We start from the raw sequence: 144,179 nt of genomic DNA, 5'->3' as shown, positions 1-144,179 counted from the left end.
ACAGCAGACTTAACTTTATTCTGTTTTAACAGATTGAACTAAAGAGACAAGATCTGGAAGATATGATTTAGATCTGGTTTAGATCTGGTTTAAACTTACTAAGAACAGAAATTAGTTCCAGTTATATGGGAGAAGTTCCAAGACTGCAGTAGACTGTTAAGGACACATGGGAAAAACTGTGAAATTCATATAATACTACATTGTTGGAACCAATATGATTTTTTTTTTGTACTAGGAATTGAATTCAAGACATTGCACTTGCCAGGCAGGTCCTATGCCCAGGCTTCTATGAAGCCAATATGATTTTGTTTTGCTGTGATCCTTTGTATCCTGGGATTACTAGCTTCTAGGGAGATCATAATGACACAACGCAAAGTACAAGCTTTAAGGAATCAATGACTTGTTCATTTCTTTATAGCTATACGATCTCTGATAGGTTTGTTAACCTCTCTGAATCTCATTTTCCTTAACTTTACCATGAAGAAAATATTGTCTACTTCAATGGATCATATCTATTGTGATGTTTTAAAACATTTGGTTCAGTACATGATAAACAATAACAATCAAGTAACATTGGTGAGGATATTCAACCAAGTACTTAACATGACAAAAATCATGTTTGATTGTGAGATCTCCATGGGAATCCATCAGGATTGAACTTGATGCTCAGAGCTTTGTCTAAACAGACTACCCCTCCAGAGGAAATAGAAGTGGGGAGCATTATCCTCCTTTTCTGAAAATCATAAGTACCTTAAATGCAGAAACTTTTTTTATTAAGTACAGAATTTCCACAAAGATGTTGGAAATTCCACTATTTCTTTAAAAAAAAGGAAAATTCAATAAGCAGTATGATAACCTCACACAGTAAAAATTTAGTACATATTTAAAACGAATAAATGATTACTTGTCAATTTGAATTTTGGTTACTTAGCATAACAGCCTGAATTTTAGGAAGTAAGTTGTCTTTCTGTGATTAACATTCCACATGCTGAAGAGATGCTTTGACTCTTATTCAAAGAGAGAGAGTTGAGATCTCTGTGGGAAAATGCAAGGCAATTTTCTTTAAAATAAAACAGAACAACTATAGTGTTTGCATGAAAGTGCAAGATAAAAGTACTCTTTCAGAGTCAAGAAGATGCTTAGATCTAAGTACTGTTACCTAAGAACCAGGATAGAAGAACAAATGTTTTAAGAATAGATGAGACTAAAGTACAAATCAAAATATTGCATAATTTCCTGCACACACAAGCCAAGTATGAAGACTATTGATGGCTCTTACAAGAAAAAGGCGAAGCCACTAAATTTGAAAAATAAATGTTTTCACTTCGGAATTGTTTCATACATTTTTTTTTTGTTTTGCTTTAACTGTAATCAGAAATTTAATCTGCTCAAATTCCTAACTCAATTTTATTTCTAGGTCATTATACTGTGCCAAGTCTATAAAAATCCTCAGACTCAGTTAGAGGTGTCCTCTGAGCATTCCGCTGCTTAACTGGGCAGATGGCATTGTTTGCCCTCCTTCTCCTTTCCTGGGTATGTTTTTAACTATGCTGTCTAGCATAAAGATTTCATGTTGTAAAAAGAGAATAAACTAATCTGGAATTCTGTCTTTCTAATAGAAAACAAAAATGAAAAATGCATATATTAATAAGACAATTTTATTATGAATTTTACCACTATTCGTTTATTTATTTTCATTGTTAGCATTCTTTTTTGTTAGCATTCTTAAGAACATAAATTTTAGATCAATAGTGTTTTCAACTAAATATAAAAAGCATGCTATCGTTAATGTATTTATTGTACAGCATCAAAAGATGTCTATTTGATTTCACTATTTATTTCATGATCTAATAAGTAATGCAATTGTAACATTCCCAAAATTCCTAAAGTTGTTTCTCTAATTCAACTCTGTAACTTTACTAATGAAGAAAAAGACCTAGAGAATAACAATTAGTTGCTTCCTACTATATGGTAGCCCACATCTTCTAATGTTTAGAGGAAACTTTACAAAATATTCACAAAGTGAAACTTGCATTTTTTAGAATTATAACTTCAGAGAACTATAATTCCATGCAATATTGGACTATATTTATCACTTTCCCACACCAAGGACAAAATGTCTGACAGCCACCATTTAAAGAAAAAGAAATTCACTTGCTCATGGTTCTCAGATGTTTCTGTCCATGGTTGAGTGATTCCTCTGCACCTTTAAGGCTTACCAAAGTCAACAGTTTAAATATGATTGAAAAGTCCAAGTCTGAAAGTCTCCTCTGAATCTCAAGGCAAACTATTAGCTCTTAGCCTTTGTAAAAGAAGAAAAAAAGAGAACAAAAAGGAGAAGGAGGAGGAGGATTTAAATATTTCCAACATACAAGGGCATAGATTAAACACATCCATTTTAAAAGGGAGAAAAAGAGAGTGTGATCATTAATCCTGATTTATCAAGTTCACTGGCTTAAGAAACACCTAGAAAATTAGTAAAACATACTCCTGGGTGTGTTTGAATGAATCACGGAGCTATGACATGGGTGCTGTATGAGTTTCTAGCTCTTGCCCCTCTGGCACTCTTCCCCCACTCTGCTTTCTGGCTACAGTGAACTGAGAACATTTTTTGCCTTGGAGCCAGTCAACCCTTGATTGAATCCCCTGATCATGAGTATAAATAAAAATCTTCACCTATAAGCTGTGTGTCTCAGGTATTGTATCCCAGCAATAGGAAAGCTGATAATCTGGGGGATTAAAAAGGAATTGGACAAAAACTAGTGGAATAAGCATTAAATTCTATAGCTTCTGTTTCAGCACTCAGGGTAAGTTGGGGTGAGATGTGATCCCTAAGTAGCTTGGTCAGCACCTCCCTTATGATCATGTCAGTTACAGCCTACAAGGCCTTTCCCTTAGGCTGGCTCTAATTCACTGCCTGTGCTTTCCTAGGCAGATGACCCACATTTCTGATATCTTCCGTTCCTTGAGTTCTTCACTGCACCTTCAGCTTCGCTCTCAGAGCTGCACACTTTACAGGGAACATTTCCTGGCCTCCCAAACATTCCTTTTAAATCTAGACTGAAGCCTCCATGACCGTGTGACTCTTGTATTTTGAATGCCTGAAAATCTAACATCATGTGGATCACACAAAGTGTGTTACAAGTTTGAGGAGCAGCCATGCCTCTTTTGTTCATGGTTGCAGCTGCCTCTGAGTACCTAGAGGGCTGAATTCGGGGCTATTTTCCCTAGGCAACCCTAAATGAGAAGGACATCTTAGGTCTATCATCTTAAAGAAAAGTCATCCAAAGAAGTTCTCTCTTTTATATTCTTGATCCTCAGATGAATGGGTCAGGCAATTTCCTGCAAGCTGTGTGATGAGAAAATACTCAAGATATCTTTCCTATTGTGCTAATGAAAAATACTTGATTTACTTTTAATACTAATCTTTTCAGCAATCATGTTTTCTCATCTACAACTTTGTGGGTACTTCTTTACATTCAAAACTGCGAACTTTTCATCTTTTGGATGTACTTTTTGCTCCTCATTTTCACTGTAAATCTAGCTGAAAGCAACCAGTAGTAGTATCTATGCTGCAGCTTGGATGTTGTTGAACTGCCTTGAAATTTGCTGCACAAGATCATTTAGTCTACTACCTTAAAATTCAACCCCACACAATTGTTGGACAAAATACAGACAGATTTGCTGCCAGACCTGTAATACATTTGCCAATGGTGTCTTTATTCCCAGCTAAAACTTACTAAACCTGACTTTTACTCTCTGCATTTCTGTCAGCATTTTGGTGTTCTGAGATCTGACAAGCAGCTCCCATCAAGCTCCTATGTATCACATTCTAGGGCTTCTGTAGCCTACATCTTCAAAACTTTCCAAACGCCCCTCACAAGCCAATTGTAAAGCTTCTAAACCACATTATCAGGGTTATAATCACAGCAATGACTGCACTTGTATCAGTTTTCTGTATATTGACTTTCCTGTCACTGGGACATAATACCTGAGGCCCACAACTTAAAGAAGGAGAGGTTTATTTGACTCCTAGCTTTCAGAGCAATCAGCCCATGGTTGTTGGTATCCAAAGGAGAAGCATCATGGCAGATGGTGATGCAGGGGAAAACTGCAAAACTGCTCATCTCATGACAGCCAGGAAGGGGAGGGGAAAGGGAAGGGGAAAGGTAATAAAGGAAGGGAAAGGAACATGAAAAAAGAGGGCAGGAGAGAAGAGGAGAAGAGAGGACAGGAAAGGAGAGGGGAAAGGAGGGGAGGGGAGGGAGAGGAGAAGGATAAGGGGAAGGAAACAGAGTGGAGGGGAGAGGAGAAGAGAGGAGCCAAGGACAAGAATACATGCATCCAGGACTTGTCCTCAACAGCTTCTTCTGACCAGACAACTCCAAACACAAGAGACCTTGGGGAGCATTGTAAATCTCCAAGATTGTAAATGTCTTTCGAAGTTATTAAGCTGAATTTCATTTATTTATACCTTTTCATAGTTCATTTTAATACATCTTCTCATTCCCATCCCAAACAGAAATCAACTATATAAACTTTCTTTTTCCAATTTCGAGAAAGAGAATTGATAATAAGGAGACAAGTAGGGATGAATGATTACAGGTCATTAAAAACTTCCCTAAGATGGCTCTCAGGCTAGCAGCAGAGACCAATCAAATCACACACTAAAAAGAAAAATATGGAGCATATCAATACAAGGAGAGAAAAAACTTTATGAAAACTAGAGTGGCAGATCAATCTCCTGGAAATTATATAGAAATGGTTCTTAACATATTTATTCTGAACCATTACATTCTTTTTTCCTCTACTGAGAATATTCACCTCTTATGGCTTATGTCTAGATGTCCCCCCAAAGCTTCATACAGTCACAGTGGGAGTTTTCCAAAGGTGGCTAGATCTGGAGCAGGTGACACTGGGATTAAAAGGTGCGATCCCTAAATGTGTCCACTGATCGATCTGGCATAATTCTGGATAGAATTAAGTGTGTGAGTGCTATCCATACTAAAGGCAAGTAGCCTAGATATAACACGAGGTACAAAGAGAAGGTCCCTGCTTGTGGTTTGTCACTTGGCTTCTGTCTTCTGCCAGCCATAAACTGTTTCTCCTCTGAGATATCCTTCTTCCATGCCACCTTACCTTGGAGCCAGCTAACTATGAATTGAAACCTCCATAACCTGTGAGCTCAATAAACCTTTTCACTTTTACCTTGGTGTGTTGGGTATTTTGTATCAGAATGAGAAGAGTTAGAAGACATTTCCTGACACAGTTTAGTATCATCATTTCTCTAGGCAAACCACGGGGATGAACAACAGAAGCAGCTCCAAGGGTCACAGCAAGGTTTTGGAGATGAAGTGGAGTGGAAGCCCGCTCCCTCCAGTGGATTCCTCCTGGGAGTTGGGGAAGATCAAAATAGTTTGTGCTAGCTCAGCCGCTCTCTGTTATCTTTGGGGGAAACTGAGACAGCAGACAGGACGGGGGGACTTTCCCCTCCAAAACACAACTTCAGGTCAAGAACCAAATATGCTGAACCCTACGATTTCTTCAAGGACTTCCTATTAAAAAGGAAATGCAGGAAGAGATTGATACATAGACCAAAATGTGGGCTTTTTAATAGTGCAATCTGAGACACTGTAATAATTGCATTGGGCAAAGTGAGAAGAGGAAGAGTCTGTGGTTCTGAAAATAGTGAGTGTGGTATTCACACTGTCTTCACATTCATTATTTCTTCCCATCTGCTCTTCTTTCACTATATTATTCCCTCTGAGGCTTAGTATTCTGTCCTTCCAGTGCCTCGTGCTTTTTGCAGAATCACTGCAGCATCCATAAAGCTTTAGTTTTCTGTTTTTTGAAAAGCTATTAAATGCCATTAGTTTGTGACTTTTTCCTGAAAACTCAAATCTTAAATAAAGGCTCAAGTATGTTTTTACCATGTGAGTGTCCAAGTGTTCCATCCTCTGTTGTTTCCTCTTTGAGGATCAGGGTGACAAACCATTCGTGAATCCAGGCTGGTGAAGACAAGGTCAAGGTGTTTTGTTTGAAATGAAAGCTGTCACAAAATAATAAGTAACCCTAACTGAGGTTCTCAAACATTAAGGCACATTCTTGTAAATAGAGTTATGAAAGGCATCTCTTGGATGCCGCTCTTCAGTATTAACATAAACTTACAGTGTATCACATCTTCTTATAACAGTGATGTAAAAAAAAAAAACAGTGATGTATCCCAAAATTTGAATATTTCACTTTCATATCCATTTCCTCTCTCATTTATACAATAGTCCCCTGAAGTCTGTGTTCTAGTGTCCTTTATTTATTTTAAAATGTATTCATTCTTTCAGGTTTATTGAAATATAATTGGAAAATTAATGTAACATTTAAATTATTCCATATGTGATCTGATCTGTGTGCACACTGTGAAATGAATTCCACAATTAATTAGCTAACACATCCATCACCATCCATAGTTACCGATCTGGCTGTGTGTGTGTGTGTGTATTTTGTGAGGACACTTCAGATCTACTCCCTCAGCAACTTTCACACCCTGTAGGTAAATGAAGCAGCTGAAGCAAAGCAATTTGAATAAACAAGTGACTGAACCACAATTTAAGTGAACTTCAGCATCACTGAGCAGAACACAGATGTGGGAGTCAGACAGTTACATTTAAAATATTATTATTTATTTTAACATTATTTGTCTCCATTCTCTGTTAGTTGGCAGCTGGCAATTTTTTAACCATGCTGTGCTTGTTGGTGGGAATGTAAATTAGTACAACCACTATGGAAATTAGCGTGGGCATTGCTAAAAAATACAAGCAATAGAAATTCCATTTGACTCAGCTGTTCCCTTCTAGGGGTATCTTCCCCAGAGAGTTAAAGGCATCATCTTGCAGTGATGTACGCATAGTCATATTTATGGTAGCACAGCTTATAACAGCTAAGTATTGAAAGCAGGCTATATGTCTTTCAACATGACTGAATGAAGAGTGTGCTATTTACTCACAATGAAGTCCTGCTTTGCCATAAAGAAAAATAAACTTGAACTATTTGTAGGAAAATAGATGCACTTTGAGATCATAATAGTAAGTGAAATAAATCAGACACACAAGATTAAATATCTTACATAAAAACCTGAAATATAAATAAAAAGCAATTAAAATACAGAAAATAAAAAATGGGAAGGAGATCACAGATGGAGAAAGGGGAAGGAAGGAGAAAGAAAAGGAATGAAAAAAATTAAGATGTGTTATATGCATGTGCCAACCATTATATACTGTAAACACATACTAATAAAAGAATTAAAAACAAAGTTAATTTCTATACCTATTTTAAAGGCATACATGTGTCATTTTCTATTGTGTTAGTCAGCTTTGAGTTACCACATAGTGAACACCTGATGCAATCAACTTATTTTTAAAATAGATTGTTTGGCTTACAGTGTTGGATATTTCAGCCCATGATCAATTGTCCCCATTGATTTAGAACATCGTGGCATGAGTGTGTGACATTTAAAAAAAAAAAAGTTCATTTCATGGCCATGATACAAAAGAGCAAAAAGGACAGGGCTAGAGTTTCACTACCTTTGAAGATCATATCCACAAGGACCCATCCCACTTACCAAGCCCCACCACTTCCCAGTAAGTCCACTCCAGAGAAAAAGTCTTTAATACTTGAGCTTCTGGGAGACATTCAACTTCCAAGTTATAACCCCATGGAGAGAATTAATTTTTATTACTAGCCATTCTTCAGGTTGATCATTTTTCTAGTTTATTTCAGCTGTAAGCAAACAGTCCTACAGAAAAAATAATAGCTTCAATCCAGCTGCTAGCAAGAAAGTATATCACCATCTCCCAGGGTATCTCATACAGACATCTTTAGTGTTGCAGCAAATCATGCTGATGAGAAACAACACTCCCTTTAACTGCATCTCAAAGTAAGGATGATATGTAGTTCTATATTTAAGCTTATGTCAATCTGGACACAATTTCCAATTTTGTTCATTGTAAAAGGAAGTATCACATGCTCCCTGCCTTCAAAGAAAATGTATTCCTTAAGTGTGCAAGGTCTGTTGTATATGTAGTTTCTTAAAAATTCTTATAAACATTCTCTTCCAAAAAAGTAAATATTCAACCACAGATAATTGTGGTTCCTGGGTGTGCAGGGAAAGGAAGCTCAGCTTCTTGATAAAATTTACCCTGAATAACAAGAAATGATGTTCACAGGGTGAGCAGTTGGCGGTGGTCAGAGCTGAGGCTGTGTCTGGAACTGTGGTAGAACTGGGAGGAGCTTGGATGTGGAGGGTCTGTTGGAAGCCCTGGGAAGAAATAAGAAGCCATTTTTAAAGCAATGCACCCAGGTAAGGGAAGAAGTAGTATTAGGATTCAAAAGGAGAGATACATCAGGGTGGTGGTGAAATGCCTTAGCCATTCACGATGCTACAACAAAATGCCTTACGGCCTGTAGTTTGTAAGCAACAGAAACGTATTTCTCACAGTTCTGGAGAAAACTAAAAGCAAGGCCTTGGCAGTTGCATTGTCTTAATGGCCAATTCTTTGGTTCATAGGTGGTAGTGCCCTGTTATGGATTAAAAACTGGTGGTCAACTTAACACCAGCTGGGTTAAGTCACCATGCTGCTGAGCATAGATGTTTCACCTGAGGAAAGTTGCCAGCATAAATAGAGATGTGGAGAAGGCAAAGGAAGGGCGTTGAGGCGTGGAGGCATTTTGAGTTCTCCTACGTGTTGCTGTTTGAGCCATTGGTTCTCCTGGAAGAGCTCTGGTCCTCACATTGAGCATTGCTTCCTGGCTCTGGAGGAGAGAATGTGTGTTGCTTGGTCTCCAGAATGAACTCGCCATGCTAGCTTCCTGGCATGTACTTGACTGAGCTTATCATTGGAGGAGCTGGGAGCTCCATGTTGCTGAGGATGGCTGTGATGCCTTTCAGGATAGCCCTGGTCTTTGTTGTAAGTCTGGCTTCTTGGCTGCAGCTTAGGACCCTCATCCCACCAGCACAGCTCCTTCACCCTGAGTGGACTTTCTGGCTTCCACTGCTGATCTTTGGGCCTTCCCGGCTTGGATCCATAAAAGAGACTGGTGTAAGTCCTTCTTGTGGGTTCTGGACCTCCAGTTGAACTCATGGGAGGCATTGTCACGAGCTCTGGGTTTTCATCTGGACTCATATGGGACATTGCTGTGAGATTTGGGCCCTTAGGTCTTTGGTGTTGCAGATAGTTTTCCTGCATTTTCTTGTGTTAATTCTGGGTGACCATCATAAAACAATATTATAAACTCCATGTTCTGATTCTAATTGTTCTGTGCATAACCCCAGACTACAACATGCCCTCAGATGGTATAAAAGGGAAGGGAGCTCTCCTGGGACCACTTATATAAAGGTACCCATCTCAATTATTATTTTTATTATCATTATTTTGACACAGGGCCTCATTGTATAGTTCAGGCTAGGCTTGAAATTGCAGCAGTTTCCTGCCCCAACCTGCCAAGTTCTGAGACTACAGGTGTGTGCCACAATGCCCGGCCTACTTATCTGAGTTAGGAAAACTCTGCCTCAGGTGCTGATTACCTCCTAAGTGCTACATCTCCTACTGTTGTTGCCTTAGGGTGAGGATTTCCACATATGCATTTTGAAGGAACACACACATTCGAGTCCATACCACAGAAAGTCAAAGCCTGCAAAGCTCAGTGACACTGGTACAGGAATGTGTAGCTCCATTTCAGCTTATTTATAGCTCCTATCTAAAACATAATCTCAAAAACTTCTCAAACTACCAGAGAAGTCCTAGAGTGGTAAGATTTCCAGAACCCCATGTGGGCTGCTTCCAAAACTGGGAGGAATGCAACAGCTTGCCAAGGGATGAGCTGCCCCTGCTCAAAAGGAAGGGAGAGCAGCTCTTGATTCTTTCTTTCTCTCACAGTGAAACGAAATTATGCCCAAAGCCATGGAGACCTGTTCTCCAGGACGCCTTGACCCTTTACATTCCATTTGGGGCTAGGAAACGGGGCAGAATCTTTCACTGAGCTTTACATATGGTTTATGAAACTGTTTTGGTTTCAGGGTTTGAGAATATGCTGTTGAAAACTTGTATTTTTAAAATTCTCCTTGTTTAAGCTTTGATTAGTGCAGACATTTGGCTACAAGATGAAAAGATTTTGAAAGATAAAATTTAAAGGATAATATTTCTTTGTTTAATAATTCAATATCTTCTGCAATGATGTGTCAACAATCATATGTCCAATCAGAGTCATTCCTCTTCGTAATTTCATTAATTTTTAAATTTTATCAGTACATGTTTGCAGTCCATGCAGATTATAATAATCTTGGAGAGTGGTCTGTAGTTTCATTTTTATGTCAAAATCAAAACAAAACGTGGCTAAAACATTTTGGAAGATGCAACATATTTAGGTTCCTGTCACAGTTTGTCAAATGTTGTCTTTGGTGACAAGAGATTGTCGCAGCAGGAATTATACCACAACAATGCCTGCGTAAATCATAGTGAGTAAATAAAAAAACAGGCTATGATTCTATTTCTTGTAAATGGTAATGAGTTAATAAGTGACGTGAGGGACATCCCTGCTTCTCTTTCACTCTGCGTCACCAACAGTGTTCTCCCAGCTAAATGCTAACCAGGCCTGACCCTGCTTAGATTCTGAGATCGAACACATTCAGGGTGATACGGCCATAGACCATCAACAGTGTTCTGCGTTGAAATTTAACACTAGAATTCTCCCTTTGGAAATTATTTTAAAGATGAAGATTATCATGATGGTTTTACATTATTTCTTTTGTTTGAAGCTTCACATGTTACTAAAAGAAGTGAATGCAGGCATTGTGAGCTCTATTTAGCAAAGTATTTCCATCACCAATGGAAATGCTCCTTGCTACCTGTGAGGGTTTACCTAGGTGCTCTGATGACATCTGTCACTTCTTCATGGGGTTATTGTTGCACCAATGACACAAGCTGTCTAAGAAAGACACCAAAGATAGACCTAGGAATATCAGAGTTTGAGAACCACCATGAAGGCCAAAACAAACACCAAATATTTTGTATTGCCAGTTACTTTTGCTAAAATTATATACCTTCCTGAAGTTGTCCTATATCAGCTTTTAGATTCAACAACTGTCCCCAGGATGTGGTATGTGCTAAGAAATATGTCAAAGATGCTTGCATGTTTTATCACAGGAAGTTCCTCCCATGATCATTTATAATAGGCTTTATTCAAATTGTAAACTAACCCACGATTGGGTCTGATTCTCTCACTTTTGAGCCACGGAACTTCGTACATGATGATTGAGTGTTTTAAAGAAAGGTTTCATTTTGTTTTCCTTACTACTTTGTACTATAAAATTCCAGGCAGATATGTGCAGTATTTCTCAATCTACAGCAGATTTACCCCCACAAGGAACACTTGGCAATATCTGGAGACATTTTTATTGTCACAGTCAGGAGGGTGTTGCCACCATCTAGTGGGTAGAGGCCTGGGTGTTTCTACACATTTTATAATGAAAAGACAATATACCTCAAAGCCAACAACCACTAGTCCCTATGTTACATTACCAAGATCTAGGAAAAACCTTGGATAAATAAACTATCAAATGAAAAATAAAGTGGATAAATCATCAAAGATAAGCCTTAAATAGGCAACAAACATGAACTGAACTAAAATAAGAAAAGCATATTTAAACTTTGTATCAATTTAACTCATTCATTTTTTTGATGTTGTAAAAGAAATTTTTTCTGTCTTCTGGAGCACTAAGCACAGAGTTCCATTTTAAAAACAGTAATGTGTGTCAAATATCATGTCTGAGACATAGAAATAAGTAAAACATGGTTGTTAACCTTACAAAGTTCAAACTCAAATGAGAGGAGGCTGACCAAAATGCCAATCACTTTTATGTGCTGTGTAATTGCTGTGATAGACTCATATGGAAGGGTCACAAACTCTGCTTGGTCAGAGAAATCTTGCATTTATAAAATAGTTTATAAAAACATCCGAATATTTAGAAAGTTTGACAACAATTTGACATTCATGGTTTGCTTATAGAATCTCAACCTACTGGATTTTTAACATGCTTAGTCAATGCATAATTTCTCATACGCTTTTAAAATCCTAGAATTTATTCATTCACAAAGGCTAGTGCTTTTATCGATATGGACAAGCAAAAGGACGTACTCTACAGTCCTACAAAATAAGGCCGAAAGTCTGAATTAACAGTTTTATTCTGAGGAATATAGCCATTCAGTGTTACAACATGCAGTACTAAGAGCTCCACTATTTATCCACCATGTCTTGTTGATGAGAATCAAGCCATGGTGTGGTTATATAAATGTTATCATCTGCTTAGCAAATGCTTGATTGACATAATGTTTATGAGTTTTACTAGCTGATAGTAATATTCAGGAAGTAAATCAACATTTCTTCAGTGTCATTTGGAAATAAAGACGTGTTAAGTAAACTGACAAACAGTTCACAAAACACCCATGAAGGTAACAGAACCCTTACTACACACTGAAGCTTAAAAGTAAGGCAGAGAGAAAAGGAAGAAAGGGTGTGTCTGTTCACAGTGTGCGAGCCCCTTTCCATCCTCCGCTGGGCCACCAGGCACCGACTCTGCTCAACATCTACCTGCAGGGCCAGAGCCCTAATCGAAGTCACCAACATGCTCTCTGTACATGTCTTGCGATATCTTCCTAAATGGTCTCCCAACTCTGACCTTGTCTACAAGAGAAGGTGTGGCATGGAGGGTGGGGAAGGGTGCTCCAGAGTTCAGGGCTGATCGCTTTACTCTCAGCTTAACATCGATGAATGTATACTTAGTTAAGTCCTAGAAAAGGTAAATGGATCAAAAGCTTTTTAGGAAATTAAAAAGCTATGAAAATGACAAGCTAATTCATACTTGTGAATCCATTTATCTCATCCAGCTATCCAAATTCTTTTGTGTATTTGGCAAAGTAACAATATCTAATAGAGTCCATTTCGTCTTTTAGTGCTCATCTTTTGTCTTTTGTCTTTGTCCCTTGTCCCTTTTCTCTTGACTAATTGGCCGTTGTCTCTGCTATTTTAATGGGCTACTTTAAAACACATTGCACATGTTTTTCCTAACTCATTTCTAATATGCTATTATCTTTTTGGTACTGGGAATTGAAGCTAGGCCCTTTGCACTGACCTACATTCCCAACCCTTTTGTGTTTATTTACTTGTTTTTAATTTTGAGAGAAGGTCACACTCAAGTCACGAAGTTGCTCAACCTAGGCTCAAAATTGCAGTGCTCTGGCTGCAGGCTCCCAGAGTGCTGACATTGGAGATGTTCGCCCCCAGGCCTGGCTTCTTTCCTTTCATTGTTTTTCTTTCATTGTGTTCATCTGGCTTCTCTCCTTAAATTGAACACTTGACATTACTACAAAAATTGATTTATTGAAAATTATGTGAACACTAAAACTCAAGCTGTGAATTTTTTTTCTGTCCTCAGAATTAATCATATTCAGTTGATTTTTAAGCATCTAATACCCAGTATTAATGTTTCTTAATTGTTGTCTTTTCTCTCTTTCAAACAGTTACTTAGAATTTTAAAAATTATGATGAGAATTTTTTTGTTTTTCCTCTGGAATTATTCTCTATATGTATTACATTTTTGTCAGATGATTTCTAATTTGATATATTTATTTTCACTTTCTTGATTTTTTTCAGTTTCTTGTCTCTTAAACTTCAACAGCATTTAAATGTCTCCTGGTTTAAAAACAAAATTGCTCTCTAAAATAATAATCCTTCAGTGACTGTTTTATGGTTTTCCACACATATATCATTACTTCTGCACCTTCCCCCCACAGCTGATGATTAAATTGGCCTTCTTTTCTCTGATCAGGCATGATTCTTTATAAGATTTTGAGGAGGTCCCTTAATCCAGGTATTTTTGTCTGTTCAAAGTCTATGAAGTTTAACATATAAATCCCTCATTTAGAATTAATCCAGCCTCCTGTGCTATTTCTCTTGTCAGTCGAATGGGTGGAGATGGAAAAGGAGGTCTCAGCCTCTCTTAAAGTTCTAACTCTCTCAGGCTGCACCAGGACAGGGAAGGGGCAGCACTCGTCTCTCCCTAAACTGTGGTGATGGTTTTCATATTCTTCCCCGTGTCAGCTGTTGCTGCTCCTCTGGTGACATTGACCCTCTGAGCCCTTGATCCTGCAGATATTTCAGAGCTAAAAGGAAGGTTGTGGTGTGGCCCTAAGGTGGGTGAAGTAGGCATTACTGATGTGAAAGGTCCAGCTGGTCCTGGTCCAGCTTCCTGAGGAAGAAGGTCGACTTCCTTCTTCCTCACTCTCACCTCCAATGATCACGCTCAGCAACTTCTCTCTACTAGATTTTCTTACTAAACACTTGTGGATGGACTACCTGAAAAGAAGGGAAATATACACTGCAATACCACACAAAAGGATAGGGTTGTGACAGCCCTTTCTCTAACATTCCCCTCTAATTTATTTTTTCCTATTAGGTAGGAGCAGGGGAAATTCACACATGGTCTCTTTACACAGATGTCCTGCTAGGGCCAAATCATTTTCATGATGCTATTCAACTTGTAGGTCTCATTTTCTATGTCACTTCCTTCACACTATCTTTCCAAAATTCCACATAACATCAGTGTGGCCCATTTAACTAGATGAAGTATGACGATAACCTTCACAGAGATTTATCTCACCAACAGCTGCTTAGACCACAGAGATGGCCTGATTCCTCTTTCGTTCCTGGTTTAGGGGAAGGCTCATCTGCCTTTTGCCTTTCTGTCTGAAGCTCTATGCCATCAACATATTCTTTTTATTCACTTTTTGATTGCATCATCTTCTCCTGCCCACATTTTTGAAAATAAAAACTGTCAAATCTTTTCTGAATATGAATGAAGTCAAAGTTCCTAGAACACACAATTCTAAGTATCTTTTTGGAGGGAAGAGCAAAAGAAAGCATCCTTCGTTTTCCAGTGATACCTTATAGTTGAGAAACAAAGCATTGGTATTTTAATTGGGGCTTTCTTCCACATATTTTCTGTAAATTATTTGCTGGCAGTGATTGGAGAAGAAACTCCCATGTGACTGAAAAGGAATTAAGTGCTGACAAAGGGTACGGGAAGGGTCAGACAAGCAGCAGCTATCGCCAGGGAGAAGGAAGGGCAAAGGCAGAGGCAGGTTCCTGTCATCCTTAGGTCCATGCTCAGTCCTACAAGGAAGTGACCCTTCCACTCTTTATTTTAGGTTGTACGATGGTTGTCATTCCTTTTCATTTGCTGGCTGCTGTTTTATTTTCAGATTTTCATTTTTAAAGATAAGTGATTTTGTTCTACCCTTCCATGTTGTTGGGAGGTTTTCTTCTATCACTTAATCTTGCCCTCTCCTGCCTCCTCCCATAATGCAGGCTACTTTTGGAGAAACACAGGAATCCCTCAGCAGGTGACTTTACTTGAGAACTTCCTTTTGACTGAAACTTTCTTTGAACAGTCATGTGCTCTAAGATGCTTACTACTCAATCCTTTTTAACTTCTTCCTTTGGAAGCTCCAAAGAATGTTTTGAAAGTGTTGAGAAAACGTAGCACCGTAAAAAGTGCTATGGATGCATCTAAATGATGTCCTGTGGATGTTGGCTCTGCAAACAAACCCAGCTACCACCAATGTTCATCGCCTCCAGCTGTTAGCTGTCCTTCCCTAGTAAGAGCTAATATTACCCCAAAGCTGGAAGACACAACAAAGCAGATTGTGCTCAATAGCTGCTGCTACTCTCTGCTGGATATCAGTTTGATAGCCAACAGAATATATGCTGGGTTTCATAAAGGGAATAAGAAATTATAAGCCAGAGAAGCTTAAAAGTACATAAACTATACTGTTTAAGATTTTAAACATATTGGCTTAAGATTGCTAGAATGTCAGGGGTAAGCAAGAACTCATTGGATTGAAAGAACTTTCTCAAGACCTGAATTAACATTGGCAAAGACTACAGTAAACAAAGCAAACTTGTGGCCAGACTAACCATTAGAAGCCTATACAAAGCAATGGCCCAGTTTGAGTTAAACATAAATACTTGAGTAATCCTGGAATAAAATTCATCAAGGGGACTTGGGGGCATGGCAACATGGACTTACTATTTGAGCTCAAAAGAAACTGTAAAGGGTTTTGTCTCCCAAAAAAGGCCAGGGGACACATTAAGGCCATCAACAAAGTTCTATAACAGTGAAATTTTATGGGGGGGGGGAGTCTTCTCTGTAAGCAGTGCTGAGAATGGGAGAGACTGTCACAGACCCAACAAAGCTGGGTTTATGAATATCCAACAGGGTTGATAAGTCTTGAAGTGTTAGAATTTAGATGGTGGCACCAAGCTGTCAGAGACCAGAAGACCAGAATGACTGTAGTCATTGTGAGGGTTAGAGATCATCCAGGGAGCTTGAGCTTCAGTGGGTAACAAAGATGATTAATTGAGCACCTGGTTTCTAGGAGCAAAATAGATGGGAGCCAAAAGAAAATGCTATGAAAATCCAAAGACAGAAAAAGATGGAGGAGGACATGGTGAGGAGGGTTGCTCCTTGATAATTTCCCACACTTAAGTCAAATTTCACATGGAATTGATCGCACATCTCATATTGGGAGAAATGAGACCCCTTTAAATGCAGGAGTGATAGCTCTATTACATTTCCATTGAATTCCCCAGCTTTGCAGAGTACTTCTTGAGCAGTTCAGAGTAGCTCCAACCACAGCTCTGTGCCAGGCGCACTATCATTACCACCATAAATTTACAAGGTCTTGGTTCGGCAGGATGAAGTTGCTTATTTAGTGAACAAATTGTGGCTATTTCAGTTAGAAAAAAAAAGCCTACAGACTGTTCAGATTCATATTATAGAAGGGATAATTTTCACTTTCAATTTCATTTCAGAGCTATGTTAATTCCCCAATCACCGTTATAGTAAGTACAAAGAAATATGAGCCACTGAGACATCCCACAGAACACCACACTGATCCATGATGACGGTGGCAACAGGATGATCACACAGCACACGAGGGAGGTAGGCAATGCACTGAAGGTGCTTCAAGAGAAGAGAAATCCTATGGAGAATCAGTGACATTTTTAGGACTCCAGTAGTCATAGGCAGGCCGTGTTATTCCTTCCAAAGTGTAAGACAAACGACTGCATCTTCCACTTCCTTCCACAAAGAAGTGAACATAGAACACTGGAGAACTTTAGGGGCTTAAGGGCAACAGCACCTACCCGTAGAGTGCTGACTTAGCTCATATGCCAAGGCTGCCAACTCTGAGAGGGGCCTAGAGCAGGAAAGAGCTCTGCGGCAGATCTAGGTCAGTGTGAAAGCAGCCCTGTCTGTTGGGCAATACAAGCCGACTTTATGGGCCATGCATTCCGGACAATGATGGGGAAAGGCTCAGGGCAGAGCTTATGGGAAGCCCCATAGGAGAATCACAGCCCAGGCCCTAAGCATTCCGAAACCAGGCTGACTTCACAGCAGAGAATTAAATACACAGCTTTTTAGAAATAGGCCCCTCTATAAAACACTTGACCACGAGGCACCACGACCATCCTCCACAGAACTTCCCATCAATGGAGAGGGAAGGTACCAGTAGGCCTGCCAAATAATGAAGTTGAATAGGCCGTGCTTTCTCAGCAAAAGACTGAGCTGGATGGGGTAAATTGCAAACCCATTCATATAAGAAACAGAGGTTTGGGGTGGAGTACTTCAGTGGGGTGCTTTGGTTGGCGTACTCATCACCCGCCTGCTGAACACTCCCTTAGGACTACACCACCACAGTTTAGGGTATGTTGAGGGTCCTCCCACCAAACTGTCCTTTCCCATCCCTTTCCCTCACAGGGACCTGCCTCTGCACACCCTCATAATTCCCTCTCTCTTATCCTTAAAGGGATTTAATAAATTTCTTGCACATAAAATCCTGTCTTGATGTCCACAAAGGTTCCAAACTAACACAGGGAAGACTTCAGATATTAACCCATTAGGAAAATGCCACAAAGAGTAAAAAATTCCATTAAGGACTTGTTTTGTTTACATAATTTTGGCTTTGAATTATCTTTTTCCTAAGTTTCTGGTAAACAATTCAAGTAATGATTTATTGCCTCCCACACTGCCTCTATATTCACGGAATTAGGAGTCCATTTCCCAGAGCTCATCTCCTCTGCAGCAGAACATCAATGCTGAAGCCCGCGTGGCGTGGCGGGGTTGAAGAACTGAGTTCCTATGTATTTACGCTCTCCAGCCCAGATGACTCCCTCCATACTCAGGGCTCCATTCTAAAGCACTTTCATAATCAGCTGGTGACTGAGAACAAAGGAAAGCTTGCTGATCATAGTCCTGTGTGGTCCCTCTGCTCCAAAAGTGTTTCCTCCCTCTCTTTAATTTCAATCTTATTAGTGTTGTAAATGACCCATTAGGGAGCCATAGACTGTTCCCAAATACAGCCCACCCTGGGTGAATGCCTGTGTGGCTCTGATAAGATTTCAAGGTCCACACCCTGCCCTTAGCTTTTACGATTGGATATGAAGAACTGCTTTGGATTTGATGGACTATCTAGAAATGAAATCCTCACTGTACCAATGGCTATCCATTTGAGCTGGAATTAGCAATCACTTTTAGGAAACACTTTAAGATTTTGAGCAAGAAATCACCTGATTGAAATTTTTTTAAAGTTGATAAACAAAATTGTATGTATTTGTCATCTATCGCATGATGCCTTGGAGCACATGTGCAAGAAAATATTTCCTGTTTGACTTTGACTGCTTTTTCAGCATTTTCTTGAGGTTTGTATATCATGGCTTTATACAAATACATATTTTTTCATATCCCTCCTCATGCGGAGGTTGTATACCATCTTAATCTGGGGCGTGAGTTGCATATTACAGGGAACTCTGATTCCTTGTGATATTAATTGTTCTGCAAAAATTATTTCATGACACAATCAATCTAGAAAAGTCTAGCTTAACACACACACATATAAATATTTTGATTTCAGGATTTCTTAGGGTCTTTAAGATGACTAAGAGTATTGTGAAACTATTGGATTTAACGTTTCCCAAAATTATTTAAGACAATTCATGGAATCCATCCGATTTCTGCAGAAGTGATACCTCCAGGGCAGGCACCCGCAGAATTCAAGGCTGATGGTTAAGAAGTGGGAGAACCCTCTTTTTTGTCTGAAAACACTGATCCCTGTTACCTTTCCATGAAGCTTTCTGCAGTCAAAGTTCTCAAAATTGGGGGTAGTTGATTTTAAAGACCTGGTGCTTCTATGGAAGGTAAGTGTGTTTAGTTCTTGTCCTCACCTTTAGATGTTGCCATATCAAGGCAGAGAAGGTATACAGTTATTTTCATTCTTCTTCTTCCCCAGGTGCAGTTGAGTCCTATCAATAACAAAGCTCAAATTGGCTGAGAAAACAGGTCACAGTTTGAATTCATTTGGAAGTGAGGGTAATGGATTATGCTCCCCACCCCCACACTGAGGGTCTCCTTCTGCAACACTAAGACTTCCCAGCTCTTGCTCAGTAGACTCTTCCTGTTTGTGACTCACTACACACCATGAGTCCAGATGGCCCTTCTGTTTGAAGGCCTCCTAAGTCATAGTTTATCTTCAAATCTATTGCACATCACCAACCAGTATTTAGTAACTCTCTCCAAGACACAAATACATGGAGGCTTCCTGGTGTGCACTGTGGTCTAAACATGACCTGGGTGGCATTAGAGGGAATGTCCCTTCCTATTATTCTCTCAAGTTAGGGGCTCATTTCCATGAAGATCAGCATGACAGACCTTACCAAGAAAAACAGCTTAAATCAATTGAAAGGATTAAGTTCTTAGCTGATGCCGCAAATCCTGGATATTAGGGATTCAGAGGAATTACCCTTGCTGTTGGTTTTCTTACCTTCTTGTGGCTCAGTCTGACAGCTGGCCATAATTCAGTCTTTAAACATTCAGCACAGCTAGCCGCAGCAGGGGATAGCTGGGAATGTACAAGAAACCGCTGTCACACTGTGGAATAGTCAGTGCTTAGACAGTTTCCCTAAAAGTGTTCACAAATCTCCACATAGCACTGAGGATTTATTTAAATACTTATAATATTTTTGTATTTATTGCTTACTTCCTTCTGCAGATCTAGGACATGGATTTATCCCAAGAATATGAAATGCTACTAAACATACAGAACTCATTTCTCTCCATGTGCTGATCATTCTGCATCAGTTTTCAGAAGCTGAACCGTGGTGCTGCTCCTATAGGACTAACACAACTGATTTTCCTTTCTGCTTTGTCAATTTTTCCTACCGAAGCAAGCCAGAAGGTCTGAAGAGGACTGCTAGCTATGGTATAACAGGAAGGGGGAGATGAGATATATGTTCTGTAATATATATATTTTTTCCTACACTTATTTTCTATATATTTTTCCTATATATATAAACCTATGAGATGAGTTAAACTAGCATTAAAAAGGGATGAGGCTGTGGGGACAGAATTGGTGAGCATATTAAGAACTAGAACATGTTAGGAAACCCTTCTCTGACTTTGTAAAGTACGCAGTTTTACTACCTGAAATCACTTCGTGGCTTAATTATATGTAGTTTTAACATCGTCCATTTCCTAAGAAAAGCATTTGTACTTCTGGCCTACAAAGAGAGGAACACAACTGAATTTCCTAGGCTTCTCTTTATTTTTAAAGAAATCTGATGAAAATGACAGAAAATGTTTTAGATAAAAAGTAATGAATTGGAATGAAGGCCTAATCAGGCAGATGCTGCCCTACGGTAGGCATGAATCGGTCAGCCTGAGGGAGATATCTGCGCAGGAAAGCTTTTCTCTTGGCATAGGAGCCGGGAGGCACACTGGGCACACTTTGGAAGGAATTTCTTCCGCTGCAGGTGGCACAGTCCTTTCACCCATCAATACTTTTAAAGTCAACTCGCAGGAGGACAAAATCAGGGTTAGATACTGGTAACTCATTTACATGCCTTAAATGGTGTTGGTGTTTGTCTCAATTGAAAATAATTTTCTCTAATTCTTTAGTGAGGGAGTGGAAAAGCTCCCTTATTCATGCATTTGTATAGCGTTTGTGCATAGGTCTGTTATTACCAACCCCTCTCAACGACTTCGGTCTTCTCTATTAAGCTAATTGTGAAGGGACAGGAGCCTGGTGCGTTCCTCCTCGGTGCCTAGCACAGAGCTAGGTGTTTAATAAGAACTCAAGTGATTTTTGTCACATGTAATTGAATTGAAGGCTGTCACAGTAGGTGTGGAGAGAGAGAGGTGTAAAACATCCTTTCCTTTCATACTCTGAGGAAAATTCAGGATATAGTTCTTACACTTGTCAAGCTTGATTTTCCCACCTGCAACCAGAAACCTATTAATTGCAGTTGCGTTTGCACAGAGATACAAACTTGTCTATAACTCAGACTGAAAAGCCAAGGCTGTTGCCCTGCAGTTCACAGCTTGAACAAGCCAATCTGAATTTGTACCAGCCACTAGCTGCCTCTTGTCCTTGTCAGACAGAAAAAATAGATACATGACCTATAGCTGTCACAAATTACAGTGCTCATGCTACCCAGAATAATACAAACTGTTCTTTCTTTTCTCAATGGTGAACCTAGATATGGAAAACCCATTAGCGCATCTTGGCTGTGCTTTCCTTTGCCTCCATCCTCTCCCTGCATCTCTGCAGGAAGGATGTTAGGCCTATTTCTTTTTCTGAATTAATTATGGAAGGGGAGAGATACTGCAATTGATAGGAGGTGATTATACACACGAGCAGATTTCATAAGTAAAGTCTCTCCCTTAAGTTTCCATATTCAGCTTTCCATGGCTCAGCTTCATCTATTACTTCAAATCAACGCTGATTCCTATTTAATTTATTAATACTTATAAAGCATTGAGCACTTTATCTCCAACCACCGGCAGTAAAACAGAAAATATCTATGCTTTATCTCTTCAGTGTGCTCCTTATTTTTTTATTATATTTTTTATTTTTAAAATTTTATTTTAAGGAGAGAAAAATTAAAATTTCACAACAAAATAATTAGAAGGTACCAATGGTTAAAAATACACTGCATATTGTTATCTTTAAGTTACTCAGAGTATAAGATATCTGCATTTAGTTGTCTAAACAGCATCAATGTGCTCCTTATTGATATGCACGAGCAGAGGTGCTTGAGACCAGGGCAGGGTAGCACAGGAAAATCACCTTTCTGCTATTTAGGGCTGTGTAGCCAGAGATTTCACACTGATTCATTCTTTCCTTCACCCACCATTTCCTAAATGCTCCCTGTGGACAGAAGACCTTGTATTGCAACTGTTGACTTCCACTGTCACTGAAGTGGTTGGATAAAACTCAGAATTGGTAGTGGTGGTGGTGGTTAGAGGTTGGGATAGACATCATTTTATATCAGCTTACATGTTTGATTCTTCAGGCAAAACTCCATAAAGCTGATGATTTACAAAGTTCTCTTATCTTCTGAAAGAGGAAAATTAAATCTATTCTAAGAAATATAGCTTGAACTATTGTTTTCCCTCCTGGGCCTTATTTAATCATTTTAAAATCGCTTTCTAGGAGCTTAAAAATACTTCAAGATTCCAAGATAGCATATTATCTATAACTATAGAATACAGCTTGATAAGCCCTGTTTTCTTGTAGGAAAATTTTCTCCCAGATTTATTGGAAAGTAGATACAAGAACTTTAGGATTTTAGAAATCTTGAGTCCTCTTAGCAGACACGTTTTCCTTTAAGCAAGAGGCAATCATGGCAAGACATTCCTCTCCAAAGAGGGGCAATAGCACCCTCTAGTGGCTCACTTTTGTCAAGATGCTGCTTGTCTCTACCCTTGCATGGTAAATTGAAAGACAGTTTGTTCTTTCCTAACTTCAGCGCTGATAGGCAGGAGCAACTTGACCTGAGTCTGAGGATTACTTCAACACCCTTTCCTCTTGGAAAGAGTGTCTTCTTTGGTCATTACATTCTTGTGTGCAAAAGTACAGGCCTTTGCTTTAAGAGAACTGAAATTTTAATTCTGATCTTAAAGAAGAACAATGCTTGCCATTTTTCCCCCCTTAAACCTCAATATGAGGATGGTTGGGAGGATGAAATAAACAAATGTGCTAAGATATAATATGAAGCAGTCAGAGATAAAAATGCACATTAACAAACGTTCAGTGGAGGGCTTGCTCATCTATTTTTTTTTCCTAATCTAGGTATGAGACGTGCAAATTTAATAGCTAAATGAGATCCACATGTACAAACATAATGAGGGGGGCATAGTGATTCTTAAGGAGCCTTTTTGTCTTCTTTATGAAGCACTGAATAAAATTCTCTGCAGAGATATTAAACAAAAGTTATGCTCTGCACTTACCAGAACTTCTGCATGCATCTGTTGGTCAGCTGTAAAGTTCAGTCTCTTAGTTCTTTTCACTAAAGAGATGATGTTCATTTTAACACATCGTATGAAGGAATAGGTTCAGAATAGACCACAGCACACCTAAGAATTTCAGCTGAACAGACCATTTTTTTATATGATAGCCACGTGTTTTTTAGATAATTGGATTCAACCAAAATAAATATGCTGTCTTTCTTCACTCTGTACATGGCAATGCTCTCTCCATGGCCGGGGCTCTGGGGATTTCTGTGACAACAGCTCCTCTGAGTGACCAGATTTCTCCTTGAGCTGTGACGATAGGTAGGGTGAGAATCATGCTGGGAACTGAATTGGGAGCTGAAAACATATGTTACTTTTTTTTGATGGTATGACCGATCTGATTCAGCACCATTAAACATGTACAACTTGCTCTACACCCACAAAAGCAGCCACTGTCATATGATAAAGGGATCTGAACTCAGGACCTGCAGTCCTTCTGCTTCACTCTTAGATTTTTTTAACAATCCTGATTCTATGTATAACATCTGAATGCTGCTATACTGATAGAACATTATATCAACATCATAAGGGTTTCATGAAGATTTGATGAAATAATGCAAGTAGAGACCCAGCCAAGACTCTAGCATTTGTGTGTGTTCAGTAGATGACATCGATTGTTGACTGATAATACAATCTCTTAAAAACGATAACGAGTTTAAGAGTAAAACTTAAAAATGACACACCACTTTAGAATCTTACATTTTTAGATAAGCTTTATGTTACATTTGACCGCACTAGCTTGCAAAGTCCAAATATTACGGTGTCATCCAACTCATCACTGTGGGAAATAATGGATGGAAGGATTTCTACACGGCGGTTGTGCAAGTCAAGCCATAATTGCATACACTTTTCAGTCTCCAGGGCCTCATCTCAAACTCCGTGGTTATGAGCAGGAGAGTCGGCAGTGACCTCATAAAACCATAGACCAGTCTGTGTCACAGTGCTCCAGGCCGGCTGGCAGGCTGCTCCAGAGCACATGCTGCTCCTAGCTGGCTGGTCCCAGCCTCTGTCCCCGCCTTGGAACTTCGCCAGCCCGAGCGGCACCCCGCGTGCCTTTGTACACCACAGGGTGGCGCTAGAGAGTGACTCGGAGTGTGGCTCATAGGTGTGGCTTTGGCTTGCTTCTGAGACAAACCATGACAGGTTTGCTTTGAAAAGCTGGCTTCACTCAGTCAACTTTCTAGAACTAAAAAGAACAGTGTAAAACAAATTTTTCCATTCAGGTTCACTTTAAACAAATTTTAAGATATATACTTATTAGTGCATATTAATGTTTACAAACTATTGAGTTCCACTTGGCATTTTCATAAATGCACGTAACATACACTGATCACAGCTGTCTCCCCATAAATCTCCCTTACTCTTCTCCTCCTGTTTATTATCTTCCTCTGCCTAATAAAAATCTCTCAAAAAGAGATTTTTCAAATTTGTTTTTTAAAATCAATTTTTTTCTTGGCTTATAATTCCTGAGACAAATACCATGCTGAGTATATTATTATTTATTGACAGAAACAGACAAGAGGATGAAGTATGGAAGCTCCAATTAAGTGCCAAGCAGCCAGGTAGCTGCATGAGCCCTCGCTTTGAACAGGTACAGTGTGTACTTAGAAAGCCCTGAATTTGGCTTCAGTATTGAGCAAGTGAGGGCTGGAAAGGCCCGTGCCACAGAAATTCCCAAGAAAGGATAGGGAAAGAGGTCTGATGGCGTGTGGAAGGGGACAGGCTCAGAGACACTCGGTGGCAGAGCCGGGTCTATAAAGAATGCCACCTGTGGCTCTTTGCCCACGGTTCTGATGCTCCCAGTGTTGCCCAAACTGACACTCGGGACAGTGGCAATGGAAGATGAGGAAAGCCAGGGCTTGGCCCCCAGAGTGAGATGAGGAAACAAACTGGCCTCCCGCAGTGTTGCTTTTGCTCCCATCAGAATCCTGCCTTTACAGCTTATTCTTGTCAATGAGAGCCACATCCTTCTGGGGACCTTCCTGGTGCTCCACGGCCGGCCATGCTCATCTCTTCCCTGATCTTTCTCTTTCTGCCGTCTCATTGCATCCCCTGCTCTGATCTCACCTCTCATGTTCCGTCTCTTGTCTCAGATTCACTGTTTTCAGGCTTTCTCTGCCTAGAATATTCTTCCTCTGCCTAATCCTCGGTCTCCTTCAGATATTTTTTCACAATTTTTTTTCAATCATTCTATTTAAACTGCAACTCCCTTATTTCTTCTTAACTTTTCTCCATAGTACCTAGGACCTTCTACTACGTTATATATTTTACTAATTTATTTTGCTTACATATGTTTTCACCCTCCTGCCTGCCATTTCCTCAAGCTAGTCATCCTGAATAGCACTGAGCACTTAGTACTAGGAGCATATCTGTTGTATAAGAAATGAGTCTTGGACATGCTAGTCTCAAAACTATGTCTTTGATGGAGGTACAGTTGCTCCAAAGAGCTCTAAGTCCTGAGCACAAGAAGATCACACCTGGATAACAAGGTAGGGGCTCTAATCTGCAAGACTTAGAAGTGTCTGTGTGTTTAAGACCCGGCAATAGCATGGTGGCACATGTTCCTAATACCAGCACTCAGGAGGCTGAAGCAGGAGGATCACTGTGACTTTAAGGCTACTCTGGGCTACAAAATGAGTTTAAGGTCAGCCCAAACTACATAGTGAAACCCTGTCTCAAAAAAAAGATTCAGCAGTAGAGCTCTGTAGGATTGCGGTAAGGTAATCTAGTTGACTTTGAGGACTAGGCGTAAGATTGAGGCCCACAGTGACTAAGTCCCTGCTACCAAGATTCACAGGATTGTCAAAAAAATAAAGCCAAGGTCGAGCTGTGTCTCCAACAGAGGCAGCAGTCAGATATGGAAAGAAAGACCAGTATAAAATTAGGAAGTAAAACTTAGGTAGTACCTGTATTAACCAATGCCACAGATGAGAGCAGGTGTATTGCCTTGTCTGGCTTTGGACCAGAACTCTCCAGGATCCTAACTTGCTATCTTCCCCTGCCATCTCCCCAGAAGGAGTCTATTCATGTCTCAGTTTGGTCTTTATTAACTTAAATGCATACCCAAGTATTGCTCTGGGGCTACTTAATTGGTACAAACAGCACCTCAAAGTCAGACAGATAGTAGGAGACTGAGGCATTGGGAAGACAATATCCTCACACAAACGATTAGATATAAGAATCTCGGAGACCAAGCACTTTGTGTACATCTTATTTAGCCCTCACTTTAATACCATGAGCAACACCGTTAGCAGAGAACAGTGGGCCTCAGGAGGGTGTGTCCTTGCTCTCCAGGGACTAAGTCAGTGACCCAGGGGGTTTCCCTGCAGATCCATCCCTGACACTGTGTGGGATTCTCTGGAGCACATTTCCATATGACATCAGCACAACAGACCTAACCACTTCCCGCCTGGTTCCTCTCAGGCCTTGTCACCAGCTTGCCCGAACTGTGTCATTGTGACCCAGTCTGGATAGAAAATAATGTGGTGTGGCCAGCAGCCAGGTATAAAGGAAACAAGGAGAGCCCGAGTCTGGCCAGCTTTATGTTTTCTTCCTTCCCTCATGATCTGTAGGTGGAATCCTCCTGCAGACAGAGCCAGCTTGCAGGCAGTAGAGACGCACGTTCATCTCTAAGCCTTAAGGCTGCCTGAATGTGGAGAAGACTACAAAAATTTTGGCCTGCAAGTCTTAGGATGGTCTCCCTCTGAATTCTCTCCGTCTGGTGCCTGTTCCCCGTTTCCCCTCTCAGCCTGTAGCTGCCAGCCCTACCGAGGTTGCAAGTGGTAACAAAGATTCATTTAACAAATATATTCATTCCCTGAAACGTTTTTTTGAGATCTGATGTGTGCCAGTACCTCCGGCAGTAACTGTGTGATAACTCTTGGGATGTAGGTCTTCAAGGTTTGTACAAAGTCTTTTTATGGCAGTGAGAACCCAAATGCTATGAACAAGGCCCATAAGGGAGGCTTGGTCACTCTTCCTATTGCTGCGTTCTTTTAAGGCTTCTCTTTGGGCGCACATGTTCGTGGAGCTATCCAAAGCATTCTTGCTGCCCCTCAGGCCAAGACCCAGCTATATTTTTCCGTCTTTCTGTACAAGAAATTAAACCCAGGGCCTTCATACTGAGCTACATCCCCAGTACTTTTAGACTTTTTTAGTTTTTATTTTGAGACAGTGTCTCACTATGTTGCTAGGTTGCCCAGCCTGGGCTAGAACATGTAACCTTCCTGCCTCAGTCTCCAAGCGTGCAGATCTGCCATGACACCCAGCTAGATGATACTCTTAAAATCTAACAAGCTGACCCCCTTTTCTGGATCTTTTCTTAGATATACTCGCATCTCAAGTTACCTCATGTGGGTCTCACTCTTTGGTGGTACTTATAGGTCCATTCAGATTACTGTTGATAACTGGTTAAGATACAGTTCTAATTAAACTGCATTATAAAACTTTTATAACTGCACTTAAAGTAATAGCAACTGGGAGGTGACTGAAAGGGCCAAGCTGCTTGATGAGAAGGTGTGCAGGGCCAGGATATTCCTGTAACTTTCAGATTACACCATTTCACTTAACGGAGTGTGTGACCCTCTGTGGGAAGAGCCATGTCCTGGAGCATGCACATGTCACCTGGTTAACTCAAAATAAGGAAAATGTTCTTTGATTTCACCATGACCCGCAAGTCTCCTCTGCAGGCTCAAAACAGGTAGCATTTCTCAAATTTACAGAGTTCCATGGGAAACTATATAGAATTGGGATATTCTGGTGCATCTTGGGAGTATCTTATAAGGAGCACGGTCTTCTGGTACCTGAGGGTAGAGGGCTCTGTGTTTGTTTCTGTGTGCTGCCCTGGCACTCTCTCGTGCTGTGCTCGGGTCACTGGAGACTTTGCTGAAAGGACCTGGGAGTTTAAGGCTACTCAGGGCAGCCCTTGGCCAGTGACTCTTCAGAATTCCTCTGGAGCCAGAGACTGAAGTTACCCTTAGGAGCGTTTTGCCTGAATTATAGAATTGCTTGCCTTTCCCCTTCCCTGTCCGGTAGTCCTCACCTGTTTATCACCTTGTCCTGGGAGCATTTCCTCACGCATCACTGCATGCGAATTCTCATCCCAGGGTCTCCTCCTAGGGAACTCTAAGACAGGGTCCATGAATGCCAATAATAAAATGCCAAGTAACAGATACATTTGTAGCACTATCATCCCCAAGGAATGGAAGTCGCCTTGCTTTAGTCTAAGCACAAATCTCTCTAAAATATATATTATCCCCCACCCTGAAGCCTCTCTGACCTGCAATGACAATGCACATTCCCCTCCTCCTACACACGTCTAGAGTCTCATTCCTGGGGATCACACAACGTTTACCAGGCTGCCTGTCTGACCCACAACTTTTGGGGGCAGAAACTGTGTCTTAGCTAGTATCTGAATTTTAATTGAAATTACTGAATAAACCATGCGTTGCTGATTTATTCAGTCAAACCCCAGCAGCACTGCTGTGCATGGAGATACATGAATGTCTCTGGAATGAATGTAACAGTGGACCCTGTGGTTGCCAAGCCCAATACAAGATGCACTGAGTACCATGGTATATTCATTTTCTAATAGTATATTTCTTCTGGATTGTTTTTGCAATTCTTATGAAATACTGTAAAATATCATAAGAATAAAATTCTGATGTCTGCTAGGAGGAGGAACTGGGAATAACAATCAGCTGCAGATAGTTTGTAATTAATGACTAGAGTCTAACTCTAGTCATAAATGAATTGCTGGGAGGAGTCATCGTATCCTCTTAATGTCACAACCTAAGGCCAGACTGCTTAGGGGATAACGTTTCTCATCTAAAAAAATTAATGACTTTGTAATACAGTAAACGCTCTTACCAACCATAAACATTGCCTGATTTGTTCTCATTAATGACTATTCAAAAGGCTTAGGAGGGCCTTAACTGCTGCTCATGCTGGTTTTATTTATGAAACTTCACTGAATTTCTAAACAAGCAGTGAGACATCGATGGCTTAAGAGAGAAAAGTTTACATGTATCCTGAGGTCACACCTAACAGTGTTAGGTATTCGTAAGAAAAGATAATTAGGTCCCAGAATGGACAGAACCAGGCATAAGTGGCAAACTGAGATAGACAGCCTGTGTCTTGCTCGTTAGTGAGGTTGGATGTCAAAAGAAATGACACAAGACAAGGCTAAATGGACCCTATTAGTGGATCATGCAGGATGGTGCACTGGCCAGGAGCAACCAAATATACTGGAACAATCAGTGAGCTAACAAGAAACAGCTGGCAGGTGATTAATTTATTGTTTCCTTCTTCTTGATCTAAAGATAATTTTCTTGTTAAATAAGTATGAAGTAAATGGGTCAAGTTGTCACCCCCCAAAACAGACACAGAACTCATTGAAGAACCACTCAGTGAATGAGTAGACTATGTCAATTTTTTTAAAGTAAGGATTTGGTATTTCCTCCTCAAGAAATAAAGCAAACTACAAATCACTGCAGTAAACTAGCTGTTATCACAATTTAGTGATAGTGATTTAGAAGTACAGGCTTCATTTTCTATTTTGAAAATTTTGAAGAACTTCTCAGGCATTGGCTGTTCAGCTTTCTAGGATAAAATGAACTTCACAAAACTACTGTGTATTTACTAAGCCTGTCACATACAAATGAACTGCTTGTGTTCTGTTTCTATTACTGCTACTGGAAATAGCATCCGGAACATTGCAATAAATACCATAAGTTTCAAATAAAAGTTTTATGAACATGATCTAATATGGTCCTTGGACTAAACAAATTTTGATGCGTAATAAAAAGATACAACATTGTTATGATGGAAAGTAATAAACTGTTTTGAAATTTTTCCAAAAATCGTCCAAGTGTGATTCATCTTTTTCAAGAATAGCAAGTATGTGGCAGCAGCACTAATTCCCTACATCAAGAGCAAGGAGTGTAATCATCTCTAGGTCACTGTTCTCTAGTGGTTACTACAGGGGCTTCTGAATCTTTCTTAGCTCAGTACTCCAGAAACTAGTACCAATTGTATCAGAGAAATATGAGTCAAAACCCAAATGCCATTAGGTTTTAAAATGGAGTCGTTCAACACAGCATGGAAAAAAGAAAATTTTGGAGCCATTCTGCTCTGAATCCAAAATGTATTAACTCGTGTCATCCTCACAAAAACTCAGGGCAGGAGGAGACGTTAGTTTGTCATCTGTAGAACTGTGATAACAAGGTCCAGGAAGGTTAAGAAACTGATTGAACAATATGCAGCCAGTTATCATTAGAGCTGAGTCAAGTCCATGCAGTGTGGCTCCATGTCCTGTACTCTGAACTACCAAGTTGGAGATAACATACGTAGATCAGATAAAGTAAGATCATTGGATGAAGAAAAGATGAAAAGACAGGTAGAACAGAAAAAAAGTCCATGTTTATAATTTTTCTAGTATACTAGCTATTCTTCAAAAGTGTTTTGATCAGACAAACTCACACAAATTTTTACGCAAGGTATGATAGAAAAATATGGTCAATGTTTAAAAATATGATCAATAATCTTTTAAAATGAAAGATGCATTGCTAATAAATAATAATCCTCAGAAGATTCTCAGTGCTTCACATACACTTATCTCGTAGTTTTTGCTACTGTCTGAATCAGTTTTGGAAGTCCTCTTTCATGAGTGTCTTTAGGTATGCTGTCCTGGTTGTTTGATGTCCTGAATCAATTCAAAACTTTTACCTTTCACAGTCATTTTAACTTTAGGGATTAGTGAGCAGTCATTCACCGCCACATGAGTGAATAAGGTAGATGAGGACACACCATCAGGTCTTTTCAAGCCGGACTTTCCATTGGATGACTCTCGGCATCAGAATTCACCACAGGTTTTATCACAGCTCATACCTTTTCACAAAAGAGGACTTCCAGAACTGCTTAAGGGGGCGGGAAGAACAGTGGAATACAAGGTTGTCCACAGTAAGAGGGAGTCTGTAGGAGGGGCGCACAGCAATGTGCCTTTTACTGCAATCTTTTTTAAACTTAAACATTCACTCTATAGCTTGACCACTCCGTGTGCCTCTGTGTGTGTGTGTGTGTGTGTGTGTGTGTGCTCATGTATACATTGCTATGTATATGTCATGGTAGACTACACATATGTATATGTGTATATATTCTTTCACAGTTTAAAAAATTGTAGCAACAAAATAAGAGGCAAACATTTTTAAATACAAGAAGCATTCTACAAATTGACTTTTTTCAATTATTTTGTTGGAAGTCTATTTTCTGAAGAGTAGAGGCTAAATGTCATATGCTGAATCACAGACCACTGAGAAGGTTAAGGCAAAAGCAAAGCATTGCCCGAGACATGGTAATAAGTAAACTTAATTTATTCTGAACAAAATTGTTCTCACAGTGATAAGAGTCTGTTTTCATGGACAATAATTAGGACAAAAATGCAGAGCAGTAAAGTTCAAAATTCACTTCCTGAATGTCAGCCCCAAGGTTTTCTCTCACGAGCTAGAAGAAGAATCACGATGTTCTGTGCATTTCCTAGAAGACGTGCCTGCCCCTCTGCCTGCAGACACTGTTCCTGCTGTTTGCTGCTATTGGTGAACAATAATGAAAGCTTTATGACCCTCCAGGTGGGCATTAGAAAAAAGAAGGATGAAATATCTTAGATCCTGTACATACCTACTGCTAACGTCTGAATGTCATGGCCTCTGCTCCTTCCCAATACACATGAAATCCTAACTCCTAAGGCAGTGGTGTTTGAAGATGGAGGTAAGTGGTAAAGGTCTCCTGAAGGGGATTAGTGCCCTGCTAAACAGACGGCAGGGCCCCCTTCCACCCTGTGTGAACACAGGCCTTCTGGGAATCAGCCCTCCCCAGACTCGAAATCTGCTGAGGGACTTTCTAATCTCCAGAACAATGAGAAACAAGTTTCAATGTTTGCAATCCACCAGATATTGCTTTTTTTTCCTTTAGATAGCAATCCAAATAGGCTGATACTCATCTTCAGTATCCTAGGTAACACTGTACCTTCCTAGGAAGTATTACAGTCATTAGGAATATATACACTCCTTAGTAAATATAACCATCATTAGACAAGATGACCTCAATATGTCATTTTCAAGAGCATTTGAGAAATTAGTTCCTATTCATATAATTCACTTATTCTCAATAAATTGATTATCCATAAATCGACATAAGTATATTTTAAAAATTGTCCCACTAACCTGTTTTGTAACTCTATTTCAATGTTCATTTATCTTTTTCTTCTCCTTAAAAAAACTATAATACAGTGGCTAGTGTAAACAAGGCTAAACAGAAATCTACAAAAACTGGCTCCAACATGGAAGGTTTTTGATAACTATTATCATCGAATTCATCCTGGGTGTTTTAGAAAATGTCTCCAAAAATTTCATAGCCATAGCTCATGACATAGAGTAAGGGAGAAAATTCAAGCAATCTTTCTAATGATTCATGAAAAGAAAAATGTATTTGTCTTGTTGTACAAATCTTTCAGAAAAATCAGTTCATGATGCTTACCTCACCTCAGCTCACCACAAATAAAAATAAAGACTCAGACCATGAGTCTTGCGCCATAATAGACGTTTAGCTGAATCTTCAACTTCATTCCATTTTAGGACACTGGGCTGTTTCTGCACAAACTTTGGTCAGCTTGCTCTCTTGGAAAACTGTGCCCTCTATATCGAATGACAGAGACTGTAACATGTACACACACATGTTTATCATCATTGAAGAGAGCTGCTGGGATTACTGGAATGACCTCAAAAACATGTGCGGTACTTGCTAGTGAGGGGACAAAAGTGGGAGAGGCAGTTTTCATATTAGGAGCCACACTGATGCAGGTCACACTTGGAATGTGTCTGAAGCTGCTGATAAGTTCTCGCTGATGGTTCAATTAGTGCACTGACCAGGGAACTTGGTTGCCTTTTACTGGGGGGTGTGTATGTGTGTGATCCCCAAGTAACTAAAAGTTTTTGTTCTCTTTTTTTTTTCATTATTCACATGCATATAACATTGTTTCATGTGGAAATCATCCCAGACGTGTGGGATAGGCTGTCCAAAGCCCAAACATTTGCTCCTGAGTCCATCCATACATTTTCCTCCCTGACGTATTCTCCATTGAACCTGCTGTTGCTCTCTGAAGAATTTCCTCAATATTCCACGCTCATGTGGAACTCTTCTGCCCACTCACACGGTCCCCTATCCTTAAATAAATATCTGCATTTTTATTCTCTTTTATAATGATGATGAGGTCCAGGACATGTTGCCCTAAAATACTGCACCTTAGCATATTGAATATTTTAAACTGAAAAAAAGAGTAATAAATGTCAGAGCAGAAAGGTCACTCTCACCTTTCCCTTACACGTTTCCTCCAAAGTGGGTCATTAAACCTGGGAAGGGTGTTCTGACCTCTCCCTGAAGCAGACCAGAAAGTGCCTGCATTAGAGAGGTGCCCTCCTTGTACCCAGAGAAAAGGAACATTCTTATCTCTGAGGACCTGAAGAATCTGAGGGCAGGAAGAATCTAAAGAAGCAGATCTCCAATGCATCACCACCAGGTCAGCTATCTCCCTTGTATAGTTACATTTCACGATTGTCATCATCAAACTCAGCATAAAATATGTAACTTATTTATTTCTTTGAATCGGCATTTCTGAAAGTTCCCATGTCACATAAACTAACATTAAATTTGTACACTTCTTTCTTGTTAACTTGCTTCTTGTTACAGGGGTTTCAGCCAGGAACCTAAGACAGATTTTAAAAAAAACTAAAGGTATTTTCCTCTCTTATATTTAAAATCCATTTGAAGTCAAATCTCTTGAGCTATATCTTTTCTCACTTACCACTGCTGTCTGCCACTGGGCTAGACATATAAGGTGAGTCGTGACTCTCAGGTACAGCTTTTTTTTTTTTTCCTTACCTTGATAATTCCAAATACGTTGCACCATCCAAACACCTTCAGTAGGATGGACCAAGACCAGTAAGTACCTTAGTTGTCTCATCCCCAAAATGAGGATAATGACAATATTTACTTCATAAGGTAATGGAAATGTAAGTAGAGTAAATTAACACACGAACAACATTTATCACAGTGCCTGGCACACAGCAGATAATAGTTTTCGTTATTGTCTTAAATTCTTATTTCTCCACTCAGATTGACACTTCTTTTGTATTCCTTTCATTCTCTTGTGGTTTTAAGTAGACAATGGGTTCTTGAGATCTATTGTGTATGTCTAATAAAATCACATTGAATCTGGGCTATTTCTCGGTTTCACAGTAATGAGAGCAGAGATTAGGTGAAACCAGAAATTCTCTACAAAACCAGAATTTTGTTCTGCTCTTTGATGATGAGTCAGCCATGTGGAGTAGCAAAGCCCAGCAGAGGAGGAGCAGCTGTGTGCTCAGGATGGCGAGTACCTCTGTCCTGCCCTTATTCTGCGTGAAACTCCAGAAAGCATCAACTCACACCTTTCAACTTATAGCCGCCTTACTTTAAAAGTAGAGCTACAACATGCATATAAAGGAATATTTTAATTTTTTCTTAACATACTTTGGTAGCTCTTTTTGTGTGCCACTTTAAGAGAAATTAAAAGAGGTTCCAATTTACCTGCCCAATGAGGAAAATCCTCTGACTTCAGGATATTAATTTTGAATAAAAACAAGAGCAATTTGGAAAGTAATCCTTCTTACTGAGGAGCTATGTTTCTTATATTTCCCCAGACTTATATGTTATCTTGTCAATACAACTAAAAGGATGCTGAAAAATCTGAATATCTGTTCAGAGTCTTCAGGGATCTAGGCGCTGTCATACCATAGTCTTTGGCATGGAGGCCAATCTCTTGCACCATTACACATAAAACATTATGGATTTTGGGTGGTTTTAATTTGATGATAGAGCATGTTGTATGAGATTGATTTTTTTCATGACTGCTGATTCTAAAATTGTCACCCAACATTTGAAGATGGACCTTTGTATCACTAAATACCTTTTTAAAAAGTAGCATCCATCAATACAAACTGCATATAAACTTTCAATTGTATTTTCTAATCTGGTTACCTAAGAGTTCTTTGATTTAAATTAAGCCAAAGCTGGAACTAAACGTATTTTCTGCAAGTGTTTCATTTTTGAAATGAAGTTAAAGATTTGCATTTAGGGCTTCACTTTCCTGAACATAAAGCATCATTTTTGGCTGATGCTTGGACTGAATCTTGATAGTTTTGGGATAAACAGATGGACTTTCATTCCCTTATTTAGCTGTTTAAGATATTGTCCAACAGCATCAGTAAATAGTAGCAACAACTTCTTGATGAATGTATGTGAATGGAAATTCCTGTTTTATATATTTGGGGAGGAGAGGAGAACATACTGGGATAACAGGTATGTGCAAATCCCCACACCAGTTTTCCACCATTACATTCAATGACCAAATATGAAAAATCTCTTTAAATGCCCTCAAAAGTAGCACAAAATTGTGCTATAACTGAAGTAAATAGCTGCATTATTTGTGACTTTGATACTTTTCCTATAAAAGTTTTTTATTTGGGCATTAATTTTTCAGCCACAAAAATATCTTATAATAAAGAGCTTTTGAGTGTTTATATTAGCTACAAAAGAAACAGAGTAAGCATTTTATGTGTATGTATGCACACAGCCACACACACACACACACACACACACACACACACACACATATGCAATATATCACAACTGTAGGATATTTCCAGGGTTAAGTGGAGGAAACATCTTTTCTTGGTTAAGTGTAATGTTTTCAAAGACATAAATGAAAAAGTTTAATATGGATGTAAGCCAATTTTGCACAAATAATATCAGTCTTATTCTTTGGGGCTGAACAGCTTTCTTTAAATGACCACAGATTATTTCCCCCGTATCCCAGGGCTGGAAGTTACCCTCAGCGGATGCACCAAGTAGGCAGAAAGATGCCTGAAGCCACCTTTGGAGGAAAAACACACAAGAAATAATGCAGATCCACAGATCCTTGCCATCTGAGACCCATTCGAGGCAGATATCATCTGGCAACCATATAATCACTATATGACATCCAAAAAAGCAGCTTATAAAACAAGTACTAAATAACTACACAAAATTTTCATCAGAATTCACAATTTTTAGACTAAATAGCGAAATTTAATCACCAAAATATTAGATGCGAGGGCTCCAGATGACAGGGTAACCCAAGTTATCATGTAACCTTTTCTTTTTTCATCTTCAGTTTAAAAAGTCAGAAAACAATATGGCTTCAAGTGAACAAATAAATACGAATTTCCAAGAAAATCTTTTCATTATCTATTGTTTTCTTCTTGCTTTGGTTCTGAGGACAATTTCTCTCCAAGTTTTCTAATCAGTTCTGCGAGATCTTCTGTGTTCTGAGATTTTTCTTCTAGGAGTTCATAGCGGAGACTTGAAATGTCCTGCTTAATTTCCTTTAGTTCCCCTATGAAAAGTAAAAGTGTCGAGAACTCAATTGTAAACATGCAATACAGAGACAACTGATTCCACAAGGATTAAATCAAACATATTGGCATTGGGAGCAGATTTCTAATTTCTCAGGGAAAGGTCTGGTGAGTGAAAAGACAACAGCAAGTGTGCACCAAAGGTCTCCTAGAGTATGTTTAAAAAACAATGGTGAGTGCTGCACAGTTGGAGTAGCAGAACCTCGTGTTTCCCTCCATCTCCTCCAAGCCCCGGTGCCTTTTATCTAGCAGGTGACAGCTGGGAGATACAGCCTGCTTCCTCCTGTTTCGCAGAATTGATTACTGTCAACAGCCTGTTCTGCCTTCCCGGAAGCTCGCCTTTGCCATCCCCAGCCTTCCTGCTCTGCTCTGCTCCAGCTCCACCTCAGGACCCCTGTCGTGGCTCACTTCAGGGCTGGGTTATCCCACCGTTCAACTCACCTTCATTCACCTCATCGCTCTCTTTATCTATCTGGGCTTGCAGCACGTATCTTTTAATGAGCCTCTTCATTATTTTCTAGACAGAGATAAAAGTGATTTCAGTAGTATGTTTACAACAGATCTCTCATTTAAAATCAGGTTTGAGCCTCTACCCTTTAGTAAGTACTCTGGAAATAACGGCTATCAAAGACAAAAGGGATTTTTGGTTGTTTCTTTTTAAAGAAATGTTCATATCACCTGAGCTAATGGCTCAAAACTTAATTCCTGGGAAAGGAGTAGATAGAAAAAAACACCTAACTGTATATACCCACTGTTTGCATTTTATTTGAAAAGTGTTAGAGTAAGGCCCAGTCTTTCCATTAGGCAGATTAAAGATGTGCAGTACTACATGTGGAAGTAGGGAGCTGAGCAGGTGTTTATACCCAGCTCTCACTGCTTCAAGGAATGTAGTTACTTTGGATTTCATAGGAATCGCTGGTTTCACTATAATAAAGCATCTCTAGGTGGGCTTGTGTCCTATGGATGCTACTTTTACTGTATACTTTTTATAAAAATCAGGAGACTCGGCAGGTGTGCAGAATAAACCAATCTTACCACCTAAGCTGGAAATTAAATGCCAATAAAACTTTACATTCAAATATTTACTCTAAAGAAATAATTTGGTGCATAGATAAGCATTTTCATAGTACTATTTGTAATCACAGAAAATAACCCTGAAATGTCCTTCAGTAGTGAATTATTATAATTATCATATACTTATAGAAAAGAATACCATATATCCACAAAAACAATATGAATTTATGTTTCATAGAGTGAAAACTATTACTTATTCTATAAGCAATATTAACTTATTTGCATAATAGAGTATTCACCATGAGTATATAATCTTTATTTCTCAGAGGTAAGATTTGAGGCAAATTTTTCTGTCTTTATTCTTCTGTAAGGTTAGCCTTTTGGAATGAACATACAGACTGTAAGCTACCTGAGTCCAAGATTTTGTCTATTTTTTTATGTCTTCAGCATGTCGAAAGCATTTCACAGATGGTAGTTACTTAGTAAATATTTGTTGAATGAATATATTATTTTGATATTGATAAAAATATTCAATAATTTCATTTTCACTTAGTGAATCACGTAGTTTGAGAATCTAAGTGTTATAAGTAACTAGCCTTACTTTATTTAAATGTTAATACCTACCTGATATTGTCTGGGAGGATTATTGAAACTATTTAAATGGAAATCTTCTGAACTTCTTATGCTTGATTGTTTGTTTTGTCCAAGCTGTAATTTGAAAAGAATCAGAAATTGATTATTTAATTTTTAAATTGTTAATAATGGTGAGATTTTATTAGTTACATACATGAACTAATAAATTATCTTATATATATATATATATATATATATAAATAATCTTGTCCATGCATATAGTGCCATTTCTACTAATTTGCTTAATATCGTGTCTTCCAAGACCAATCAATGACACTTTATGTATCTTCTGACCCTCCATGACTGTAAGAGGATGAGAGAACTCTTAGACTTTATGGGTCTCAATCGTGTTGCTCTAACAGTCAAGCTATAACCTTTCCACAGGTACGACTATAGTTAGCAGAGGTAAGTAAGTTGGAGAAATAATGGCAGTCACCTCAGAAATCCCTTAATGAAGGACCAACAGGCAGCCTGATTAGAACATGTGTCCTAGAGTCTCAGGAAGATCCTGAAGAAACTGCAAGGCAAGACTATTGTGGGACAGAATTCAGCTGCTGAGAAAGCACTAACTAACCATTTTGAACTGGGTCTGTGTAAAAGCACTAAATAAGCCACTTGAATTTAGGCATCTATAGAGCATTCCCATTTTGGAAATACTTTTCAAGTAAAATATCATTATGGCAGCATTTTCCAACAAAGAATTAAAGCAATATACAATCAGCATGATATCACACCATATTAAATGTCGAGGATAACAAAAAATTCATTAATGATTTTCTGGAGAGAAAATAAGAGAAACTGAGAAACACAAGGTAGCTCTAAACCTGTAAGTTTTGAATACAAATTGCCTTCCAGAAGAGAAACTCTTCAAAGACCAAAGATATTCATTGTTTATATTTTCCAATGACATCTTAGTTGCTATAGGTAAAGCTCAGTGAAACTCCATTAAAATCCTTGCTTCAACATCAATGTTTTGATGCTTTTAGTAGGTGGAGTCTAGGGTTTCTCCATCATTACATTATTAACCGCTGGAGCTGGAAAATGCTTTGGTACAAGGCGTCTTCTGTGCACTGTGGTATGATTAGCACATTGTATATCTCTACAAGGTGCCAAATAGTAGAGATAGTGGATCCCTCCCTTGTTGTGACATACAAAAATGCTCCCAATCATATATACTCTTGGGGTTGGGGAGGAAGGCACATCATCTTTCATTGAGAACCACTAACATAAATAAGTGGTTTATGACTAAATATTTATCAATTCATCTATATCATTTTTGTGAATAGTTCTGCTGTAAGTGTGAAATATTGAGATTTTGATGCAAATATATAGCATTTATTCACCAAAAAATCTTTTGACCAGTTTCTAATATATCACAGAAATTTAACAAGTACTTATTCAAAAACTGACCAACACAGAAATGTTAAGGGGGAATTACCTAAATGTGCAAAGATGCATTATTACCACTTGGTGGCAGAAAATCCTAATATATAATTATTTCCATGTCTAGTGACTAATATTGAAAATTTGACAAGTTCGTTGTTAACACTTTTGCACATACAAGGGAAATCAACTTGAAATACAGGCGGCATCTGCACCTTAGCGGCGTGTTTACAGAGTGTGCTGCCAGGTGGCATCAGGAGTGGGAAATGAAGCTGACCGAGCGGATCCCTGTAAACATACTCGTACTCTCCAGCTCTGCAGGCAGCACTATTTCCTTATATATACTTTTCACTACATATTCTGCATATTTTATGCTTTTGCTTTCTGAATTCCCAATAATGAGTTTAATATTAGAAAGAAATGCTTATTTCATCTTGTAGAATCAGAGTGAGGATCCTTCACTTGAAGAACAATTATGCTCCTGTCATTGTGATTTCTTACAGGACTAGGTATAGAAATAGTCCTGGAAGTCTCTGAATTCTCAACAGTATTAAATGCCTAAATCCAGGAACAAGGCAATGAACTTGAAGGTGTAGACACTATATTTAGTCATCAGGAGACGCAGACACAAAAGAAAACTGTTACACTGTGCCTGTTAACTTCATGCTTTGGGGTCAACTAGATGTGTGTTTGAATTCTGCCTTTGTCTCTTATCTGAAATAGGACTTTGGACAAGTCATTTGTCCTCTAACTGCTCAAGTGTCATTACTGTAGAGAAAGAAAAGTATCTATTACATGGCGTTAGGTCTATTTTACCACCAGCTATAACCTAGTCAATGTGTTCTCCAGAAACTGCCAAACATTGCTTTTACTGATGTGCCCAGCCCATCCAGGGAATAAAATATTCAGTGATCTTTACAGCTAAATGAGCATTATAACCTCCAAGGTCTTATTTATTAAAATATACATTTCTAAGACATAGTGCCAGATTTGGACTTGAGAGCCAGAGAAGAGCATTAGGAATTTGCACAAAAACACACGAAGATGTAGCCCTGGTAAAATAGACACAGTTGAAATCACTAGTTTTTGTGATCATATCACCTGATTTTTAATAGCCTCTGCCTTAGACATAGCTAAAAATGATAATTCCTGGCTATATAGTTAATACAAAAGTTCTTACTCAATCCAGTGCAGAACAGACCAACTCAATAGGGCATAAAAACCTTTATAAAAATCCTCAAAACTGAAGTAATTTTTACCAAAACAGTTCAGTTATTCTGAAAGTTATTTAGTGTTTTTGAGTCTATGTGCACTTCAGGATATGACAGAGACCAACTTTTATTTGTTGAACAGGGAGCTGTTCATAGTGTACATCTGAAGATCTAATGCTAGCAATCACCAATGCCAGTGAGCATTCAAGGTGAAAGAAGCTATGAAAGATAATGTAGAGAACTGCTCACCTTTTTTAGAAAATATTTTCTATGACTCATGCTCCTGATTTTTGTGGTGTACCTGGAGCAAATATGAAGGCAGTGTTTGTGTAGCTAAAGGCGTCAACATTCAGAGAGACATTTTGAGTAAAAGAGAAACTTTGTTGTCTTAGATGTCAGGCTTATGAAAAATAATGAGTAAAAACCATGTGAATTCTGTAAGGAAGAATGAGCCATGAGAACTTTTCTAAGTACAAGTCAGGGCCAAAATGTTCTAGTAAGAGCTGATCTCAGTGACACTGGCAAACATGTTTGAAATATACATAGTTGCTTTTAAAAGCATTATTTTTTCTGCCTGGAATACAGTTAATATATCAAGTGTAACCAAGCTTTAGGAAATAACATCTCAAGTTGATCACAAGATCGCATGGCAAGGGAAAATAGACACCTGTGTTGATATGAGCTTCCAGGAATCACACTCCAAGACCGAGAAGTGTGGAATGTGCTCAGATTTATACCTATGGAAGACAAGGGGGGCTGTGAGCAGAAGGCAGAGAGCCTTCAGGCTGTACCCAGCTCCCATGTGAAAGAGGAAGGTAGGAAATGATCTGAGAAATCAGTCTGCCCCAGTGAGGAGCTCTAGAGTAGCACAGAGAGGAGTTCTGTCTGAAAAGAAGTGTCCAGGATGCACAGAGCCTACACAGCCTTGGCAAGAAAACTTCAGGGACCCCAGAGGTTCAGAATCTGGGACAAGAACTGAAAGCAGCGGAGTCTTTAAAGAAGATATGAACAGTGTACCCACATACTCCCACCACATATGACTTCACAAAAGGATCTTTAGACTGTTCAGCTGTCATTGGAATCAACTGGGCCAGATACCACAGCTTCTTACAGTTCCAAAAGTTTATTTTCACCTAGGATTAAAATATGTGATACTGGAAAATATAGTCATCCAAGACTCATTTAAAAGATTCACATTTTTAAATGATTAAAACAAATTTTAAATTTTAAAGCTTTAGGAGAAACTAAAAGGAATATAAAATTATTTGATTTTTATAGATACTGTAGTTTCTATCAAGGAGAAGGCACTTTGATCCTCTTTGAATTTTCTCATATTTGTCTCATGATTTGTTATCATGAGTCCACAATATTTTAAGCATAATTTCTTACTTTAAAATTATATTGTATAAACTGCACTGACCTACATTTGTAAAAACTTTGTGTTATTTGTAACAAAGTAAAAAGAGTCACTTCCGTATAAAGTCGTTTATTATACTTGTATAGTATTCATAATTGAAAGTACCAGTTAGATCTTCTTAACAATTTTGTGTGGTAGACTGTACATTCCAATCAACTCTGTTTTTCAGATGAGAAAACTGAAGTTCAAAGAAGTTAAATGAATTGCTGAAGGTGCAGACATGACACAATACCCCAATCTTCAAAGCATTCACTTCAACACTCTTAGCACATCAATTTCCAAAATAAGAAATGCAGTGAACAGCAAAAGTTTGCCAAACAGACAGAACTTCATGTTTATATGAATTGGTTATATGTAATATTATATATTGCCGACATATTACAGATAGCCAATGCATAATATACACAGTCCATTGAAATGCCTTCCACAAAATTATAGAACTTATTTTTTCCCTTAGACATTTTGGGGATCATGAATGGAAAGTAGGTGGAAAGGCAAAAAACACTTTCTTGAATTGCTCAATAAAGAATCCATTTCATCACTGCAAATGATCTTCATAATACTGAATTATATATGAAAAAATTTAAAGTGTTAGATATTAACTATTTTTTCTGCAACAAAAATAAATCTTAAAAAATCAGTTGTCTACATCCATCCACTTCTTAGTTACTTAGGCTATCATGAATAAGACTAATACTCATAACTTGTTATCCAGAAGAAAACACGGTGGCCATACTGTCAATTGTAACACAATTCTCATGGGTATAAAAAGGACTAACAACATAATACCAAAAGTTCCACATTTTCTTTTTTCTTTCTGTATCACAATATTTAAATATATGAATTAAGTTAAGATTGTAAGATGTCTCATTCACAAGGTTTATCTTTTTTAAATTATTATTAATTATATTACTTGGCACACCTGTCACAAGCAATTTGGAACAACTGATATGTCAAAAAAGGATGCAATTGCAAATATATCTACTACCTAAAGACACTTTTGAAAAATTGTTATGTCATTTTGCCTTGATCAATTTTCTCATGTAACATATGCAACTAATTTAACTCATATAAATAACATAAATGATTAAAGGGATAAATTAGAGTATAAATGTTTTGAGTTGAATATCCTTTTGCAGATAAGCTATTCACCTACTCTTGCTAACATTTTTTCTTTTTTCCTCCTATCTATCTATAGTTCCTAAGCACCCACATAGACAGTGGGTGTCTTTCCACAGACACTTGGTATCAACAATATGAAAATACTAAGAATCAGAGGTGAATAAGACATGGATATCAAGAAGGTCACATTTTCATCAGTTAGCTTGTCTCTTCTTTGTCTAGGGACTGGCTAACATACTACGACCAATATGATTCCACAAAAGAAGTGGAAAGAAAGATACCGACATGTAAGGAGAAGAACATACTTCCCATCATGTACTTTGGTAAGTTTTTTTTCATTTACTTTAATTATTCTTTGAGACTGTAGTAACTACAAGTGAAAAAATCCAAGCCTGAGAAGGCCATAAAATTCATCCAAGTCTATAGCTGGAAAGTAATGGGAAATAAAGATGACTCTGTGAATGTGTGTTTGTGTGTGTGTGTGTGTGTGTGTGTGTGTGTGTGTGTGTATGTATGTATGTATGTGTGCAATACCTATCCTCAAAATACTAATTATCAAAAAAATACTAATTATCTATTTTGCAATTAATGTATTCTAACTTCCAAAATCACTCTGAAATTACAATTTGCCATTATTGTTTCTGTTTATTCCACTCATGAATTCATTTATTTCATATTAGTTTTTCAGGTCCAAACACTTAAATGTTTTAATTTGACTCTTCATTTTCTATCTGTTGTCTTTTTCTAGGACTTTTAGGCCTATTTTAGATCTTGTATCTGTGTCTTCACATCATTTTTAAACTGTTTTGTTTTATTTGATTTTCCTGCTCTTGGTGTTGAAAGAACTTTATAGGTATTAACAGTTTAATATTATAAACAATCCTTTCCTGCTAACACGATTATGCCTGCATCCCACAAATGATTGACAGCCTTAGCGAGGCAGCATTCAAAGTAGAACACATATATAGGTGCATTATAATGATATAAATCACTGATAAAATATTTGAGCTTAATTGTCTGTGTTACTCAAGTGTTCTCCTCAAGATTACCATCGTTAGGACACCAACTGAAAATAGCAGGGTTTTTTCTGTAAAGAGCTATGTAAGAAATATTTTAGGCTTCATTGTTCACATGCAATTTGTTACACTTTCTTTTTTATTTTTCTATAACCTTTTTAAATGCAAACACAAACAAAACACACATCTCAGAGAGAAAAGAAAAAACACAAAAAATTCTTTAACTTGCAATCTGGTCCAAAATAGGCTGACTGACCAAATGTGTCTTGAGGGCTGCTGTTAATTGAAGCTCTGCACTACCCTCCTAACCACTATGTTGTACTCTTCCTTTTGAGTAAAATGATGTTGTAGCTTTATTGTATGTATTGTTTGCCATTTCATAATCTTCCACATCTGTACTAATTTTAAATGCATTCCATATTCAACCATATCTCACAGGCAACCTAAAGAAAACTTCTCTGAATGGCAAGATGCTTCCAATTTTCCACAACCTCGAATGGTGATTGTTTTGGAAAACCAGAGATTATTTTCGTGTTGCCTTCAAGTGGTTTCATTCTCAGCCCAGTGGTATGGTACAGTTCCAGGCTCTGATGTCTAGCAGCAGAAGCTGCTGGGAGGTGTTTGTCGGGATGCAGCAGAGCCAGCTAGCATGCCCACCTGTCCTTCATCCTCATTCTTTCTTCAAGTCCTGACAGTAAGCATAAAGGCATCTGACTGCAAAAAAAAACCTAAGAGAAGCACTGATAATCACTCCTAATGACAGTCTCCCGGTAACTAACTGGAGAAGTAAATGGGAGGGGCTAAAACTACAAGTGTCTTGTCTGAACCATTGTGGTCTGGGTTTTTAATTATATGCAACCAAACACAGTTCTTACCTAACACATTGGGCTTCTGATTCATTCATTTCTAATTTCCCTTTAGGGTTTAGAGTACATCTACTGGGCATGTGCAACAAAAAGGAAGCAATGCTCCCCTCATTGAGGATTTGCTTCTCCAAATTAGCCGACTAATCGGTCTCTAGGACACAAGGTTCATTGTGAACTGTGCTGACCATTAAAATTCCCACAGTGTCTCTTTCAACAGTTCTGACTACTGACAAATAAGGAAGTACTGACCTTTGCTTGCATGTCCTCTTTACCCAAGCTTCAGTGTTCAGTTCATCATATCCACTTTCAGGTCCCTGAAGGATTCCTCTCCTAATTTTTCCTTCTTCAAAACACTAGTCCTGTATCTCATCACCAATAAGTAACTTAACATGTCTTAAATACACACATAATTCTCTTTTATGAATTGGACTAAGGCTTATTTCTATTTTCACTGATAGATTCTTTGAAAGTTGCTAACTTTTTAATCGCTTCTGAACATTGATCCCTCTTCTGAGATCACCCTGATAATATGCATGACTGTTATTTTCAAATACAATCTTACCTGTTTCTTGTCAACTGATAATTTTGAAAGGTCTTCATGGCTTCCCAAAATTCCAAATTTCTTTTCTTCATTTCTCTTTTTAAGAGAGACAATAAGATGAATACAATCACATAGCAATCTTTTCACTTTTTATTCCATATTTTAAAAGCCATCTGTTCTAATTTCTCCACAGGTTTTAATGACAGAATCATTTTCATTAGGTTCTTCATTTTGGCAAGTACCCTTGGACATTTCCTTTGGATACTGAATTCTTTTAGGTCACAATTCAAATCAGACCTAAAAACTGCACACTAAAATATAGTAAGTAAAGTAAGAGAATTTTTTTTTTCACTTAACACAATGACTTCTGTAAGTCAGAAATCTGGAAGAATGAAATAGATGGCATATTTTTAAAAAATTCTTATAATTATAATACTATTAACCATTATAAACAGGCCTATAAAATTCTCAACATATTTTTACATATGTATTTGATGTGATCTTCATTATATAGCTATAATTTTATTCCTATGCTAAGTTAAGGAAGCTAGAAGCCAACTCAGTGCTTTCTTGAGAACCCCAAATACTGTCAAAAAGGAGTAACTGGGATATGTTTCCCCTTTATTCAATGATAGAATCTTATTCCTGTAAGATTAATTCATAATCACTTGGTTCGATTGCCCAAACAGTATAGGAGAGAGGACCATCTATAAATTTCTAATGTCAGTCATCTGGCATTTATGGATTACCTAGTTATAGGTAATTCATTATTTCTACAGAAAGTTCACTGCTCCACTGAGCAGAGCTTATTGTTGCAAGTTTGTTCTTACCAAAACCTAAAATTGAACTATTTATAAATTTTATTCACTGACACTTTTCCTATTTTTGAAGAAACAAAAAATAAGTGCACTCCCTAATCAAAAGTGGGTATTTTATTCTTTTAGCTTAATTTACTTTTATTTTTTATTACTAAATGTTTATAGTGTACAATGATTACGTTTCTTGTGGGGAGTTTGTACATGTATGTAGCATATTTGAATTCTTTTTTTAAAAACTTCTTTCCCTTTCCTTCCCTCCTCACTCCTCCATCTCTTGATCCCTTTCCCATTTGCAAAAGATCAATCTCCCTACTTCCTATTATCTATCTTTTATTTTGATCTTTATTATACTTTTAGACTTCCCATAAAGTGACTGCTTTAAAGATATTACTGTTCTCTTTCAATCTTCCTTTTTCAAAAGAAATGACCAGCTGCTCCATCCCACATCATGTGATATACATCGAAACCTGTTGCCACCCTGAGCCTCCTCCTCTGACACAGCTAGCGCCTCAGTGTTCCTCCTGGGTATAGTGTTCTGCGCCCAGCAGAAACGCTCAAACAGGGAAATCAACCGCCTCCAGCCCTCAGTTATACACAGCAGTCCACATGTGTCCTAAACAAATCTGACCGTGCTGCAAGCATCTTAACTTTCATCTCTCACCGCTGCTCTATCATGGTTTCTGAGCTGGCATTTTCTCATGGTATTACTTTTTACAATTAGTACTCTTAGGCCTTTTTAATCTCAAGCTACACGTGGATAGGTGGCTTCTGAATTTTGCAAGGTAGAAACTGGGTTGGCCAGCTTCCCACCAGCCATAAATAATGACTGATGTTTTATCTACCTCTATAAACTGATGGTGAAATGAGGAACGTGTAGCCTTAAGAGCAAAAAAAAAAAAAAAAAAAAAAGAATAGCTTTCCTTTTTAGTACATACTCAGATAGGTAATGCATAATTTCAGTTTGGTGTCATGAATGTTTCTTATACTGTATTAAATAGTGAGGTAGAATAGAACACACAAAACCAGGCAAAAAGAGACAAGGAAATTGAGCCTTTAAGTTGCACTTTAAAAACTTCAAGATACCAAAGTTACTCAAGCCTTTTTCCTTTCCAGAAAACTCACTCCAAAAATTTCTAAAGGTCTTAAAGAAACAATAAGCCTGTAAAGAAGGTTCTAGATCTGTCCTTCGCACCTGTAAATTAGGTTTCCTATGCCCTCAAAGAAGCAGCAGCACTAGTGAACAATATATGTCAACTTCTAACACATGTAAATGTCCTGCACTGCAAAAGAATCTGCAGATAGGTGGGCTGACAGACAGTCACAATACACATCCTGGATCATCCATCTGGAAAGCACCCTGAGGACCTCATAAATATACCCAGCTCTAGCTCACAATGTGTTTCCTTTCTCTAAACTCCCATACTTCACTCTTGAGGACCTCCTAAAATCTCTGTTTAATGAGCTCTTCTTGTGCTTCTTACTGACAGGTCCTGAAAATTCTTTTCCTCCATCTAGGGACTTAGCAAACCTGCAAACTTATTCTGCAAAAGGGTGGCATAAGAGATGCTTTATTTCAGCCTCAGGGACCTCTCATAGCCGGCCTGGTGACATGCACTACAGTGATCACAATATTTAAGAAGACACTTAAATTACCAAACTAAATTACCTTATTCATCTCTGCATCCTCTTGGAAAGCTTTTTTATGACCCTGGAACAGCTCAAAACCCCATTTTTTAAATTTCAGTAAAAGATACAACAGAGACTTGGGGCTTGGTACCAGGTTGAAGGGAACAGGAAGTGTTCTCCCCTCCTCGAAGTAAGAAAACCAGAGTTTGGCCCTTGCAAATTTCCATTCCACATCAGCATCATCCTGTACAAAACACAATACCAAGGAAGGAAATGCATAAGCAGAATTAATGAGATGCTGCTAACACTCTGTGGCTAACAATGACTGACTAACAACGCTTCCAAACTTTCACGGATGCCTCTGCTCCAAGTACCTTCAAGGTTCTATTCACCCATTCTTTCCCACAACTGCTTAAATTTTTACCAGAGTTACTAAACTAAACAGATCTGAAAACTTGCTGATTTTTTATATATGTAATTAAAATATTAATGTACTTTCCTACATTCTAAAAACATTGCAAAATTATTATTTTTTTGTTCTGCAATACATCACTCATTCATTCAAATACAGACTAAGATTTCTATAGTAAAAATTTATTTATCAGTCTGTACTTGAGAAATGGTCAGTTTTGAACATTACTTAGTGAAGATTTGGACTTAGAGTTATTTTTAAACATTATTTTTTAAAAGAGTTTTAAACAATAGTTAAACATTTGTGCTCCTTATACCTTAGTGTTCCATTTTCTCAATTTGTGGTTAAAAGGAAACAGTTAAATTTTTCCAGAATTATTGATCAAGCAAGTACATATATAAAAGGAGAAAGAACAGAGGAGAGAGAGCAGTCCATATTCATTCCATTGTTTACCTCGGAATAGTTACAACATATAAGCACAGACTATAAAAATGGATAATGATTATACCTCAATCTCCTGGAATGAACTGTTGATCATTGCAATTAACATATTTAACAAAACAATGACCATTGTAACGTTGTAGACTCCATAAAGAACATAACCAATGTTTTCAATGAATTTATGATTATAGTTGATGACCACTGATTTCACTTCAGAAAGTCCAAAAATGGCCCAGAACAGTGTCTTAAAGCTCTCTTCAACTCTAGGCAAAAATAAAAGAAATAAGAAAGTGTTTAAATATGTAAAAATAGTACCATAGTACAAGTTCATTTGATTTAGTATCTTGCAAATTATTAAGTGTTGATGACAAAATTCTTTACTTGTCTGAACCTTCATTTTCTTTTCTATAAAATGGGTATAGTAGCACCTTTAGTACTGTTTCAAGGATAAGATAACTAATATTGTGCATATGAAGCACTTAGCTCAGAATATGGCCTGAAATAAACACTAGATAAATGCTATGACATAACTTCATAATCACAGGCACTAACATTTAAATAATCCATGGCTTTAGCAACAGAAATGTTAAATTTATTACTTAATAAAACAATAATACAATATGGGGAAGTATTTTTACATTTTATGCTCATCTGTACATCTTCTCACATTTAAATAGGAAAAACTAATTATGTATTTTAAGGGTGAAAATGACAACATAAAATAGATAGTGTTAACCAAATCACTGACATGCCTTAGACAAGAATTGCAAAGCTTTGGGCATAAGTATTGAACAGAGCTAAATGTATCTGCTTACTCCAGGTTGTTTCATTTCTCAGAAAAACAACACTTACAAAGAACAAAGAAAATAATAGACTATACTACAGTTGATGCTACTCTTAACACCGAATATCTAACATTTGAGTCATCTATTCCAAGCACAATTTATTAAATACGCATGTGTTTGTGGTGAGCATTAAGTCAAAATTCTTGTCATTGTAGATAATTCAAATATTTTCAGTAATAAATTTCTGATAAACTGAAATAGGAAAGCATTCTCTCAGTGTTCCAGAAGTCTCTAAAAGAAGAAAGGCATGGATTTTAGGACAGTAGATGCTCGTCAGTAAACAACAGATTGTATCCTGGCTTTTGCACAAACTAACATCTATGGAACATTTGCCAAATTATTTGACTTTTGTGAATTTCTGCTTCCTCCTTTGATAAAATGTAATTAATAAAGTTATTCATGAAAGGTACTATGAATTGTCTAGCTTTAAAAATATTTGCTATTATTATTTAATATTAAGAAAATTCCTATGTTTTAGAATTCTCCCAACTCACTTTAATATCCTGAAAAGGAACTAGAAAGTTTTTACCAAAAGCATGAACTTATATGAACAATGTTCAATGAATACTTGTTTAATCTGCAATCTCCATTGTCAAAACGTCTGAGATCACATACGTTGTGAAGGCTTCATTTTGTTTTGCACCAATGTAGTAGGAGTAGAGGTTGAACATTCCAATCATGAAGGCCACAAACACCATGATAAATATGACCATGAACTTGAAGATATCTTTCACTGTTCTTCCAAGTGATATCTGCAGAGGTCCAAAGCTTTCATTTGCTGGCAAAATATAAGCTATTCTGGAGAAACTTAAAACTACAGCAATTGCATAAAGACCTTCAGAGATAATCTGAGGATCAGAAGGGTCCCACTTTATCCTGGCTAGGAAAAAAATCAAAGACAAGAGCTATGGTAAGTTTATTGGAATTTTTTAGTTGGGCAACTTCTTTTCTAATACAAATGTGTATAATTACGTTGGTAATTCAGTTGGCAAGTGGAAGTAGATCTAAAGTCCTTTTTTACTGTCAGCTCTATTTGAATTTATGAATGCTTATGAATTTATTGAAAAGATTACCTTTCCAGTTTGTAACAATTTTCTATACAGATATAGCATAATATTAAAAACTCACACTATAAACTATAAGCTACAAAACTTTCAGTAGGTTGTTTCATGAACTACTATATATATATATATATATATATATATATGAACTGAAATAACTTGTGCAAATTACTTCTGTTAGTTTTATTTCCCTATCTTTAAAAATGAGATAATACAGTCTCCATCTTTCTTTTTTTGTGAGAATTAGAATTTTTACATAATCAGTGTTTAGAAAATCTCTTGTACTTAATAATTATAGCATTTATTGTTTAAACTTAAACTATAATTACACTGTAATGAAACATGGGGCTTTTGGAGTATTTGTTGTTACTTAAATTTATTGAAGTAATTTCTATCAGTCACTCAAACAAGTCTATTTTACTACAAAAATGTTGCAATAACTCACTTGTGAGTTTTTCTGGCATTCTTTGTCAGCTCACCAAAACCCCATGTACGTGTACCTACCCGCAAGATTAAGAAAACTTTATAAAGAAAATGCAAAAAAACACGTAAGAGTGATTATAGATAATTATAAATTTGTACTTGTTTACTTGCTCAGTAGAATTAGAAAAGGAAAAAATCTAACAACTGCATGTTTTAATTCAGTTTTAGTCCAGAAAGAATGGTTAGTATCAATAAATCCAGTGATGACAAATGTACTTTCCTTTTTATAGCACTTCAAAGACTAATACTATATATCAACAAATATCCTTGACTTTAAAAAGTTCTCTGTATTTAAAAACTATTTAAGAAAAATAAAAATAAATACTAACATTGAGTAATGAGGTGTCTCATTTGAGTAAGGCAGAGTGCAAATAAGGAAAATAATCAAGGATGGGTAGAAGGAAACAAGGATCTCTTGCTGATGTGAAGGCATCCAAGAGACCAAAGATGAGAAAAAGCTTGAGAGGAAAGAAGTATGAAATCCTGCCATGCATAGATACCGATCCACAATGAATGAAACATTACATGTCAGAAACATGAGCTAATACTAAGAATGACAACAAGAAGGAACCTGGGAAAAGCGACTTTAGAGGCAGAGGAAGGAGGTGGATGGGAAGGGGACTTTTAAAAAGAAGCTGTGTTATGCATGTGTACCTACCCGCAAGAGGAATGTAAGTGACATACTGCAAACATGTGCTAATAAATAATAGCCACAGAGATGTCATTTGAATGTAAACTGATTTCTCATCAGAAAGTTTGAGATAAATATTCACAGGGATTATATTTACACCAAACCAAGTTTCTACTGGAGATATTTTTCTTTCTGTTTTGTTTTGCTTTTTGAAGTCGGGTCTCACTATGTAGTATAGGCTGTTCTCAAACTCATGACAATTGTTTTGCCTCAGCCTCCCAAGTACTGGAATTAAAGGGTGTGTCACCACACTAGGCTTGGAGGTATTTTCTCTAAGCAAATGCCTGAATCTATGTATTCCTTATTTGCTAGGGGAGGTGAAAGAGTTAGAAGACTTATCTAGTAACTAAACTGAGATGAATAACTGCGTGTACTTGCTTCAGAATTAGCCTCTTCCTCTTTCAGACTCCATAGATTCGTCTCGTGTGTTTGGGCACTAATGCCCAGACCCTTGTTGTGGGGAGGACTGCTCTTAGGAAATTGGAGAATAAGTCTCCGTAATTCTGAGATTCAGTATTACTGATACCATTGGCTAACAGACCCAGATCTATGCTAGTCAACTTGCTTTCATCAGTATTAGAGGTGAAGGTTTTGTTTCCATATTAATTTTTTTGTTTCTCAATTAGCTCAAAGCCTAGTTGGCAGATAGTGACGTTTATAGTAGAAGTCTTTATGGAAACCTCAAAATCTCCCTTGTTTTCTAATGTCTTATATGGAAGTGGTGCTCTGATATGGACTTTTAAAATTGTACATATTTATGGAATAAAATGTGATATTTACAATGACTGAGATAAGCTCCTCAACGCAGCCATGACCTCACATACATGTTTTGGGGTATGGTGAGAACACTCAGAATCTACATTCCTGGCAGTTTTTCAAGATGTGATACATTATGATTAATCATAGTCACCATGTTGTCCAACAGAACAGCAGAGCTTACTGCTAAGTGAAACCTTATAGGCCTGAACAACATCTCCGTTCAGCCTGCCAACCTCCTGGCTACTACCGTCACTCTGGACTTCCATGAGTTTGTTTCTGGATTACATACATAAATGGGCTCATGTAGCTTTTTTAGGCCTGTCTTGATTCACTCAGCAGAATGTCCTTACAGGTTGTTCCATCATAATTATACATTTCTTTCTTTTGTAAAAATTGGGTAATATTCTATTCCGTATAAATGACTGAAATGTGAACTATTTTAATGGACAAGAGAAAAACAAATAAATCTAAGATATAAAACAGGAATTCTCAATAGAGCTTCATAATTAGATAATTGATCCAAGAGAAACATACTTCTCATGATTAAGAGAGGTTTCTAGCCAGCAGATAAATCAAAATAAGAAGCAAAAAACAGGATCCTTCAGACAAGATACTCATTCTTCAAATAAAATCATTGGAAATGTAAAAATTCTGTGAGAATTGGACCATAACTAAACTCCTATTTACAAATCTTGTACAAGAAAATTCTGTGTTTTTAAAAATTTGTTTAAACTGTGTCATGTAAACTCACCCAAATTGTAGTATTTCACATCCTCTCCCAGTGTAACTTTTGTCAAGTCTTTCAGAGTATCATTTGCATCAATAATGCTCTGAGCTTTAGATGCATGCCAAAACGCCATGAATCTTGCAATGAATGATGCTGCAAAGATCGCTAACATGCCAAAATCAAGCATGTTCCAAAGCTCAAATAAGTATTCTTTAGGGCCTTGAGCCCAAATTTCTTTACATTCAGCCCATATCATGCCTGCGTCAGAAAAGAGTTAGAATATCAATTCAATTTCATTCTAGCCTTAGCTCTTCCATGAAACAGATAAATTTGAAACATCCCATCCTGACATTCAAAATTTGGGCTCAACTTTCCTGCTCACCTATAATCCCCACCTCCCCACAAATCGCACAGTCCATCGAGGTCAGTGCACTGTTTGAATGCAGTTTGACAATCTTTGGCAGGAGCCTCAAAGCAAGCTGTTCTGTTGATCTACTGTTGGGATGTGGGATTGCTAGTTCTGAAGGTTGACTTTGTCATCATCAAGCTGTCAGGGACATCCCTTCAAAGTGAGCCCTCTGGTTCTGCTTCTCTCCTCCAGAGTATAGAGAATGAGTCAGCTCCCTCTGCCTTTAAATCTCTTTAAAAACAACCCACTTGTGTGCTCATTAAATCTGTTCTTCTCCAAGAAAGGCAGGTTGGTTGTGAAGCTAACGAGACTTAGACTTCAAGACGTCATACTTGCCTTCACTCCTGATTAGTTTTGTCTCCTTTTTTCTAAATGATACCTCTGCAAGTGGGGCTCTCCAAATAAATCAGCTTTAGGACCCACAGTGCTTGGATCCTACCCTACTCCTCTCCCTCCAGGGTGAGCTTCTTTGATGGATAGGCCATTCATTCTCAGGGCTGCTGTTTAAGGATAGTGCCTTTGTTTGCCAATTGGCTGCACATGGAGCCAAGCAAAAGCTTGTCCATGTGGTCTGACTGGTGTGAAGATTACAACCCTGACTACAATGCTTTTGAAGAGTCAACTCTATTTGCTTCCTTTAAGCACTTGCTTGGGCCCATTATCACAAGTGCTCCCCAGGACCTTCGAGTGTGAAGTGTCATGGATCACATCTTGTGCCCTGTGCTCCCACTGTCCCTGGTCTTATTGATTTGAACTCCACTGCTTGGCCATGGCACAGTCTCCTGAAATAGAGCTTCTTTTCTTTAAGCTTTTCAATTTTTAATCACTGAAAATTAGATGAATTTGTTTTCTGGACCATTAATGAATCCTTTCCCTCAAGACAATATAATATGCCCAGCCTCTGACCTAAATGGCTGACTTCTTAGTAATTTTTTCAGGTTTTGTAACTTTCCTTTAGTAATGAAAATGAAGCAAAAAGAAAAAGAAAAATACCAGTGTAAAGGCATAGCTGTCTTTTTTGAGTTATTCCTTGTTTAAATAAATTCTGTACAAAATCTCTAAAGTAAAATACAAATATGAGCAGGACAATAATTCCAAGGAAAATGATTATTACTTATAAATATTTTTGACTTAGATTTCTAAGAAGCAAAAATTTAGTTTATAATAAATATCAACATAAGAATGAGCTATGATAAAGAATGAAATGAAAATTTATTTCTATTTCCTTTATATAAAATTTAATGTTTTCAGAGTTTTATTTTGTACTAAAAAAGCTATATCATGTCTTCAGTAGAAAACGTTAATTTAGAAAAAAACTTACAAAATTTTAGGGGAAAATTTAACTTAATTAAAGTTGTCTGAAATTAATTGAATATTTTGCATATACCAAATAGTGTGTTATATATTTTATATATACTAACATTTTTTAAAAATAGTGGCACATAGGGTGTTAGACTACTAAGACAAAGGCAATATTCTAATAGTTGATTCTTACATTAAGTCAGATAGTAGAGATGAAATACATCTGTCCAGTTCCATCAATTAAACTAGAAAAGAAGTACTAAAATTTCCATTTTTTTTTCTTGGCCTGAGGTTTATTTTTACTCTGTTGATGTGATTCACATTTTAAGACACTATCTATATTTTTTGAAATGTAGCCAGAAAATAGAATGATTCAAAAGTTCTGAATAACTCTCAATTGCTATTGAAGTACTTCACCTGACTGAAATCGTCATATGGTAATTTGTATAATACTTCCTAATATTTCAGTTCTTCATTCCATTAGGCTCTGCTATGAAGAAGCCAAGAAGTCATATGACTGGCTGTAGATGCTTCTGCAGGTAAATAAGGAGAGTTGGGCAGAGGAGCAGGGGTGGGAAATTTATGGACCATCAAAGATCTTGTATGAAGATTTCTTGAGCCTTCCTTTTTTTACACCACACATATTTCCACTCTAGATAGTTTCATGCGTAGTCAGGAGCTTACGTACCACCTGGGAATTGAGGATTTCTGCAACTTTATCCATAGCTCAGACTTTTTCCAGAAGTCATACCTTCTAGTAGTTAATGAATGTTTCCACTTGGAAATTCCGTAGGCATTTCAGAGTCAATCACACAACCTTATTTATCAGCATTACCTTCTCCCAGTACCAAGCATGGCCTTCTATATTTTCCCTCTTAGTGTATTATAGTCACCACCTACTAATTCAAGGCAGAATCCATGATCTCCTCTCTCATATATAAAAATTAATTTATCATCAAACTAACTTTCAAGTCTTTTCCCTTCATTCCCTGAATTTCAGCCTCACCGACCTCATCATGGTCAACTCAACTGGGTCTCATCCTCACTCTGGACCACACCTCCTTTAAACTACCTTCTCTGCCTCAGAGCCATTGTGATCTTTCTGAAAGGTTATCTGACCACATTGCCAACCACTTAAAATGAATAACATTCACTTGAACCATTCTTTGTTTGCATTATTCTAATGACAAGACATATGCATGATTTTAATAATAAATAATTTAACAATTAAGGCTAAATCCTTTTTTATCTGCCACTTGGACATCTAATCAAGCTAGCTAATCTCATGAATCCTATAACATAGGTGTTGTATCAGAAAACTGAGGTATATATGCCATGTACATAGAGAGAGGGAAAGAGAGTCTGCTTTGAACAATTCCTGACAGGCAATGTTCAATAATGTGAGTGGATATTAACTTCATTTTACATTAAATCTCAACCAAAAATCATGTGGTTGTTTTCACAGCTCTCCCAAAATATGAATGGCAGTTTTACATCACTAGTGGGGTTTGATTAATACCATCCTGCCACTTTTCTTCCTGGGCTTTTCTTGGAAATGCAAAAAGCACAAGGCGTATAAGAAGACTATGACACCAATAATGAACCCAAGGCGAATTTCTCTGTGTGCTTTAAAAACACAAAGAAAATCATGGTGTGCACAGCCATTGTATCATGCTGCATTCATTTGTATAGCTGATGTGTAAAAGAATCAGTATCATTCAGTTCAACTGCTAAGGCTGCAAAAAGAATGACAGAAAATCAGTCTTTACCTATTACCCAGGATATAATGAGCATCTCCATCCATGAGAAGCAGGATGTTTTCATCCTGAACAGCTGTTTTGCATTATCTGTGCTGGTTTCATTAGGACGGAGTTTAGTGCCTTCAAATCTGTCAGCTGCATTCATGACTAGAAGTCCCAGAAAAATGGTGAAGGAGGCTGCGTGTGCTACAAACTTCATGAATGGTCCACGCATTATCTTTCCCATCTGCCACAATGCACATCAAATAAAAACTTTAACTTTATTTGTACGCTTTGCAAAAATAAAAAACATACATACATGCATACATATAAAAATGAACATCTGCATATTTAAATATTCTAAGAGAGCTGTGTTAATTTGTATAATTAGTGATAGAATAATAATTTTATGTTGTTATGAATTTCAATTGCATTCTTAACTACATGTGATGTTTTTAATTAATAATTGAATATATCAACTTTTCTGTCAAGAATAAATTCTTAAAATATTATAATGAAAAATGCAGAGCAAAATATCAGCCTTTTTTGTTGAAAGCAAACTAACTTAGGGGGCCTAAAGTGTGGATGTAGCTGCAATGACATTATTAAACTGAATAGTCAGTGTAGACTCTTGGGTGCTGGAGTGCAACAAATTTATAAAAGTAACTGTAAATAGGAAGACTGTTGAATAGCTTTAATAAATGGTGGCCTGGAAAATAATAAGAATAATTTAGAATAATAGTATTACTAGAACTAGCTGTTTTGCAGGATGGGATTGAACACAGTTCTTCACACTGAAATTTTTTAAAAAATATTTATTATTATTATTATTAATCCCAGTACTTTTTAAAATATTTTTATTCTGAAACAAACTGAGCTCAAACTTATGACCCTCCTTTCTGAGGGCCTTCCAGAGTTCTGGGTTTACAAAGTGGGCACCACCATGCTGGCTGACCTCGAAGGCTATTAATAATAAGCATAAATAATACTTCCCTTTAAATATTATATATCATGCTCTTTTTAGGTATTTATCTATGATATAATACTTACCTGTTCTGTAAACATAGAAATAAAAGATCTTAATGTTAGCCTAAACTAAAATAATGTAAGTTTCCAGTATTATCTATTTTTGTTGTAATAAGCATGCAACAAATGATGTTTGGGTGATAACAGTAGAATAAGAACAAGGACAGACAAAAAAATTTCAGGAAAAGGAAGAGAAAAAGCTTGAAAACTAACTTCAAGCAAAATAGGAACTTGCTGAAGATGTATAAGTTTTAAATTGGATCTGGGCTAATTTTCACAGATATAACAGAAATTCTAAAAAATTTTAAATACATTTCAGTAAAAGCATCCATGTAGGTACAGCTATGTCCCCCTATAAAAAAGTCCTCTGACTTGCAAATAATGTTTACATCCAATATTAATGGGAAAGACTGTGGATTTCATCAGCATACTTCACAGGATAAATAATCATTGGCCAACAGATTCTCAGTATGAGAAAACATTTTGGACAGTGTCTATTTAATTTGATCATTTGCCTTAAATGAAGATGGAAAACAGATGCCAGAAAAAAAACATGACCAGAGAAGAAGGAATAGCAGGACATCAGGCTAATCAGGATTCAATCAAAATTTATGCACTGTGTGATGCTAAGGAATGCCACAAATAGCCTGTGTCAAAGCACCAGGTGCTGCAGGAGGGAGCATGATTTTGAACTCACTGATCATATGAAAGAGAAGTTATTCAGTTTAGAAAGGAGATTATAATGGAACTGGCCACAGCATGGTAACAGGTAATTTGGCAAGCATCCCCCTTTTTAACAAGTTTAAATTTCTGAAGATTCAAAAAATATGAATGGAACAGACCACACACATAGATGTGGCTTATGCTCAGATGAAGACTATTTAGAAATTCTCTTTTTTTCTGCACAGTAATTTTGTTACTTCTATGAAAAGGAAAAATATAATTTTCTATAAAAATTTGTGTTACTTTAATAGATCTTGTAAATTTATATTCCTCATTTATACTTGACTTATATGACACCGACTTTTAATATTACACATTTCAGGTGAAAAAAATCTATGATGATCAGTTTCCTTTTCATTACAAAAGCCCAATTTTCACAGTTCCTGTCATCATCACTGGAGATGATCATGAGGTCTCCTTGAATAAAAGGCTTTGGGCCAACTTTGTAGCATGAGTCATCTTGAGAGGTCCCTAAGAGGCTAAAACGCCAACTACCAGACTAAGCAATGAGAGTACAGTGTGTTGGTAGTGGTGGTGTGCTTGCTCCCATGTGTTACTGATGTCTGAAAATGAGATTTGCCAATATTTAGGAATAGCACATGAACAGCTAGTGTGTTTCAATATGACCCATAAATAGACGGTCCAAAAGACATATAGCTTTAAAATCATTTCAGTCTGCCTCTCAAATCTGAAACACAAATAGATCGAGACATGTGACATAGAAATTATGACCACTAGGACAGTCAGCAATGAAGGATACAAATTTCCTGACCTGATAACAGAAAAATAGGTCGCAATTCCTCAAATCAGTTTTTTGAACAAAGAATTGGATGAAATGAGAAAAAGTTTTTTAAAAAGTAACAAAGTTTATTTGAAAAAGTAAAAGTGAGGAATGAGGGAGAAAATGGCTCTGTGGAGTGAAAGAAGAAAGAGCAAGATGAAAGGACAGCCCGGAGGACACAGAGCGGGCGGGCTGTCACGGGGAAGGCCGTGATAGCCAACATTCCTCAAGCATGTTGGGTCACGCTCCAGCCAAACAGAGTCCTTCTGAGCAGGTTTTCACCAAAATCTGAACAAATCGACATAGCTAGGAAAGCAAGCCACTTTTGCTGCTGGGTTCTACTGGGTTCTTCTTGCTTTTAATATAAATAGAAATATTTCACTAAAATAGGCATCATATTAAAATTTATACATCGTCTTTTGTAAATAGCTGCTCTTATTAGCTAAAGAAAATACAAATTCTTATTTCAAATATTGCTCAAAGAGAATCATCTTAGGAAGTCATTTTCAGTATCAGTTCAGTGATAATAGGACCTCATTAAAAATAAATAAAAAATCATATTCATCCATGTGCCTAGAGAAAAGTCTAAAAAAACTAAGACAGTAAATAAAACTAAGTCTAAAAACTAAGACACAGTAGCAACTGTGTTATTTTGTAATATTAAAAACAAAGATTATTTAAGCTCATATACTTTGCTTGAATTCTCATTTTAAATAGATTTTTCAAGACACTCTTGAAGTTGATAATAAATCTACAGGCTTCACAGACATACCTTGCTGCATGGAGCACACCAGTAAATCAGAGCCAGGAAAGGCAGTCCAATGGCTACACCAAGGACCACGAGAAACTTGACCGCCATTGTCTGTTGCCGTAGACCAGAAAGATTCTCATACCATATGGAGAGAAGCTGCTGTTGGCAGTTTGGGTGAGCCACAAACTAGCAGGGTAGTGACAAAACATTTAGTAACTTGATGAAAGAAAGGTTCAGCATAAATCATTTTCATTTTTGACAATATTTAGTTTTGTGCTTTCCCATGGAAAATATAGTTAGAATAAAAACAAAGATAAAACATCTAATTAACAGGCATCAAACAAGACAGCAAGAAGTTCTAATACGATCATAGAAATTTGAAGTTTCTAATTTATCAAACTTTTCTCTTATGATGAATGAACTTTGAAAGCATGCAAATACAATTGTGAAATTTAACATTATAAAAAGATTCACTAATATTTTATAAAGGGCATCTATCTATACCTATCTATCCATCTATCTATCTGTGTCTATATCCTTTTACCTAGAAAGAGTGATGTAAAGATTATCTGTCCCAGGTGGGTAAATATGTTTTCTAAAAATAGTTTTATACAACTTTCTTATATGAATTGAAATACCTCAAAGTATGTTATCCGAAGTTCCCAGTTGTGTAGAGGTCTGTTTTTGGATGACCTATTTTGTTCTACTGATAGCTTCTTTTATTCTTATGCTCAAAACTTCCTCAGTTATAGTAACTTTGATTTTCACTTTTTAATTTTTCATGTTTTAAAAATTATTGTATTTAATAAATTTTATTAACTATTCTTTTATATACAACTAAATAAATTTATTGAACATAAAAAAAGCAGTAACAAACTAAAAATTTATATAAGAATATTAAAGTGTTATACAAAATATGTGTTATAAAAAGGAGTCTTAAGACTGGTTAACTTCAAAGGTAACTAAAACAAAATCTAATATTTGCCTGCTCTAAATGGTAAAGTTTAGAGCACCCATTGGGTGGATAAAAGATGCCTTTTTATATTCCAGTGATATGTATAAATTGGTGCACCTTTTTTCTAGGGGAAACAACAAATACTTTCAAATTTCAAAATAAAAACTTTACATAGCAATTTCATATTTAAATTTTGTCTGCAGATAAAATTCATGCAAGTAAGCAAGCTATATGTCTACTATACAAAAAGATTAAAAATTATGATAACCCAAATCTAAAGAATATAATGAATACCCTTAAATAGTAACCTTATTAAATGGTTAATTATACAGAGATGCAGCTCTTAAGAAGATGAGGTGCATACTTATTGGTTGATACATGAAGGTGTCCAGTGCTCATTTTGGCAACAGATATATATGAACATGTCCAAAATACAAATTTGTGGAGAGAAACATTAATAAGTAGCTAATTGCTCTCCATTAAAAACATGACAGATTGTGAGGTAGCATGTCTGTGCTGTTTGATTATTTAATATAACCTGGAGTTGCTCTGATTACATAAAAGACTACTTAAAATGTAATGACCTTATGACAGGAGTTAGTGTTGAATCTGAAATACTGTAATGATGTTCTTATCACCTAATGAATGCTTCATAATGTGGATACACAAAGTAACTGTATATGATAACTTAAATCAGCAAACAGTGTGATCTGTGTAAATAAGTACAGATTTACAGACTGACCAGTAATGTAGGTTAAATGCCTCACTGGATGCTTAAGATTCATTTAGTCTGCTTATGGCTCATATACGGAAACTACTAATTGGAAGAACTCAGCTCAATCTAAAAATGGCAGGATTTTATCTTTCCTCAGGACCATTAAGAACTAAAATAATGAAAATGGGCTTCGTGCCTGACCTTACTTTTTTTACTTCATATTTAATGGCAAGCTTTAAACGGCTGAGGTTTGGACGGCCCTGATCACCCGGCTGGCACGTCTCAACGTCCCCGTTCAGAATGGCCTCGACTTCCTCTGTGTTTCTGCATAGATCGAGGAGACCAACAACAAAATCTTTGCACTGCATTGACAGCTTTTTGTAGTCATTCTAAGAAGAGACAAAGCAAAATAAAAAATTATCACATTTTACTATCCTACACATAATTTTTCAGATATCTCATTTTAGTTTTAATGCTTTTACATTCCAATTGCTGTCCAGCTAATTCAGCTCTAAAATATTTTATCACTCTAATTTTCTTCAGACTTTAAAAAATGAAATTTGCCCCAAACATAGTAAATTCATTTAAAATAAGTGTACTATGCCAAACTACCTCTTGATTCAGGAGAAATAGAAAGCAAGCAACTTTTTTCATAGCATAATAATCATTCTTTCCATACATTTATAGTCATGATTCTATTGCTACATTCATAATATATATTAATTATATCTTTGTAAGATTTTAGTAAACTGTGTTGGAACACATGAGAACTAGAACATTCTGAAACATTCCAGAGAAAAGTGAGCACACATCAAGTACTTGTTTTAGCAAATTATTATTTTAAAAGTTTATGCGTCAAACACAAGGTCAAAATGAGCTCTAACCTCTGCAAATTAAGATTCTTCTTTTTGGAGAAAATGGAGTTTAATTAAAAATGCTTTTATTGTTGAAGTTTTTTGCCAATGACCTAATATTTTGTTAAGAATATTTCACAAGTACAAGTCATACTCAGATTATTATAAATTCATGTCATTCTTCTATACATTTATTCATATCTTCATTCAAGCCTTTCCAATATTTTCTTCTTCTGTATTTACTTCCACTGAGATAAGGTCATATGTATTGAAATACTAATCAAGAAAACCTATTTGTTAGAGTTTGTTGTGTTACAAGGTGGTAATATCTCATTTAATCTTACAATAATCTCAATGAAGGTAAACAGTGTGTTCAAAATCATGCAGGAAGTGTCAGCATCCGACTTTAGACCTAAATCTGACCACAAACTCTTTGCCTTCAAGAATAGTGCTAATTCATATTATTTGTAGAAAACTTTCCTATTTGCATCTTTAAAATAAGTGAGGCAGGGGCAAGCAGGACAAATGCTCTTCTTATCTTGCACACGAAGAAAGGGTTCTCTGAAGTCACAGTTTCAGTGGCAACATTTGCACTTAAAGTCAGCTTTGCAGATTCAAAGTTAAGTGTCTCCCCATTCTAAAATTGTTAAGTATTGTAAGTTGAAATGGCCCCTGAGACTGATTATGAGAGGAATATGATAGGGAAATATGTGTGATTCTTGTGGTCCACCACTGTCAGTATTTTGGGGGAGTATCTCTGGGCATAGCAACTTGCTGTGTATGCGTGAAGCATACACGGAGGAGGCTCTTTGTAGAGCACACTAAGAACTTCAAAGTTTAGTAACTGCTGCACAGGAGGCACTTTTTAAACTATAAGTTCAAAACGTTTCTATGAAAGTAAACTAATAAAGCAAACCATATCTTACTTGACAATGGCTCACACTATTCCTAAACAGATCTTATTGAATAGTGCAAGTAGGATTATGAGGAAACAACTCTGCCTTTCATAACATAGCCAATTAGGGTTATGGGGACTAATCTCGAGATGCAGAAGTGCACATTGATGAAGTCTACTATAGCATAATGGTTAGCAGCATGGCTCCTACATTTGTAATCGAATCCCAGCTTTTCCACTTATTAACAACATGACCTTAAATAAGTTAAAAAATTCTTCTATACGTGTTATTTTAACTCTCATTTTACAGATCAGAGAACTGCAAATTAGCAAAATTAAAGAAGGGTTGAGGAGGTCACGCATGCAAAGTGTTTAGCATGGTGCTGAACATTTATCAAGCATTCAATGCACGGTAATTATTTCATTGTATGTCATCAGTGGCAGACTCTGAAAACAAGCCATTACTAGATTTTTATAAGATATCATGGAGCAATAACAAAATTCAATGCACCTGGCTTTGCTTGCTTACAAAACTCAATTTCACAAGTGTGCTTTTTCCTTTTAAATGTAACAAAGTAATAGCCAAAACCAATGTTCTCTAGAATTCTAAAGAAAACTGAAGTGAAATCAGACATTTTGAAAGAACATGATCCTTCAAGCGTGAGCAACACTTTTTAACAGAAAGCGTGAGCAATACTTTTTAACAGTTTGAAAAAGTCATGTTCAGAAGCTCTGTGGTAGCTAGTATCTAAACTTAAATTTTTTCCAGTTGTTGCTAATTCTTAAAACATTGTCAATTAAAAACAACTCTTTAAATAAAATAAAGAGTAAGAACCTGCTTTCAGAAGTATAAACAAGGATCTCTCAGCATAGCAATCCATTTGCAAATATTTTAAGTTTCATATTTTAAGGTTTTTAAATTATCATGTCAACTCACATAAAATAAAATGTTGAGTACATCATTAGTCAGCACGCAATGCTGATTTTGGCTCCCTGAGAGGAAAACTAAAGGTGATGGGTTGATTTAATTTTAGATCTTATGTTTGAATCATAATAAATATGAAATGGATAATAAATTAAAAATGGACATTTGCCTACTAATCTCCCAATTTAAAAGAAATGACTGATAGTGAGCTAATAAAACAGAGTTTAGAAACTATAAACATTAAAAATATCACTGAAAAAATTATGACCCATCCTAAGGGTCAACCTAAAATCATTGAACTTCACATAGATAAAGAAACATTATGTTCTCTAATCTAACTCTTCTTTCTATATAAAGAATGAAGTTTATTTTTTTATAAACATTAATAGAGTCAGAAAAAATCACATGGATTAGTTTTTAGAAATCAACTGTGCGTGCTTTGCAGGACAGACTTAGTTTTGAAAGTGGACTCAATCTGGTTACTACCTATGTAATTTTTCATAAATGGTTTATCTCTTAAAGCCTCACAATTCTCGTGGGTAATATGGGAGTGATATTGCTGCCCACCTTCAAGAGTTGCTGTGGAGATTATTCAAAGTAGGAAATGTCAGGTTCCTAGACAAGAGCAATGTTGATTAATAGTGATCATTATTGTTATTATTTTCACTATTTCACAAGCCCTATTAACTCTTCTCAGTCCCTCCTCCCAAGGCTTTGCTAATTAATATAAAGGCATCTTGGGATTCCTACATCTCATCTGAAAATGTACTGGAAATAAAAAGCATTCCTTCAACAAATGTCTGAACACTGATGCTGCGGTAGATATCATAGTCTTACTAAAATGAGAATTGTGTAAAAAGGGGTTATGCACATTACAATTGTGATCAGCAATAGAATATTTTTCTCCAGATGGTGATTAATGGCTAGGCTGATTGTGGGGCCAAGTGTCACTCTGGGACTTTCCTGTTCTTCAGAATGATTGTCATTAAATAGCACAGTGATCACCAGGTTCTGTCAAGACTTGATATGGTGATAATTGGCAACATTTACAGAGCACCTATGAGGGACTGTGAGGAACATGAAAATAGGGTAGGCAGTATCCTTCAAAAAAGGTAAAAAGATGCAATACAATTTTAAATAACTTTAAAAACATTTTTAAGATACATATGCTGCTACTAACCTTTCTGTTGATTATTAACATCAACAATGTCTGCTTATTTAACTTAATGCAATGTTAGATAACCATTTTTTTTCTTCCCTATCATATAACTTTTAAGGCTCCATTGAAGATACAAAGTTAAAAGAGCAAGAATGAAGGTAAACAAGTGACTTCAGGTGTTGGGGACTCTGATGAAGCAGATGGGTGCCCTTATTTAACGTTCCTTTCTAATTATGTCTTTTCATGGACATAAAATTCTGCCAGGATGAAATTTTCTCTACTCATCCATTTCAAACTATGCTAAAAAATTCGAAGTCAAGAACACACAGCACATACTATTTCACGGCATTTGTTTACATATCTGCCTCTCTTGAATAGACTCAAATAACCTTTCAGACAAGGGTTCTACCTTACTTGTCTTTGAGTCCTCACAGCCTAGCATGGTGTGAGGTGCATAGGAGGCAATCAGCAAATTTTGCTGGCTGACATAAAGAAAGGAATATGGTTGGGGAAAAGCACACCTGGACTTGAATTCTGCTTTGCCGCTTCTTAGCTATATAATCCTGGAACGGTTGCTTCATTCTCTGGCCTTCTAATTCTGGAAATTTGAAGGACTGATGTATTGGTGAAGTTAAACATATAAATAATGTCATCCTAGACAAATAAACAGAGCTTCCATAAAACTACATTTTCTCTTTTTTGGCCAGGATCTCAGGACCATGCTTGTAATACTGTAGTTCTACCTGGCAGATTCCCTGTGTGAACTGACTGCCTCCGTCATCCTGTAAGACATGTGATGGTCACACCAGCTTCCTGCTAACAAAAACTACTCTTCTACTCAACCAGTTTCTCCGACAGTATTTATCTTGCAGACAGTGCCAGGCACTTTCAAACATCATACGCCAGAACATAGCAACAGTTTAGAAACAGACACAGCAGGAGTTTGGGCATCATCCTCTTTCTCTAAGTTAGAGGCAGCAGCATCTGGAGGGCCATGTGTGTGTCGATGCGCAGACCTCTAGGAAGATATGAAGAAGCTGGAATCGCTCCAGCAGTGTTATCCATCCAGATCTACAGAGTGAGAATCATCCTGCTGTGCGAAAGAAATGATTTTGGCAAGAAAGAAGGCAACAACAGGAAACAAGAATTTAGATCTTTTGCAGATGGAAAAGGGACATAGAGATGGAGGGAGGAAGATAGATAGGTGAGGGGCAGGACAGTAAAAAGAACTAAGATATGATAAATACATATACCTCCTCTCTAAAATAAATCTAAACATAGTGTGCTGCAAACATGTACTAGTAAAAAATAAACATAAAAATGATTTAGGGAGGAGTAAAGGAAACGTTTGTGTGTTACTACAATCTAAAATGTAAAAGTGCAAAAGAGGGTTTGGAGACATAAGTTACAGGGACATACAGAGATACTGGAAGGAATTGATCTCTCCCCTTTTAAATTTGCCATCCTTAATCTGAGCTTAGATTTGATTCAAGGAGTGAAGCCAGGAGATTTGCTCTAAATACTTTTTAAGCATCAAAGCCAGTTAAAGTTCTAGGGTTCTATGTTTTATTCGCTAATTTAGCATTTGTTGCCAGTTATTCTTAACCCAATTTTAAGTTCAAGACAACTGAGGTTTCATGCTATTAAAACCTAAAACCAGTGATAAATATTCGATATTAAAAATTCAATTTGAGCAAAAGTTTTTATCAAGTTCAGAAGTTTCATTTATTTTTAATTAATACAATTTTGTGCTTATATATGGAGTAAATATTGTGTTGTTGTTGTTGTTGTTGTTGTTTTTCTTTTTTATCGGTATCGGAGATTGAACTCACGACTGCCTGCTTGCAAGGCAGGTGCTTATGCTGCTGAGCTAAATCCCCAGCCCCTTATATGGAGTAAATATAATGTTCAACGCACTCATACATTGTACAATGACCATCAAATCAGGGTAATTAGCAGATCTATGACCTCAAAAATTTATCATTTCTTTGTAAGGAAGGCATTTAAAATTCTACTTTTTAGCTAATTTGAAATAACAGTTAAGGTAAAAATCTTTTTGAATCTATTTTACCCTCATCCTCTTTAAAGGTCTACAACACCCCAAGGCGTATTGGTTTTCTTCTTGTTGCTATGGCTCCATCTAAATAACACATTGCTCTGCTGTGATCTGATGTAACTCTTTGGAGTCAGCCCCAGTCCTGATAATTAGAGTTACAAAATAATTAGAAGGTAGATTCTAGGAACAAAGCTAAAATTGCCCGAGAAACTCCAAATTAACTTTCTTGGTCTCTTTTGTTAATGGATCCTGGAATATCATGGAAGGGAGAATGTGGTAGGAGCTTTGAGAAGCTGTACTTTGGAGATTACAAAATCGCTGTGAAAGTTCTCTGTTGGTCATGAAATAGGTAATTGCCTTCAAGTTTAGGTACATGAAGACTTTCCAAGAGCTAGTCAATCACTGATAATTTTAAGAGAATCCATTCCCAGATCCTTAATTTTCCCAAAATGTGATTCTTAAAAATAGATCTTTTTTCTTTATACAACAAGAAGGATGGGGGCTGGGGATTTAGCTCAGCGGCATAAGCATCTGCCTTGCAAGCAGGCAGTCGTGAGTTCGATCCCTGGTACCAATAAAAAGGAAAAAGACAAAAAGAAAAAAAAAAAAAAGAAGGATGTACACTTCGACAATTTTTGGAGAATTGAGGAGATGATATATAAGGAGATGATATATAGTAAATATGATCCTTGTTTCTATCTACACACTTCATTACACATCCGAATTAAAAGCATACTACCAAAAGTTAACATGCGAGATTTTTCTATCACTAAGCTTCAACAAAAATGTATATGAAAAATGTGTATCACTAAGTCTCAACAAAAGTGTACAGGGAAATGTAGCAAGCCTATCAGAGCTGTTGGTACTGGATTAATCATTAGATGGAGATTCTCTATTGCTTGGTATACAGCAAGTTGTGAAGAACATGAATAAAAACAGTGGTGTTAGTTTTGTTGTTATTCTCAACTTTCAAAAAGGACAAAAAGTGTTTAGTGAAGAACAGTACTAAATATGTAAAGGTATGTAGAAGAAAAATGGGAAGAGCATTACATATGAAAGTATATATTCGAAAAATAGTATATGTACATAAAGTCTATTGCTCTTCAAGGTTTGGCATCCACTGAGGCCCTCAGAGCGCATTTCCTGCAGTAAGGGAAGACCTGTATAGACAAAAATTGATTATCATGTATATAAATATATGTGATTCTTTTAAAGTATTCTTAATACTTATGTTTTGGACAAGAATTAACTAGAAAATAAAAGCATCCCAAATAAGCAAAGCATAAAGGTTAGCGAGGATAACTTTCCAGTTTGACTTGAAATGATTTTCATGACTTAGAGTTTTCACAGAACCCTTGTTAAAATCATGAATACACTTTTATGTGATTTTCTTTCAGATTCAGTGCATGTAATACATTATTATAGTTATTAAATTTTATAATGTTTATTCCAACTTCAATAAATCCTCTTCCAATTTTGTTTTATAAAATCTTTGATGATTCCCAATGCTATTAACAAAGGGTATATGCTAGCTGCCACATCAAGTAGTTTTAATATGTATGAATTTTCTTCCTTCATCAAATACACAGCAAAAGTGTCAACATAGCTAAGAACACTAAAAATGCATTACCAATAAGAATTTTACTTCATAGTGTTAACATTTACTTTTTAAAATTGGCTTATATTTGTAATTTTGAGCAATTAGATAATCTACTAATATGTCAACAGTAACTTTTTTCAGAATATTTTAAATACCTGTACCCTATAATCACAAGAAGTAAATTCTAAAATTTCATACACACATATAGTTCTATATGTGTTCTTTATTTACACAGATATACAATTTAAATTACATAAATAGCTACAAAAAGCTTAATAGTAAGAAGCCATTACATTAGACATCGAGGGCTGAGAATTTAGCTCAGTGGCATAAATGCCTGCTTGGCAAGCACAAGGTCATGAGTTTAGTCCCCAGTACCAAAAACAAACAAAAATCCTATTTACATTAGACATCACAGTTGTAGAGGAAATTGAAGTAGAAATACAAGTTCAGGAAATAAAAAGGAAGATGTGCCTTCTCTGAATGTAAAGAAGTCACTCAGTTATTTTTAAGATAGCTCACTGGTGCTACAAAACCATTACAGCGTTGTGAACTCCCTGCATACATGCGAAGGGGCAGTTTAAGAGTTCTATGTTCATGGCCATGTGTACACCATGCAGAAATCTTGCTTTAAACTTACCAAACAAAAAACAGTTATCAATTTTAAAATGGCATAGAATTTTTCAGGTGTCTTTGAGGTATAAAGGGAGCAAAAGAATTTGAAGAATAGGTAGAAAGTTAGCCTGTGGCAGCCACATCACTGAGGTCTCTGGGAAGCCAGACAGGTCTGAGCTGCCAACACTCTAGGCACTTTTATTTCTTGAAATTCCTAGGAGCTTACCTATTAAAAAAAAAAAAAAAGACAGCAGCCTGTGTGTAGCATAGCAGTATTTATTCCCCTGTAGCAAAATTAGGAATGATTTTTTTAAACTTTCATTTTTTTATTGCTAGTTTCTAACACGGCTATATATCATTTCAAAATAAGTTATTTTTAAAGAGTAGAAGCTGCAGATCTAGCAGGCAAGCCCACCTCAATGACACTCGCTTCTCTAGCCCTGTCAGGCTACATCTTTCTGTGAAGAGTCTGGACTGCTGGGAACAGACTTAGTGCCACAGCAGCTGTGGGTGGTGGAAGAATGTGGCTTCCCTAAGAGTTGACACATTGATCTCATGCAGCTCACCTTTCCTGAGAATGTGCTCACCTCTGTCCCCCAAACTAGTCGGGAGAGAATATAATATGTAATCTACAGCTTGGTAGCTGGCAAATCAACAACGTGTTTTGTGGTTCTGCATTTGTCAAAGGCTTTAAAAACAATAAAGCCAATTCAACAATAATGAAATCATTATATACTGAAAACATGTGCTAATTAAATAATAATAACAAGAGGTTTTTTTTAAAGCCAAGAATTGTCCTTTTCTCTTCATGCAATATAAGGACCTTTCAAATAGGGCATCTCATCAAAGAAAGTGCTAATTTTCAAGTTCTTGGTATACTTGGCAAATATCTTTTAAACTGCTACCCTTTTTTAACAGTAAACAAATTTAAATTTTGAAACTGATTTTTTAAAGGCACTGAAATAACACACAACTAAACAGATTTATGTTTTCAGAGAGATGTTTTTGCCCTTACACTGTCATAGACATCACACTTGGAATATCTAAGCAACTGCTGAAGACGGTGAGACTCCACAGCAGCAGAAATGAAGAAGTGCCTGAGCCGCATATGTAACAGTTCTGTGAGCAGGAAAAATGTGTGATGGACAAATAAAGGAGTGTCCAGACCTGGAAACCCTCATATCCTGTGGACCTCCACACTTTCCAATGCAACTAGGGGCAATGAATGGTTCACACAAAGGTGAAATGTGATGCTTCTACCTTTAAGCCTGTCTTACCCGCTTTTCTCATCACTGAGGTACAAGGCCTGAAACCCACAGTTGAAAGGAGGAGAGGTTAATTTTGGCTCACAGTTTAAAGGGTAAGCTGGCTCCGAGGCAGAAACAGTATAGCAAAGGAACCTAGCAGAGGAGCACTACTCATATCATGGCAGTCAGGAAGCAGAGAAAGGAAAAAACAGCGCAGTGGCCTGCCTCTTCCATCCAAGCCCCCGTGTACAGCACATTGAGCTATATTAGTAATGCCCTTTAATCCAGTTCTCTTCCAGGCACATGAAACCTTTAGGGATGCTTCAGATCTAAGCCATAATAGAGTCACTGTCCCACTCCTCACTCATTAAGGTCATGCTCAAGAGCGTGGTTACTACATCAAAGTCTGCTCTCTTCAATGACGTCATAAACTAGTTAAGGCAGGATTACAGACTTGAACTGTCTTTGTGTTTTGTTCCACATCTCCATCCTCATGTAACATAGGGGCTGAGACAAGGTAGACCAACAAATGAATGAAACAAGTAAAGAACGTGACAGTCTTTAGTGGTTAGAAGTGTGTGACAATGATTCAGTAACGGAAACAAAAAGTTGAAACCTAAGCAGTGGAATCACATTAAAAACTAGATACAAATTATAAAATTTAGTGAATAAGATCTCAAAAAAATGCATTAACTTGAACTTAAAAAGCTAATTTTTCTGAATCACTAAGTCCTGGGAGTCCTGAGAAAAGTAAAAGAGAATCTGAGATGGGATTGGAAAGGATTATTTGTTTGTCTGGCTGTTTTAGCTGCCAGGCAGCCTCCATCCTGGGAGCCAAACACACACTGAGGTTTTTGGGAGCCGTCTCTTTTTCTTCCTTTCCCTGAAAGATAGAACCTGAGGACACATGGACTCATAACATCTCAAGGTGGGGAATGACAACATTTTTTCAATAAAAATGAAGCTGCTCAGATGAAATTTAAACAGCAGTCTCTCAAGGCTTGGGATGTAGATACAAACTTTCTCACAGCATTGAGAAGAGAGGAAAAATTGGATCATTATTTAGTTGGTTAAGTACTGTACTTGATAAGTTAGACATGATTCCAAATCAAAAACAGTATACTGTGAGAGAAGGGTGCATCATAAACAATGACAAAGATAGAACATGATGCACACTCCAAGATAGGTCAAGTAGCCCATGAAGGGAGTTTAGAAGTGTTTGCAGGAATGCTCATGAGCTCAAAATTTGAGATCTCATCCTCTCCAAATGCAGCACAGACAAATGAACAATGGCAACACCTAACTCCACTTATCTCTATGTGCATTTCATTAAGCAGCTATTCAAGTTTCTCTACTTTACTCATATCTGTAAGCTTTTGCCTTTGCTCTTATTGTGTCCTGAAAAATATTTTTCCTCATTCTCTGACTCCCGAAATTCCATTCATTTAGTCATATTACACCTCAGCCGCCAAATTACATGTAAGTTTGCTGAATCTTAATAGAAACTATACACTACTTTCTTGAATTTCTATAGCACATTTCTAATAGTTTTACCTAAGTGGTTTCATCTCACTTTTTATTATATTTTTTCATGTATGCATTTGTCTCTAATTCAAACTGTGACTTCGTTAAGTTTTCTATCTTTCTGCAGCATTTGTCACTGTGCTCTGAATACAAAACCATGTTTTATGGAAAAAAGAACCTGTCTTTAAGTATAGCATACTTGGATTCTGAGCCCAGCTGAATCATTTTCGAACTCTTGAACTTGAGCTTTACTTAACCTTCCTATGTCTTCATTTTTGCATTTGAACAAAAACTAGTATTTCTACAAGGTTGTAAAAAGGACTAGTCACAATAAATGAAAACTATCTGGTAGATAGATTATCAAATATGACTACCATCACAACTTTAACTATTGTAACTATAAGAAGCTTATGGATAAAAAATATGAAATTACCAAGTATCCACAGTACCTAGCACTTCGTGGAAGTTGTAAACAAACTTGAGTTTGATCTGTGAAGGGTGAGGTCCCTAGTGTTAGTGACCTACCTTGAATTCTTTCTCAATGTTTGCCAGCACTGCCAGCTCATTGCTAAGTTCTAAAGCTGTCATGACTGGATCTTCGCTAGACAGTGAGAGGTAAGCCGGACTTGCCAGGCCCTTATAGGCATTTATCCTAGACCTGGAGTGGCTAAAGGAGTCATGCTTTTGTTTCTGGTTACATTCACTGCACTTGCAGAAATAATCATGAGGCCGTTCAATCCGTGCACCTTTCCGCAGGAGAGTGTGAACAATTTCATATTCTTGGCAGTGGGCAGCCAGAATAATTGGCGTCACATCATGGGAGAACCGGGTCCCATCCTCATCATAGGCATAAAAATCATCTTGCTGGAGTTCAGACTGGCTAGGGCTTGTTGCTAACCTTTTGCCTTCAGCAAAAGCTGGATGACTAAGAATTGCTTCCACAATCCGGACATAACCTTTACTGATAGCTAGAAGCAAAGCATCCCCAACTCGAGAAAGGTTTTCTTTCTTGAGAAGAAGCTCTGTAATTTCCAGATGCTCATTGGCCACTGCCAATTGCAGGGCATTCTGGCCCATGTAATCCACACAGTTCACATTGAGGGAAAGACATTCTTCCAACATTTTCCGCACCACTGGGATATTGCCATATTCAGCTGCATCTAAAAAGCGCTCCTCCTCAATAGATAGGGTTGTTGAGTGATCATTAAACATGTATGCTGGTCCTCGATTAGCTAATCTTCTTCCCTTCTCACGAAGAACTGTCTGTCGCCGGTGAGTTAGTCTGTTGTCAGTACCTCGGCTGCAATAAACAGAAAGATGGTGAACAAATCATATTAGGAGCACTTTCATGTGCCAAAATGACCTGCCATTTACCTAATGCATTCCTCGATATATTAGATGTTGTCTCACCGTCTCTAGAATTCCTATTTATAAAATGATGATGCTTTTATTTGATAATGGATTCCAAGAACTTCTTTACGAAAGCTAAGCAGTTTACAGACTTTAACCTGTGGAGAGTGGCAATTGCCATACTTTTCATAAACCATTCACACAGAGGTTAACATGGCTTCTCAGTGGGATATGGTAAAGAATTAGAAAATACTAACTCTCTTCTGCATAATCAATCACCAATATAATGGTGTGCAGTTATTTTTAAAAAGCAGGGAAAACAGCAAATTCACCCAAGTCATCAACGTTTGCTGAGGCCCTCCCATATTTGTTCAGGCACTTTATTAGGCCTAAAAAAATAAATTGTAAAAAATGTAGTACTCTTCACAGAGCTGCTCGTACAGTCTAAAGAGAGAAAGGGTCCATTAACACATCTCCTTGTTAGCAGCTCTTTTGCTGTCATGCTAAGGCCACAGCAGAGACATCTAACCCAGCTCCTCAGAGGAAACGGCCTGTTGAAAGCGGAAGTATGAGCAGCAGCCAGGTGAGAGTGTGTTCTGGGGAGCCGAGGCAGGGGTTAGAGCTACACAGAGGGCTTTCTCCAGCACAACCGCCAGATGCTAAGAGAATGTTGCGTGAACAGGGACAATTAAAGCCCGACTTTTGTCATCCTAAAAGTCACTTCAAACTTCAAAAGAAAAGGTTATAAGATGCCAGGTGGGAAGGAGCACTTCTGTGATGGTGACAGTGGTCAAAATTTTGGCTGCCCTCAAGGTGGGCCATCACAATGTGTGATAACAAATTAAAGTGCTTCTCTTCTAATCAAAATGTTATAATGGGGAATTTTATCACCTATTAATACATATCTTTGTGTCTTTTGGTCTTTTTTGGAGCTAAAAAAATCTTTAAGTCAAATTAGAGGTCCAAGTGTTATCAGTATCACTAAGTGGAAATCCAAAGGGAGACAAGTTCTTGCAGAAAAAGTGCGGAAGGAAAGGTTATCAAGGAGACTGTTAAGGAGGACTAACGTATGAGAAATTCATGCTGTTGCCTCTTATAATAAATGTCCCGTATGTCATAATTATTTAAAAATTGTCCATACTTCCTGCATGAAGAACTCAAATGGCATCCAAAGACCTCATAAACCATCTTCCTCTCCAGTGTTGCGAGGCCTAGAGAATCAAATTGCTTTTCTTTATAGGTCTTACCCATCTTGATACCAAATTTCCAGACATTATCCTTAGTTGTAGTATGATGCCATCAACAGAAAAAAACTTAACAAAATTTCTTAAGCTCACAGACAGATTATAATTCTCCAAGAAATTTGAAGACTATGCCTCCATATCACAAATATTTTTCATAGATTTTTGTCCACTTGCGATTTCTTTAGCCATCAGAGCTCTTCAAAGCCAACAAAATTGTTGTTTTATGTAAATTTAAAAAGTGAAATGAAAGGCCAATAACCAAATATATGATAGTAATATTTGCTAAGGAGATAATAAACATGTATCTTAGCTTGGTAACAAGTAGTTTTTATACATAAAAAGTATTTTTATAACTACTTTTTACAGATAACTATTATTTTGTTTCTTATTCCTGTTTGCTTTTATAGAGATAGTAAATATACATTTTAAAGATTCTATAAAATATTACAAAATGAGAGATTGTTGTCCTTTATTTTCCTACTATCTGATCTGCAAAGGCAATAAATTTCAACTCAGCTATTCTAGCTGATTATTTCATAATGCAAAGATACAGAGATACAGACACAGACATAGATACAGTGTGGCTATATTGCTATTTCTTATTTTTCAGGTTTGGCATTACCTACGGATACCCCACTGGCTCATTTTCACACACCACGCTTCTACACCTGTCTCACCCTAATCCCATCTCACACATACATCCACGTATGTGCGCACAAGCATACTGCACAGTCCTTTATAATTCAAGAGAGTTATAAATGGCTTTCTTGGATTACCTATTTATCATTAACATTATGGCAATGCAAATGCTTTTGAAAGCTAAGACCAGTAGTGTAATATGGTATAAGGTTTCTGCTTCAGCTTATGTATGACCTAAAATCAGGTAATTAAAATTATCTTTGTGTGTTTAATGCTTCATGTACACATGACTAATTCAACCAAATTTTTATCTCCTTCCACATAAATCTTATTTTAGTATGTTCAACATGCTATGTGATTTCAATTTTAGCTTATTTTCCCTACATGTATAATAGGGTATACTAATTCTACAGATTAATGGGTTTTATTTTGGCAAAGTTTTGCTTGCACATAACACCTTTAATCATTTCCCTCCATCACCCCCTGCCACACCTCCTTCTAGTTTCACATGATTTCAGGGACAATTCAACATGTATAATATATTTTGATCATACCCATGCCTCCTTTTACCCACCCTTAGGCTTTCTCTTCCTCTCTTCTCTCATCCTTTTGTTGAATGGTTTTAGCACCTTGAAGAATCATTTCTGTGGCCTTCTAATCTACTAAGATTAAACAATAGCTTTCTAGGCTTTATAAATTTATGCTGTCTCTGAATCTACCTTTTCCTGTCATCCCAAGGAATATACTTTTTTCATTTTTGTGTTGGGTTCTCTGTTTTCTGTATTCCAGATTTTCCTCCTTATTAATTTTACTTTCTTGTTCTACTACAGCACATCTCCCGGAAGCTGACTAAGAATATGTGTATGGAAAGTAAATTTTTTGAGATTAGCTATGCCTAAAGACTTCTCCTCCCCTCAAATTCGATAGCTTGACTGAGTAAAGAATTCAAGCTTGACAATAATTTGGATGGCCTTGCTCTGCTAGATTCTAGTTTTTTATGTAAGTACACGTGCTAACCAATTGTGCCACTAGAGCTTCTAGATTCTAGTTTATGTAGCTGTTATTAAACATGTAATACACTTTGATTCTGAATATTTTCCTTATTAGCCCTTCAAATATGACTACTGGAAATAGTCTCTTTCCCTCCATAATGCTGGACACTCTTTAAACCCTTTTCATCTCAGAGAGAAATGAGTCTTTGTCTCATTTCTCAGATAATTTTATTTCTTGTTTTGAGGGTTCCATTTCTTGAAATTTTTTAGATGCTGGACATTCCATAATTTTCTTCTAATTTTTTATTTTTTGCACTTGTTAGCATCACATGTTTTTGCAGTATATTCCAAGAAATTTCAACTTTATCTTCTAATATAGCTATAGATGGTTTTCTGGTATTACATTCTTAATTATCAAGAGTATCCTTTTTATTCAAATACTTCTTTATAGAACATTTTTCTTCTTTCAAGAAATACAATATCACTTTTTATCTTTCTGGAACATTACTGATACAGACTAGACAGAACTGCTCCTAGTCACTTTCTACATTTGGTTAGTTTGGTTTTTTATATCGGATTTTTCCTTCATATAGGGAGTAATCCTTATTAGATACTCACTTCTGCTTTTAAAAAAATACTCCAATTTTTTTTCTAAGAGAATCGAATTTTCTCTTAAGAGAACTGGATTGAAGCAAAAGTTAACTCAGGCAAAGATTGAAGCAAAAGTTGATTCAAGCAAAAGATGACCTTCAGTTAAAGGGGAATTCTGGAACAGCAGATGGGTTTCTGAGTTAGCAGGAGAGACGAAGTAAAAATGACAAGAAATTACCAAGATTTTTACCTGAACAATCATTCGCCATCTCTCTTCTGGAATTATTAACCTTCTTTCCTTCTTCCTGTCAGTTTTCTGACTTTTAATGACTTCCTTAATGTTTTATTCCCTTCTTCTATATGTGTTATTTTGTATAGCTTCTCTTGTGGGAAATAGAAACTTTGAAAATTAGGGGGAGAAGAAGTGATAATTGAACATGGGGAATATTAGAAAAAGAAAAAAATTAAAATTAAGGGACACATGAGGTAGGATCATGGGGTTTATAAAAACACAAAGGAAATATTGAGTGTATTGCCCAGGTATAGCTCAGTGGACACTCGCCTACTATGTTTAAGTGCTTGGGTTTAAACACTAGCACCAAAAAAATAGAAAAAAAGTACTAGGAATGGAAACATGACTCAAAAATTTTTGTATGAAATAATGCACGAAAGTGTTATAAAATAGAAACAAGTACCAAAAAAAGATCAAGACTAGGACTTTTTGGTTCTTTTTTCAACCATTAAAATGAGAAAATAATTATTTTACCCTATCTCAAAACTTTGCTTTTAAACTCAAAGTTGTGAATGTGATAAGCACTTAAAGTCAAGTTGCATTTTTTACAGTCACAGGAATATGCACTTAAAGAATCAGGAGCACACTTGGGCTTTATCATTTTTCAGTTGTTATTCAATTATAAGACCCATTTAAAAAGTGAAAAAATGGACCAACTTCTCGGATTCCTGCCCCGATCGGCAGACTCTGGGGATTTGGGCCTGCCTGCCCTCTCAGTTCTGGAGACTGGGTGGCCTGGGGTGAGTGTTCCCATACTACCCCCCATGAGCCCCACGAGTTTAAGATCCTTGCTCCTGCCCTGGCCAGGGAACTTTATTGCTTCCTGCTGCACTAGACCAGCTCAGCAGGTCTTGACCCAGCCTGCACCAACCTCCCAGCTTCCTGCCATGCTTGGTAGACTGGGGATTTGGGCCTGCCTGTGCCCTTAATTCTGGAAACTGGGCAGCCTGAGGTGTGTCCCTACACCATCCTAACCGAGGAATTTGGAATCATTGCTCCAACTAGCCAAGGAATTTCACAGATTCCTGCCACACTCAACCTGCCCTGCAAGGCTGGGGACTGCCTGCCCCATCCAGAGTGACCCTCTCTCAATCAGGGAAACCGGGTGGTGAGAGTCCCAGGAGCTGAGGGCATAGAAGATTTCCAACAGGCCTGGGGAAGCCTTAGAATAACACTTGAAACACGGAAATATAGGAAAAAGGCAAAATGAAAGACCAAAATAGCATCTCAAACCCCCAGCCCATCCCGAAAAACCTTAGGAGCTATGTACATAGAAGCAAATATATGCCATACACCTGAAATACCTGAAATAATAGCAAATGAAATAAAGAAGCAACTTGGGGAAACTTTAAGGAAATTCAGACTAGAAATAATCTCACAGGTAAAAGAAGAAAAGATAAAAGAAATGAAAGAGATGCTGAACGTTATCTAAAGAAGTTAAAAAATTGGAGGAACTAAACAAAAAGGTAGAATCCCTGGATGAACAATATAAGAAACAAACTGAATGCATAAAGCAGATGCAAAGAGATATATTAGAAATCAAAAATTCCATTGAAAGTTGTAAAAACCAGCTCAGTGAAAGTGAAGTTAGAATTTTAGACCTTGAAGACAAGATTTCAGCTAGTGAACAGGAAAGGAAAGATCTTTTTAAAATAACAAGGAATCAGGAAATAACAATTCAACAGCTGCAAGGTGATGCAAAGAAAAACAACATAGGATTGATAGGGATAAATGAGAAAGAAGGGGACAGCATAAAGGATGTCAAGAGGATATTTAGAGAGGTAATAGCTGAAAATTTCCCAAACATGAGATTGGAAACTGATATCAGGATCAATGAAGCATATAGAACTCCAAATAGCCATAACCAAAATAAAACTACACCCAGACATATAATAATCACCATTCCAGAAATCCAACAAAAGAATAGAATATTAGATGCTGTCACAGAGAAAAGACAGATCACCTATAAAGGAAAACCTATCAGAATCACAGAAGACTTCTCAGCACAAACAATAAAGTCAAGAAGAGCATGGAGTGAAGTATTTCATATACTAAAGGAAAATGATTTCCAACCTAGACTTATGTACCCTGCAAAACTGTCCTTCAAAATGGATGGAGAAATAAGACACTTTTCATGACAAAGAACAGCTGAACTTCACAATCACCAAGCCAACCCTGCAAAGAATACTAAAAGACAGTTTAGATACACTTAGGAAAAAACCACCAAGCAAAGCAGACAAACACAATGGAAAGATAAAGATGCAACAGCAGAAAAATAACGTCAACAACAAAACAACATATAACAGTTATAACCATAAATGTAAATGTCCTCAATGCACCAATTAAAAGAAATAGACTGGCAGATTGGATCAAGAAACAACATCCAACCATATGCTATCTACAAGAAACCCATCTAACCTGGAAGGATACTCACAGACTGAAAGTCAAAGGATGGAAAACAATACTTCATGCAACAGGAACCCCCAAAAAAGCGGGGGTAGCTATTCTGTTTGCAGACAATGTGAACTTCAAACCATGAATGATCAGAAGAGATGAAGAAGGTCATTACATACTGGTTGGGGGAAAACTTCAAGAGGAAGAGATAACAAACTTAAATATATATGCACCAAATTCCAGAGCACCCAGTTACATAAAGCAAGTGTTAATAGAAATGAAAAACCAAATTAGCAATAACACAATTATAACAGGAGACCTTAACACACCATTGACACCAAGGGACAGATCAACCAGACAGAAAATCAGCAAAGAAATAACAGAACTGAATCATACCTGTGAACAAAGGGAATTGATAGACATATACAGAGTATTCTATCCAACAACATCAGAATACACATTCTTCTCAGCAGTACATGGAACATTCTCTAAAGTAGACCATATACTAGCCCACAGAACATATTTAAATAAATGCAAAAGAGTTGAAATTATCCCTTGCATGTTATCAGATCACAGCACCATGAAGTTAGAAATTAATGATAAAAGGAACTTCAAAAGTCCCACAAACATGGAGAAATTGAATAACACACTCTTGAAATTCAGTGGGTCACAAGGGAAATTAAAGAAGAAATTAAATAATACCTATAAGCAAGTGAAAATACAAATACAACTTACCAGAATGTGTGGGATGCAATGAAAGCTGTCTCCAGAGGAAATTTATTGCACTAAGTTCTCACATCAGGAAAAGAGAACAAACACAAATAAACAACCTGATGTTACACCTCAGTCATCTAGAAAAAGAAGAGCAAGTCAAGCCTAAAGCCAAAAGAAGGGAGGAAATTATAAAAATCAGAGCAGAAATTAATGCAATAGAGACTAAGAAAACAATCCAAAGAATCAATGAATCAAAGAGTTGGTTCTTTGAAAGAATAAATAAAATTTATAAGCCCCTAGCCAACCTAATTTTAAAAAGGGAAGAAAAAGCTCAAATTCATGCAACAAGGAATGAAAAAAGTGAAATCGCTACAACTCTGTAGAAATACAGAAGATCATCAACACCTATTTCGAAAACCTCTACTCTCATAGGTTTGATAACACAGAAGAAATAGATTCTTAGAAACATATGAAGTACCAAAGCTTCAAGGTCAAGGTCAAGAAGATGTAAAACTGCTGAATAACCCAATTTCTATTAAGGAAATTAAAAATGCAATTAAGTCCTTACCTACAAAGAAGAGCCCAGGCCCAGATGGATTCACTGCAGAATTCTACAAGAAATACAAAGAAGATTTAATGCTAACACACCTCAAACTCTTCAATGAAATAGAAAGGGAAGCAATGCTCCCTAAGTCATTCCTGGAAGCAAATATTACTCTAGTACCAAAACCTGAGAAAGACCCAATTAAATAAGAGAACTACAGGCCAGTTTCCCTAATGAACACGTGTCATGGTTTATGTCTGTGGCCCACAGGCCTCATGAGTTTGCATTGTGCATTTGTGATGGTTCATTGTCTAGTGCTTGGATTGATGGTGTCAGTACTATACCCACATAGGGGTGGAGCCAGGATGCAATGTAATGTCAGCAAATAGGAGTGTCTTGCTCTTTTTCAGGTTTCTGCCTTGCTGTTTGCAGCTGCCATGAACTGCGGCCCAGCCATGCCAGCCTGCCTTGGAGCCAACTGAGTATGGACTGAAACCTCCAAAAACTGTAAGCCATAAACCTCTCCTTTCCCAAATTTTGGCATCAGGTATTTTGTCTCAGCAACAAGTAAAAAGTAACTAAGACAGAATTTGGTACCTGTGACTATACCTGACCATGTTTCTCAAGAAATGAGAAACATTGGAAATGGCTTGTGGAAATGGCTTGTGGCCAGAGTTTGGAAAGTTTTGAACACGTCACCTGGATGCATAGAGCTGGAGCATCTTAGGCTGTTCTGTAGAGGAGATTCTGGTCAGAGCTCAGGAGACCAGAAGGCTGATAGAAAGCCTAATGGTAAAGACCAAGCTTGGGAGGTTTCTGCTGGGAGGAAGGACTGCATTGGTTGTTGGACTCCCCAGGATGTGTGTTATGGGTTGGCAAAAAGTTTGTCTGCATTTTGCTCATGCCCAGAGACCTTGCCTGAGACTGAGACAAAGGGCAATGGACTGATTAATCTTGAAAAAGAAATTAAAAAGCAATCAAACATTGAGTCTGTGGTATGGCTATTGTTGGGGGCTTTTAGCCAGCCTTATGTTGCAAATCAAGAGCAAAGAGCCCAGCTGGATAATATGCAATAATGTGAGTTTGTCCAGAAGGAAAATGCCAGGAAGGCTGTGGATTGTAAAGACAGAGTTGAGATTTTGATGGATAAGGAGAAACAGAGAGAGAAGAAAGATGGCCCCGGGGCATCCCAGGAAGGGGGTCCTCACCCTTTGAAGCCTCACTGCAAAGGTAAAAGAATTTGCTCAGAGGAGAAAGCTGCAGAGCACTAGGTTCCAGAACGGCGAGAGAGGCCACATGAGGTTCCAGAATGGTGACAGAGGCCCCATGAGGTCCCAGAATGGCGGCAACATAGAGAAGCTTTTCCTCACGATCAGGTAAACAGAGCCATGAAATCCAGGCAACTGACCCCTACAGCCAAGAGAGAGAAAAGCCTGGCTACTGCTTTAGCTGGCAGCAGACCCTGTCAGCATCCACGAGGTTCTGACTTTAGGTGCAAGGAAAATGCATGAATTCTGAGGGTAAGATGGCTTCCACCTCAATTGCAAAGGGCCTGGGAAGCCAAGCAATGTGCCCCTGAGAGGGCAATTTGTGAAGATGTAAAGGTGAAGCCAAAGGTGCAATGAGTTTGGAAAAGCCAGGAATGTGGATGATCTAAGGAAAGCTGCAAAAAGCAAGCAGAGAAATTTAAGAGAAAAACTACAGGAGCTGAAATCGCTGGAAGTACTGTGGGGGGTGAAATCACCCAAGCCTTTTGGAGCTTGCAACCAGATTGCTTCAGATGCTGAGCATGGAACACTAGGACTTAATGTTTGTTCTGCTGGATGTTGGACTTGCTTTGTTTCCAATGCTTTCTATTCTCCTGTTTGTAACTTTTGGAATGGTAATGTTTATCTTGTGCCTTTGCATTTCAGAAATCTTGTAACATTTGTACTGGAGATTACAGTTAAGAGTTTACGGTAGATCTTGGAGGAGACTTGGGACTTGGACTTTTCAGCAATGCTGAAACTAAGGACTTTGGCAACTCTTGAAGGTGGACTAAGTGTCCTTTGTATAAAGGAGGTACATGAGTCCTGGGAGCCAGGGGTGGAATGTCATGGTTTATGTCTGTGGCCCTCAGGCCTCATGAGTTTGCATTGTCTAGTGCTTGGCTTGATAGTGTCAGTGCTACACCCACATAGGGGTGGAGCCAGGATGTAATGTAATGGCAGAAAGTAGGAGTGTCTTGCTCTTTTTCAGGTTTCTGCCTTGCTGTTTGCAGCCACCATGAACTGTGGCCCAGCCATGCCAGCCTGCCTTGGAGCCAACTGAGTATGGACTGAAACCTCCAAAAACTATAAGAAATAAACCTTTTTTTTCCCAAATTTTGGCATCAGGTATTTTGTCTCAGCGATCAGTAAAAAGTAACTAAGACAACACAGATGCAAAATCCTCAATAAAATATTGGCAAAAAGGATGCAGCAAATCATCAAGAAGATTATGACCAAGTGGAATTCATCCCAGGCAAGGAGGGATGGTTCAACATACATAAATCAATAAATGTGATCCACCATATCAATAAAACCAAAAGTAAGAATCACATGATCATTTCTATAAATGTAGAAAAAGCTTTTGATAAGGTCCAACATTCATTTATGATAAGAACCTTACAGAAAATTGGAATAGATGGTCTTTACCTCAATATAATAAAGGCCATCTATGACAAACCAAAAACCAGTATCATACTAAATGGCCAAAAAATGAAGGCCTTTACTTTAAAATCAGGCACAAGACAAGGATATCCCTTGTCACTGCTCCTATTTAATATAGTACTGGAAATACTAACCAGAGCAATTAGACAAGAGAGAGAAATAAAAGGGTAAGATAGAAAAAGAAGTTAAATTATCATTATTTGTGAATGACATGGTACTATACATACAAGACCTCCAAAACTCCATTGAAAGACTCTTAGATATAATAAATAAATTCAGTAATGTAGCTGGATATAAAATGAATACTCAAAAATCAATAGCATTCCTAAACACTAACAACAAACTCACACAGAGAGAAATAAGAGAAGCAACACCCTTCACACTAGGAACCAAAAAACTGAAATATTTAGGAATTATTCTCATGAAACAAGTGAAAGATATATATATATGCAAAATTATAATACACTGAAAAAAGAAATTGAAAAGGATCTCAGAAAACGGAAATACATCCCCCACTCATGGATAGGAAGAATAAATATTGTGAAAATGGTCATTCTCCCAAAACCCTTATACAGATTCAATGCAATCCCAATAAACATACCATCAACATACCTCATAGATCTAGAGAAATCACTTCTAAAATTCATCTGGAACCAGAAGAGACATAGAATAGCAAAGGCAAGACAGGAGGCATCACAATCCCTGACTTGAAGTTATACTACAAAGCAACAATAGTAAAATCAACATGGTACTGGAATCAAAAAAGAGCTGAAGATCTTTGGAATAGATTAGAAGATACAACCACAACTACAAACACACTCAACCACCTTATTTTTGATAAGGGGCCAAACATGTTCACTGGGAGAAAGACAGTCTTTAATAAATGGTGTTGGAAAAACTGGCTCTCCGTATGCTGAAAACTAAAACTAGACTGATCCTATCACTATGTACTAAATTAAAATCTAAATGGATCAAGGATCTGAATGTTAAAACAGAAACACTAAATATATTGGAAGACAAATTGGGTAAAAACCTTGAAGACATAGGGGTAGGTAGATAAATCATGAACAGGACTCAAACTGCATGGGAATACTTCCCAGAATCAATTACTGGGATCACCTGTTATTAAAAAGTTTCTGCGCGTCAAAAGAAATCTCCAGCATAGTGAAAAGAAAACCCACAAACTGGGAAAAAAATCTTAGTGAACTGTCCTTCACACAAAAGACTTCTGTCTCAAACATATAAATAATTTAAAAAATCAGACCCCCAAAGTTCAAGGATCCAATCCAAAAATGGGCATCTGAGATGAATACACAATTCTCAGATGAAGAAATAAGAATGGCAAATAAATACATGAATAAATGTTCATCATCATTACTCAAATCAAAATCACACTGAGATTCCATCTCACTCCTGAAAGAATGGCCAGGATCAAGAAAACTACCAACAGCAAATGCTGGAGAAGCTGTGGGGAAAAAGGAACTCTCCTGCACTGTTGGTGGGAGTTTAGACTGGTGCAACAATTGTGGAAGTCAGTTTGGAGATTTCTCAGAAAGCTGGGATTGGAAGTCCCATTTGTTCCAGCTATTCCACTTCTATGCATATTCCCAGAAGAACTGAAAGCATCATACCACAGTGATATATGTGCACCTATGTTTATAGCAGCATAATTTGAAATAGCCAGATCTTGGAAACAACCTAAGTGTCCATCAACTGAGGAATGGATAAAAAAGATGTGGTATTTTTATACAATGGATTACTACTCAGCTATAAAGAATGATCATATTGAGATATTCATAAATAAATGAGTGCAGCTTGAGACCATACTCATAAGCGAAATAAATCAAACTCACATGTATAAATACTGAATAGTTTCCCTAGTGTATGAAATGGTAAGAATACATAAAAGTACGTGTTAATCATGATTCCCCATTATATTGCTTTGAAGCCTTATAATGTTTTCATTCATTAGTTGGAATGGTTTTATTCTGGATTGTTTGATTTTATTGTCTGTGATGGTATGAACAGCTATTTTGAAGAAAACAAGACACTATTATAGCTAGTGATGATTTAATATCATCTTGTTTTGTAGTCCCACCAAGCTTTTGTTCTTCTGTCTCCATTGGTTTTGTCATGTTGTATCTTATTGGATTTTATGATATGTAATATGAACAAAATTTTTTACAGACAAGGAGATAATTTAGTAACCATTGTTCGTTTTCTGTTAACCGGTTCTGAATACCCTGTAATACTTTCATTCTTTTGAATGGTTTTACACTGTCTTGTTATGTTTGATGCTACAATATATGAAGGTATACTCAAACATTTCAAGGAAAGAGACACTACGGTAACTACTGTAATGTCAGGTTGTCTTGTAGTGAAACACTATGTTGCTTAAATTGTTCTGTTCTGATCTGTGTTATTATGTCTTCTTTTATCTTAATCTTTTTTTAAATAAAAAGAGTAAAAAAGTGGGATGGAAATCAATACAAGATTTTTGTCTTTTTCATGAGAAAAGTTATTATCAATAACTTTTTAAAATTTTAATCTTTATCTGTTTTCCAAGGTTTTATTTATTAATGTACAACTTTTAAGTTTACATTGAACAAGAATAAACCTGCATTATGATATTTTTAATGTCTATTTATTTGATAAAATGTAAAATATCTTGGCAAGCCATAATCTTAAAGATATGATCTCTTTTCTTTTAAACTAGTGTGGATTTCAAATCTATGGCTTTCATACACAAAACTTCTATCCTCTTGAAGGAAAAGCAAAGACATTTTTATTTAAAAAACATTTTCAGTTTTAAAGCATTTTCTTTCTCAGTTGTTATGGAACAAATATTAATAAGATCCATAATGGCATAAATTTCAGACACATTTTTATTGAAAAGCTAAGTCGTCATTATTGCTTTAACATTTCATATAAAAAGAAGGAAGGAAAGGAAAAAACTCTAGAATGTTTACCAAAGCAATTTCTCTTGTTGTGGAACTAGGACAAATGTGCACACAATAAAATTAGTACCCATTTCCAGAGAGTAATAGGGTGAAAGCTGCTTAAGTGTTAATGGAACAGAATGCATTTTCTGGTTCTTTCTTAATTGTCCTCCAGAGAAGCAACAAAAGACCTGTACATTTGTTTGTTACAAGTGGTCTTGCTTAATCCTTTCAAATGCAAAAGCAAATAATGTAAAACAAATCTTTAAATTAAAAACTTTAGAATATTTCAAGGAACATGTTAGTTGATTACATTACCTCTCTACAAATGGATTTTATAAAGCTATGCTGTTGAATTATGAGCTAATAGTATATATAACCTGGAAAAACAATCTATTAAGAAGAGAAACAATTCAGACTGAAGCACTTTGTCAATAGCACAGATATTTTCATTTCAGAAGAAGGGCAATTTTTCAAAGTCAGCTCTTACATTTAAGCAATTTTCTTTATTTATCTATACTTGGCATGGTTAAAAGTTCAATAATGTACACTTTCACATCTGTAGTTTTAGATTTTGTTTCATTGCAACAAACACCAGTTCTAGGAAAAAATACAATTAGCCATGGCTCATGACACTCAGATATCAATTAGGCCATAAAAATCAAGTTTTTACATACCTCATTCCTCTTTTTCTTGTCTGATAAAATTGAGCTTGTTGCCCCAGACTGTGAAATACGGAATAATCCACCTCTACTGAAAATGCCAGCAATACATTCTCTTCTGAAGAGAATGCACTGTGTGCATGAGTCTAGAGTATGTGTGGTAATTTTTCTCTACTTGCTGTTCAAATATGCAGCACTTTTATCAAATGGAGCTACTGCTCGACCAATCAAATTCCATATTAAATGCCCAGCCTAACTTCTGTTATTCGCTTTCAAAACTATTGCACATACTGGAATGAAATATCAATTTTACAAAAACAGAGGAGTTATAAATGTGAATGACACACAACTACTCCAGGCACACAAGAGACACAAAGTAGAGTTTGTTGATTCATGCGGGAGGAAAATAGAAATAATAGAAATTCCAGAATCTACATTTTATTGTATGTGAAATTATCCAGAAGAAAAATTACATCTGAATATTTAGAGATTAATAATCATTACAACCAGCAAGTCTGCAGACTACCTTGACAATATGCCTGACAGTAGTTTTATTGTAGTTTTATATGATTCTACTTTGACTCTGTCCACCTAATCCGTGACTGAAAACCCCAGACCCTTTCTCAGGGGTTGAGGAAACAGTAAACAAGTTGAGTGATTTTCTTTAGTCCTAAGAACAAGGTCTATTTTATTTTATTCACCAGTGAATTCACCGACTTTTAACACACTGGCACATTGCAAGCACTTAGTGTACAAATGCCAAATACATGACTATCTTTCATCAAAGGAGTAGAGTTCATAGCCTTTTTGTTCCCTATTAACCAAACAGCAGATAACTATAGTGTATAAGCCTACAAACAAGAAGAAAGCCCAAAGACAGAACCACAGCATGTTCCGATATACATATATTTCATATAAATTTCAAATAAATAGCAAACTCAGTAGGGAACAAGAAATTTGAAAGGTATATTCTAGTGACATTATTCAGATGTTCTTATCCTTAAAGGCAAGCTAATATTTTTCCACCTGCGCTGCTAGCCCTGCTGTCCTACACACGGCACAGAAAGCATGACTGCCTCTCTTCACCATGTGCTGCCAAATCCCTCTAACCTCTGGGCAATTTTCTAGCAGTAAATTCTTCATTCTGATTCAGTCAGCTTCAATTTTCCCCAGGAATTCTTCTCGTTGCATCAAATCTGAACTTTCTGTTTGATCAGTCACACTACATCACACTCAGCCTTTTAATTCCTCAGTGAGATGATAGGACCCTGATCTGTTTGTCATTTTTGGTTGGAGCCAGCAAGTGTGATGAAAAAAAAAAAAAGCCTTGAGCATGTTACATATTTTTAGTTTGCTTGTTTTTTTAATCATCAATCAACATCTTTTTTGCATAAATTAGAAAACAAAATGTGAAACAATAAAAACAAGTAAATAGTGGCATAGTTACACAACCTTTTATAAAACAACTGTATCTGAAATGTCATCTGTCCCTTTTCAGCCTCCAGTTTGTAGTCTAATTTATTTCGTGTGTCATGTCTTCCTTCTTTGAAAAACTGTTTGGGAGAAGTCTAGGCACAGGCACTTATTTTGATCTATCTTGAGAGCATTTAGGAATATTAAAAGGTTTATGTAATATGAGCAAAACGTATTGTAATTATTCCATCAAAGGAAGATGTTTAAATCTTTTGCTTCTATTATCAACAACTGTCTTAATCCTGTGTATTTCCTAAGCATGTTTTCTCATAACACAAATAACCTCTGCGTAAGACAGATTCTGGGAAAGAAAGTGTGCTTAAACTGAAGGGAGTGGGGTTTAATGAAGAAACTCTGAGAGCATGTGGGCCAAAGCTAGGAATTTTAACTTGGCACCAGATAGGGCCGGTGTTTAGGACAGTGTAGGCTTAGATCAAAAGAGGTATAAGGAGGGCACAGTTACTGGAAATTAAGCAAGGTCACTGTAAGGCAAGGGCCATTTGACTAAGGCTCTGACCACTCGTAAACAGAAATAGCCGTCTTCACGGAAAGAGACACAGCGCTCTCCCTCACCCCACATCTGATGTCTCATCTGTGACCCTTAAAACTAAACTCAGCTGAAAGCCTGGGGACAAATGATCCCAGTGATAGTCAACCTAGAGGTGCATGGATGCTGGGGCCGCAGGGAGAGGGCAGTGTACAAAGGTGAGAGAGGGAAAGCCAGAGTGACGACATTCAGGTTTAGAAGTTGAACATTCATTTCTGTTCATAGTTGAGCACTTAAGACTTACACCTTAGAAGGCGGGGATTTAGATAACTCACTGAAGAGCTTAGAACTTCTACTTAGGAAGTTTGAGTTTTTAAACTTGGTCATTAGATTATTAGGCTAAAGCATTTTCTTCTAAGGTATTTGGACTTATATAATTCCAACTGCTGATCTGAGACTAAGGAAAAACAAATTTAGGGGAACTGAGAACTTGATCCTTAGGGATCTGAGAACCTTGAAAAATGTTTGAAAGAACAGATATGTGAAGAAACACAGTCCAAATTAGAAATCCTGAACTTGCAATTTATTATCTGCATCATCCTTCTGAACCTCAAGATCCTTAATGTAAAAATGGGGTGGGGCATCAAAATATTTTTAGGGTTAGTATAAAATTAGTGTTTTCTATGATTCAACTTAAGAGAATTCTATACCTCACTTCTTATGAACTTCAAGTGTTTTTAATCAGGACTATTCAAGACTTTGATATCAGGTGAATGACTTGAACAGATTCTGTGCCAATGGACAGCAGGTATATGTAAAAATGCTCAATGACACTAATATCATGGGTATTCAAATCAAAACTACAATGAGGTATCACCTCACCCAGTTAGAATGGTCACTATTGAAAAGACGAAAGATAAAAAAGTGTTGATGAAGATATACAAAAAGGGAAAATTAGTGCAGCTATTATGGAAAACAGCATGGTGATTCGTCAAAAAACTGACAGTAAAATTACCATAGGATCTAGAAATTCCACTAATGAATACATACCCAAAGGAAATAAAGTCATTGTGTGTAACATACATCTGTATCCTCATATTTATTGCAAAATTATCCACATTAGGTAAGAAAGGTAATCAATTTAAATGTCTATGAACTGATGAATAGATAATGGAATTCGGCCATACAAAGAACAAAATACTGTTATTTTTTGGCAACATGGAAGAGCCTTTAGGATATTATATTAAGGGATATAAATCAAGCACAGAAAGACAACACATATTCTCAAGCATATGTGGATGCTAAAATGTCTCTTAAAAGCAGAGAATACAATATTACTTACCAGAGGCTAAGAAGGTAATAGCAAAGAGAAATAGGGAGAATGTGGTTAATGAGTACAATATTAAAGTTAAAAAAGGAGAGTGAGGAGAAAAGCCAGCACCTCCTGAGAATCTACCTACTGCTGCACAGGCTGACAATCAACACCCTCCCCCATCAGCAACCAAATGGTTCCCAGAACAGCCCGAGTTTATAGCAATAAAGGTACATAAAGCAACTAAATGCTTGTATTGTTTGGTTAATTATGCAGCGGTCTGAGCATCTCTTGGGAAGATGATAGTATGCAATATAGCAAATATGGGGATTTCCTCCTATCTTGTCTTTGAAATCCAATATTGTTCTGTTTTGCTTTGCTCTGATTGTTTTGCTTTATTCAGTGTTCTGTTTTGATTGGTTTTATTCTGTTTTGCTTTTGATTTGATTTTGCTATACTTGATGGAATGAACAACTGTTGTGAAGATAACAAAATATACTATGGTAGCTATTATATTTTCCCAATATCCTGCTCTGAAGCTCTGTATCAATTTCACTGCATTGTCTTGATTGGCTTCATTCTGTCTTGCTTTGTTGGATTTTACTATCTTTAAAATATAGATAAATAAATAAATAAAAAGGAGAGTAAGTTCTAGCTCTCTATAGCAGAGTAGAATGACTAGAGTTAATAACTTGTTATACATTTCAAAATAGCTAGAAGAATTTTGAATGTTCTCATCACAAAAATGATAAATGCTTGAAGTGATCTATATGCTAATTACCCCTATTTAATCTTTATGCATTAATATATATTTATTGAAATATCACACTATACCACACACATGCACACGTATACAATTACTATGTGCCAATTAAAAATTAAATAAAATAAGCATCTTAAGGGAAAAGGCTCTAAAGTCAACATAGCCAAAAGGACATATTTTGTTATGTGTTTATTTTGTAATCTTCTGAGTATTTTGCACTTCAAACTTGTGACATTATTCTTAAAATGTGCCATTCTTTTATCAACACTTTTAATTAAATATATTTATTTCCCTTTCTCTTCTCATATATACGTGCTTGCAAACGCAGAATTCATTTTTGGATTCCAGAGCCAAACACAAAATGTTTTACACAGAATATGACAAGATGAAGCTCAAAATATTTTACAAATATACAAATAAAGGAGCAAATGAAATAAGCAGAATGGTAAAGATAAAACGAATCATTTTGTCACATTTTGGGAGTTTCTCAAGCTCTTTAATTCCATATTAAGAAATACTTTTTATTAGCACATGTTTGAAGTACATGGTGACTGCAGTTATCAAAGGGAGTTGGTAATATATATATATATATATATATATATATATATCTTAATTTTAAATTTTAGGGGGGCTGGGGATTTAGCTCAGTGGCATAAGCGCCTGCCTTGCAAACAGGCAGTTGTGAGTTCGATCCCCGGTACCAATGAAAAGGAAAAAGACAAAAAAAAAAAAAATTTAAATTTTAGAAATTACAATGGTTAGAATTTCATTTATCATCAGTAACTAAATGTACAACTGTACTACACAAATTACCTCTACCATTAGAGAATCAAAATTTGAAATGAAGTATTTATCAATAAAGCATGACTTTTAATTTTTCTGTGTAATTCAGGAGACTGAGAAAGAATAGAGCCAAATAGTTCCATAGATGTAATCATGTTTGTTTCACTTTCCACAAAATAACTATTCATTTAGGATTTCTCTTACCAGAAATATGTAATCTAATTAATAGTAGACCTGTGTTTAGATCACTGATTCATGGGAATACCATAATACTATACCTGAATGTAAAAATTGTTACAAAAGGTATCAAATTTTATCTCCTTACTTAATATAACCCAGAATTTCCAATAGCTTCCATTTCTCTTTTCAATTGACTCAGGTGACTTTGCAACACAGGGCAAACTTTTAAAAGTATAATAAATAGCAAGTATTGCCCAAAGACTTTCAGAAATAATGTATATTCTATAATTTTGATCTTATCTTATTTTTAACAACATAATGCCAGATATTTTTATGTTAAATTTTTGCTTTGTTCTTTTATGCTATAATTTAAAAAAAACTAGCTGCACAGTAGGTAAAGGGACCAAGATCGGAACAATGCACATGAATTCTAGTTCTGCACTGGCTGTTTGTTGACTGTCTAATTTCTTGCAAAATGAAGATGATATCACAGGACTGGTGGGAGACTTTAAACATTTTGTGTAGTTTTATTTGGAAATATCCTCATATATCCCTAGCAGAATGCTAAATTGGTGGGTACAATAAATTCATATTAATAATAAAAGGGTAAGCAAGATTATAAATTTTAGTTTCCAGATATATCATTTCATTTTTTAAATATTTAAATATTATTGTAAATATTATATGCTATATACATGCTGAAGAGAACTACAGTTTTAAAATTAATCATAAGATTAACACCATTCACTTCTCTTCCCCATCTAAGAATTGAATCACTGGTAGCTTTGGGGATTTCTGTGTCTGTTTGAATTACTCTCTTACACTGAACCCAAACAAGTAACCACTACATGATTTTTACATTAAACACTTTATTTTTATAACTTTTCCATGTTTATGATCCCTAAAAAAAAATAAGACTAGCTTGGCAAAATTAAGTACTTGGCACAAACACATCAGAGTTAGGAGGAGAAATATTGCCACTACTGATGAAAGCCTCCTAAAATTTGACAAGCAGAGCAAAGCCTGGTTGGTTGTGTGGACTAGCTTTCCTGAGCATTATATGGGCCTCTGGATATTTTAGCAATTGATTTTGAGTCCTAGGAGAGTTCAACAGAGCCATGGCATCTGGCCAGGAAACCAACAAAGCACCTGGCCAGTTAGGAGTAAGGCCATCAATCAGTTTGGGTTCGTCTACTCTTTTTAATGTCTTAAAACAAAATTTATAAAAATAAAACAGGATTATATTGAAGGCTATATGTTGTGACTAACCCACAGCTGGAAAGCACCTAATAATGCTAAGCCCAGAATGCAATATGGCTTCTTTTATTTCCAACTATATTCAACTTTCAGGTAAGTGCTTCTTTTCAAAATTAGATTTTCAAAGTAACTCTGGCTATAAAATCATGTGACTTCTCCAAAGTGAAATAAAACCCACAAACTCAGTGAAACAGTAAAGCCATGATTTCAATATAACACAACACAAACTTACTGACTAATGCTTGGATGATTTGGTAACACATGAAAAAAGACAAGTTTCTAGTTTACCACAACGAAGTTATTCCTATCTCTAGGACCCTGCTATTCTTATCTGACTGCTTCAAGTAGTAAAATTGAATGTCTTTAGTTCATACAAATATAACACAACCCACTTTCTATTAACTGAATTATATTGCTAAGCTGGTAAATTTAAAATTGAGAACTCCACACAAGAATTTGTATTTCCTCTAACCACTCTGCTTGGCAATTCTTTATCACTCCCATAAATCACTGAATAAATGCTAAATTTTTACTTTTTATTAGTACATGTTTCTAATACATAATGATTACATTTCTTATGGGGAGTATGTACATGTAAATGACACATTAATTCTTTTTTCAAAGAATCCCTTCTCCTCCCTTCACTCCCCCTTCATCTCTTAAATTTCTCTTATATGACAAAAATTTATATTTTCACTACTTCTAATTATCTATCCTTTACTTTGCATTTTTGTTTGGGGGGGTTCTCATACCAAGGAAACCATTTGTCTGATTTGTTTCACTTTACATTATTGTCTCAAGGTACACCCATTTCTATACAAATAACTCATATTTATCCTTCCTTATGGCAGAGTATTATTCTAGTATGTATAATAATACCACATTTTCTTTGTCCATTCATCAGCTGGTTGACCTATCACATTTACTGATTTGTATATGTAACTTTTTGTATCTCTGGAATGAAATTTACTTATTCATGACATATGATCTTTTTGATGATTTGTTGCATTCTGTTTGCCAGTATCTTGCTGAGGATTTTGGGATCTATGTTTGTTAAAGAGATGGGCCTGTAGTTCTCTTTTTTGGTTGGATCTTTGTCTGGTTTGGGAGTCAAGGCAATACTAGTGTTATGGCTCCCCCCACACCCTCACACAGTCATTACTGGGGAGTTTCAAAAGTGGCTAGATTACTGTATGTGATGCTGGGGTTAAGAATGCAATTCTGTGATGGAGAGCGTGATGCTGGAATTAAGGGTGCCCCACCCTGAGTGTGGGTGACACCACTGTAAAGGCAAGTAGCATGGATTGAATGTCAGGGGACAAAAAGAAGCTGCTTCTTCTGTTTGCTGCTCTGTGGCTTTGCAAAGCACTGCCTTCTGCCTGCCCTGCCATGCTATGAACTGCTTCTCGTCTGCGAAGCCCTTCTGCCACACCACCCTGCCTTCGGGTCAGTTAGCCATGAACTGAAACCTCTATAAACTTTAGGTGTTGAGTATTTTGTCTCAGCAAAGAGAAAAGTAACTAAAACAGTTAGGATCCAAGAGTTGGACTCCTTCCTTTAAATTTTATTCAAGAGGACAGTTGTGTTAGGTCTTCCCTGAATTCCTCATAAAATAAAGCAGTGAATCCATCTGGACTTGGGCTTTTTTCAGTTGGTAGAATTTTCGCTATTTTCTATTCATTGCCAGTTATTGAAGTATTTAGGGATTTTATATTTCTTAGTTCACTTTTGGTAGTTCATATGGGTCTAGGAATCTATTCATTTCTTTTGAATGCTCCAGTTTATTGGTATATAATTTTGGAAAATAGGATAATCTGAATTTTGGTGGTGTCTGTTGTGACTTCACTGTTTTCATTTCTTTTTTTTTTTTTTTTTTGGTCTTTTTCGTTTTTATTGGTACCAGGGATTGAACTCATGACTGCCTGCTTGCAAGGCAGGCGTTTATGCCGCTGAGCTAAATCCTTTAGGTCTTTGCTTTCCTCTTTGATAAGGTTGACTAAGGGCTTGTTTATTCTATCTATTCTTATAATAAAGCAAGTTTCCTTTTTTATTATTTATTTTTTTTGTCTCAATTACATTGATTTCCATGCAGATCTCCTACAATGTTCTCCCTAGTCCTAGCTTTTGATTTAGATTGTTCATGTTTCTCTAGGACCCTGAGGTACACTATTAGGTTATTTATTTGGGCCAGCTCTCCTGTTCTTTTTTATATAGACATTCATAGCTATGAACTTACTTATTAGGACTGCTTTAATAACGGCATTATCATTTAATTCTAGGAGTTCTCTTGAGAGGTTATTGTTCAGTTTCTATGTGTTTGAATAACTTCTGTGGTTTCTTTTGCCATTGATTTCTAGTTTCATTGCACTGAGAATTGATAATATACATGATATAAGTTTAACTCTTGCATTTACTTTAGAATACTTTATTGGCTAGTAGGTGATCTATTTTGGAGAAAATTTCATATGCATCTGAGAAGAATGTGTATTCTGCTGTTGGGTGGAACACTGTAGATCTCTGGTAAGTTCATTTGTTCAAAGATTTTGTCCAACAACTTCTTTTTTACTTTTTATCTAGTTTATCTGTCTGTTTGCAACAGTACAGTATTAAGATCTCTCTCTATAATTGTGTTGATGTTCATCTGATCACTTATGTATAGCAGTACTTGCTTTATGAAGTTGGGTGCACGAGAGTTCAGTGCATATTTGTTAACAATTGTTATCACATCTTGTTGTATTATTCCCTTAACCAATATGTAATGAACCTCTTTACCTCTTCTAATAAGTTTTGGTTTGAAGTCCACTTTCTGATAATAGAACAGTTACTCTGATAATACAATAGGTTGGTTTTGGTTTCCTATTGCATGGAATATTATTTTCCATCCTTTGATTGTTAGTCTATGAATTTCTTTTTGGGTTAAATGTGTTTCTTCTGTAGAGCATACCATTGGATTATTTTTTGATCTACTCTATCAGCTGATGTCTTTTGATTGTGAAAACTGAGATCACTCACATTGAAAGATATTACTGAAATTACTGATTTATTGTTGTTATTACATTATTTTCCTGTTGCTGACTGTCTTCTTTCCTTTTTTTCAGCTCACCAATTTCTGGTGGATTAACTCAAATAGCCTTTTTGTCCTTGTTAGCTTCCTTGCCTCTTTCTATGGCATCCCTGAGAATTATTTTTGGAATGCTGATTTGGTGACTATGAATTTCTTTAGGTGTGTTTGTTGATCATGGAAATATCTTATTTCTCCATGAATTTTGCAAGATAATTTTTTAGGTTACATCAGTCCAGACTGGAAGTTATTTTCACTTCATTCCATGTTCTCCTCACCTTTAAAGTCTGTGTTAAGAAGTCTGCTATAATTCTAATGGTTAATTTTTCACAGAAGATTCATTGCTTTTCTCTAACAGTTTTAAAGAATTTGTTTCTGCAATTTTGAATATAATGTGTCCTTCAGAGGTTTTTTTTTTTCTGATTGTGGATATTTGGGATTCCTTAACCTTCACTTTTCTGTTCGTTAGATACTTTTCCTATATTTGAAAAGTTTTCTGCTATTATTTCAGTTTTTCCCAATTGAGATGTCCTTTAATTTTTCATTAGTTCAAATTAATCTTAGATTAATACTATTCATATCATTTAGCACCTGTTAGATCCATTTTCATGTGCTTTCGTTGTTTTTAAGGGATCTCTTATTAATTGATCACCAACAATAGCATTGTCTTTTATATTTGATACTCTGTCTTCATAGTGGTTACTTTTTTGCCTATATTTCTGATACAACTTTTAATCTCATGAATTTCTATTTGCACTCATTGCACTATGACTTGACAATATGCATGATATAATTTTAAGCATTCTAATTCTTCTCTATGCTTGTCATTCATCTTTGGTGTTATTTTGTCCAGCTCAGCTGGCTCTTTATTAGTATCTCCTGTTAACTCACTAATCATTTTGTGTATTAGGCCCATCATCTATTTATTTATATCATCTTTGAGCTCACCAAGCTCATTCTTGTGTTTATTTATTGATTGTGTTATTCCTTGGAATAATTCAGCTGTGTTGCTTTTTATTCCTCTCCTTGGTGTCACATGAGTCAGCTTTGGAAGAACTGGACATCTTTGGAGTCCTTTTGTTGCCTTGCATTCTCATATTTCTGTTTGTTTGCTTGCTTGCTGGTTGAACTGAGGCATATGGGATGATTTTAATGGAAAGCTTTGCTGATGGTACATAGACCTTTTTAGGTAATGCTTGAGTTTTAGTGAAGCTGCTGACCATGGGTAATTTTGCCTCTGTCCCAGGATCCAACAACCTCTCTTGATGTGGGAAGAGAAGTTGCAGAGTATTTGACCCAGTACCCAAATCTCTGTGAACAATATTATTAATGACACAAAGATAATCCAAATACTGACATCCAGAGATAACCAATTGTTAACAACTATGTTACCTTGGCTACAGTCGAACAATTGCATCAAAGAAAAACTGAATATTGACATGTCTTAAGAGCAAAAATTTTATTATCTTTAACAGTAAAAGAAACCTATATTTATAGTATAAACAGTAAGAAAATTTTTGCTCTTTAGGCAAAGCTCTAAATAACTTCTCTCTCTAGGCATTGGCCTCATCCATGATCTGGTGGGACAGTCAGCGTTTACTCACGTTATTCTGTACCAAAGCAATACACAGAGCCAACTTAGTGTGGGTGTGGTCATGGGAGTGGGGGGTGCAGGAGGCTGCTCTGCATCAGAACCCACTCCTGGGGCCTGGCTACTTTAATTGATGCGTGTATGAAACACATTTCTGTACCACTTCTTTTCTACCCACTGAAGTAATAATGGTTCAATTAGGAAACAGTAGCTTAAATTACTTGCCTAAAGTCAAACAGTTGCTTACAACCTTGAACTATTGATACAATTTAACTCCAAGATGCTATTACCCCCAAAATAAAGATGATACAGAATTAGTTTGTAATCCTATTGAAACTCTTTTTATGATAAAGATCAAACTTAAGAAACAATGTATATTCCCCACACAATTACAAAGGTGTGGTTAAACATATTTCCATTTAGGTTGTAAGCAGATTAAAGTAGAATTTGCCCCCCAAAAAGTTGTTTCAGTTGATACTCTTCAACTATTAGCTGAAGCCCAGTGGTGATAGAAAACACGAATCATCTGCTCATGGGCTGCTGCAATGTCACCTCGCCAAACGAATCAGTCAAACATTTTTATGATCAGTTTGACTTGGAAAAAAATATCCCTTATCATCCTTGATCTTTTGCTTCCTGGCTTTTAAAGCAATCTCTCAGGATCCTCCCCATCTATAAAATATTTTATTGTTTCTGTATTACAAATGAGTGGAATACTTTCCATCTTTGTGAATGGCTTTGAAAAATATCTGAATAGTCTGAAGTCAAATGAATCCTTGGGGAAAATATTGTACAAAATGATATTCTTTTCAATATGTACTTCTTTTATTGTGCCTCTCACATAAGTTAGTGGCTCTATTTTCCAGTTAGAAAAAAATGTCCATTTAGCCCGAAAATTGTGCTGACACTTTGCTTTTTGGTATTATTTACAGTATTGGGGATCGACCTTTATGCATGCTAAGGAAGTGCTCTACCACTAAAATACACTCGCAGCACCTGCCTTTATGTCAAAGTCGTGAACTGCATTTCATAATTTATCTAGCATCTGAGCAGTTCTTCCTCTGCCCCCTTGCCCAACTCATATCATCAAAACACTGTGATCTTTTACGCCCCTCATGTTGTGAACCCGTGCTAATTTTCTTAACTTTCCATCTCCAAAGTCATTCGTCCCATGACCCTTCTTGATCTCCCTTTTGACACCAAGCATACTTTGCTTTTGCCAGAAAGCTCTTGCTCTGATGGCTAATCTAACTACATACTCCCACTTTCTTCAAGAGGTCTTTACTTAAAAGGCACCTTCTCATTAAGATTTCCCTGATATTACTTCAAAGTAAAATCTACACCGGGGACGTAGTTCAGCAGCATCAGCCCCTGACTGGCAAGTGTGAGATTGTGAGTTCAATCCCCGATACCAAAAGAAAAAAAGTAAAATCCAACCCTCTAACATTCTAAATCTTCTTTCTTTTTCTTTTTATCTTATCACTAACCTCTATACATTTTACCTTCTATCTTGTTTATTGCTGTGACTCTGAAGTGAATGTAGGTGCTGTAAACGCAGAGGCCCTTCCCCAGCATTCCAGCTGCCAATGTGTACTCAGTGCATACAGCGTTCTCCCTGTCCACGATAGGTTCTCAGGAAGTGTCCATTGAATGAGGGGAAACTTGTACATATATCTAGACTGACTGACCATAAGGAAAGGTTAGTTGTAAATTCAGTGTCAAAATTATAACAAGAGTTCTTTGAAAAAATGCAAAAACTTTATAAATCTCTATCAGACTGATTAGAAACAAAAAAGATAGGAAACACAAAATACCAACTCCAGATAAACAAAGGTAACATCAATACAGAATCTACAGATATTAAAAGAATTGCAGAATATTATGGACCTAATTAATCAAAGAATTTTTGAATGACACCAAAAACATGATGCATGAGTTTTAAAAACTGGTAAACTGGGCATCATCAAAATGAGAAACTTTGATTCTTTGAAAGATACTATAAAGAGAAGTGTAAGTCATGGATTAGAAGAAAATGTTTGCAGGATGCATGCTTGGTAAAAAGACTCATAGCTAGAGAACACAAAAGAATGCAATTTTAAAAGGGCACAAATAACTTGCTAAAATAAAGAATTCAATTTAAAAAAAGCTTCATCAAAGAATATATGAATGACAAATCAACACAGAAAAAGATATTCCATGTCGATAACCACTAAAGCAGTGCAAACTGTAATATCTGTGAGATACTGTTGCATACTATTGGAAGGATAAAACTAAAATGAATGCTCAAGTCGTGTTTTGAAAAGGACTGGGAAATTTCTCCCAGGCCCCCCCCCCCCATCCCAAACAATATTCCTAGTTCAATGGCACCCTCTTCTGTCAGTATTGCAAAGCTCAGAAACTATAGCTGGAGTGTTAGCTGTTTTGAAGGTGGGAGATGAATTCATCCTCCAACTTTTTGCTATTGTAGAGTTCTCCAGAACAAAAAAAAAAAATAATTCACTGTATTGAAGGTACATATACAATTAAACAATTTGAAAATTTTTATAATCTGTCATTTGCAAGCTGCAGAAGTAGAAAAACAGGTGTTTTTCAAGTCAATTTGAAAAGCCTGAGATTCAGGAGAACTAATGTTTCTAGCCCCAGCAAACTTGTGGAAGAAGACTCATATCTAAGTACAAATATCCAGACAAAGTCAGTGAAGTTACCCTTCCTCTGTTCTATTCCAGCCCTCAGTGGCTTGGATGATGCTAAAATATAGGGCAATCTGCTTCACTCCGTCCATGTATTCAAATGCTAACTTCTAGAAACACCCTCATGGACAAAGGAAATGACCAACAAAGTGAAGAGGTAGCCTACAGAATGGCAAAGTAATTTTGCCAGCTATTCTTCAGACAGAGGGCTAGTATCTAGAAAAATAAATAACCCTATCAAAATAAAACACCCAATAAAACACTGGGCAACTAAAATTAATGGAAACTCTTCAGAAAAAGAATACAAATGATCAATAAATATATAAAAAAATGTACAGTATCTGATCATTAAAGAAATAGGTTAAAACTGCATTTACTCTCGAAAGAATGACTCTCAGCGAGAAATTAAAAAACATACAAGCAAGGTTGCAGGGGAAAAGGAATCCTTCAACACTGTGAGTGGGAATGTAAACTAGTGTGGTCACTGTGGAAATCAGAATTTAAAATACTCGAAAAATAATACTAGAAATCCCACTGACCCATCTATTCCCTTCTAGGTATCTTCCCAAAAGAGATAAAGAAATCACATTATGTTGATATGGCCATGTTACATGCATGTCCATGTTTATAGTAGCACAATTTATAAGAGCTGAATCTTGGGAACATATTACATGCCTATAATAGAAGAATGAATAAAGAAAAGGTAGTATTTATATGCATAGGAGTATTACTCTGCCATAAAGATAAACTTAAGTTGTGTTTAGGAAAATGGATTCATAATGTTAAGTTAAATAAATCAGACATGCAATCTTAAAAAATGTGTGATTTCTCTTCTATCAGAAATCTAAAACATAAAAAAATCAAATGAGAAAATAAAAAATGATAGGAAAGAAGGAGATATATCTTTTGCAAAAGAGAAACAGACCAGGAAATAGAGAGAGCTGGGAGAAAGAGGAGGGAATAGAGATGAAAAAAGAATTAAGATGCATCACATATATTACCAACACTCACACTGAGCATAATCCTTATGTACTTCAAACGTATATTAATAAACCAAAAATTTTTTAAAAGAAACATATCGAGCCAGGTACATGGGCACTCCGCACCCTACTTAACACATAAAATTAACCAGCACATCTACTGGCTTCCAGGACACAAACTTTTCCCTTTTTGCTTCTTTTCTCTTTTACTACCAAACACCCCAAAAGTGCTTGTAATCTCAGTATTTCTTTTCTTCCCTACAAGTTACACATTGTAAAGAATACTCCTTTAAACACGTATATATTGAAATCGCTTCTCTATAGTTCACACTGTAATTTACTAAGGTGCCCTTTTTAGTATTTTTGAGACGTAGGATCAACCTCATTGTTCTGGAAATAATTTTAGATTGATCTGAGATCTTTTACCTGCTTTATTCCTTCCTCTGTATCACTTTTGTGGAGAAGGGGGGAAGGAAAAGGAAAGATGATGTGGAAGGATTTAGGCTTTTTATTTCCTTGTTATAGTAGTTTATAAGGACGGTCATCCTCTACCTTCAAGTTATGCTAGAATAGATCCTATACAGTTCTATTTCTCCTTTCTGGTTCTGTATTATCTCTAAGTTTATTGCCAGATGGAGCCATTCTGTTAAAACTGTCAACTGCCTATAATTTTCAATGCCTCAACTGCATCAATTTACGATGTGAAACATTGTAAATCAGTAGTAGTAAAAATAAAACATAGATTCCAGTAAATTTTAGAGACTATATTTGGGATGAAAACAATTTCAATCCTCAGTAGAGAATTTAAAAATGAAAATTCTATATTTTCCCTCAGATTAGATAGTTCATTTTAGAGATAATTATTATTGGCTGAAATTGAATTGAGCCAATTGAAAAAGATTAAGCCATTTCAGTGATTACACATTTAAGATAAAAATATATCCAATTTTTATTCAGATATTCTTCCTTACTTACAATGATCATTTTAAGGTATGTCTTCATAGATGATAAGATTGTTTAAATTGGCCGGGGATTTAGCTCAGTGGTATAAACACCTGCCTGGCGAGGTTGTGAGTTCAATCCCTGACACCAGAAAAAAAAAAAAAAAGATTGTTTAAATGTTTCTCTATTACTGAATTAAATGATTAAGAAGGGCTATGATGATTTCATGTGAAACTTTCTCTCTCACTGACAACATTTTAATAAAGCATATTTTCCTTTTACTCCATTTTCCTTTGTATTATATTGCAGTCCTAAAATTATAATGGCTTTTAATTTTGGAAGGATCTCTCTGAGGAACAGGCTCTTTTCTTGCCAAAGTCAATGCTTGATGACTTCAAGACAGATCGCTGCATATGTCTGGTTTGTTAGTCAGCCTTCTTTGTCTTAAAAGAAGCCTACCATTCACGTTACTTCAGAAAGTTTACTAATATGCTGAAAAACAGGGATTTCAAATTCAGTCAGGCCTCCCCTATCCCTTAAATTTAAATGTATTTAAGTCACAAATATTTTTCTACCACCAGAAGAAAACTTAAATTCTACAAGAACTTTGATTTCAAGACTAGATCTTTCATTTCAATATACTCCATTTCTGAAAGCAGTAAGTATGTGGTAGTTTGACAGGCATACATACAGCATTACAGTGTCCATGTGGTCTTAATCTCTAAGAAGTAAATAGCTAAATATGATGCAGTGATTCCCAAAGGGTACAACTATAAATAATTTTATTTTCCACTTATATTTTGTCATTATGTTGTGAATTCCTACAGCATAATTTGTCAATAATGTATTTTCCTTAATACAAAATGATTCATTTTCTAACTACTTCTCAGTTTCTTAGGGATACATACGTAAAGCTATCAAGTTTCATTGCTTGACTTAAACTAACCACTGCTGTAAGTAAAAATCTCAGAGGACTTATGAAGTGTTGGAAAGTGTTTAAAAGCTTAGTGTAAGTTACACTATCCACTAATTTATCCATAGTATCACTATGGAAAAGACAATTAAACAAAATGAAGTTAAACATCTCAAAATATCATTTTGGAATGAGCTTATGATGGTCATTAAGATATCCAACGCTTTGGTAAGGCAGTGTGATGGTGTATTTTGGCTTTGAAGTGAAACAGAATTGGGCTTGAATCTTTGTTTTATGACTTACCAAGTGTATGATCTTGCGGAAGGAATTTAATTTCTCTTAGCTTTGATCTCACTACTTGTGAAATAAGAACAAGAATACTAATCTTGCAGAGTTGTTTTAATAGGTAGGGGAAAAATTGAACAGCCACAGCAAAGATGCTTACTCTTGAGATTTTCAGGATGCAGTGATGAAGGAAAGGAAGAGGTAAAGGGAAGAAAATAGCCAAGACAGCTCCCCCGGTTCTGGCTTGACTGCACAGATTGGAACTAAAAGCTAAAGGATAAATATGAATCACCCCGGTAAAGGCACTGGAAGGGGAAAAAATTCTTTAAAATAGGGGATACATGAACAAAAGGTAGAGGTAAGAGAGAGCGTAACATGTCCTTGGGTCTCAGAACAGTGCAGGATGCCTTGAGACTGAAGTGCAAGATATGAAGATGGCCAGATATGAAGGCAGGAACCTGGGCAGTCATGAGAGGACCGCTGGGCCGGGTGCAATGTTTGGACCTTATCTTGAAGGTGACCTGTGGACAGTAAAAGCTTCAAAGTGAGATCTGCAGTTGAAAAGAGCAGAGGACAAGAGACAACACAGTCAGTTAGGAAGCTATGGTTAAACACTAGTAAACCTCTGTGGAAATCAATACGGAGATTCATCAAGAAACTAAAACTAGAATTTCCATTTGACCTCGTCATTCCCTTCCAGATATCTTGTAAAAGAATTAACAACAGAGTATTACAGTGATTCACGCATGCCTATGTTTACACTGGGGAAATCTTGGAAGCAGCCTTAAAGTCCATCAGTGGATGAACAGATAAAAGAAAACTGTGGTATTTGCACAAAATAGAATACCACTCTGTCATGAAAATGATAAACCTGATTCACTTTAGGAAACGGGTGTACTTTGTGACCACAATGTTACACGAAATAAAGGGATACTTGCTTAAATGATGTCTCCTATATGAGAAATCTAAAATATATACAAAAAGCAAAATAAAATATGCATAATAAAAACAGGGAACAGATCGTTTTTCAAATGGTAAGAGGATCAAGTGCCGGAGAAAGAAGGGAGTAAAGCATGAGATGAACAATGAAATTAACATGTGTTATGTGCACACACAGTACTGTGCTTGGTCATTCATTAGCTAATGATTAGGATACATTCTGAGAATCACAGTGCTAAATGATTTGGTCATTGTGCAGACGTAATACTTATCCAAATCTTGATGGCATAGGTCCATTGCCCAACTTGTATTCTTGAAATAATCCAGACACACGGTCAACAGAGGATGTGTGAGGCTGCCGGCTGCTTATCGCAGCATAATGCGTGTGATAGTTAAACTGGATTATCAACTTGATTGGTTCCACAGATGCTTAGATTAGAAAGGTGCGGTGCCCTGTGTGAGTCGGTCATGGAGTGTGACCTTGGTGGCTGCATCTGGTGTCTGCCTCTTCTCCTCTCTGCTTTCCAGACGCCATGTCTTGAGCTTTCCTTGGCCACATCTTTCTTTCTTGAACTGAATCCTCTAAAACTGTAAAACGAGATTCTCCTCCTTGAAGCTGCAGGTGCCGTGTATTTTGTCCTAGCAACATAAAACTGTCTGATACACTGTTGTAAAATTTAATTCATTTTATTATTAATTGACACAATGCTTGTTCATGAATACTGTGCTTATGACTACTGTGTGATATTTTGATTCAGGTATATTTGGTAATGATCAATTTATTTCTTTTTCAACTTTTATTAGCAGGTTTGTAGCTCATAACAATTATATTCACTGGAGGAAGTTGATGCATGTACATAACACATTTCAATTCCCTTCTTTTTCCCCTTCACTCCACCTCTCATTTTTCCAGGGTCAGATTCATTTATTTATCTTATAAGACCTTATAAAGTTAATTATTACATAAAAGATTGAAAACAAGACTAATAGGCCAAAAGATATATAAAACAGGTAAGACAATTGTAGTAAGTGAAGGCACACTTTTAGATACATTGTCCACACTAGATTACAATATCTTTTTTCATTTTCTTTTTTCCTATTATCTGTCTTTTATTTCATGTTTGATAGTTTCATATGAGAGAAATCATGTAATATTTAAACTTGTGTGTCTGAATTACTTCACTTAACATTATGGTCTCAAGGTGCCTTCATTTTTCTACAAATGACTCAACTTTATGCTTCTTATGGCAGAGTAGTATTCCATTGTGCATGAATACCACAATTTTTCCATTGGTCAATTGATGAATGTACAGGATGTTTCAAAGATTTAGCTGTTATGAACTGTGCTACTATAAACATGGATATGCAAACATCACTGCAGTGCGATGTCTACTTCTTTTGGGAAGATACCTGGAAGGGTGATAGCTGGGTCAAATGAAATTTCCACTTTTAGTTTTTTGAAGAATCTCCCTATAGATTTTCATAGTGGTTGTATCAGTTTACAGTTCTACCAACAATGGGGAAATGTTCCTTTTCACCCACAACCTCCCAGCATTTGTTATTAGTTGATTTCTTGATGACAGTCATTCTTTTTGGAATGAGATGGAGTCTCAGTGTTGTTTTAATTTGAATTTCTCAAATGGCCAGTGATAGTGATTTTGAACATTTTTCATGTATTTATTGACCATTTGTAGCTTTTCATCTGAGAAGTGCTTATTCATTTCAGAGGCCTGTTTCTAATTGAATCTTTAAATTTAGATTGTCTTGTTCTTTTCTTACTTTTTTATATATTCCAAACAGCAGTCTTTTGAGGAATATCTGGCATTTTTTCTCCAATCTCTAGGTTTTCTCTTCACTCAGTTTGTAGTTTCCTTTTCTGTGCAGAAGCTTTTCAATTCAGTGCAATCCCATTTGTTTTTCTTGATATTATTTATTATACAACTAAGTTATATAATAAATATAATAAAGCTTTTGCCTATACTTGTATCTTCAAGAGTTTTACCTATTTCGTGTCCCAACAGATTAAGTGTTTTTATTCTATTGTTCTGGCACATACATTCACAATTTTTTTTCTATTTGGAGATATAGAATATTGTGCCACGTTATTGTGCCTAATATTTACCCTACTGTGCTATGGAACACCAGAATTTATTTCTTCTAACTATAAAATTTTAAACTTATATAAATAGAACATGTATACTCCAAAAATACAATAAATATATAAAACACTAAATACATAAACCATTAACAGTTATTTATTATCATTATGAAGTGCTAAGTACAGTACAGAAATTTACATGCTATGCTTTTAGAAGGCAGGAAGCACAGCCACACTACAGACCCAGGAGTCCTGTGTTAGGCTGGGCCGTGTCTGAGCTACCACATCAGCAGAGGATGTCAATGTGTGTGCTCCATTATGATCTTACAGATTTACAGTGCATGTGTAGCCTATATTTTGTTTTGTAATACGTAACTGTGCTAGCTTAACAAAAACTTTACACATTTGTAAAATGGTGTTCATATGGATGTGTATGTGAGCCTTTTCACAGGCATTCTACAACTTTTACAAAAACAATGGCACACAGTTTGAAATTTACCTCACAATAAACTTTTTGAAGTTATTTATAATAAGACATTTTAAAATTAAACAATTAAGTAGTTATTCTTCTTATTTTTTTCCAATTTCTTCCTGTCACAAACACTTTCTGGAATGTGACAGAGTACAGAATATTTTTATCCATCTGCCTATGTAGTCATATAGTTAGTCAGACTTCTATGAATAAATAAATCTGTTGTATGTATATTTTATTTATTTTCTTAAAGCATGATATGTGATGGAAACTGTAAAATATTTTAAGAGATCTTACTGTCATGGAAAGAAGTATATCACATGTGACCTATAAAAACAAAGTAAATCAAAGTAAAAATGCATTATAACCTAATAATGAAGTATTTTGGTGAAAAATTATCTTTTTTTTTTGGAAAATTATCTTTAAAATCCAGATATTATCCAAGAGTACTGTTAGCCTCTGTTATCTTACATGAAGTAAACACTCTCTGCTTGGCCTGGTACTTGACACACATTGAACAATTAATAAATATCTCTATTATCATTCTACTAATAATATTCTAATTATCCATAAGTACTTTTCTCCCTTATCATAGAAAGCAATGTGGATACAAGACCATTGCCTCTGCCATGTGGTGCTTTCTCAGCCTGTGCATATTAAAAAATGTGAGCTCACAGTGGTGTAAGATGATAAGTAATTGTGTCAAAATTATCTGCCCTAAGCAGAATTCAGACACAGTGAATGCTTCTTTAGTGTTTTCTAGAAGGCTTAGTTGACCTAATAGTGCATACAAAGGACAAATAAAATATTACATAACACTAAGCATCAATAGTAAGTTTTCTCAATAAGCATATGTACTGGAAAGTTTTAAAATACGAGCGCACAGTCACATTAGCAAGCTGGGGTATGAATGATGTGTTTTCCTGCTTTGAAAAGTTGGCTGAATTTCCACTGAAAGTAAGAATAATAAGTGCATTTGCTGAGAAATTCTCATATACTTTAAATACCAGACTTGATCAAAGGTTAGGAAAAAACCTTCAAACTTCACTAAAAGCTTAGAAAGTTCAGAAGGGATTAGCGAACGCACTGCCTGATACATACTACTGAGGTTGAAGCAAGATGACACACATCCGGTCTATTGAGAAGGCAGGATGAAGAGACACAGAGGGAACAGACATCCAGGCTGATACCAGCCACAGTGTCCTGGCAAAGAAACCTGGGTGAGTATCACTGATCCTGGGTCCCCTGCAGATGGCTCTGGTAGCTGGACGAGTCTGGGCTGAGCCACAGGAGGTGAGGCATTTTCTGGTCTGCACCCTGCACCGTGGCAAGCAGACCTACCATGAAGATGTGGGTCTGCTCTTTCAAAAAGCTTTTGTTGTCTTGGACTCCACCATGGTTTAGAAACCTGCTCTCTAGACTGCAGAGCTGCCTGCCACAGAATCCAGAATAATCATCTCAAAGAAGCTCAGTGAGATCCTGAGAACACAGACAACTAAACAAAAACAGGAAAGCGATGTGTGAACAAAATTAGAAGTTCAACACAGAAATGGAAACTTTGAAACAGAACCAAAGAGAAAAACAAACACTGTCTGATCTTACATGTGGAATCGTAGAAAACAAGTTAAATTCATAGAAACAGAGAGTACAAGGGGGATTGCCAGGATGGAGGCCTGGAGGAAAAATGGAGATGTTGGCCAAAAGATACAGATTTTCAGTTATAAGATAAATAAATTCTAAGAATCTTATATACAATATGGTGACTATAGTTAATAATACTATATTATTTACTTGAAATTTGGTAAAAAAAAAAAAGTATATTTTCAGGGTGATTGCCACAAATATACCACACACATACACAACAACCATGTGAGGGGTGATAGATATGTGAATTACTTCCACTGTAACGATCACTATATAACATAAATGCATATGTATAAAACGTAGTAGTAATTGTGTTACATGCCCTTATGAAGCACATTTATTAGTATCGCTGCCTACAGATGGGAAGGCTAAGGGAGGACAGCATGAGTAACTTGCTCTCTGGAGCACAGCTCCTAATGGCAGAGGAGGGATTTGGCCCTAGAAAGGCTGGATTCAGTCTGTACATTCAACTCCTGTGATAAATTGCCTTTCAACTTAGTAGCATCAATTGCTACTTTCCTAGACATAAAAGCCATGTCAGTGTGTATGAGCAGCATGCATAGAATTTGTTAAAAATGTTTATTCATGATCTTGATTCTAAGAATATCTGTTTGGTTACATTGAAGAAATGTTATTTGCCAATTGCTCTTCCCAGATACCATGCATACAATGCATGGAGTGGATACAACTTCAGGATAATTGCATTCAACACAGTTTTACTTTCTGCCACATTTCCCTTGATCTGAATCAGCAAGGCCCAAAGTAGCAACTCTCCCATGTTCACTCTCTACTACCAGGCATCCAGTACTGACATTGTACATTACATCTTCCTTTTTTTCCAAAATAACATTTTCTACCACTAATCAAGTTAATACTTTCTTCTGATTTTTTTCTGCTCTAATTCAGTTCAAACTCTTACCAGATTATTTTGGCTCCTTCTCCTCTCTACCCATTTCAGCCATGGGCAGGTCAGAGGGACTTGGGAGAGAAATAGCTCTGCAAGTTGGAAATAAGGTAGCATATTTACCTACATTTGTTCTAAGACAAGATGTCCTTTATTTTCATGACTTGGAAAGTCAGAGGACTATAGGTGGACACTTATAAAACACTGAAAATTGAGTTAAATCTAGGAAAAGAGTTAGTAGTTTTTCTCATATTTTCATAAAGTATCTGACTTTCCTAGTCTGATAAAACCAGAATACAAACCATTGTTAACTGAGGTATTATCAACCATTACTGAATTTAGAATGGAAGTTCTAAAATAATAAAATGTTTTACAAATAAACAAAATGCCTTCCTGGAAAAGTTAATAGCAAAAACTTAGTAATCAAATTAATAGTTATGAAATGTAGGAATAGCTTATAAGTAACATTTTGTATATAAATAAATAACATTACTGTGGTTTTAATTAATAAACTAGAACAAGAAAGATAGTAGAAATTTTTTCTGCTCCAATCCTGTTTGTTTAGACAGTTATCCCCTACCTCATTCAGTAAATATTTCTTCAGCATGCTCGATGCTTCTGGGAAATGAGAAAACTATGAGAAGTAGGCAAACGATTCCCCTCTTCGTGGAACTTCCATGTGCATGTGAAAAGCTGACATGGAAAATATACCATGGAGTATTCTGAGAACTGTAAGAAGCTGTACAACTTGGGAGCATATTCTCCAGTTTAAGGTAAAGATCAGGAAAATCTTTCTTGAAACATAAACCCAAAGGAAGAGGAAGACGTGAAAGAAATCCAAAAAAGAAAACCAGCAAGTTGGTCCCTAAGGCCTGGCATGTTTGAGTAGCCAGAAGAAATCTATTTGGGCTGGAGAATTACAGATGGAGGGAGAATGGTGCCATTCAGTGTGTGAGTGTCAAGAAGGACCATCACATTCACACCACTATACCCATTCTTGGAATTCTTGGATGCCATCCGTGGGTTTAAAATATGAAGTGATGCAATCAGATTTGTTTTATAGAGAACACTTTGTAATGTGAGGAAAGGATTCAAGGATGGCGAGATTAGATGTGAAGAAATTAATTAGGAGACGATGGCCGTACTGCAGGTGAGAGACGATGGCACCGTCAAATAAAAGCGGATGGGTTTTGAGATGCCTTGAGAGGTAGAACTAATGGGATTTTCTGGATTACTGTCTATTAAGAATGAGTAAAGGAGGAGTCAAGGAGTTAAAGGAATGTGTTCCTCCAATTTCTAGACTGAACATTCGAGGTTACTGTAGTATTTTATTTTTTTAAAAAGTAAAAGAAGATTTCTTTGAAGGTAGGGAAAGATAGACAGACAGACACAGAAAAACAGCTACTCTGGATGAGTAGGAAGCATTTCAAAGGGAAATACTCGTGGATTTCTTGTCTTTCGAGTAAAAGATGATTTCTTTGGAGATAGGGCAAAAGAAAGAACAGAAAGAGATACTCTGGAAAAGTAGGGAGTATTCAAAAGAGGTATATTCCTATAATACTTTAAATATATTCCATTATATCCCAGGTCATCTGTTTTATTAATCTATAGTATTTGTGAAATGCAGCCCACTTGTCCAGGTACATCAGTGCTAAAGAACTGACAGGCAGTAAAGGACTGATCATGAAAGTTTCAATGGGACCATTCATTTATGTTCAGTAGTTACAGATCTGAAGTAACAATCATTTTAAGTTTCCACTTGTATCAAAATGTAGCAAGAACTGACTCATATAATAAGGTAGAAAACTTAGACAAAATTTCTTTAGCTTCTCTCACCACTGAGCAACACTGCTGTGTAAAACTTCTTGTTCTCTAGGAATCCTGAAACGACTGTCGATGGTGGCAATGAAGCAACACGTATGGTGTAGACATGTAAATAGCTGCCTGAGGCCTCTGTTCTCGGGCTATGGTTGAAAGAATAAAAGCGTAATGAAAACAGACACAGAAATATAAAATAAACCATGGTTTAAGAAATAATGTGAGAATTTGGGTAGACATGTATTCAGAACAGTACAGTAAATTAGTATCTTTTTAATTTTCATCATTATTGAAGTAAAAGAAAATGGAGTATTATTTGCCTCACATTTGAAGATTTTTAATCATGTGCATTTTCCTAGGCTTATGTAGTATTAAACATTTCACACCATGCATACTTGAATCACTGACTTGCATTTTTATTTAGCTTGGTTGTCATATGGAATATGAAAGACACATCCAAAGCAACTGAATGCAGTGTTCACATGTCACAGACTATGAAGTTTAGATCTAAAATGTCCCCCAAAATGTCCCTCATGAGTTTGGGGTGATCGGTGTGCTCACTGAATGATGATTATAGTGCTGAATGAGCTTTAGGAAGTAGAGCCTGGCTGGAGGCCAGTTCCCTGCGGGCGTGGCCCAGAAGGATGTCTTCCTGTCCCTGGCTTCTCCTTTCTCTCTATGTTCTGGCTGCCATGGGTGAGCACCTGTCCTCCACCATGACCCTTCCACCATGTTTTTCTGCCTTGGACCCAGTTGACCAGAGGCTGGAACCATGAGCCAAAATAAATCTCTTGTCCTTTAAATGGGGTGGCACATACTGTGTCTAGTGAGTGACTGAGACACAGCAATTTCATCAGGCAATAGAAATGATGCTTAATATTAATAGTAAAAATAAGTCTGATCTGAAAAGTACAGAAAATTTAGGTACAATACTTTGTTCTGAAATAGCCAATCTGCTTTGAATATGCAGCCCAAAGAAAACTGAGCTAAAAATGAAAATATCTGTTTATAATTTGTGGTTTTTATTGTCTCAATTTTTGGATCTTCATATATATGGAGCAGATAAAGACACATAGAACTTTTGAGGGTCAGATCAGATGGCTTACAAAAACTCCTATAATAATCTATAAAACTCTTTGTATATGAAAACTTTTTAACCTTAACACAATCTTTTAAAATTTGCTTATTATACATGTGAAAGAAAATCAGGCCAGGAATGTAGCTACACAAACCACCATGCTATAATATATCTAGTTTGCAGAAAAAAAAATGAACATGTATCTGATGAATAGAAAAAATACTACATGATTGTTCACAAGTAAGGTAATTTGATTGAAAGTTTTGTGAAGCCAAAGGCAGTGTTAGCTGTATTAATCTTGAAAATAAGTTTCTTTGATGGATTAAAAGTCTTCTTTTTTTAAAGATAATAACATATCAAAAACTTTTAAGCTATTCAGCTTGCTGGTTATCCACCACTGATAAACTGAGATATTTGTAGTACAACAAGGGAGTTATGATGCTTTACACAAAGAAGTTTATTCTTAAAAATCACTATATTTCTCACAGTCCACATGAGACAGAAAGTTTAAGCCAAAAGCAGACTGTGTAGATACAAACACAAATGCAAGGTCTCCTGGGCACTTGTTGGGAACACCTAATCTAACCTAAATCAACACCAGAATAAATTATAAATAGAATGGTAACTCCTCATGATAAAAAATGTGAACTAGTCACTGTTCAGTACACTAATGAAGATAGTGTTCTTCAGTAAAATTCTGAAAGCAAGTCTTTCTGGGACAGAACGAGCACTGTTGCTGTGGCTGCATAATTGAAACCAGCAGATAGACTCTGCTGAAATCAGCAGGCAAACTCATATTTGAAACCAAATTATGCTCATATCATGCATCTTCTAGAATGAGTGATTCAATACTAAAATTTGAATCTCTTACTTTGAATTTTAAAACTTTATACTAGTAAAAAACAGAATAGTTTTTACTTTAAAAAACGTATTTTGTGATTGTGGAGCCTAGTAAACAAATATGAATGTGTCTATAGCTAGATTTAAACAAACTATCTTTATACTTAATGAATACAATGTAAGTATAATTATAAATGATAAAAGTAAAAATGAAAGATGAACTTAGATTAAAATTTTCTGAGGATGTTAGACCTCAATTTAAGGGATAAAACCTTAGAAAAAGTTATGAGAAAAATGTTGTGACCTTAAATCTGACAATGATTCCTTATGATAAAATATGAAGAGCACAACTTCTTTAAAAAAATGATAAACTAGACCATTTAAATTACAGATTTCTGCTGTTTCATACACTAAACAAAATGCAAAAATAAGTTATAGACAGAAAATATTCATAATAGATATAGGTGACAAGAAACTCGTTCCCAAATACACTAAGAACTCCCTACATTTCAGTAACACAAATGACCCAAAACATAGGAAAAAAGATTTAAAATAAATGCACAAATGTTCCATAATCACATGAAAAGATGCTTACAATACCTGATCATCAAATAACTAAGAATGTTTGCTATACCTAATCTGGGAGGATGTGAAACACCTGAACTTACACACTTACACATGGCCGGTGAGAACAGAACATGGTACAGCCACCTGGAAAAGCACTTTGACAATTTCCTATAAAGTTAAATGTACATGCATCCTATAACCTAGCAGTTCTACTCCAAGATAAATGAACGTATAATCCTTCTCAGTGGTCTTTGAGTTTGTCGATACTTTTTGAACTTTTGCTGGAATGTAAAGGGAACATCAGTAGTCAACTATCCATAGAAACTTTGCCCTGCGAAATGGCATGGCAGGAATTTATTTGATCTGTTAAGATCATCCTGTGCTCTTATGAGACTCCTATAAGAATTATAATTCTGAATGAAAAAAGTTGTTTTAATCTTCATACACAAACATATTTATGATCTATAATATTGCCACTATATTTGATAAACAAAACTACTGTGATGAAAGGGCTAACCTCTGTTTTACAGTCTATAAAACTGACCTTTCTTAAAAGTACTAGCATTCTGGGTCTTTTGACTTCCAAACCAACACTGTTAACCAGAGCATTTTGATAAAAACAAATGACTATAAAAATATTCTTTTAGCTCTAGTCTTAGCACATTTATCTAACACATTAGATGTTTTTCCTCACTACTTAAAAATCATTTTCAAGCAAACAATGAAGACTTTTACCAGTTTTTTTTTCCTTTAGCTATGGCATCTCTCCTATTACTTTATAGAGATGGACTTTCCTTTTCCTATCAGCTATTAAACACAGGCATCAGTTTGATCTGACCTGTTTGACCTTGTAGCAGTCTTGGTGACATCTAATGTTCTCACAGATGTGCCTTCCTTGTATTCGTTACCTGTAGTGCACTCTTGTGAATGGAGTAATAAAAAAGAGATGAAAGTGAAGGTAAGTTATTTGAGTTCACAGGGAACAGAAAAGTGGTGCATCTAGCATCACATTTTAGAAGTCTTTGTACTCTGACCTACGCGATAAAGACACAAAGGTAGAAATGCAAGGACTTCACAGGACAAGGAAGATACTTGGTAACAATTTACTAAATGCATGAATAAATTTAAGAATGAGTAAATGAAGTTTTGAAGCTTATGTGTCTGACTTATTTCACTTAATATTATGACCTCAAATGTGTTACATATATGTACCAATTCCCCACAATGAATGTCATCATGATGATGCAGTGCTGCAAACATGCACGAATAAAATAGAAAATAAAAATAAAATTTAAAAATCAAACTATCAGGGAATCAGTCTTATGTTTTAACTTATGTTCTAAATCAATGTAGTAAGCTTTGGGGAAATCAGTTTCATAATTCTCTGCTTCAGCTGAACTGATCCCAATAGATAAAACAGAATACACTGTATTTTCAGTGGGTTGATGTAGAAGAAAAGAGGCAGAGGTGACTACCAAATAACCAACCAAATCAAGGATGAGACCCCGGAGAGGAAGTAAGCCCAGAAGAATTGGCAGCTAACAGAACAAATAATGAAGGGGCCAGTTCTTCTGTGGGTGTGGCTTCAGAGGTGGCTGCATCTGCAGGTGCCGGTGGGTGTTGAATCAGCAATGTGCTTCAGCCCCCCTCTCCCACCTGCCACTGTCTATATCCAGCAGACACCTACGGCCTGATTTCTTCTCTGTGTACCACTGTGAGTGGAGAACTGTCTCAGCTTGGACAGTTGTCATGGCATGGGGTTTACAGATGGGGGCGATCACCTCACAAACCACAGGGTTTAAAGTGGAGCAGCGAATACTGTGACTTGCTGGCTTCCAAAGACTGCAGGTCTTGGAAGGAAACAATTCATTTGAAAACACACAGGAATTTGAGGACAGGCTTTTTTCTCCTCTTTTATTCTTTTCCATTTTTTATGTGTTTGGAGTTTTATCTACTACTTTCTTTTTCCCCTACCATCATCACTATCATTATTATCTTTAATTGTTCAAGTTGGTCCTTTTTTCTCTTTATCGCTTTTTTAAGTTTGTTCCTTTATTATTTCTTTTCTTTTTTAATTTACTATTTTTTATTTCTCCATTTCTTTGTTTTTTTTGTTACTTTTATTTAATGCTACTACTTTCCTTTTGCTCCTTAATAAGACCCTGTATTTCACTTTCATCACCTTCTTCATATTTTCTGTTGCGTAACTTTTCAACTTCTACATTTTTCATGTTCCCATTCCCTAGAAACTATCCTTATCCATATAACCAGTAAGTTTTATAAATTTATACATAATTAGCTATAAGTTATGATGGTTGAATGCTGTTCTATTCGTGTAGACAAAATTGTTCAGTTGAGTGGCTATGCACTGTAGGTCAATACCTGGTTTGTCTTAGTGTTTATACTATCATAATAGCTCTTATCTATGGTTAAAAGTGATACATCATTGATTCTTAGATCCTGGGAATATCCAGTTTGTATTGTTGAAGATTTTACTTCTATAGCTAAGGTGACAGGGTTGTTGCTACCAATTAGTATTTTCTGTATCCCAATATCTAGATTGCAGGAGACATAACCCACACTGCGATCAGTCTCCCCAAAACCAGTTACTGGGCCAAATGAGCTGCATCTTCTCCTCCAAAATAAACAGAAGTAGTTAGTAAAGGCCAATAGTTAGCTATGCTTAGAGGACATCTCTAAAAAGTAGACCTTAACTAAAGAGGTTTCCCGCTAGCAACAAAGCTACCCACTATAGTCAACTCATAAACCTCAGCAAGAAAACAAATAATAAATAGAAATATGATAAGACAAAGCAACAAAACCCCCCTCCCCCACCAATTCTCAACTCTCCCAAAGCTGATCCAGGAGAGTTTGAGGAGGGGAAAGTCAAAAGACCCAAAGCCACAATATCTGAAAAGATAATAGTGGAGGTAACAAACCACATCAATAAGGTGCACGGTGAATTTGAAGAACATACAACTTTCCTTTTGCTCAATTTCTTTCAACTTCACAATATCCATTGTATATTTTGGTCCTTATTTACTCTTTTAGTTTCTCACATCAGAGTGACAATGTGATATTTACATGAGTCAGTTTATTTTACTTAAGAGTACGGTGTCAAGTTACATCCTCTACCTTGAAATGCCTCAAGTCTATCCTTTTTTATGCTCAAGTAGTACTCCATTGTACACAAAATCCACTTCTTTATCCATTCCTTAGTCAATGAGCATTTGGGTTGTTTCCAAGATCTAGCTGTTACAAACTGTGCTGCTACTACAAATGGGTACAAATATATCACAGTAGTCTGATGTTTTTAATTCTTCTGGGACATACCCAGAAGGGATATATTTGGATCAAATGGTGTCTCTAACCCTAGTTTTTTGAGGAATCTCCACACTAATTTCCAAAGGGGTTGTACCAATAAACTTAATTGAAAATTGAACTATACCACCTCTTAAAATGTGCTGCAAACATTATGGGTTTTAATTATTTTACTTTCTTTTTAAACCTTTTTTTAGGGGATAAAAGAAATCTCTCCTCTCTTGCTCTTGTCAACTCTTCTTCATGCTTTCCCTGGGCCATTTCACAAATTTGTCATTTTATGACTTGTTATTTGGACTTACGTGGAAGGCTGGAAATTATGTAAATAAGTTGATAAAATGTAGAGTAGGTTATATTGAAGATAAGAACAATTCCAAAAATAAAAAAATTTTTAAATGAAGAAGTTATAATTAAACAGATTGTCTTAGTTCTCTTGTTGCTCAAACAAAATACCTGATATCCAAAGTTAATGGAGGAAAGCTTTATATATCTCACAGTTCATAGAAGTTTCAGTCTGCAGTCAGCTGGTTCCAAAGCAGAGTAACAAGCAGAGGGGCGAGGCAGGGTAGAAACAGTCCCTGGAGTAGCAGGCAGAAAGCACAACACAGCTGGGGCAGCTGCAAGCCTGCCTTCCTTCATTTTCCATTGTACTCCACCCATGCTATCATCCTACTGATTGGTGCCTCACAAACCCATGGTATGGCTTCCATTATCCACACAAGAACTATGCTAAACCCACTTAGTTATCACCCACTCTTAATCCAAATCTCACACACCCTACATCGAGCCATCCCTGAAAAGACTCACTTGTGAGTATGTGAGGCTTTGAGTGAAACATCTAGATACAAACCATAGCACAGATGATCCTAATGAAATACATGACTGGCAAATCTACAAAAGACCAAAAAAAAAAAAAAAAAAAAAAAAAAAAAAAAAAAACTAGGAGAGCTAAAGTAAGAGATGCAAAACATGAATTCCAGCATAGAAAAGAATCAGAGTCCATTAAAAAGTCCCAAAGCAAAATCCAGGAGATGAAAAACTCTCCTGAAAGCGTGAGGACCAGACGCAACCAGTATGTGAACAGAGCATCAGATCTTGAAAACAAGACGGTGGTTGGTAATCCATTAATGACAGATACCTTAAAAACAACAAGAGAATGTGACAAATGGATCCAACAGCTGCCGGTTGATGCAAAGAAGACTAATGCAAAATTAATTGGAATTAATGAAATATCAGAAGACAATACAAAAAGCATTTTAAAAAAACTGTTTACAGAAGACTAGCGCAAGACTTCCCAAACATGAAAAATATCCAGTGTAATGTATACATGAGTCTTATAGAACCCCAAATAGCAATAACTAGAAAACAACTGCTCTATAACACATCATAGTTAAAATATCAAATATCCAACACAAGAACAGAATCTTAAAATCTGTTAAAGAAATGCAATAAATCACTCATAAAGGAAAAGGTATTGGAATTACAGTAGACTTTGCAACACAGACCATAAAGATAAGAGCTTGAACTGAAAATTTCCAAGCCCTCAGAGAAACAAGTTCCAACCTAGACTACCACATCCTGCAAAACTATCTTACAAAATTGATGCAGAAATAAGATATTTCCATGAGAAAGAGACCTAAAGAAATTCATGACCACTAAACCAGCACTTCAAAGAATTCTAAAAAATATTCTAGAAAGAGTCAAGCTAGCAATGCCAAAATGCCCAATAGAATGAATGTGCCAGGCAGGGCAAGCAAGTAGAAGAGAAAGAAAATCAGCAGCAGGAAGATAACGCAAGGACAGGAGCAATCAATACCGCTTCGTTATAACTATCAATGTAAATAGTCTCAATTGGCCAATCAAAAGATGCAGATTAGCATAATTCATGTTCCAAGACTACTTTTCTTGTGAAAAAGACAATGTAATTGTTTAAATGATAATGCAATGTTCAGATCAGAACAAAACCTATTTCTGCTTTCATCCCTTGAAATGATTGAAGAGCAAGTGGAACATCATATTAAAAACTCATGTTACATGAACAGAACACAAAATCTGCAAATATACCTGACTTTTCAGTTATTGAAAAACTATATCAGAAAATGAACTGTTTACTGAAATTACATGAGGGTAATTACCCCAACTATATGGAACAATAATTGTTTATACTCTTATGTCATTTTATACCATATAGCAGAGCAAACTTATAATTAAAACATGTTAAATAAATAAAAACAATTCCATGAAAGTTTCTTCACCTTAATAAGTTAACACATAATGAAATCCAAATACAGATTAAGTAAAAAGTACTTGGAACACATGATAGAGGTGATATAGCCTCACCACATCTAGAAAAATATGTTTATAAAACAAGTATACTTTTCAATATTCTTTTAATAGTATATTTCACTTATAGTTAAAAATGTACTTAACTAGAAGTTCGCTGACTTTACCTAATATTGTTATGTAATTAAAATTATTCCTAGGCTAGGGACATAGCTCAGCAGCACAGCACCTTCCTATCAGGCACAAGGACTAAGTTCGATCAACGGTACAAAAAAATTATTCCTGTATTTTATTAAATTTTTATATTTTAAAAAGTACACCATGCGGTACTTTAATATTTTAAAGATTACAGCATGATCCCTGCCTAGAAACCAGTGCCCGTGCATGCTGCTGCTGGAATGGGGACAGCCACACCCAAGCCTCTCTCTGAGTCTGAGCCATTCGAGGACTACAGTGGGGTGAGCAAACCTTACCAGGAGGTGATCCCAGCCAGGAAACTGTATCATTTTCATTGTTTTGTTGAGTTGGGTTTTATTCTCTTTTGTTTTGTTTGATTACATTAAATCTGATGGCAGGAGCAGCTATTTGAAAGAACACAAGACATATTATGATAGCCATTTTGGATTTACCAGCGGTTTGTTTTGAAGTCCTTTATTGCATTCACTGTTTTGGCTTTATTTTTTCTACTCTATTCTGTTCTGTATGATTTATACTATTTCTGAAAGTATCTGCAGCTGTTTTGAAGACAAGAAAAGGCATTATGGCCACTACTGTTGGTTCTGAAGACCTGTATCACTTATACTGGTTTATTTTTGATTGATTTTATTCTGTTTTATTTTCTTTGCCTTTATTCTCTGTAAAATAAAAAAAAAATACACCATGGGTCTAACAATGAAACATTTAATTTTAGTGCTGCTTTAACAAAAGTTAAGATAATCATTCCCTTTAAGAGTAGTTAAAACCACAAACACAAATATTTAGGAAAAAGTAATTGATATCTAAAATCTGGGTTGCCTGGAGAAAAATGCTTCTGTATGTTAGTAATCAGAAGATAGTTTCTCCATATAAGCGCATACTCGTAATTCAACATGCTTCTATAAATAAATAGTTCAATTTCAAACTTCCCGGAGATGAAGCACGGTACTGCACGCTTATGACCCCCCCCACGCATCTTTTCTGCCTCCATAGCTCATTTTAGAAAAGTAAGTACACTCATACACCACGCTCTCCAAAAAAAATGTACACAAGATTTATAAGGTTATAGATACTAAGACAATAATGAGGTACATACGAAGGAAAACAAGACGATTGAAAAAATACATTTGTATGTACCAGTACTGGACTAGATGCTATCCCATGTGATCACAATTTAGTAGGGAAAATGTTCAAAATCTCTGTGCGTGTGCATCAGTGTGTTTAATACACATGAAAATACAGAAATATACACATAGATCTTTCCCTGATTCTGAGATAAATTTCCCAGAGGTGATATTTAAACTACATATAATCAGATGTTGTGCAGTTCTATAAATAAAAAGAAAGGAAAAATCAGCGTACCAGGCAGACAGGCTAGTATATGCAGTAGAATGGATGTATGAGATAGCATCTATGTACTGTATCACTTCAATGAGAAGCACTGAAAATGGAAATTCTTCCTTTTTTACCTTTGGCTTTTTTATTAGGGAGTCAATTGCAGAGAAGGCAAGCCAATTTTTTTTATATTTGCATATATTCATTTTAAGCTTCTAGATATTTCTGTTATACTTTGTATATTAACTAGAAACCTAAGATTTTTTTTTTCAAAGTTGAGCAACAGTGAAAAAATACAAGAGAATAAACACTGGGCTGGTGATACTGGAATTCTTATTGTTTTCCATGGCTGCATGAATCTACACATAAAATATGTATGAACTGGGAATGTGGTAGCTTTCCTAGTTATAATGAGAGTCACTGTGCGCCCTAATCAGTGTCAGGTGGTTGCTTCACAGAGCTGGGCAATGAGACAAGACAGGTGAGCCACAGGCAGCCTCACTACACCCAATTCCCTGCTTCCTCAGAGAATGAGGGAAAAATAAAAGAACAAAAATGAAAAACAACTCATTAAACAAAATTCTTTAACTGAAAGTTAAACTAAAAGCAATGGAGAGTTATTCTCTAGACGCCAGGCAGAGATGGATGGCAGCTGGTCTTCTGCAAGAGCTTCTCATCAGCCCTGCACGACATTGTTCCATTATGCTGCCCTCCTCCTTGGGCTGAACCCATGGCTCAATGTAGTCTCCACCCTCAGTCTCCCCTAGCTTGTTTTTTGTTTGTTTTTGTACCTGGGATCAAACTCAGGATTGCGCGCTTGCAACACAGGCGCTTATGGCACTGAGCTAAATCCCCAGATCCTTAAGCTTGTTTCATTCATTGTAATTTGGAGTTTTGAAGCATGTCACAATGATTCCACTCGATGGGTTCAGGTTATCAGGTTACACTTACATAAGTTCCATTGCTAGGAGGACATCACTGCCTCACAGTCTCTGAGCCCATATGCTGCTAGGCCATGGAGATACTCCCACAAACAGGAAAGTGACATATTTTGTCTGGTCTTGTGAAACACTCTTTAGATGATTATACCACTGTCTTTTTGGTGAAATCAGCCTTTTTTCCCTATTCTTCAAAGGCAGGATGCTTTACGGTTGGGGTCAATTGGTCACTGAACATATGGATCCTCTAGGTTATTTCTTCCGTCATAAAGTAGCTTTCTTTTCAGCTCTGACACACACACAGCATCCTACCTTTTTCCCATGTTGAAGTGGGTCATGCTTCTATTGCATTTTTATTTTTTATAGACTTCCTCTTAGCACTTCTTGCTTCCTCTTCCTGTCTAGGGAGGGTCCTGTGTGCTCAGTGCATTTGCTCATGGCCTGAGCTTGGTCAGTAGCTGAACTGATGTTTTCTGCTCAGAGCCATCAGTGTGAGTCACTGGCACACCCCTTGTCCTGGAATGAATACCAATGAGGATGTGGTGTGACCTAAAGACACTCAAAGTTATGGACAAATATTTTTGTAGGAAGCAGTGGTGGAAAAAGGGTTTTATTTTCAGATGAGCATGGGAACATGGAATATGATGAACTTTTAATGTAAAACAAATGTTAACAAATATTGTGTTTGCTGTACCAGATTTCTGTGAGAAATGGCCATAGTTTTCCTGTAAGCAGGAAAATTAAATGTTAAGAATTTTATGTAGATAAATTTTTATTTATAAAACTTTGAAGGATACCATACTAGATATTTCCTAGAGAAGTGTTTTCCATGAAATTATCACAATAGGTTTTAATAAAGTAAATATAACGTAATAATTCTAATCAGCATGGGCATTCCTATAACTTTTTAAAAGGGAATTAGGAGAATTTTTTGATATTTTGTAAAGGTTTTATCATAGCGGTCTTTTAAGATTTATGTCCTCATGGACTTGAAAGCACTATTAATTCCTTTTTTATAGTCCTTTTTTAAAGTGACAGCTGACCATCTTGTGAAAAAGTAACATCTTTCAGCCCAACTTCAGAAATAAAAATAAAATATCCACGATACTAAGATAACTTTTGCTTTGTTCTGGATTAATAGCGTGATTATGTTAGCATTTGAGCAAGCCAATTTGTTCAAATTTCAGTTAGTTTCATGGAAATTCACCTGCTATTTATTCTAAATCTTTAAAAATTATTGATCTGAAAGTTATCCTTTTAGGTCATTTAGTGTTTGAAATATCAGAACACTTCCCATATACAATTTTATTTTTTATTTATCTTCAAACAATCAGAGGGTTTAGGAACCCACTGGTGCTTCCTGGCAAGAACTGACCAGTGTTAAATAGAGATTGTCATTTTGATTAAGAATACCATCTGAAGTTTACAATGTTCTTAGTCATCTTACCTTTATAACAGACTAGTTTACTTGGTTTTATTGTTTCCTAGGCATTTGATATGGCAAGACCAATTCAATCAACCAACATTCCATGCATCAGGCACCTTTAGATATTATATGGGACAAAATGTTTTACAGCTAACTAGTACTGTCCCTAGTTCCTGCCCTCAGATACCTGAAATCCCCTTACCAAAGGCACATAAATGGATCACTGCAGCACAGTGTGGTATAAATCTACCCAAATATTATGTGGGGTAAATCTACCCAAATATTATGAGAGCTCAGAGCAGAAGCAGCCTGAAGTTCAGAAGAAAGTTCAAGGGAAGATGCTCTGAGACATGCTCTTGATGAAAAATGAGACACAGGTAATCTAGGAGAGGGACCAATGGAAGAAAGCACACAGTAGTCCAAAGCACCTTGTTGTTAATTAGAACACAAAGTTCAGAAATTAGAGAGCAAGTCCTAGTGCTGAGCTTTCCTATAACTCAGCCTGGGATTGTTATTTCATTGTTGCCAGTGAGTTGACTCATATACAGGAACATTCCAGTTTACTATTACATCATAAATTATTGACTTTACTGGATTTGAAATCTTTCTATACATATTGCAGATAGCCCATCTTTTTAAAATTATGTTCGCAACACTAAAGTTCCTTTTGGTGAATCAAGGTTATTGTTAAGAGTGTCAATCATTATATCTTGTTGCCAATAAAATATAAATGCTATAAGTAGACTTGAAGATTTTGGAACATCTCCTCATTCACCAATAATAATGTTCTATTTGAGTAATTCATCTTTCTAGATGAAGATATTAGCAAAATGTATAACAATGAAAATTATAGTCTCAAGCACTGTCTCTTGTCATTCATTGTTCTGATACATTGTAGGCTAAATATAAAGGACAAAGCTTATCAGTAATATAGAAAGTAAGTCTTTAGGTTAGAATGGGCATTTACAAAGCATACACACATGAGTTCCATCCCAATTTTTTTTTTTCTGTACTGGGGATTGACCCCTAGGCTTCCCACATGCTAGGCAAGTGCTCTATTACAGAGCTAAATTGTCAGCCTTTAAAAATTATTTGGGAGACAAGGTCTCAATTAGTTGCCCAAGTTGCCTTTGCATTTGTGACCCTCCTTCCTCAGTCTCCTAAGCATCCAGATTACAGGCATGTACCACCGTTCCCACTATGCCAAATCTTTCCACTTAGAAGTCACACACACACACACATTCACTTTAAATTTTTCGAACAGATTCTTAAATAAGTTCAAATGCAGAAGTTTCATCTTTGCAAATAAATATGCAAGGAATAGGATAAGAAATTAGGGGAAATCATTTAATTTCAATGGCAGCTGAAATATTTGAATGTGTCATCATGAATTTGGGGCAATCCGTAAATTAAAGAAGCATATGACCTCATCTTGAGTCCCAGAAATGTTTCTGGGGTAAATCCCTTTATATGTGATTTACTTGTTTTAAATTTTTTTCTGTCCCTTTTTTTAATGTATTGCATTATATAAAATACAGGTTTCTGTGCATCTTAGTTACTTGCTCATTGTTGGGACAAAATACCCAGTACCCACAAGTGAAAGGAAGAGACATTATTTTGTCTCACAGTTGATAAAGGTTTTCATCCATAACTGGCTGGCTCCAAGACAAAGGGAAAACAGTCCATGGCAGGTAGGCAGGAACCAGAGGGAGATCGAGAGAGTAGGACGTACACATCCAGGACACAACCCTAGTGACCACCTCTTCCCACCAGCACCTCTGCCCTCCCAACATCACACCCAGCTATAATCCCATCAGTTGACTAATTTAATATCAAGTACCCACTATCCAGTCAACCCCAAAAGTCCCACCTATGAGTGTATGAGAGTTTGGGAGGGCATCTAGATATGTCACAACATTGTAAAACCCTGAATTTTAGAACAGTGACATGAGTTTTTCTGCACAAATATTCATACCAAATATCCTACTTCGCATAGTAAAACACTCAACGCCATACTCAGTTGAAGGTACCTACTGTTGTGAGTAGAAAGAAGCTTAATAGGAAAGTGGCCTTTGCACATTTTTATGATCCCTTGGAAATATGTTATTAAAGTATTAAAATTACCTTATTTAAGAGTATTATGAATATATAATCTGGAATCAAAATACTTGGGTTTGAATTGTCCCTGCAAATTAACTATATATCTTTTAATATATAAATTTGTAATCTACAAAATGAAGATGATAATAAACCTAATTCATAGGGTTCTTATGAAATACAAGTGAGCCCAAAAGTTTAAGATGCTTAGGATACTGCCCGGCATATCATATGTTCTTTAGGATTTCCTCTGCCAGAGGTCTGAGCAACTAACCTGTGTAATAAGTTAGTATAGTACTGTTCCATAGAATAACTTCTAGCCACACATACTAATTTAAAGTAACTTAAGTAAAATATAGCTGAAGACCCAGTTTCTCAGTTGCACTAGACACATCCCAAATACCAAATATGGCTATTAAGAGTAGTCAGCACACATACAAAACAGTCCCACCACTACAGGAAGTCCTATGGCATAGTGTTGTATGAGAAATGAACAATAATTAGAACAAAGACTCTCTGGGATGGAATAATGACAAGAATACAGGCAGGCAGCTGCTAAAATACTGAGTTCAGCTTTACTTTGGACCAAATGTGTATGAACTCCTTGCAGTTTCTGATTCAGCAGGTCTGGGTATACTCCTACAGTTTCTTACCAGGGAATTCTGAAGTGCACGTTTGAGAAGCCCAGTAGCCTTTAACCTGGAGTACCCACACCCGTGGAGTACATAAAGTCCTTCCAGGAGGTAGAAGGGCAGATACAGTTTTCTTACAAATTATTTCTAATCCTCCATATCCTTATACTGTTTTGCCTAAAATTTCCCTTTGATTTTTTCATTCTTTCAGTAAAGTTGTCAAACTTTCTCCATCATCTCTCCTACACTTCACAATGTCCCTTCTTGTCACTTTATAAGAATAAATTTATAACCCTTACTCATTCCTAAGATCACCCAGTGTACAAAGGGCTCTCAAACACTAAACAAATATCTCAGAGTTTAAGCTAAGCTTCCTTTAACCAAGGTATCAAAAATTTTAACATCTTTTTAAAGATGTATTTATAATAATTATTAAACAAAAAGATGGGTTACTACTGATTAAAATTTATTGTTTTAGTTAAAGTCTACACACTGGAGGTCAAATGTGACCAAAATGCTGACTGATCAACATCAACCCAGAATGTGGAATCTTGAGCAAGTTATTTAATTTTTGTAAGCATAGATTCCTCACCTGTAAAATGCAGAGTTATAAATTCTTCATATGAATACTATGAGCATTAACTGAGTTAATAGAGGCTGACTGCTTAAAGCTATTCCTGACACAAAGAAATGCTGTCAGTTGCTATTATTGTTTATGTTTATAATAATTGTTAATTATAATAAGACAAAAAATTTTAACTTAAATTGTAAACTTTATGGAGGTTTTCTTTTGTTTTAGAAAACTTTCATGCAACCATTTGAAATCTTTCTGGAAAATCTCCATGTACTATGATGGCAAACTATGTCAAATTTTATGTAAGGTAACAGTAAATAAAGAACTGCTTTTGAATCATGCAATTGGACAATCAAACTTTGGGCATAGAAATGAAATCATGGATACATCTTCCCTCCCATGTTCATTACACATTACTCCCAATAGTCAAATATGAAAACAAACTAAGCAGCAATATGAATGAATAAAGAAAATGTGTTACCTATAACTAACGGGAATATCACTTATTCATAAAAATAAGAAAAATTTGCCATTTGTGACAAATGGGTGAATCTGGAGGAATATTATGCTAAGATGAATAACCAGACCTATAAAGACAAATATAACAAGACCTCACTTTTATATGGAATTTATAGAAATAGACAGTAGAATAATAGTTACCAGGGGTTGCAAGTTGGGAAAACTGAAGAGATGTAGGTCATAAAGCAGGAACTTTTAAGTTATAAGATGCACAAGTTTTGGGGATTTAGTGTACAGTATAAGTATTGATACATATGTTAATTATTAGATAATCTATAAATATGTAGAATTAGCACACTTAAGTTTAATTAATAGCAAAATTTTCACCCTTTTCAAAAATTTTACCTCATAAAATCTTGGGTGATTTGAAAATTTCCTTTATACTTTCTGAAATTACATAGTTTGAAGAGTACACTGAGAAGCTAAATGAGGAAAAAGGTCACTATTAAAATAAAATAAAGTTTATGTTATTTTAATCTTTAAGTATACAATATTGCTTCACATTTTTACTTAAGAAACAAGAAGGGCAATTTTTCTCACACTCCATCTCATAGAATAAATCTCCTGATACCAAGTATAACACAAATACCCATCAGTTATGTTCCGAAAATACCTGTATATCACAAATAGCTCTTGGTGTATAGCAGATATCTCCTAATTTAAAATACACTTTTCTAACTTAGCTGATGATATCTGATCGTGGATAATTGGTAATAATCGTTCTTAATCTCACATTTTTAAATTTTTATTTTTATTTATTTTTTCTTTTAAATCCTGCATAGACCATAAAGGACAGTGCTCCTCTTACAGTTTTTCATGTGTCCTCTATCACTTACCTAAGCTCTAGCACCCAGAAAATCATATTTCATTGATTCTAAGACACTTGTTTCTCCTATTTTGGCTTCCCTGGGACATAGCATGTCTTATAAACTAAGCCTCCCTACAGTTGCTGTCAGTCAGTGGTCAGTCATCGCCATGACACGGTTTTCATCACCACTGCTTGCACAAACATTAAGAGCCATAGCGTCCAGAGGTTCAGGATGGATCACAAAGGCTTGAAAGTGAATACTGGTGAAAGTAGTAGGGGCTGGGGATTTAGCTCAGTGGCATAAGCACCTGCCTTGCAAGCAGGCAGTCATGAGTTCGATCCCTGGTGCTTATAAAAAGTAAAAAAAAAAAAAAAAAAAGTAGTGGAGCATTCTTTCAAGCATAAGTAACAAACGTGTGGGAGGGGACAGTGAGACTACACAAGGAAGGTGGTGAATGGTTTGTTCAGCAGCATTCTGGAACTGTAACTCAAAGTGAGCCACCTCTAAATAATTGTAAAAGCAGTTTAGTTGCGTAGCACTAACAAAATTTGATCATCACAGATTATTCAAGTTCTTCAAAGAAATGCTTCACCACCAATGTTCTGTTTGTCACAGAAAACAGCATTGGATGGAAAATACAGGCAGTGAATATTTTGAATTAAAAAGTCACTCGGGATAGTCTATTCCCAAATTTCAGGGCACTTTAGTGATACTGTAAAAATTTCATTTTGTTTGTTTTTTCTTTTTCATATTTCTTTGAGTTATATAACCAGCTCTATAGCTGATTAAATATAAAGGGATGTCTCAATAGTCAAAATAAAATCTAAGATACAATTTAATTGACAGCACATTTTCTCTTTTGTTCATGTCTTAAAGGTACATAAAATATCAGGGGAGTTATAATTCATAGAGCCTTATATTTGATGAAATACAGTGTTCACAGTTTTCAAATATAGTGCCTTTCTCATTAAACGAATGTAAGCAAATATTTGTTGTAATAAATTAATGACTCCTTCAGCATGCAATACTGTCAGGCCCAACACCTCTCCAAGGAAAGGGTCCTGCAGAAACCATCATGCTGGGTGAACATAGGAATTTCACACTGCCCAGGGGATCAGCCTTTCACAGCCATCCCTGCTGCCTGTCAATCTACTCATCACAAAATTGTTGCAAGACAGCTTACACAGTAATAACAAAAAATTAGTTTTATCTCTAACCATTTAACTCCCTAAAAGGATGCTTCAGCTGCCTTTATAAATCATGTCATAACTCTCAGGATAACTTTGTTAGCAATTCCCACGAACAACACCCTCCCCAGTTTTGTGTGAGGGTTCTGTGCTGAACCAACACATGATAAGACAAAATATTCTGTGTGCTAAAGACCAGAGGTGCTGTAACTGACACATGAGACCTGCTGTGAACAAGCAATTAATCTTAATAGGACCGTCCACACTGTAATTGATTTTTGGCAATGCACACCTTTAAAAGAACACCTTTCAGAATGCTTTTAAAATTTGGCAAATCCTATGATGCAATCTCCAGTTTCATACTATCAATTGAGCTCATCTCTCTAACACAACCTGTATTGGAGCACAGGAGCAGTTTTACCAACATACTAGGGAGGAAAAAAAAGAAAAAGCTTTATTCTTCTGCAGTTGTTAACAAGTCACAAGTGAATCTTTGGTAAAAATAATTTTAAAAATCTATAGAATACTTATTTTGGTACACACACAGTCTTGCTCTGGTGATAAAGACTGACAATTTTCAAAACCTCATTTCACTGTTTATCAAGATAAGTAACAACTCAGAATCCTTTTCTCCTTTATTTCATCTTTCCCATTCTTGCCAACGAATCCCTGTGTGACACTGGACAAATTACTTAACCTCTTGTTTCTCTGGCTTATCAGGAAAATGAAGATTTAAAAAGTGCATATCACTAATACTGTTATAAGAACTAAATAGGCTAATACTTCTAAAATGCTTAGAAAAGGCCAGTTATAAATATGAGTAAAACATGTACTAATAAAATATAAAAATTGAAATAAAAATAAAATAAAAAAAGAAAGGGGCCTAGAACAGACCAACAAAGGTAAATGAAAAAATAGATTAACAAAACTAGCGAAGGAAAGAGGATCTAAAGCTTGACTTCCAATGATGGGCAAAATTTCAATAGAAAGAAGAACAGGGTGGGTAAACATACTAAGTATTGCTGTTCATAAATTTTTTATGTCTTCTCCCTCAGCCAGAGATTAATTTATATAAAATAAGAACAATGCAAGGAATTTTGGTTCCGTATATCAGAGGAAACCTGTGGCAAACGAAAAATCTGATGAGAGCGAAGGAAGAAATAATAAGCTTTTCAAGTACACAACCCACCTGTATCCAGCTGTGCCTGGTAACAGCATAATTATACAGGGTGAAAAGGGTCAGAGATTTGGCACAATCTGCCAGCCCTTCTGTGCATGTGTTCCAGCCTGCACTAAAATATACTGGGCTTTTCCTACTGGAACACAAAGCTGTCTAAGTTTCTGCATATCTGTTAACATCTGTAAATTTCAGCATTGTTTATAAAATGGATACTAAAAATAGTCAAGTGTCTAACTCAAGAGCAAAATACGTCTGTATGACAGCTAGTTAAGGACCAGCACTAACAGAGTAGGTATTCAAATAATGTTAGTGAAAATATAAAAATATATTTGGATTAGTCCTCTGCAGAAGTGGCAAATTATGTTGAATTCTCTATAATTATAGTTAACATTATTTTTTCTTTTTTTGTAGCTGAGTTAGCTGAATTAGGTAGAGAACAGTGATGCCACAATCATATTGGTAGCATTCACTTTGATATACTGCTCAAGAAGATCGTCTATAAGAAATGTGACTCAGCCAATCACAATACTTAGTCTTGAGCAGAATAACAGATTTTATATGCAAAAGTATAATTGATTTTTGGCTTATAGATGAGCACTTCTCCATGTATTGAAAGCCCCAACAGAATATTCTTAAACAAAGAGCAATCATGAATGGTAATTTTATTCAACTGGATCCAATTACATTTAGCATTTTTATGAACGAGAAAGGAAAAAAACAGACTTGAGAAAAATGTTTTCCTTTGATTACTTTTACTCTCCAACAGATGAATTGCCATACAGTGTTACTTCTTGTAAGTCAGAGAACATAACTGTCCAGAAAAAATATGCAATGTCTTATTAGAAGTAAACAAACATTCTCTTAAAGAATAAATATGGGCATTTAAATACATCTGGCAATCACTCAACAACCTACAATGTTGGCACCCTAAAAATATGTTTCTTGGCAATCATTTATTACCAGAAGATATTAATTACTTCAAGTCAAGGGAGGATTTGACACATAATAGGTGGTTTTAATTATTCAGAACACAGAACTCCAAAATGGTCAATTATGAGACCCACCATTAATCTAAGTGGCTGGGGGAGATGCTCACTTCTAAAGAAAAATGGAAACCAGAGACAAAGGTGATTTTTATTCTGCTTTTCCCTGACAAGCAGGTTCAAAACTGCAAGGTTTTTAAATAATGTTTATATTTTCCATTTGTTTATGTCTCTGAATCGAGGGCACTATCATTAATCATTCTTTGTCAGGTCTATATCTTAATTTTTCTATTACATTTTAATTTCATAAATTGTATTTTTCACAGATGGTTGTTCTATTTGTCTGTTTTAACAAAAGTTTAGGTCTTGGCCTTAGAATTACAGATACTATTTCAAAGGATGTAATAATATATGCTAGGACTCCTGCTGAATTCTTAACCACTACATAAAGTATGTATAAAAAATCATGGTATCACAAAGGCTCCCTTTGGTTGATCTTAGTTTTCATTGGCACTGAATCTAGTAAGGAAATGTACACTTTCTCTTTATTTGGAAATTCTCTATACTGCTGGTGCATTCTCATACTGTGATATAACTGGTCTTTGAGTTAAAAAGGTGAAGCCTTATCTTTGTTGTTAATTGGGCTCTTTGCTTAAATGAGTGTAAAGCTCTATACCAATACCAGGAAAGAAAAACCAAAATGAGGAAATCATTTTAGAGGCAAATGTTACACTGGAGACAAAAGAGGAAGATGCCCTTACCTCTGTCCATCTTAACACTACAAAGGATTAGACTGATTGAAGGTGTTCGAGGAGGAAAGGCACACACGCATCTGCCAACCAAATGAAGCATGGGCTAAACAAATCCAGTCCTTAGGAGAACTCCAAAACTCTATCAGTGGGATAAAAGAGCAGATTTATTCAGCCGTGAGTTTCTGTCTGCTCTCTTTGGTCATCCCTGAGAATTTAACAGGTCCTACTAAAAATACAGCCTCACCTCAGGAGGTGTGAGCCCAGAAACACAGGGCTAATGGAGAGGAGATGCTGGTGGCAGCAGTAACAAGTGAAAGATTCTCTAGAAGTAAATGGATCGAAGTCACAGACAGCTGGAATATAAAAGAAGCTCTTTCTCTGCAGACGTTCACTTTTACTCAAGGGGATCCAGATGTATCTTATGAAGTAAGTCATCATCACTTACTCTTTGCCAGAACTAATGTTCAGCAGTAGTTTGGTTGAGGAGTAAGTCAATGAGAACCTCTGTTTGTTAGGCACCCTGTATGGTAAGTGTATAACCCACCTCTGCCATGTTGCAGTCTGGTAAGGGGAAGAGATATTTGAACAAATAAGTACAAAAAATAAAACAGATGTTTGCAAAAGTGCACTTTCTTTAAAAAGTGTCTACTACTTTAGTAATTACTCACAGTTCCCAGTCTATCCTATAACTTCAATCTTAAACTTCCTGAGGAGAGCAATGTGCCCTGTCAGCAATTAAAGTCAGAAAAGAACTTCTAGCCTACAATCTGAATTTTTCATTCTTATTTAATACATAGGTGTGTTCAAACCTGAATTTGTTTTGCCTATACAAAATTAGGCTATTTGGAAGACCTCACTTACCTGAGGTCTCTGACACTGGTATCTCTCTTAAACCCAGAGTTCAGTCTGGGATGAGGTTTAATATTTAGGTTTCAGGCCATATAAAACATAACCACCTTGAAGTCAGAAAAATGTTCAAGAATCCACCATGAACTACTACAAAAGCAATTTTTGTTTTCATAATGTGAAATAGGGTATGAAATTAAGAATTCTGGGAGCTTCTAATACTTCGATGTAATAATGTTGACCTGGAAAAGTTTTTGTCCATAACTTTTAAAGTGCCCCTGTCAGCATCACTACATTGACTCTGTACAAAACACCACATTAATAAATACAGAATAAAAATGCACTTTATGTAAAAGAAAAAACATAGTTCTTACGAGCTACACAGTATATAATCTTTATATTAAAATAAATGATGCATGTATTTCCATTGTAAATATTCTAGATTGTAAAACTTACTCCTTTAGGTTTCCAGATTTTGGTTCATTTTAAATAATTTTTTCTTTCTGCAATGTAAATATTTAAGTGGTTTCTATTTTATGTACCACACCATGAGAATCCATTGTTCCTGGAAAAATCATCAACCATTATCTGCTTAAACCATGCTTTTTATTTTCTCCTAGAGATCCTTTCTAGTTTTGCAACTCTTAATAATGTTAATATTTTCCATTCCTTTATATTTCTGCACATTGGTCATTATCATCAGTTATGCTACATCTTTTCTGAATTTTAACCCTTTCCCTGAGTTTTATTTCAAGACTTTTTTCATTTTATAGATGTTCCATTTGTCTATTTTTAAAATGTTTTGTCATTTCTTAGGGTTTTTATGTGTTCTTTTTATGTTGTCAATATTTTAAAAACCTTTATTTTGTATTCTCTTTCATGTTATCTTAAGTTTCTAAGATTCCAGTATTGCTGTTACATCTTATGCTGACTCACACATGGATTCTGTCTTTGGCTGACTCTCTCTGGGTTGGTTATTTCCCTGTGTGTTTCTTCATTGATTATAGTGAACATATCTTCAGTAGGGCTTGCTTTATTCATGAAAATCCTAAGCAGTTTAAATAATGGGAACTTTTCACTATCATGGTTTTGTGTTCTCTTCTAGGGTAAGCTTTACCTTGAGGATTTTTAGGTAGTATAATAAAAAAGCAACCTCCATGGACATGCAGCCTCCAAAATGAAATTCTCAGGGAATAATATCTTCTTATTGGTATGTGGGGTTTTTGTTTTCTCTGTATGCTGGTGGGCATGATTTTCTAGCCTAATTTTTTAGTGAAATACAGAATCTGGTTTTATGCTTCAGTCCAGTTCTCTACTTTCTTTGAAATTAAACCTTTACCTTCCTTCTGTCTCCAGTGGATGCTAGACTCTAAGCTCATTGATCACTGAGGCCCCGTACTTCTCAGGGCAGCCACAGTAGCACTTCACGATCTGTACTCTGGTTTTGATATTCTTAGCTCTTGGCATGAGTAATATACTTGATTATTTTAAGAAGTAATATTTTTATATCATTTAAAATATTTTATACAATATTCCAAGGTCTTGTAATAAGAAAGTTTCTAAAGATTATCTTAGTCTACTATATAGCCGGAGCTTTAATTTACAGTTTAATGTTTCATTACTTGCAAACAATCAATTAGTCCCTAGGTTTAACTGAATGATGTTTCAAATTTTGCATGTTTGTGTGTGAGATTCCTTCTCATGTTTAGAAGTAATAGACTAGAGGCACATTTTTTTAATTTTACATGAAGAAACTCTGGCCTACCTTCTTGGACGTTGGCACGACATGAATTTCTCTTGGTAATCACCATTAAACATTGGTTATATGGTAAAGAATGTTAATTGATTTTCAATTGAAACTTTAGGAAAAGAAGAAAACTTGAACCTTTGTGTTCCATGCACCACTTCCAAATATCAATAAGTATACTATCAAGGCCTAAAAACATGTCACGCCTCTCAAATAAGATAATAAGCTTTTCAGTAATGAAAACTCCAAAAATATGTAAAAATTATTTTACAAAAATAAACTATTAAACAGAATTATGCAGAAACAGTCAGAGAATTCCTAGCACAGAAATGGCAACTTACAAAGACTTAAGGTCTTATAAGTGAAAATCTCTGTGATTTGAGAAAATGACTGTACCATATCTAAAGTACATGGTGATTACCACTATTACAAATAATACACCTCTCACTCAGAAAAAGATACAGGAAATTGCTTAAGTGACAAGTCAAAAGCATATGGAATAGTTTATTTGTACTTCTTACATAGGGAAGTAGTTTTCTTTAGGTTTTTTTCCCCCATACATTATAGGAGCTGAAGTACTGTTGTTTGTAGCTTAAAATTATAAAATTTCTTGATTGTTCAACTGAAAAAAGCTAAAGACACAGAGATGAAAAGTAAGCATGGACGTTTGGGAAATAATATGTTCTGATAAGGCCAAGATCTAGTTCTGGAGAATGCTTCCCTTATATTTATTACAATACCTGCAACATTATGAGTTGAAACATATCAAAGTATTTCTGTTCACTCCTCTATTGTTGAGTTCTCTCCAATAAGAGTAGCACAGGATTCCTGAACAAAGGGAGGACAATACTTATTCCCTAAATAATAGATAATGTAAACAACTATATACTTCATTAAGCAGTAAGCCATATTCAAAGAAAGCATTGGGAAAGTTTGCAGGAAAACTTGAAATTTTTCATATATTTTGTCTCACTACTGACATAGAATCAGAAGTATTAAAAGCAAATCATTTCCCCCAGACACAGAAACAAGTGATTATAAAAATTATGAAATGAAAAAGAAAACTTTTATTTAGGGGATAATCTAATTGATTTTAAAAAGCAGTGTAGCTTCTTGTGATTTAATTTAGCTAACAGGTGATGTTACCAAACATACTACCTTCTGGCTTAGTAGAACTCAATTCAAAGCCAATAAAAAGGCCCATCTGTGTTATAAAAGTGTACATTCAAAGCAAATTTGAAAACAGCTATATTCAGAATATGAAGGATTTATTTTTTCTCTTTCTACTATTATTTTTCTTGGCATATATCTCGTTGCTTTTCAATATGATCGCATGGGCTAGCAACTCGACATCTTGGGAGAAATTGTTATAAATGGAGTCTTAGATGCACCTAAGACCTTTTCAATTTTATTCTGCATTTTAACAAAATCTCTGTGTGATTTACATGCCTTTAAAGTTTAAGAAGTCTGTATATAAATGCTTTTCAATTTAACATCAAGTGTAAGATTTCTATTGGGGGTGATGAAAATGTCCTAGAATTAGATATTGCTGCTGGTGGCAAACAATAAATATATTAAACAACTTTGCACTGCAAAACTTAAATGGGTGAATTTTATGATATGTGAATGCTATCATACTCTTTTCACAGAAGGAAAGATCGATTTATACTAATAGTTTAATAGTAAATACTTGCACAGAACACAGATGAATGGAATTAGTATGTTGGTGGGGGGGGGGGGGGAATGAGAGGCTTTGCAGTTTCCTGGGGCTCAGTTCTTCCTGCTGAGGGGAAGACAGCAGGCTTTGACTCCAGGCAGCTCTAACCAAGGCCCAAAGGCTCACCCATCAGCACAGGGTCTGCCAGGCCTGGAGCACAGCCCTCCCTCCACTGGGCGCCTGTGGTGCAGCTGGGAAGTGCTTTCCTGGAGAAACACTTTGGGAGGGACATGACAGGTCCGGAAACCTGACTGCCCAATCCAGAAAAGGAGCCAAGAGGCAGAAATGCTATCTGCCAGCTGCAATGTGGTCACAGCCTGTGGAGGAGTAAGGACTTTCACCCCCTGTCAACCTCCTCTTCCACTCCCTAGGAAAACCAGATCCTTAAATAAAAGCCTGTGGTTATTCGGAGGTCCCTACAAATGACCCCAGTGCCCTCACGCCTATGGTGCTCAGTCTGCATCTCCCCACAGCCTCACCTCCCCACTGCCTCTGTGAGAGCTTCGCGCCACCGCTGCAGAAGCCTAATTGGTACTATTTCCCTGTCCTCATCCCAGTGCTCTGAGTGGGAAGGAGGCTGTTGGGAGCTACGAGAAAGATCTGCCCTCTTCCACTCAAACCTTCAAACTTCCTGGCGGTCCTGCCACGCGAGGACCCGCGCGTGTCTCCTGAAGGACTCAGCACAGAGTGAACGCCCCGAGCGCTGTGCCCAGCCTCCCGCACGCCCCCTGGGTTCTAGCCCTCTCTCCCATGGAGACTGAGTCACAGGGACTCACATTTAAACAGCCCTGGTGCAGATCATGTCTGTTGCGCAGCTACACAGTAGTCTCTTGGGGACGCAGGGGACGGAGATGAAGAAACTGACCGGCCAGCTGACCACCTGTGGTGGGGTGGGCGCTCTGCGGTCTCACTCTGAGAGCTCACCCCTGCAAACCCAGACCGGCCTGCGCCCCTGCGCTCCTGGAGCTCAGCCGAGGGTCGCGCAAACCTAGCAGCCCCGGCCCTGGAGACGCGCGCTGGGGTGGAAACGCGCGCGTGGGCCGGGCTCGGACACTCCCACGAGCGCACAGCCCTCCCTGCGCTGCTGCACTTACAGGCTGGGGTAGTAGCCGTGGGGAGGCAGCGGGAGCTGCGGGCAGCCGTCGTCCATGAGCTCCGCGTCCAGGAGGAGATAGTCTTGGCTTTCGTTGCGCCGAGCGCCGGCTCCCGCGGCGACGGCCCTGGGAGAGCCGCCCCTTGCCCTTCGGGGCCCGAACGCCGGGCTCGGGTGCATAGCAGGAGCGCCCGGCTGGCCTGGACCCTGCTCCCGGGGAGGGTGGCCGGTCCCGCAGGGACCTGGTGCGAGGGGCCGCGTCACCTGCCAACCGATCCCCGGCAAACCGCTGCCCTGGGAAGGAGGTCGGGGCACGGGCGCTGGTACCCCGCGGTCTGGGCTCCGCGAGGGGTCCCCCGCGGGCCGGGGAGAAGTCACTACTTAAAGAGGCACCGCGGGTCCCGGAGCTGGACGCGAGCGGCCACGCGGACCTCACCAGGGGCGGCCGGCGCGGGGCAGAGCGCACAGGCGGAGCGGCGGGAGGCAGCGCAGAGCCGGGACCCAGACCCAGAGTTACTATGTCAACCCGAGACTCTGCAGCCCTCAGCTCCCGCCTTCCTCCCCGCATCCTCCGTCACGATCCCCACCTTTAAAGGGATCGGGGTGACGTGCTAGAAAACAGCCAGAGCCTGTCCAGCACCCACAACTTCCAGGAGGAGGATAAATCTAAACTAGGCGGAGCCAGACGAAGGGCGAGGGGGACTGGCTGCGTTCCCAGCCCGCTTGTTCAGTGACTACACAAACAGGACTTTCTAGGAAGAAACGTGTAGTCACACTCCAGGGAACAGAGCACCCCTTCTTAAAAAGGGACACTGAGCTCTTCTTCCAACAAACTGCCTTTATTGTCGTAGGGCATTTTCTTTCCCACTACCAACTCCCGAAGTTATTAAGATGTCAACGCCAGATGTTCCTAGTTCTTCAACAAACCAACAAAAATAGGCAAGCATTTTCCAGTGATGCTGATAGAGAGACCAGCAACCAGCTTACTCCAGAGAAAAAGCTTCCTGTAGATGCCGAAATTGTTTCCCTGGCGGATGTTTCTTATTTTTCCAAACTGTTTTTAAGATTTAGTTTAAAATTCTGATTTATCTGCATACGGGTGAGAAGAGCAAATCAGTACTTGCAGTAGGGCAAGCAGGTGTAGTCGGTTAGGAACCTACTGATTCATTCATCAATATTTAATGAACGCCAATTGTGTGTCTAGCACTGTTTAGGATTCAAAGATAAACCAGCAGATAAGGCACCTGTGTGCCTCATACAGCTTTCCTGGAAAAGAGGCAGAGATTAAACATGCCAATAAGAAAGTATCAGAGGCAAAAGCTGCAATGCAAATAAAACAGGTTGATGTGAGGGTAACCAGAGACGGGTTACCTCAGATTAGGGGATCACAAGAAGCCCCCTAGAAAGTGCTAGTTAAATGGAACACACCCGGCAAAGAAAGAGCAGTGAAGAGATCAGAAACGCATCACAGCTGGATTAAAGAAAGCTAGACTGTCTGAAATCCTCTCAGGAAAGGTGCTTTATCTGCTGTCAACCAGGTACACAATGAAATGGATGCTGCAGTGTGAACAAAGGAATCAGTTTGACAGCAGTTGAGGGAAGTGACAAATTCAGAGAATTTTGGCTTTGTCAATACACTAAGAACTAAAGTCCAGAGAAAAGGAAACTAGTGAGTCTTGAAGGCTGAGCTTTGTATTTGGCACGGTGTGCAGAGAGTGGATGCATGGCAGGATGAAACAAGGACAAGAGGCCCACCACAACCAGAACATCCCAGGAGGAAGAGGAGGAACAGGAGAGGAACGTTTCACTGCTGAAAGAGTATTTATCCTGAAAAGCTAACCTAGACCATTAATCTAGTGGGTTATTCCTGACTGAAGAAATTTCTCCTTTGATCTCTCAACATGTGGAGCTATGATTTGAAATTCTGTTTCTTGGTAATTATAACCAACAATAAGATACTGCTTTTAATTTGTTTATGACAATCACTAAGGTACTCCAAGGCTTCAAGATTTCAATGAATTAGTGTCTTGTTTATTTTTCCGTCATTGCTGAGACAAAATACCCCGCCCCAAATCAAGGAAGGAAAGCTTTATTTAGCTCACAGTTTGTGGAGGTTTCAGTACATAGCCAGCTGGCTCCAAGTTAAGGTGGTATGGCAGCTGGGGCAACTATACATAGAAGGGGGGAAACAGCCAAAACAACAAGAGCAAAGAGGGAGGAGCTCACAGAGAAGACTCCTTCTGACCCTTATGTTGTATGTAAGCCATGGTGGATGTGCACCCACACCCATAACCCCAGCATTGGACTGTGAATTAATCACGCATTCTAGAAGCCTGCTCTCATAACTACATGAGGCTTTGGGGGGACATACAGACTCAAACCATAGCAGTTAGTAAATGTTTAAAAGACAAGACAATCTGTGAGTATTAAATATGGAAATAAATTTAGTGGAAAATGTAATGTTTGAGCATTTTTTATTTAGCTCAAATTCCATAAGTTAAAATAAAGTTTAGAAAACATTTATGGTTTCAGTTGAATTGTTAGTTTTTAACTTTAAAAAATGAGAGAATTTATTCAGTGTTGTAGTTGAGCTGTTTGTGCCTCTTCTCATGACACTTTTTCATTCACACATAACAAACTTCATGATAAAAATATTACTGCAGCAAACTTATAAAGTGACATCCATTTATTATCTGGGAGGATAGGACTTTTTTCCTATGTTTTGAAGTTATGATATGTATAATGAAGTGTAATAGATCAATAAAACCCAGAGGACATTTATGGGGTTCCCTAGAGGAGAAAGGTAGTATATAAAGGATTAGTGTATTCTGAGAGAGTGTGTGATACAATAAAGTGGAAAACCCAATAGATTAGATGCCTGAAATCCTGGATTTTTATTGCAACCAACCCTTAACTGTAACTGTAACTTCAGACTTTGGGTCTCAGTTTATTCATCAATTGTTCCTTACCAAAAACATTGCAGTCTCTAACTTCCCTCATGCTATCATCATCTAGGTAGTTTCAATTCTTTAAATAATTTAAAACCAAATGAAACTAATAAAAAAAAAGCAATACAAATTCTCAGTAAAATATTTCTTAAGCAAGTATGCTTGAGTAGCTCTGGAGTAACAAAGATTGGGTGAATGAGGAAATAGTTTTCAAGATTAAAAATTATTAAATGGGTAAAAAACACAAAGCTGGAAATTGTGCTACATTACAGTTTGTGTATTTTATGCAATATGTTTATAGCATTGAAATAATAATTCAGTTGCTAATTCTAGTATGGTGATAAAGAGGGACTATGTGTCTCTGGGTCAAGTCAGTGATGTCCTTGAGAAGGACCATTGCCTTTAATATGTATGGGCACTGTTTGGTTGATACATTTGATTCTAGTTTGAGTGAAATCAGATTGAAGTGAAAATACATTTTGAATCTCAGTATCCTAACTTTAAAAGTAAAAGGATTATAATTACTCTTTAGAAGTAAATTAAAGGTCATTTGAAACATCTCTTGACAATGAAATTTTCTTGTTGTTAATGAGCAGAAACATGTAGAAAGTACAGATATCAATCTTTTAGTATTTGCCTTGTTTCAAACTTGACATAGATATCCAGAATTTTATCATCACATGGTCATTTTGAAAGAACTTGAATTACCAGGGCTTGTTTGGAACTAGTCATGTTGGACTAATTTAATTTCTCCCATTGTGCTGTTAGGATATGGTAGTAAACTATACACCAAAGTTGTCAGATAGTACATTTCTCAGAAAAAAAAATTGAAAATATGAACTGAATAAAGAGGACTGATTCATAAATAGAATACTGTTGGAAAGACTGAGTTGTGGACTAATATCACACATGTTGAGTTAATAAAGATTTCAAGAATGGATTGAGTTGCTTTAGGCTTTTGTTTAGGTTTCTATCTAGCAAAGTTCTTCATCAAATAATATATGCCTTTTGATAATTCTATTATGTGTGTACTAAATTTGTACATAACTTTGAACAGAATGTAATGTTTCTAGTATTATCTTCCCATGTAGGGCTTTAAGCTACTGTTTGCTTTTTCCACATTTCTAAAACTAAATATGTCAAAAGCAAGAAGAACCAAACAAAGGAAATGGAAACTAGTCTATAAAATATCAATAAATTAATGAATAATGAATTGAAATTTTGATAAATTATAATAGAATACAAAGTAAAGGGCCTCAAAATGAGTAGATTTTTTTGGTATGATAAAAGTACATGCTAATTTAAAGGATAAAATGAAAGAATATTAAATAAATTTGTAGAATAAGATAGGTCCCCTTCATTACTGTGCCAAAATAAATGGAATGCCCTAAGGCAGAGTAATCAAATATTTTTTAACTAAGAAAAGATTCTAGTGGACTTTTAAATATAGAAAATATATATAATGTTAATCTAAAAATGATCAAAATCATAGTAGTATCTTATGACAATGCTAGGAAACTAGAAATTGAAAACAAAAAAGTTTGAAACTTTACACACATGCGAAAATTAAACATATTCCTGAGCAACCAACGGACTGAAAAGAAATAAAAAAATTTCTTGAGAGATGTGAGATAAAAACACAACATACCACAAGTGATAGGATGCCACATAAACAATACTGAGAGAATTTTACAGCCATAAACATTAAAAAAGAAGAAAGCTATCAAAACAAAGTGACTTAATGCTTAAAACAAAGTGATTCACAAAACTAGAAAAAGAAGAAAAAACTAAACTCAAAGTTTATGGAAGGAAGGAAATAACAAAGATCAGAGGAAAAAAAAAGAGCCAGAAATACAATAGAAAAATCAACAAAACTAAGATTCATTTTTAAAACAAACAGATTTACATTAGCTAGTTTAAGAAAAACAAAGAAATTTCAAAATCACAAATGAAAAAGCATATATTACAACTGAGATCACAGAACTACAAAAGATCATAAGATGCTACTATGAACAATTATACATCAACAAATTAGACAGAAGAAATTTGTAGAAATTTGAAACCTACCAAGGCAGAACTATGAAATGATATAACAATCGGTAATCAAAACAAACCTCCATAGAAAAAATCCAGGAAGAGATGGCTTAATGAATTCTACCAAACATTTAAAGAAAAACTAATACCAATC

At 36.5% G+C, this 144,179-nt stretch overlaps 1 protein-coding gene across 1 annotated transcript; it reads right to left on the bottom strand.

Moving 5' to 3' along the window:
• Nucleotides 1-36,591: 36,591 nt before the first annotated feature.
• On the bottom strand, nt 36,592-139,221 carry Trpc6 (transient receptor potential cation channel subfamily C member 6). The gene is given in 13 exon segments (NM_001173032.2): nt 36,592-36,920; nt 37,381-37,456; nt 38,578-38,661; nt 46,164-46,238; nt 48,627-48,830; nt 49,507-49,702; nt 50,900-51,164; nt 54,030-54,263; nt 57,486-57,702; nt 60,758-60,922; nt 62,613-62,795; nt 73,807-74,581; nt 139,045-139,221. Coding segments are annotated over 13 exon segments (2,682 nt in total). The 5' UTR covers nt 139,101-139,221; the 3' UTR covers nt 36,592-36,768.
• Nucleotides 139,222-144,179: the final 4,958 nt, after the last annotated feature.

This window comes from Cavia porcellus, unplaced genomic scaffold (genome assembly GCF_034190915.1).
Source record: "Cavia porcellus strain 051 isolate PalLab524CR breed Dunkin Hartley unplaced genomic scaffold, mCavPor4.1 scaffold_9, whole genome shotgun sequence".
NCBI classification, from domain to species: domain Eukaryota; kingdom Metazoa; phylum Chordata; class Mammalia; order Rodentia; family Caviidae; genus Cavia; species Cavia porcellus.
The sequence above is the reverse complement of the archived record's forward strand: the minus strand, read 5'-3'. Positions and strand labels throughout refer to the sequence as shown.